This window comes from Chlamydotis macqueenii, chromosome 1 (assembly GCF_036417535.1).
Source record: "Chlamydotis macqueenii isolate bChlMac1 chromosome 1, bChlMac1.mat, whole genome shotgun sequence".
NCBI lineage: Eukaryota > Metazoa > Chordata > Aves > Otidiformes > Otididae > Chlamydotis > Chlamydotis macqueenii.
In genome coordinates, this window is record NC_141556.1 from 212,709,764 (window position 1) to 212,853,555 (window position 143,792).

Genomic DNA, 143,792 nt, shown 5'->3' on the forward strand with positions numbered 1-143,792 from the left:
GTGATTTGTGATCAAAACAAGCCTCACTCTCATAAGGAAGTTGTCGGACAGGAAAAGTGATTTTCAGTAGCTCTAAAAAGAAAGTCGGGGAATTTAAAATTTAATTCTAGGAGTGGAAGGTGAGGAGAAATGAGGTAACAGGGTGCTTACTCCACCTCAGTCAGGAACTTGATAACTTTGTTTTACTCTGAGAGCCCTTGTAAGCTTTGTAAACACGTGTGCCACCACCAAACCAACCGTCTGGGCACAAACCAGGGCTAACCGTGTCTCACCGTAACAGGAGCTGCAGCTCTCAGTAGGGGAATTTGTAGTTCCCTTCCAGTTGTCCTGCTGGCATCTGCGTGCCATTGTTTCCCACGTCCCACTCACCATCTGTAGATACCGCAAGCAATTTCCCCGATCATTACTTCTGCTCAACTCTTGCAAGGGGACTAAAACTCCAGGGACAGAGTTGTCCTTGGGCCTTCCTGTATCTTGACTGAGAGAACTGAAATTTTCCAGGTTCCATTTACCCTCAGCATCAAAGTTTGCAACCCCCACTCCCCAACCCCAGTTTATTTCAGCTTAAGGTTCCAATTTGATCTCCAAATGTGGCCATAACAATCTTCCATAAAGAACTTGTGCTAACCTTAACCCAGCAGTAACTCTGAGCCTTGGGGTTATTCACAGTGGCAACTGCTCACCGAGTCCACACACTAATATCAGCCTAACTTCATAACAACTATTTGTAATAAACCCTCTTGATAACAATTATTTGTAACAAAGCCCTCTCCTGTGCTCTCTGTACTCAGCCAGTTCTGGTTTGCAGCATCTTCTCTCCTGTGAGGCCAGGCTGAGAGAGCTGGGGCTGTTCAGCCTGGAGAAGAGGAGGCTCCGGGGAGAGCTGAGAGCGGCCTCCCAGTGCCTAAAGGGGGCCTAGAAGAAAGCCCAAGAGGGACTTTTGACAAAGGCATGTAGCGATAGGACAAGGGGTAATGGCTTTAAAATGAAAGAGGGTGGATTTAGATTAGATATAACAAAGAAATTCTTCACCGTGAGGCTGGTGGGGCACTGTCCCAGGTTGTCCAGAGAAGCTGTGGATGCCCCATCCCTGGTACTGTTCAAGGCGAGGCTGGATGGGGCTTTGAGTCGCCTGGTTTGGTGGAAAGTGGCCCTGCCCAGGGCAGGGGAGTTGGGACTGGATGATCTTTAAGGTCCCTTCCAACCCAAACCATTCTATGATGATCCTATGATCTTCCAGAGTTCTTTGTCTTAAGATCCTCTGGCAGATCTTTATTGTTATTTTGGCCACCTCAATCCCATCTAGCACAGGAGAACTCATCCAGCCCTCAGGACAAATTCAGAGGGAGGCACTGAAGTGGTATGCGCAACTCAATGAGTTTGTGTATTCTCAAGGACAATCTATCCAGGTTTCACCCTGACCAAAATCGCTGCTTTACAGGGAAGGCAGGCCTCCAGTTCTCAAATTTGTCCTTCTGGGCTCATGAGTTGCATGTTTACATGGTAGCTTTGAACAAAAATCATAAATCAGAGCTAAAACCGTGCCGCGGTCACCCATGGATCTATATCCCATATTTTCACGAAAAAAAGAGGAGGCTGCACAGTGCTCCCTGACAGCTGTTGCTTGATGCAGTTGGAAACAAAAACCATTTCTGAGCATCCTAGTCCTTCTCCGGACACGTTTTCAATATTAAGAAATACTAGAAAGTGGGAGCTCACTCCAGTGCTTTGTTAGCGCCTTGCGTCACCACAGTCCAAATGTGGCTGCAGGGAGAACGTATGACGAAAAGCCCGGAGAGGAAAACAAATATTCCTATTTCTGGGAACACTGCAGCTACAAAACTTTGTTCTCACTAAACTCGTGCTACTTCCTACTTCTTGTGGTTTGTTCTCATGCTGTTTTTAACCTCTGCACTAACCAATATAGTATTTCTATTTCACGTCCAAAACAAACCAAGGAAAAAACAGAAAACACAGAACATACTAAAAACAATTGAACAGAAACCTTTTCATTCCCAAAAGGATTTTAGCCACAATTTAGGTAAATTCTTTTCTTTTTCCTAATGAATTCACATGTTCCTGTTTTAACTTATTTCAAAAAGCAGCACCGTAGTCCCTCTAAAAAAAAAGTAAATTCTGTTTTCCAATTAAATAACAAAAATTGCAGTTGAGAATAAACTAAAAAATAAGAAAAATTACCTGTCTAGCTATAAATTTGGATCTAGCTAGTCTGGATGGAGAGCAGCCCTGAGGAGAAGGACTTGGGGGTGCTGGTGGGTGAGAAGCTCAACACGAGCCGGCAACGTGCGCTCACAGCCCAGAAACCAACGGCACCCTGGGCTGCATCCCCACAGCGTGGGCAGCAGGGCGAGGGAGGGGATTCTGCCCCTCTGCTCCGCTCTGGGGAGACCCCCCTGCAGCGCTGCGTCCAGCTCTGGAGCCCCCAACATCAGAAGGACGTGGAGCTGCTGGAGAGGGTCCAGAGGAGGCCACGCAGATGCTGAGAGGGCTGGAGCAGCTCTGCTGTGAGGCCAGGCTGAGAGAGCTGGGGCTGTTCAGCCTGGAGAAGAGGAGGCTCCGGGGAGAGCTGAGAGCGGCTCCCAGTGCCCAAAGGGGGCTGCAGGAAAGGTGGGGAGAGACTGTTCAGCAGGGCCTGCTGTGACAGGACGAGGGGTAGTGGTTTTAAAATAGAAGGAGGTAGATTCAGATCTGATATAAGGAAACATTTTTTTACACTGAGGGTGGTGGAGCAGTGTCCCAGGTTGCCCAGAGAGGTGGTGGATGCCCCATCCCTGGAAACATTCCAGGCCAGGTTGGCCGGGGCTCTGAGCAGCCTGATGTGGTTGGAGATGTCCCTGCTCCTGGCAGGGGGGCTGGACTGAGTGGCCTTGAAGGTCCCTTCCAACCCAAACTATTCTATGAGTCTATGAAATTTATCTCTCTCATTACTACAGCCTTATATTTAAAAAAATGGCCAGATGGGATGAGAAGGGGATGCCCACAACGTGCTTCAAGAAAATGCGAAACCGATGTATGCAGACAGCAAGTGTTTTTAAGAGCTATTGAAGCAGCACTTCTTTTTCTTGACTCTTTACGTGGGATTTTCACTTAAACCACAGTGGGATCCTGTACCGTGCACACTCCAAAGACCCTTCACACTCAGTCTTTGCCAGGCTGGGATGCTCCGTAAGGACGCCCCTTAATTCTCCATTGCGGACTCCTTGCAGGAGACCGCAGAATTTGCTAAGCATCAGTAGAGATGCTCCTGTCAGGAGGAGGAGAAAAGGAATCACAACAGAAAAAAAAAAATTAAAAAAAAAAAAAAATTAAAAAAAATCTCACTTTTGGCTCAGAATCAGTAACGTTTACGCAGTCCCGGTGTCCAAAAAGGCACTCCCCCTCCTCACGGCACCCCAAAGTCGCTGTTTACAGTACAGGCTCTGCTTTTACTGCTTATTTCAAAACAAACCTTTGCCATTTCCTGACCAGCAAAGCTGTGCTTTTAATTCTGTGCTAGAGACTTTGAAAGTCAAGATACTGCTGCTTTCGCTATAAATAGCCCAGGCTCGCTACGACATCTCGCTGTGACATTTAGTTCAAACAAAGAAAGGAAAAATCTTGACAGGAAACAAACAAAAAAAAAAAGAAACAAAGAATTAAATAAATTTAAAAACTTAAGATAATGAGTTCTTACATCTGTAGGAGAAATTAATTGCTGGATAAATTCGTTTTAACAAAATCCTGTTTTCCACTCTTTGAGACACGTAGACACCCCATGGAAAGTGCCTGGACCCGACTCTGGAGGAGGCAGCATCTTCTCCAGGTGATACACAACAGGAAAATCTTATTCCAGCCTCTCTGGGTATAATTCCAAACTATGCCCTGGCGTTATTTTCAGGCGTTATTTTGCTCCCAAAAAGCCCATGGCTATCATCCCTCCAAGCTGCCTTGACAATGGTTATAACCGCGTTTCTTTCCCAGAGCCCTGAAAGCAGCAGGTTTTGCGTTGCTTCCAGTTGAAATCCTCCCACCACTCCAGTCAGAAGCTGAACATCCCAAGACAAGCATCGAGCCTTGGGTCAGGTTATTGAAAACTGAAGCCAGAAGTGATTTCTCCAAGTATTTTGTATCGTTGGGTTTGCAGCCATTCAGGGGTCTGGGCGTAAGGCTGACAGGGGATCTCCTCCATGTGTATAAATGCCTGATGCGGGTGTAAAGAAGATGGAGTCAGACTTTTCTCAGCGGTAACCAATGAAAGGGCAAGAGATAATGGGCATAAACTCACAACCAAGAAATTCCACTTAAATATTAGGGAAAAAAAATTAATGTGCAGGTGGTCAAACACTGGAACACGTTGTTGAGTTTCCATCATGGGAGATTTCCAAAAACCCAACTGGACATGGTCCTGAGCAGCCTGCCCCAGTGGGGTTGGACTGGATGATCTCCAGAGCTTCCTGCCAACCCCACCGACCCTGTGAGCACACAAAGAACCGTTACCAGCCCTCCGCTGTATTCAGGTCTCAGGCACTGAGAAGTTTCTTGTAAGGAAGGGATGCAAGCATCCCTCTTCTTTCCATGGAAATTATGGAAACTATACACAGCTTTGTCTTCTTGCAAGAAGAACAGGAGATAGCAGAGCAGATTACAGGTCTGACCTAAACTCAGGGAGAAAGCAGCTTCCTGGGAACAAACAGAATTAGGAAAATGGAGACTTGAAACAGACACCAAGCAGAAGACATCCTGCACATCGCCTTGCCTTGCTTTGAAAAAAAGGCTGCAACATTAGAGAGTAACTTGGTAGTTAAGGATTAACTGCTCTGCAGGAAAAGTCTGGCCGGACTGAAGATCCAGCTCAAAGGGTCGACGAGACAGTCAACGGCCGCGGTGACGGCTACGGGGCAGCAGCGATAGACTTGCTGTCATCTCTAGAGACAACCAGCCTGTTACGCGCTCCAGATGTCTATATAAAAACATCCCAGCATCCCTAACAGCAATAAAAGCCTGCGCAAAGAGACTTCCAGAGTCGTTAGTTGGCGTCTGGTGGAGACTGACGTGTAAGAAGTCCCAAAGTACCGGAGTCCTACGAGCCTGCGGGACAGTTCTGGCTGACGGCTGCAAAAAGCTGGATTTGTTACCACAGAAGACAGCAATTCCTGAACAGCATTCGCTCTAACGAGTAATAAATTAGACAGGCTCCCACAGTAAGAATTTTCAAAAGCTTCACTGCAGAGGATTCACGCTAGGTACTCTGAGCATTCAAATTGACAAGATTGGCATGGTCAGATGAGCTTTAAAAGGTCCCTTCCAACCCAATCCGTTCCATGATGTGCCCTCCTTGGGGTCTAGATCTCATACATAGTCCATGAGAGACCGGCTGATGTCCTACCACCCTCTGAAGGGTTCAATGATAACCCAAAGAACCCACAGTCCTAATTACCCACCCTGCTAGGTGATTACGAGTATCTTATTTATGACCAAATGTATTAACTAAAGGCAGAAATGGGATGCCAGAAAGTTTCAAAACTGCTAAAAACGAAAGAAAAAATCTGTTTTTTTCTTTTTCCAAAAGTGGCCAAGTACTAGGCAAAACCAAAACCATACGAAGTTTTGAGAAGGAACTGGAGTAGCAGTTATTGGACAATTCTAACAATCCTGGACTCCAAAAATGATCCAAGGCCATGCTGTTACTCTTCAGTCCCCAGTGCTTAAAAACCTCTTAATATTCTTCCTGCCCTGAATCACTCAAAGACCCTTTTCTCTAGAAACGATGAACAAGTTCCTAGGTACTCATCATCCTATTTACCACACTTCAGCAAGTTTCCAGCCAAGTACAGTTGAAAGAGTGGAAAAAAAAAATACTCCACCACCACAACCCATCCAAGTTCATCAATTACCAGCCAGTCACAGCTCTAGCTGCCTCAATGTACCACTAAATACTATTTTTTTATTATTATTTTTATACTTTTAAGACACCAATGCAACTGTCTAGCTTCATTGCCACTGTATGAGATAGGAGCTCACTGGATTTTAACCTGCAGCCTCTGTGGAGAGAAGACTCCAAATGACAGAAAACACGACACTCCCCGGTAACCCTCATTAATTATCCTCAATCTGGGTACAGATTTTTTTCAAGTTTTCATTTCTGCGCTTCTATAGAGACGAAAAAGCTGCTAATGACAATTTCTTCTTGCTTAGGAACCCACAAATACATCTTAAGGCACTTCTTTTCTAACTTATTTTTTACAAATGATGTTAAGTTGTAAATTATTGTAAGCTATGTGTTGCATTTTTACTGGGAGAAACCAGTTTCACAGATAGTCCCACCTGGAGTACTGTGTCCAGCTCTGGAGCCCCCAACAGCAGAAGGACATGGAGCTGCTGGAGAGGGTCCAGAGGAGGCCACGCAGATGCTGAGAGGGCTGGAGCAGCTCTGCTGTGAGGCCAGGCTGAGAGAGCTGGGGCTGTTCAGCCTGGAGAAGAGGAGGCTCCGGGGAGAGCTGAGAGCGGCTCCCAGTGCCTAAAGGGGGCTGCAGGAAAGGTGGGGAGAGACTCTTCAGCAGGGCCTGGTGTGACAGGACGAGGGGTGATGGTTTCAAAATAGAGGGAGGTAGATTTAAATTGGATATTGGGAAAAAAATTTTTACTGTGAGGGTGGTGGCACACTGTCCCAGGTTGCCCAGAGAGGCGGTGGATGCCCCATCCCTGGAAACATTCCAGGCCAGGTTGGCCGGGGCTCTGAGCAACCTGATGTGGTTGGAGATGTCCCTGCTCCTGGCAGGGGGGTTGGGCTGGGTGGGCTTTGAAGGTCCCTTCCAACCCAAACCATTCTATGATTCTATGATTCTATTTTCAGGACAGACTTCGTGCAGGGGAAAAACTAAACCCCACAGCACGGAAGGAAACTTTGCACAGGCTGTTGGCAATCATTCTTCATGGGTTGTATCAAACCTAGGGAAAGGAGCAAGTCCTGAGCCCAGCACAGACACACAGGCGCTAAACATACTACTCTTCAAACAAGAGGCAAACCCTGAAACAGCACGATTTTTCTAGTTCGTTATCGTAAATTATGCTTAAGAGTCTTCTCTGGATCAGACACTGCCAAGCTGAAACCATCTGCCTTTGCAGTGCACCTACGGGGCCGCAGAACCACCGACATCTGTGAAACCCTCAGACTTCAAGAACTACTTACACACTAAAGAGAGAAGAAGAAAAAAGAAAAAAAAAAAAAAAGGTATATAGTCTTAAGTTTTCCTGACTTTTGATTTTTTTTCAAAGGTCTTTGTTTTCTTTTTAATTCCCATCTATTTAGTCATGCACTCTGTTCAATGGGTCGTCCGCGTGTAAGGCGATACCCACAACTGCAGGTAACTCCTGTTTTTCTATTTTGCCGTGAAATTTCAAAAGCTCATTTTGTCAGTGGAAGGAAGACTGAAAATACTTTTACCCTGATGGGTCAATCTTTCCAGAAAATATATACCCCTCTGTGATAGCACACATCTTTAAAGTGCACGTAACTCCTCCCTTGTTTCAGTTCTTCCTCTAATTTTACTTTCTTAGCATCCTTTTTTTTGAAAATTCAGGGTCCTATTGCAGTGCCAGAGCACATTTCTTAAAATGTCAAAAAGCAAAGCGACTCTCTCTCGTGCTGTTTTCCTTGCTCTTCAATTCACCCACAGCTTCCTGCTAAGTTACCAGCCTATTACCTGCTAATTCCTGGTAATAAAGATTATCATCACTACCACAGCAGCTCACCTTTCCGTTCCAAGGAGGGACATCAAATTCATTTCAGGAAGGAAGATGCAGCTTATTACGCAGCAATATGCAAACTGTTTTCTCACAGACCGATGTTTTATTTTTAGCAGCTCAGCGATATTTATAAGGTCGTGAGGAGCAGACACATCGCTGCAGTAGGATGAAGTAAGCATCCCACGGGCAACTGTGAAAAAATCTGCACCTCTGCAGGGCAGGACAAGGAACAGGCAGTGCTGCCTGGAGTTCATTAAAACAGGGAGGACAAATGCTCCGAGCAAATGTTCTCAAAAATCAAGTAACTAGGAAAAAAAAAAAAACCAACATCTTCACCCTAAATTTTAGCTCATCTTGTCTATTCCTTATTAATAATGGTATTTGTATGGTGAAGTGCTAGAACAGACAAACAAGGGAATCTGAAAAAAATTCAGCTCAGTTTGGGAAAGCATCAAGAGGCATTTCAACAATGCACGGATTACAAAAAGTCCTTTTTCGAAATTTCTCACATGACCCCTAGATAGCCCCACGACGTGCTTCGATTTGCCGATCTGAAAACCTTACGTCTCATAGCAACGCTAAAAGCTTTCGTGTTTTTAAAGGAGAGTTGCTGTCTTCGGGGACCTGCCACATAGTTCGCTCTGAAGTTGCTCATACCCCTGCTGTAAAGTCATCACTACAGATGCAAAAGAAAGTCCTACACAAAACATTGGAATAAACTGGACCAGAACATAACAATGTACTTAATGCATCAGCAGCGCTGAATTCACCTGATGTCATTTCTTAGTACCTCTTTTTTTTTGGCTAGAGAGAGCACATACATTCACCTAAACCTTAAACCACCATTTAAGGCCAAGTTCTTGTGTGAAAGCGCTTCAGAAAAACCTTGCTGTAGTTATATTCTCCTGGCCTTTCAGTCCAAGAAGTGCCAGGGATGCCCAAAATACTGCAAGACTCCAGGTGACGATGAAAATTTGATATGAGCCAGAACTGTGTGTCACCTGCGTTGGGCTTTTCATAACTGTGCACGGAAAACTACAGACTGTGCCTTACGCCGGCGTCTGCAAAGCACAAGAGGCTGTCCAGCCCCAGGAGGGAGCAAAATCTGCGTTAAATGGCTTTTCGTCATTTTGTAGCAGCATGGAACTTTCAGGACTTGGATCTTGACTTGGGCGCTCTTGTTGGTCACCGTTATTTCACTAAAACAGGAGTAAAAGCTCCCAAACTTCTAGGGGTAATGGTTTTAAAACAGAGGGAGGTAGATTCAGATTAGATATTAGGAAAAAAATTTTTAAACTGAGGGTGGTGGAGCACTGTCCCAGGTTGCCCAGAGAGGTGGTGGATGCCCCATCCCTGGAAACATTCCAGGCCAGGTTGGCCGGGGCTCTGAGCAACCTGATGTGGTTGGAGATGTCCCTGCTCCTGGCAGGGGGGTTGGACTGGATGGGCTTTGAAAGGTCCTTTCCAATCCAAACCATTCTATGACTCTATAAAACTATCAAAACCTAAACTGCGAATGGCATACTGGTAGGGTTTTTTTTTGGTTTTTTTTTTTGTTTTTTACTAAACAAATATGGTATGTTTCAATCCATAGATATTATCCTCTTCCATCCTGACCACGAAGTATAGCAGAAACCAAACCAATACCTATTCCAACATAAAAGTAACGCAAAAATTAAGTTTTCTACCCCACTATTCCGGTATTTGGACATGAAGTTTATCAGGACATTTCTCCATCTCAATAAACTGCACTATTTTGGAACTGATGCTGATGCAAAAGAGAACAGAAGGAAAAAGAAGTATATGAAAGTCATAGGGACCTAATTTATAAAATAACTGAGGTTAGACGAAAACCGACAGCACCATCTAGGGGTTACTGCATGTTCTTACATGGCGGGATACTGAGGACAACATAAATTTTTAGGTTTTGTATTTTTAGATTGAGTTGCTCTGGTTGGAATTTAATCTTAACTACAGTATCAACGGTAAAACTACTGTTTTTAAAAAAAAAAAAAAAAAAAGACTGACGCAAAAGCTGTATTAGACTTTGGATGAAATCTACTTGCAGTAGTACTTCAGCACCAAAAAGTGGGCAGTTAGGTTGATAGATGTATATACAATTAAATGATATGTCAAAGTCTTTAAATGCTTAGTTATTTATAATGAAATCTATACAAAACAGTTAAAAACGTGGTTTTTATATACATTAGGAAAAAAAAAAAGTATTGTCTTCATTAGCAGAATGTATTAAAACTGGTTTTTCTTATCCCATCCAAACCTCTCTGTGGCTTGTAACTATCACAAAAACCCAACGTATTGCTTCAACAAGCCAAGTCGTAAGGCTGATTTCTGAAACCTCGCGCTGTATACCCATTTAAGCTTTTCAACTCCCAAAACAGTCACTTTAAAAACAGCATGTAAGAGTAAAATACAGATTTTTTAAAAGCCTTGGCTCACTTCGAAATCCGGAGGTTCAACTTTGAAAGGCGCTGAACCTCTTATCCCCAATTTTGAAAAACTGATTTATAGCAAAATACAACCCCCGCATCCCGTTTGAATTAGAATTAGCACACCTGCCTGTTTCACAGGAACTTTTTCAACAACTTGGCCTCACTTAAAATTTTATATTTAAATAAATACTCAAAGATTAACTACAGTAGACGAGCATTTCATGTGCTTATGGCACAAAAAAATGCCTCATACACCATTACCCTACTTGTAAAGCATGAAAACAAAAATCCACTAGTAAATCCACTTTGCTACCAGTTAGTGACTTTGCTTATTTCCAAACAGTCACCAACGAGAATTTTAAAAAAATAAACTATATTTTTAGGCTTATGAAAAAAATCTTAACTCTAAGTGAGCACAAGTGCAAGAAAGCGAACCAATTCCAAAATTTCCTGGGGCTTTTCCAGCACTGTCAGAGACACTTTTTCTCTCACATGCTATTTTAAAATACAAATATTTATTAAACATTCTCTTTTTTTTCGATGGTGTTTTGCTCAACAGCTAACAAAAAGACACAGCAAAATAACAATCCCTTTTCACTGAAAGCTGGTTCAGTATCTGGGCAAGGGCTTCAATAGCACGAGCTGTAGAATTCGCTGCAGATTTGCTTTTTTAACTGGAGTACATTCCACTGTCACAGGTTTACTAAATCTTGGTAACTACATCTTTTTTTGTTTTCTTTTTTTTTTTTTTTTTGAAACCATTTTAAGATGTAGCTGTTGCAATACCGTCTTGTTAAAACACACTGATGCTTCAAAGGTCCAATGAACAACTCTAATAGGCAAAGTGCTCTAAGACATCACAATACAAGGGCATCTTGGATACTCAAAATCTCAAGATATTTTAAAGTGCACTCCAGTGTCCCAATTCCTTAGGCTTGTTCAGCTGGGCTGGGCTCAGTGCCGTCCTCAGTGCTACTGTCCACATCTTGCTCCATTGCCGTCTCCTCATCGTCGAGGCGCTGACTGGTGAAGTTGTTGAGCTCCAGGAGCCCGCTGGGTTCCACTACCACATTGGAGCTGGAGTGACAAGGGATGGAATAGTGAGGGATAGTCTGAAAGAAAGAAAAGATTTCAGCTTTAACACGTACAGTTTTCACAGGTAAAGGCATCTGTGCGACCGCAGGAGCATGGAAAAGGGATATTCGGTTTCCAAGAGCAATTTTCCCTAGCTATGGCCCGTTGCATGTTACATTACGTTAGCTAAAGCTTCAAAGCACCCTTCCACCAGATCAGGTTGTGAAAGATAAAATGTGAATGATCTTGCTCTTAAGGGACTGATCTTCGCCTTCGATCGTCACTCAAGGCCTGTGACAGCTAAACCACCAACGCCCATCATCAACCATTCCTCAAACGCAAAGCAGAGATAACACTTCCCTCAGCTTTCTCTTTTTCTTATCTTTTTCAGACAAGACACTCAGATATAAGGACTAGCTAAGTTTTTCGTATACAAGCTCCAGTCCTGTTCAGGGCTGCAGCATCGCAGAGGAAACACAACGGATCTAAGCTATTTATCTCTGCTTTACACTTTCAGAGGTTCTAGAAACTAAATGTACAACTTTATATAACTGAAATTCTGGGCAGTATTTTACTTTTGAAACACCTCGTAGCATGTCACAATGATAAACAATACAGATTCTCCAAACACACAGCTTTGAAGTAAAACAGAAATCTATCTTTGTCTATTTAGGGAAATGAGGACTAAAAATGAGTACAAAAATGATGATTTCTACAAAAGTTAGCTGCAATGAAGATTTTACAGAACAGCATGAAAAATTTGAGAGCTCTGTACACAATTATTTCACAAATATGATAAATAAAAACACAAGAAAACCATTTCAAGCCAGGCTATCATTCGTGTGAACATACACCACACCAATTTGTCCACAAAGATTCATATTATACCATTATGAGCCTTCGGATGACTTAAATACTTCCTGAGTTGACATTCTGACCATGTATTACATCATCAAACATGGTACTTCAGAGAGCAGAATCAACAAAATATCAATCACCAGTTAAGCAATGACTGAAGCATTGAGGCTAAAGATCAATAGTCATTTTATCTCAGAGGTTACAAGCTTTCCTCTGAATCCAGGCCTTATTTGCTGAACTTTCCCAGTAAGCAGAACCCCACTACTTCGGTTTTTTTTTTGCTAATTTTATACTCAGAGGTAACATTAACAGAGATTATACAAAATTCTAGGTCACAGTTCCACAGTAAATGTTGAAGGTCACATTTTTAAGCATTTCAAATAAAAGTATACTTTGTAAAATTAGATGAGCTTGGTTTGTTTTCTTAAGAGAAAGGAAGACACCGAGGACACAGTGAATGATACAGTGCTAGAGAAACTTGCACACAATTTAAGAATTAAACACTTTGAAGTAATAATCCATTACAAGTGTAAGAGTAGAAAAAAGAACCAAAAACTGCGGAAGGAAAACAAAAATACTTGAACATCGTTCAGCTGCTATCATCACATTAGACATGCTTGCTCTGCTCAACCTTTGCCTTATTTGCTCTCGTCTTCTCTTACCTGGATAACAATTTCTGAAGAGCTCTCTTCAGCTTTCTTTTGTGATATATTCTGAATGTGGATAAACTGCTTTGTTGTAGGCATTCCTTGTGCATCGAGTTTCCTCTCTGTTGAAGCAGGACCAACAGCAGGAGGACTTGAACCGGATTCTGTACACGTCTGTTGCTGGGGGATGGAAGTTGCCGTCATTCCTACTGCAGTCACCCTCAGCACCTGGGTACAAGGTGACGACTCGGCTTCGCTAGCGGGTTTACTAGTGGACATGGTCTCGTTTGGGGGATCCACTATGGTATGCTCTACGTTTGTATCAATCTGAGCTTCCACCATAGACACTCTCAAAATATCTCCTACTGCTGTCTTCGCGGGTGCCTGCGTGGGAAATAGGCTCGTAACTGGCAATGCCAGTTTGGGCACAGAACTACCACCTGCTACCTTTGAAACAGAAGGAGGCTGATGCCCCTCAAAAGTTATCTTTGTAACAGTGGATCCTTGCGTTCTAATTGGATGCTGCACCTGAAAATCAAATTTTTGTTGTGCATGTTACAGCTAGACTTATTTTTTTTTTTTTAAATTGAAAAATCTAATCAATATTTCCAAGGACAGTATGGCACAAACAAGATACTTGCTATTAGGAAGACAGTTGAAACTCAGTGTTTTAACAAAGGAATTAGCAATGATACGGTAACAGTTAATTGAAGTTTGGGGAAAAGCAGCTTTGTAGGCTGCTAGATAAGGATTGTAGCAGTATAATACCACAGCAGCCTCGTTTTCCTTTGGGATTTACATCCCCATGTGATGTTTGTTAACCCTCTTGTTCTCACATGTATTCCTGAGAGGGCCAAAGAAAAAAAAAAATAATTGTATTTCTCTGGAGTTAGTTAAAATACTTTTTTTTTTCCCCCCATGTTCCTCAGTCTTTACATTTTCCCCTCCCAAGGAAAATCAAATTACTCCTGTACATGAAAGCCATAAAACTTCAGGAAGATGTAAACTACAAAGGAAGACGTACAGTGGAGAGCCTTAAGGAGACTGCAGTGTATCCATCTTTATTTCCACAGAAATAAAAAGTGCTACGGGAATGGAAATTAATAACGTGTCATCTCTAAAAATTAAAAGAAAATAATTGGGGATAAATTCCATGCACCGGTGGTGGCAGAAATTCGTAAGAACTGTCCAACAAAACACATTTGTGAGCTCTATGGATTTTTTTTCCCCTATAACATGTGCTTCTCTTTCCTAGTGTCAACCTTCTGATTGGGCAATTAATACCATCGGAATGAGGAGTTCTCTCTTGCCAGGACAAAACACTGCTACAGCGACAGGGTTGGTGTTTTGATTTACTTTTTTTTTTTTTTTCCTTGAACAGCGACGTGTATTTTGCATGCTATCAATATTCCGTTACCTGGCTTGCTGGCTGTTTCTCTGAAGAGGCAGGTAGCTGCATTTGACTCTGGGGGGGTTGGGGCTGCACGTAGATTTTTTGTGCCGTTGGTGCCTGTTGCAGTTTGGGCAGCTGCTGCGTGGTTTTTACTGCAAGCACCTGTACTACAGTTTGCTGTGGCTGTGCCACTAAGGTAGGGAGTTGCCTTTCTTTGGCCATCATGTGGTGTGGGGGGTGCTGTGCATCTGGTTTGGTCTGTGCTTGCTCTTGCTGCAGGGGGGTTAGCTTTTGATGCCTTATAGAAAGCTGGGGCATTTGTGGGAGTTTGTGCTGGATTTGATCGGCCTGCAGGTGGATTGTCTGCTTCTGCTTAGTCTGGAAACACTGCAGAGTCTTCACTTGCAGTTGAGTCTGTTCCAGCTGCGGCTGACTCAGTTTTTGCTGTTTTTGTGCCTGCGATTGTGTCAGGGCGGATCTGTAGAACAGGCCAGTCTGAGGATCTAAGGTGTCCATCTCTTCCACTTCTCCTTCCTCAGTTCCAAGTTGTTCACTGTGTTTGGTAAATGCAGTGTGACTGCTTAAGGCCTTAATAAGAAGAAGTTACAGCAAGTTAGTAAAGAGAACTATAGATTTTAAGAATACATAATTTTTTTTTAATTGTGTTTCAACTTATTTTACCATTATAGACTCCCAACTCATGTATAAAAAGATACCTTTACTGGAGATTCCACAATACATAAGCAAATCAACAGCTATTTTTATCAAGTGAAAATGTGGTATGTCTCTATGTGACAACATTAACTGCACAGGTAATCCTCAGGGGAGATTACGTAGCCCTTACGTGTGTCAGACTAAGGTTTAAAGCCCCTGAGGTTGCATGGCAGTTGGATATGAAGGAGTAGGAACTAGCAGATGGTTGAAACACTCATTAAAGTCAGAGTCTCTCTGCACAATAAATACTTATTCTGTCTCTTTAGAGCCTAGTCATCTCCTCATCTCTTATGCAGCTCCCCACACGCCTACAGTCTACCCTATTACAGCAGATCCCCTCTTCCTCCTTCCTCAAAATTTTACTGCAATTTTTCTTGAGCATTGCACAAACATTGTTTGATTTCTTGAGGGATTTGAAGGAGCAAGAGATCTACGTTACTATGCTTTGTACACTGCGGTATACATGTATTATTAAATGGCCTCAGCAAGATGAAGCAGTCTACTCAAACATCTGTGAAAATACACTCTATGAAGTGGGTTTATAACCCTAACACAGTACCATCCTGGTTCACAGCTGATGTTCCTAGAAGTTCAAGCGCTGCAGAGTCTTGAAAAACAAGCTATGCCATTTGCTTGAAGTGTTTGGCACCCTCATGGTACTGGTCTAAATATGATCTTACTTTTTGATTCAGAGAAGTTTGCCTATTTACAAACTAAAGCCCTCAAATCAAAAAGACACTGTGTGCTCTGTGTACTGACTAGATTCTGCTTCATCCCCCTGCACTAACACCAACATAATCTAAAGAGCCTAGGCCCTTAAAACACGACATATAGAAAAAAAGAACCTTCTTGCTGTTGAAGAGACATACAGAAAGCAAGAACCCGTCTAGGAAGGACGATCTTTTCCACAGTGGCTGTTAATACCTCTTACTTAAAAATCCCAAGTAATCTCATTAACTGTTTCCCTTTTACCCCACTAAAACAGGCAATATTAAAATCAAGTAATTAATTTGCCCTTACACTTAGCATTTTCAGTGGCAGCAACATGATCTATACATTCAGAACAAGCCCTGGTCCTAAACAATTCATATAACCAACTGCTGCTTATAGACTGTTGGGAAAAGAAAGGGTACAACCTGCTGCATGATATGGGTAATCGCGCCGGTGGAGGATGCGGGGATAGATTTCACCACAACAGAAGTCTGCGTTGCTGTCTGCGACTGCGCCACATGCTGCAGCAGAGTCCTCTGGGGCTGGGATGACTGCTGGTGGGGCTGAGACCGATGACTGACTGCAAGTAAAGAGGTCAGTGGCACTTCTCTAGAACTAACTGCAGTAACTTCAACTATTTGTTTTGCGTTTAAGGTTAAAGCATATATGAGTGAAATAAACATCTGAGTATGAAATACATCTTTTACTGTATGCTAGCTTCAATCTTAAAGTGTAGATCTATTCTGAGAAGCCTCTTAGAATAGCAACTCAGGTTTTGTCTTTTTTTTTTTTTTTTTTGTCTCTGTTTCCTAAGTAATCACGCTTGGTCCAAATCTCCTCCTCTCCCAACACACAAACTTCGCAAATAGAACTTATACTTGATTTTCAGCTGGGTTCCTTAGACACCAGCAGCACAACACTGCAGAGCACATGTTATTCCATGGTTTTTACACTACTAAAAGTACCTGCAGAACTGACTGCAATTAAGAACAGCAAGTCTTGCTCAGACAATTTCTACCACTGATCAACTGCAAGAAATACTTTCCAGAGCACAGTCTAAATTTGAAAGATTAGCAATGAGAAAATGTTTGGGTATTATGAAAATAAGTGAGATCAATTAGAAATCACAGATTAAAAAATGGAGACCTTGTCATGGGTCTACGTCACTTTTTAGACCAGAATCAACACGAGTTACGGAGCTCTGGTGATGGCTCTGTCAGTAAATAGTGGATTGACACAGAAATGATCTTTTGCTTAGGAAAAACAAACAAAAAAAAAAACCAAAACCAAACACAAACCATTCTATATTGCAGTCACTGATAAGATATGAATCCAAATTACTTTATGCTAATACATAAATATTTGCTTTAATTAACCTTTGAGTTGCAAAATAAACAATAACTGAAGGAGAACAAGCAAAGTTTAAATGCAGTTGTAACATAACTTAAAAAGTTTCTAGTGAGCTTCCTGGAAGTTAGAAGAAAGGTCATATTTTGAATTAATATGACAATTTTACTTTCCTACTCCAAGAAAGGAGTGGGATTTTATCAATACCGGCCTGCATGCTGTGCGAGATCCGTCGTGGATATCCCCCAACAGTTCCTGCACAATTGAAAGCTTCATTTACAAATAAAGTTTCTAACCTATATGGTTGTGTAGATATTCTTCCGAATGTGAACCAATACAGTGTTGTCTTCCTGAGTCTGCAGACAGACAAAAAATGGTGACACTGAGATGTGTGAACCGCTCCCTTCATCTCACGAGAAAGCACATGCTGAATCCCAGCTCCCATGCAGATTAAAGTGTGCCTAATGCTTTGGTCTAGGCACATGCAGGAGACTTCACAACAGATTACAGACTGTTTACTATCTTACCGCTGGATTTTTTTTACCAGAAAATACAGTTATGTGGATTACTGATGAACCCTGAGAAGCACAAATTAAAAGAAAACCCAAAAACTCTTATTACCTGCATTCCCTGGCAGTGTTCACAGAAACTGTGGGAAGGGACAAAAATCTAAGAGCAAAATAACCCATTCTGTGCTGGAGCAGAAACTGCTGTGAGTTAACCCATAGCAGCCTGCATTTCTCCAATAGATTCCTGTATATCAACTAAGTTTATAAAAATCCCAGTATTTCAAACAGTAATAACAAGGAAACGTGCAACTTTTGCACTTCGTATGATTTTTGAGCTACAGAAAAGGACTTAAGTCTACAAAGATACCGACAGCCATTTCCCCTCCTCTCTGCAAAGGTCCCTATTTTACATCAACATTTACAGCAAGACCCAGCAAAAACTGGAACCCCGAAGAGAAGCACACTGCACAGTGTCTGTGTCAGTGAAGATAACTAACTGTTAATTGGAGACCACTTGAACACTCTCTATTGTACTTCCGAGTTTGTTTTAAAAGAGATCCAAGGAAGCACGACTCAAATATTCAAAACTGATGCCATATACAGTAAGTGTTATTTAAAAGAATAACGACAACGTCTCCCCCAGCTCCAATTTCACACGACTTGAAGTCAGACCATACAAAAGGATGGAAGCTAGGGAAGGAGGTACAGAGCAGGATAATGAAAAATGAAAATATCAAATTAGACATATAATTTAAAACCTCCAGAGTTACAGATACGTACTTATACGATTTAATATAATCCAGTCTGCTTTTCCAATGCAGATTTTCAACACACTTTTCGTTTTGTTTTCCAAATAAATTAAGTAGGGAGACCAATAATGTGGACTTAAGAAATTAAAATGGAAAACAAGTAACTTAATCCTCTGCAGGGATCACCAGAGAGACATGATATAATTAAGAGTTGTTCAGTGGAAGGGAGTCAAGAACTCACACAAAACAGGACATCCAGAAAGGAGGATTCAAGAGTGTAAAAAGTTAAGAATTTAATCCCAAAATTAATTTGAATTTGAACAATGTCTTTGTTTAGAGAGTGCAAATTTACCAGTTAGAAGCATTTTAGTAAATTAAGAAGCTGGGGACTGCATTAGCATGCCAAATCCACACCTGCCTTAAAAATCCACTCAGTCCCGGCAGACAAGTAACATTTTGCAAATATGGGTTAAACAAACTCAAAGTCTGACTCCTTTCAAGACGTACAAGAAATAGTATACAGGTCCCATAACTTAATTTTCTACTTTTTCCCTACTAAACATTTTCCTTAAAGACAAGTGGGAAAGCCTGTGCTCTCCATCAGCTCAGAGAACAAACATTCTCCACTAAGCCCCAGAAAAGCAGACGCAATCTCTGTCCCCTGGCACAAGGTCTCAAGAGTGGAAGAAAATACTCGTTTCCTCTATGGCAAATGACAGTGAAACACAATCATGAAACTCATTGTAAGGAAACTCCAAAATGAAGTCCCTAGACTTCAGCTGCAAACCCACCATCACGCTACCTTAGTCACTTACCAGTTGTGATATATTCAGCCACTAATTCCGACTCTACCACAGCAATGGAAGGACTTTCTGGAGAATGCCTCTTTTCTTGGGTCATCTGGATTGGGACAGCCATTTGACTCAAGTCAATGGTAGGCTGCCTTGGCTTCGATTCTAACTTTTCCTTCACTGCTTTAGAATAAAAGAAAAACAAAATAAACCTCCAATACGTAAACCTCCATAACAAAACAGAAGTCAAACATGAATGCAAAAGTTTAATTAAATAGTGGACATTATATAACAGAGTCAACCAAACTGTTACACGGTAAGAAGAAAGGAATCAAGCTGACCCAAGGTAGGTGCCTTTCAATTACAAAACTTACTACTTAAGCAAGTAATAAGCTTTGAAGTTAGCCTAAACAACCACATGTGTTTTTGTACCTGTTGTCTGCTGAAGTTCCAGCAAAGCTTTTATCGTGGAAGTAGCGGATTGGGATTCACTGGATACATCCTGGTAAATTATTGTAGGGCTTGTGTCCACAGCTATTTCATGTTCTGACCAATCCTGACTCCTTGAAGCAATCACATGGACTACAGGCTGAGAATCTGTTTGCAAAAGAACAAGGGCACATCAAGTCAGCACAGAACCCTTTCAGGTTGGAGGTCTCTTATCCCATTTCTTGCTTTAAAGCAGGGTTATAGTTAAAAATTAGACTAGGTTACTCATCATCCATTAGCGTTTTGAACATTGCCAAGGATACATACTCTCATTCTGCAAAACTTCAGTTTTTATTACAGTTTACTCTTGAAGTAAAACACTGCTGATGTTATGAAGCTTCCAGCAAAAAAAAAAAAAAAAAAAAAAAGAGATCCTACACCTTAGTTGTTTGTAAAAGCTTTGGTTTGAACAATCAAAGTTCAGCAGGTTTCTTTGTATGTTGAATTTGCCTTGGACTGAAGTCTTTTTCAGAAGGTTTTAGCAATTCAGGTGGGTGATCAACCCTGTATTCAGCATTCTGAATTTACAGCTCCTAAGTTTTGTGAAATTTCTTGAATCTTCAAAATTTAAAAATGTACTTAAAATAGTAGTATAGACCAACAGCTACAGAATTATATAGAAAAGGTGACTGAAAGACACTTAAGTAAGCATATGTGTTTCCCTGGGAGACATTTGCTTTTATTTAATGCTGTGATACACCTCACGGTCACTCTGACCAAAGGCAGGGCGTTATTTACACCCTAGTATTTATCCTCCTCTACCACACAAACAGCTGCATCCATATCATGGCTTGAAGCCACGGCAGCATCCTCATCAGAATTACATGTCTGATATAGAATCATAGAATGGTTTGGGTTGGAAGGGACCTTCAAAGCCCACCCAGTCCAACCCCCCTGCAAGGAGCAGGGACATCTCCAACCACATCAGGTTGCTCACAGCCCCGGCCAACCTGGCCTGGAATGTTTCCAGGGATGGGGCATCCACCACCTCTCTGGGCAACCGAGGCCACTCTTCCACCACCCTCACTGTAAAAAATTTTTTCCTAATATCTAATCTAAATCTACCTCCCTCTATTTTGAAACCATTACCCCTTGTCCTGTCACAACGGGCCCTGCTGAACAGGTCCTGATGCACATGTACGTGCCTATAAAAGGATCAAAATGTACGTTGGTCACATGACAGCTTTCAGTCATGCAGGGGAGAGATGCTTCAATACACTCAGGAAAGAGGGCGGCAGAGCATGGGGCTGCCAACCCCCTCCCCTACCCTCAAAAAAACCCCAAACCAAAAACCTGCTACCTCTGGCAGACTCACCAAAAAGAGGGAACAGGCTGCAGGCTATAAGCACCGCAACAGTAAGAGCCCAGCAAGAAACCATTATCTCCACTTTTCACACAGGAAATGGAGGCATATAGTAAATAGCTCATAAAAGATAAATAAAGCCATAAGGGAAGTGACACTGCTGACAGACTGGGTGAGAACCTGTGCTAAAAAGAGAAGCAGTGAGCAATATGAAACTAGCTAGCATGCTTGGGACACAGTCCATTTGTATTTTATGTGACACATACACACCTTGGGAGCTCTGGGAAGACTCTGTAGAAGAAGAGCTGCTATCAGTGTAGGTTTGTGGTTCTTCCTTCACTTCTGGGAGAGACGAGTTTCCTGTCTCTGCTACCCTTGATGCCTGCTGTAACGTTTCAGTCACCAACTGCCTAGTTTGTTCACTCACAACCGTCGCTTGAAATGTCACTGGCTTTGGTTTTATAAGAACCTAATTAGAAAGACAAATTTTGTGTATAGTAAGAGCACTCAAGAAAACAGATCTGAGCAATCAAGAGTACAGCATGCCACTCACACAGATCAATGTACAAAACCTACATAATATTAACAATTTACTGAAAAAAGTCTACCTGTAAATTCAGCAGCTGTGATTATTAAACCACAAAGCCCAAGTAAATGGCAATGCACAAGAATATACTTCTCACTCAGTAAGGTGGAGAACTTAACACAGTAAACCACTGAACAGTGATTTTCCAAGGCTGGATACAGCTATAGCGCGACAAGAGAAAGCTACACAAGTGAGCTGGAACATGCACTGCACTGATAAGGACAAGCACCTCTCTTCCACACCCTGCAATAAATACAGTCTTGAACAATCAAGACATGCAAAATATTGTATCTCTTAAAAGTTTAGTTCTTTTAAATACAAGGTGCAGAGAAAAAGCTGAAACTGAAAGCATCCAGAAAGAAGTCAGGTTTTCTGTATACAGCCCCACCAACTACACAAGGTTGCAGGGACAACCTGAACGTACATTAACCAGAAAATAACTTCAATAAAACCTCAGATTTGATGGATAACCTATGTCAAGAGTCTGCACCTTTATTTCTCACGATCTAGCCATTAGCTGTAAGACTCAAATGGGCATCTAGACATCATGATCAGATAGTTTCAGCTGTGTAAAAGGCTTAGCAAAACCTTTTGGCTTGCTCTAGGCTTCCAGAAACAGCTAACAAATGCAAACACTGTGCTCAAGAAATCAGAATCAAGGCCACCTCATTACACCCCTAAGTCTCATTCCCCATAGACACATATTAATCCTGCAATAAATGCGGCAACACAGTGAAAGATTATTTACTTCTCATTAAAATTTAGGGCTACATTTCAAGACAGAAATGGGTCCTCACTGTACCTGCGTTTTCCCTTGCTGACCATAAACAATTTTAGTTGGGATGATTTTGGTGGCTGGCTGGACCGTGGACCCTATTCCTTTTGGCTGTGTAACAATCATTTTTGTGATGGGTCTTGTGGCAGTGATGATAGCAGGTTTTGCTCCTGCTGGCACTGCCTGAATAGTTTTCTCCCCCTGTAGAGAAGTCAAAGTTTACAGGTTAACTTAGCGAAATTCTTCAGAGAGACCCACTTCTCTAAAAAAAATACAGTTATAGGTGAATGTGTGTACCATGAAATCAACCTGCTGCTGCTGCAACTAGGCTTATTCAAAGACCAAGAACAAAAACACCCCATGGCTTTGAATGGAAAAGCTACCAAAATCCCCTTTTCCATTACTTTACCTTTTGAGCAGCTCTGAAGAGGTAAACAAAAAGGAGTAACTAAAAGACACTGAATTTTTTTTAACTTGCTTCAAAGAATTCACATAAGTCGGAACTTTCCTCAAATCCTTCGCAAATGTCTTATAAAACCTCTTATTTCTATTAACGCTAACTTTAGCAAGACATCTACAGAACTTTAATTGAAATTCTAAAAATAAATTATTTAAATATAGATCTTCGTATTATCCTCATGACCAAGACATGACTTATGAATGGATGTTCTTTTAAACTAGAAGTTCACTTAATTAAAAAAATTCACAGCTGTTTCACAGGAAACATTTCACTTTGGAATAGTGCTGACATATGACTGGACTCCTGATAGCTTAAGAAAAGCAAAGACCCTGAGGATGCTTTTTTTCTTTTTAGCTCTGCACAGTAAAAACCAAATGAGGAACAACATTAGCTGCCAGTTCTCCCAGTATGCCTACCAATTCGCATCAGGTAGCTGGAAATCCTAAGAATCATACTGGTTACAGAAATAGGTCCTACTGTGTAACGTAATGAGATTTCCACTTGTGTGAAAATACAGCTTTAAGTTTTCTAAAGTAGAAAAAGTTCAAAATCTTAAAAAAAAAAAAATCCTAACAGGTTTAAAAAAAAAAAAACCCCTCCCTACTCAGCTCTGCTACTCAAGCAGACTTTTAAAGATCACACGATTAATGCATTAAATCTGACAGTTCTATCTAGGAACGTAAAGCATGCTCATCAATTTTATTTACTAGCACTTACAGGTAAACCCAGTTGAAGCTGGAAACTGTATTTTGTTCTTAGTACACACCAGGTAATCAAAAAAAAATAATTCAACACTATACAACACTCAGGTACAGGATGTTAGTGTTACACACTATAAGCTGAAAGGTGGTACCCTTACCGTGAAGGGACAGTTAATTTCTGCCCTTTGCATCTAAAAGACAAATGGTTGGAGATGTTTCTTCTACTTAATCCCTTCAGGATTACAAAATCATTAACCATGGGGGGAAGGAAAGAAAAAAAAAAAAGCTCAGAAGTATTTTCCTTTAACTTTGAGAACATTCCTAGCTTGTTTTAAGTATCTTTTGCATCCTGCAAAATACACTTGGCTTTTCAAACATCCCTGGCATTAAGGCATGCTGTACCTGCTAAGGAGCTCATGCACAGTTTGTTTTTAATAGAGACTTCAGCAGAATGAATGCAGCAGCCACCACACAGCCTGTCACTTGGCCATCGATCTGAGACTTGAAACTCCTACTTACCCCAGCATTCAACAACGTTGTGACGACATTTTTGCCTGGAAGACCTTGAATTGTAGTTCCTTTTCCAGTAGTCTTTTGCACAACAATCACATTGGGTTTGGAAGTCATTGGAATTGTAGTGATTTTGGTTGTAGTTCCTAAAATTTTGTGGGAAAAGAAATAACATGCAGTTTATCACAGGTATATTTCCTTCCACTGTAGAAGCTGGTGAGCTATATAGGAATCCTTGTATTTAAACCTGACAGTACAAAAAAAAAAAAAAAAAAAAAAAAGGCAGCATCTGGAACGGGAATTTATATCACCCAGCTCAACATATAAAGATTAGATGCCCACTCTACAAATCTTTCACCTACAGGAAAAACATGCATGCCCAGGACAGAGTAATTTATTCCATAGCAGGACAGTCAGTCCCTTCTCACAAACTACAGAGCAGACTAATACAGCTTTCTCAGGCTAATAAGTCTAACTTTTCAAAGGCTAGAATTAGGGGGGGGATAAGGACACCACTAATATTCAAGGTCCTATTTATACAGACAAATATTCTTCTACAGATAACTTCTGCAGAAGAATCTACGTACCAAGAATGTATCTCCAGTCAAGAGAAACAACAGCTCTTTCTGGCACTGAACTGTTGTACTACAAGTGATGACTAGTGGATGGAAAGAAGGAAAAAAGAAAAACACACTATTGTTTTTACAATCAGTTCTTAAAAGTTAAGTTTAGAAGTGTGTGTGGGGGGTGTTCTTACTTTGAAGAGCTGTGTTGGCTATTTCTGTTCCTTTCCCACTGCTTAATTAATGTTGTTCCCTCTACCAGGTTTTTATTTACCTGCAATGACAGGTAATTCTGGTCAGCCCTCCACAGTCTGCAAGAGTACGTACACCGATACGTAAGTCATCGGTGTTATCAGACTGCCACTGCAGTATCTACTCAGCTTTTTATCAACACCTTCCACTTTCCCCTTGAAGAAAGTACCACTCAATCACAGCAGAGCTGCAAACCCAAGGATTCTCCTCACTACCTTCCACACATTTGTCACGCAGGTAGATACTTCACAACATATTTCCGACGAATAATTCTATTAGTTCTGGGAAAGTGAAGACATGTTGATACAAAATCATGTTTTACTTAACTCTAGTGACTTCAGAGGCATCTAAAGACAGCTCCCTTAGCAAAAAAAAAAAGCCAAAAAAAAAAAAGCCCCCAAACCTCACCACAAAACAGCAATAAAAAGAGCAAACATCCTAACCAAGCCTGTGTTGTTTCAGAACAATTGTTATAGCCCTTAAGAAGACCAACCAAGGGTTTCCCCTTGTTAGCTGGTGCTCAGGAGAATAATACTTGTACTTGTGTACAAACTCAGTAGTAGATCCAGAAATCTTAACAACTTGTCATACCACAACAGGCTAAAAAAGTTACTTGTTCCCAAAGAAGCTACTTTATCAGCCCTAAATATCATTTTGTAGAAATCAGAATCTGAAAAACTGAGGTACCTCTACCAGACTACACCCCAGAGTGAGTTTACTGGATAGCGTGTGCAGCACCTTCCAGTGACAGGAGCTGGCTGGTGCCACGTCTTTGCTAAGCACCAACAACGGGGCCTCTGAGTAATTTAAAGATCACAGAATCATAGAATGATGTGGGTTGGAAGGGATCTTTAAAGGTCATCTGGTCCAACCCCTCTGCAAGGAGCAGGGACATCTCCAACCAGATCAGGATGCTCAGAGCCCCAGCCAACCTGGCCTGGAATGTTTCCAGGGATGGGGCATCTACCACCTCTCTGGGCAACCTGGGACAGTGCCTCACCATGCTCAGTGTAAAAAAAGTTTTTCTAATATCTAATCTAAATCTACCTCCCTCTATTTTAAAACCATCACCCCTCGTCCTGTCACACCAGGCTCTACTGAACAGCCTCTCCCCACCTTTCCTGCAGCCCCCTTTGGGCACTGGGAGCCGCTCTCAGGTCTCCCCAGAGCCTCCTCTTCTCCAGGCTGAACAGCCGCAGCTCTCTCAGCCTGGCCTCACAGCAGAGCTGCTCCAGCCCTCTCATCATCTTCGATATCACTAGACAGGATGAACAGACTCAGCACATATGGCTGCACACGTGTACCTAGCTAGGAAATGCAGCAGACCTTCTCTGCATTAGCTCCGTTAGAAGTCCAAAATAAATACTAAGAAACTGTGACTGGTGTGAGTGTGCTTGGTGCTGGCCCTAAGGAGACGCTATATTTAGAGGCTGTACTAGCAAAGAGCATTAAGTCTGGTCAGAAGACTAACAAAGATAAGCAGTGGGGTTTGCACGAGCCTGGGAGGAATAACTTGAGTTAGAACATGGGGTAAAGGAAAGACAGGCTGATGCTGATAAAAGAAGAACAAGATAAAGTGGAGACTGCACAGCTGCATTTAACATATATAGTTCATTTTTATTCTATTTTTTGGGATGTGCAGTGGAATAGAAAAGCGCAGCATCCAGATTATGAAATGCTTTAAATTGGGGCTAATACAGTTTTCTGATCTTCCTGCCCTCTAACAGAGGACAATATAGTAGTTCTCCTCCTCCACTTACCTCTTCTTCCCAGGCTTCCCTCACACTAGATGTTGCCTTCTTAAACACAAGAACTACTGCGATCCTTAAGAACATTTTAACTCCGTAACTTCAACTCATTATTTTCTTTCTTCTTCATCCTCAGCTATTTTTCTCCTGAATTAACTTATTCTCCAATAGAAGTCCTAACAATTATTTGAGTATGTAACCCACAGAAAAGCCCTGAACAATTAAAGTAGTCTAAAGTTACTTCTGAAATAAGTCTTAATATCGAAGCACTAATATGCCTACCAGAAACAATATTACTGCTGATAATCTTCCCTCCCAGCGTAGCCAGTGACTTTGGTACCACGGTAATGATGCTACCACTTGTAGTTTTCACGTAAGTAGCAGCTCCTGGAGTCCCAGCCACCCGAGCCCCTATAGAGGGGCTAACCGTTGGCCGCGTGTACGTTGCTTGAGTTCCTGTTTTAAAGAGAGAACAAGGAAGTTCACGGTTAGAACATGATCCTCCACTATTATTTGTGGAAAAAATAGTTTAGAAAAAATGTTATTCAAAGAGACCTCACACTGCAACTTATTACCACCCTTTACAATTCTCCTAGTACTTTTTAAATCCACAGAGCAATGTTCAAGTATGTACCAAATTTAATTTAATGTAAGAGTCTTCTGAAGGATTTTACCAAATGTTTCATGACTGACATATTTTAATTCATGTCCTTGTGCCTAAGATTTTAATTCTCAGCGTTTATATTCTGCCCTTCTTTCCTTCCCAAACCAAGCCCAAGAGTTAGGCATCTGGCAACACCCCCAGAACTGATCCCTTCCTCTCTTGAAAGACACCTATACTCTCACTTCTCCTGTGTGACAAACTGTTTATAAAGAACATCACCAATGACCAGTCCAAACACGACTCTCAGAGAAAAACACATTATGGATTTAGGATTTAGTAGTACAAAAGAAACCTCCTGACATGGTATAAACACTGTTTTTTCAGACCTACTCCTTCTCAGAACAGGAACAGAACCAAGTCTACAAAATGTACTTGCTCAAAATAATAACAGAAGTCAAAGGCTACACAAACACTGTAATTTCCTTCTGCTTGTTCTGCTGCAGATAGCACACTACAGACTTTGATTGCTAAACATCACAGAGCAAAAGACTATTATAACAAGAAAGTAGTGTTAAAATCCAAAAGAGTACAACACAGGTCTTACCAATAAATGAACTGTAAAACTGCTACATTTTTTAATGCACTTAAGAATGCTTTTGTGAAGTACTTCAGAAGTTAAAAAAAGAATATTAACCATGAGTTTATTCCCAACTCATACTAAAAATTCAGGAAGTTAATGAAGAGTTTTTTGGAAACTAGGATAAAGCTGCCTTTCAACTTTTCCTCACGTGAGTTTACAATCTGAACAGTCTGCATTATTTCTAATCTTTAATCAGTAAGAAAACACAAATACAATCAGATCCCCAGAAAAACACTGGGAGTTTTAAAGTTCAGTTTACTGGCCTTTTTATAAATTCACTGCAGGACTATGAGCAAGCCACCCCTCTTTTAAAGTTCATATATGTAAAATAGGAACGATGCTGACCTATCGACTTGAGGTACCTAAAAAGTTAAGTTAATGTAAATTGTCTAATATACAGTGCTACAGAAGTGCAAAGTATAAGTTGCAAGAAAACTTTCTTTAAAATAAAGCCAGTGGGGAAGGAACAATCATACTTCTGTGTACCGATATAAGAAGATTGTAGGAGGAATAAAAAAGCACTCAGTGCAAAAATCCTAATCTAGAAGAAACACCAACAGGACTGTGAATGTGCTGTTGTGCTCAGTGTTCACAAGAGAGAAGTGCTTCTTTTTTTTTTACCCTAATAAACCATGTTTGATCACCTGTATGCCTGGGTTTACCCTCCCTTCCCTTCTCAGAGCCATAACTTACCAGTGGGAGTAGTGACCAGTTTAGTTGTCATGATAGTCCCATTACTGCTAACCACCATAATAGGTGAATTGCTACTGCTGGGCAAGGTCGCTGTAACTGGTTTGGGAAGGATTTTACTGGGCTGCACCTGTTGAGTGATTATTTTAACACCTAGGAAAGGAGAAAGGTCACTGTTAAAATACAGGCACGAAAAGTTACTTTCTGAAACGCTTTCTCAGACCAAGCCCTAGTGGGCAAGTAGCCTCACAAGGCTTCTATTCTGAGCCCATGTATTTTTGATCCTGAAAATAATTATTTTTTTTGATTGTTTTTTTTTGCTTGGGTTTTCTTTTTGTTTTGCAAATAACAATACAGTCGTAATTTTTTACTTTCATGTGCCTGTTTCAATTCCCAGCTACTCCCACTGAGGCATGGGATTCCATTCCATCATTGATTTGTTGTAGTAATTTTTAACATTTTCTGGCCCATGATTCAGAAAATAGAACGTTTCCCAGGAACCAACAGGTTACAACCAATACTGAATTGGTTCACATACATTGAACCATCTAAATGAAAAATAGTTCTCCACCAATTTACTCTGTTAATTCTAATGTCTTAATTAGCCTAGCTGTATTTTATCCCTCTAAATAAATTTTAAAAATAGCTTTCTGCACAAAGAGTATCAGTAGGTGTAAGGAACCAACTGTGACACTGGCTAGGGAAAGCTGATATAAGTAAACTGCTCCCTCTCCTCTTGCTGGTTATCTTGAAGCCACAAAGGAATCGGGCTGAAACAAGCTCTGAGTAGAACCAGTAAGAACAAAGGATGAGGACACCTTAGTACAGCAAGGATTCTGCTCCCTCTCTCCTGATTTGTGTAGTGGAATGGGACTTCTGCCAGATCCACTTCTCAGTTGCACACCAGGAGATTCATGTAATCTGTTCAAAAGTATATTCAGGACACTGGCATCTTACATTCTGTTCTACGACGAGGTAAATGTATCCCATCTAAATGTAGGGACTTGTATTTGCACACAAATACTTCTAGGTGAACAATGTTGTCCACTCAGGACACGAAGCATTTTCCCCAGAGATGTTTTCTTCTTTCTATGTTGACTACAAAAGCAGTACAGAGTAAGTAAGCTCCAAACTTAAATACTGAAATTAGGCAAGAGAAATTGAAGCCTTTGCATCATCCAGACACAAAACTGGACAAAAGGCAAAGTCTCTGTGAAAATTGATTGACATTCTGAAGAAAGAATAGGTATCAGATGGTATTTCCAAAGAAACTTTAAAAAGAACACTGAGCCTAAACCCATGGTACAAGGCTCTTACTGATCAAATATTGTTCAGTGACTGGAGGGTGGAGGCGTCTTATCTGTCTTAATTAGTGGATATTTTTTCTTAGGCAATGGTCCTATAATCCAAAGGGAAGTTTCTCAAAGGACAGGAGTAGTGCTGTTTATTCATTTATTTATTTATTTATTTATTATTATATCTACCACCTTAGGCCCCCCCTTACTAAACAAAACCACGACAGGTCTATTTTAATTCTTTGACTTAAATAGTATGATATAAAACACTCACATGATTTATGTAAAATACGGACATAAAAATACTTTGCACTTTTATAGCACTTCTTCCTTTAGAACTAGAAAACTTCGCAAGCATTACTTCTTACTACACCTTACGGCAATAAAAGCTGTATTCTACAGGACAGTAAAGCCAAGATAGAATGATTACACGACTTGCCCAAAGTCAACTGAATGAATCAATGCTACAAAAAGAATCCAGTCTAACTTCTAGTCTCAGATCTAATTGTATTTGTTTTGACAAGTACCTCACAAGTAGGTTTTGATTTCTGAACCCAAGAAAATAATTAAAACATGGATTAACTTCTTTTTCCGGTTGATAGAGTTGAACAGCTCTTGGATCTTCAGAAAACTGGTGTCTTCCAGGTTGCCAGTCACGTTACTTTTGAAGATATTTACATACTTTTCAATCTCTAAAGATAAAACATTTATTCCTAAAGCATGGTCTGTATACCTGAACCAAATAGGAAGAATGACAGAACCAAATTCTTCAATTATTGTTAGCTGAAAACATCCTTCACTATCTACTTATATCCAGGTTTAATGCCAAATCCTGACTCAAGCAATTACGCTTTAACGACAGCTCCCCATGCATATTTTGGGACAGAATTCTGCCCCACTTTCTCCAGTTGTGGTTAGACCTCACCGACGAGCAACACAACCCAAGATTAACTCCAACTACCTGATTCCTGCTTGATCTGAATGGTGGGCTTGATGCCAGGTGGCAACTGAGATTGCTGTGGCTGCTGTTGAGCTGCAGAAGACTGCACCAGCTGTTGTTGTTGTTGCTGCTGCTGCTGCTGTTGTTGTTGCTGCTGTTGTTGCTGTTGCTGCTGTTGTTGCTGCTGTTGAGTCTGTTGTATTTGGTGCAGCTGCTGTTTGGGGGACTGCTGATGCTGCTTGGGAAACTGTGCTAAGATCTGAGTTGGATTGCCAACCAAACCTTTTGGGGAAGGTAGTCTGGTAGAGGCAACTTTAATTGCCGATGTAGACACACCTGGGAAAGAGTAAATTGTTTAAGACTGAACAGTGCAACGTGAAAGAAAAATACTACAATCTCTTACATACTTTTGCATTTAAACTGTCTTTACTACTGAAAGATGCACAGATATACACGAGTGAAAAAAGCTCCCACATAGCAGAAGCGCTTTGCTCAGAGGCAAGGGAGCTTTATATCCATTTTCCATGTGGGGGCAGAACAGCAGCTAATGAAAAGATCACAATCCCACTCTGCTTCCTGCACTTTTTGTAGTACAAATAATTCACAACTTTAAGCTTCAAGAATGCAAAATATTTATAGTGAAAATCATGACTATAAAAACTTAGGCTATGAGGATGAAAAATACAAAACCCATCAACATCAGAAGGGAGTACCTGTTAGTGAGCTCAATGTTATTTTAAAATAATTAATCAAGCAATGGTACATAATTTACAAAACTGTGGAACACACATATTTTGTGCTGATAGCTTAGGTGACATTACAAGTAATGAAGTGACCAAAATAAGTTTGCAGTAAGACAGAAAAAGTTCCCAAACAAATCTTAATACTTATTTATGTCGTTCCCTTACATAGCTGTCACAACATTTTCAGCAAAACCTGGCTCCATCTATAATTCTAAACTGCACATCCATAAGCACCAAAAAAGACAAAGTCTCTGTCTTATGAAGGCAGTTTTTAACCAAGTCCCAGCTGTAGTGGAAAACAGAAAAAAAAATCTCTTATTTCTCTACATTTACAGATGGCAGTGATAATGATACAAATCATAATAAGCTACAATTTTGGCAACCTAAATAAGCAATTTTTTTCTCACTGCATCATCTAAGACATTTCTCCATTTCCTTAGTCAGCTGTTCTCATTCACAAATTTAATTTTCTTCACAGTTGGAGTGATTTTTAGTTTATGTCACAAAATGTTTCACCAGCACCTTCTGCAGTGACACTGATAATCTTGGAAAAAAAAGAACAACCTATGTTAAGAGACATTTCACCTAATATACTTTAGAATTATAGCTGCTTCCATGATCAAACTCAATTAAAAATCCACAGTTCAAACAATATGAAATTCTACTGTAAGCCCTTCTGCTCTGTAGATTAGTATCTTCAGGTTCAGATTAACAGAAGCAATATGGAAGGCGAAATATCTCCTTAGCCTTGATTTGGTTGCCCAGCTTTTTGTGGAATGGAAAATACGGACCAGGAAATATTGCCATTGACACCTGTCATTGTCAGGCAGAGTATTTTTCAAGTGCTGGTCACTGAGGCCCTTTCATTCATCCACAGCTTCCCTTCCAAATGGTTAGGGAGTGGTTTTGGAGTTGAATCAGTCGAGCTAGCACACATAGTTGGAATTAGAAACCAAAAACCTAGGAATTTAAATTCAGATCTACTAAGGTTTTAATTTTTAAGGATTTGAAAACTGAGATGATGATAAAAGGCACATATAAAAAAGCGTAAACACTTCTCTACCTTTCAGAGTTGTGATCAAGATTAGTTACTGCAAGAAATATTCTAAAGACTGGGCATGTCAAGTATAAGCTGTATTTATTTGATGTTAACTTTCTATCTCTTCTATTCTAACTTTGCACGTTTTTGTAAATCAGGCTTTAAGAGGAGCAATCATCTTCAAGTATTGGAAACGTCCATTTTCCATGCATCAGATAGATTTCTTAAAGCAAATTATTTTGAGGCTATCGTGTTTTAACACTGTAAGTAAAATATTTCCAAAATAAGAAGCTATGCCACACTGTCTCCCTTCTCTTCAAAAAGAGGATCTGCACATTAATTGCTGAAGTAAAGAGTGAGAGTTCAACAAGAACTTTTGCGGATTACCTTAGATTGGTTTTATCAGTAGACTTCTTTCACATCTCCTGTGCTTTACTCATCATATGTCAACATAAAGTGCACTTCCCCTATGCTATTCTCAAAATAAATTCAAATTCATCGGCGAAAGAGCCTTTCTAAATATAATATTATTGCCATACCTTGTGCTACTGTCGACATAACCACTGATGGTGTTGATGAGACTACAGCAGTCACAGCAACAGTATTTGCAGTACAGGAGGGAGTGGAGCAGCTAGTGCTGCTGCTGCTGCTGCTGCTACTGACCAAAGAAGACTGAGAAGCAGTTATAACCACCGGCTGCTTTTGAGTAGTTGAGGCAATGACAGATGTCGGGACAAGTTTCGTAACTGCTGCATAGTTGTGGGACTTGGAAAGGATGTTGGGTACAAAAGTTGAGCTTGGAGAGGTGGTTACTATGATCACCTGAAAGAAGAAAAAGAATAACAAGGAATTCATTTGTTCTTTGCATTTATTTAAAAGCATAGCATTTCAGCAATGTATCTGTCTATAATATATTTGGTTTTAGAGACACATATTTATTAAGACAATTTAAAAGTGTCATATTCACATTTGCTGGCAAAAAAAAAATTTCAAGTAGTTTAAAGAAGGGGTGACAAACATTTCCTTAAAATTAGTTTGGTGGGGGAGTTTTTTGAGGAAAACAATTACTATTTAAAAGTAGAATTATCTCATGTCTGAAGGCAAATAAAGAATGAACTGCCTGGCTTTGTTAAACTGGGCCGGGAAGCTTGAAGCCCATTTTAAATGGAACTGAAGGGATTTTGAGCAAGTTTTAAACACCATTCTCCCAAACCTTGCACATACATCAAGAAATGGCAATGACAGAACAGATTATTTTTTCTTTTTAACCCTCTTTAACAATTAACAAGCAATTGCTGATTCAGTAATGGGAAATATTTTCGATACACAAGGCTGTAAACAATCAATATTTCATCAGTGAAAAACCTAGTTTAGGTTTAAAATAATTTCTGCTTTAACGAGCGCTCTCAATAACAAGAAATTCTTCCTTATCCATCTGAAAACCATTTGTCTAAAGATAATAAACATTACCCTTAGTGTGAGTTACAATTACAACATAATCTGATTTGACACAGAAAAACATAGAATTCATTCTAACACTGGAAGAGGCCTGTTCTTACACAACTGACCTAGAAAACTACGCATTGCCTAAGTACTGAATATGGGGACTGTTGAAGTAAAGAGATTCTTTTTATTCTGCTTATATCTACCTCCTTGTAGTTACACATAGTTAAAATAGAAACATACAGCACCAAAATACAACATATTTTCAGTTTACCGTGCAAGAACATTGAGAAATTGCTCAAACAATGCAACCGTCCCAATAAAAATGTCATTTATTAAAAATCTTGACAATTAAAACTTATTAGTGATTTGACGTAACAAAAGGAGATAGAAAAAAGGTACAGAAGGAGTAAAGAAAACCTGGGTCAGCTCAAACTGAAAGTCTTACGCTACTACCCAAGGACTACTGAAATCTTGCCTGACAGAGAAAAGAAATAATATAGCAATGGCACCAGGAATAGACTAAGTGACAGATTAAGCAGTAAAGGATTAAGAATGTATTATTTCTTAAATTAAAAAAAAAAAAAAAAGAAAAGAAAAAGAAAAGGTGATAACCACATGGATGGAATAAAAGCAGCAAATTTCACCACCGTGGCTTCCTCTGCCTCTCCCCACTACTTAGCTAATCCGTTAGTATCTTGATCTGAGGAAAACCAAAACCTTACTACACCCATGAGCTACAGCAGGTTGACCACAACTGACCAAGGCTTGAAGGACAACGTTTCCTCATCTGCTGCTCTACTGCTTTATTGCACTCCCCAGGGAGACTGTTTTCTCTGCGTCACTCTTATTTTTGCCTTCTGCCTAACCTTGATTTAATCAAAACACTCCGCTGAAATTGCTCTTAGGCTATGACCATGCAGACGAGCTGAACGTGACACAGCTTAATTCTGCTATGAGGCTTGCACAGGTGAAAAGATCCCACTTTCCTGTATTTCTTAAATAGCCAGCTAACACCAGAAATACTTCCCAAGTGTTTGACTTTTAGGGCCAGCTCCATTCCACCTAGAATAACTAATTTAGGAATAAAGTCAAAGGACAACTTGCAGTTAAAAAAAGTAGATTATTCACACTAAACTTTCTATACAATCCGTAGTGCAATGGGGCAAGCTCAGCATCTCAACTAAGTGCAGATACGTAGGATGAATCTGGGTATAATCACAACTCCTGAAAACTGCTGTTCTTCATTCAAAGAGAGAGATAAAAGCATTAGTCCAAGATTATCGCTTAATAACATTATTTAATCACGCAAGGAAAAAAGCTTGTAAGGCATTATAGTTCAACAATTATTACTGTCCTGCGACTAAGCAGGTTTGGGTCAATTTATTCTATTCCTTCTTTTAAAATTAACACAGCAGAACAAAGTTTCGGGATCTTCATGTACGAAGTATATCCAGAAAACAGAATTTTCAGGTAAAAATGTGAAAGCATTAAAGCTCAAACCAAAACAACTATATTTTTGAGATACTGTTCTCTCATATATGCCAAAATGATCGAAGTCAAGTCATCACGGGTACCAAAACTGCATCACAACTTTTACAGCAGGACCACTTGATTTAAAAAAAAAAAAAAAAAAAAAAAATCTTGTTGATTTTCATTCTTATGGTAAAAACTAATTCCTAACATACACTGAAATTTGTCTCGTCAGCTCTGTTTTGAGAGACATCAAAACCTGGACCCTGAAGAAATAAAGGCATTAACTGCCAGAAGTTTCCCTAGCTAGATTCCTTCTGTGTCCTAGACAGAAATTAGAGCTGTGACATTACTAGTTGTTAGGACAAACCTTCCTCCAACCTACTAAATGTCAAAACAATTCAGAAAGCTGGCATGCAGAAATGAAGAATTTCATTCACATCCAAGAACTTCTCTCATATCCAACTGCACATGTTTAAAATAGTACGTTTCCAATTTGAGTCTAACAAGTCTGACGTTTAATTTAAAACTACGCTAAAAGGGACGTCTCCCACCAAAATGAACCAGTTACAGATTTTGGCACAGGGAAATCCAACAAAAGAGGGCAGTGCCACAAATTGAGATACAAACACCACTATGGCTCCCTAACGAAACAAGCTACGATTCTCCTATCACTGCAGATTAGTGAGAGAGTCTACACCACGCAAAGCAAACTCTATCATTTTCCAGAACAAGCAGAGGCACAACTGCAGACAAAACCCTACCAACAATTCATTCTCTTCCTTCTGGAAATTTAATGCACTCCATCTTTAACTACCACAATATATAACACTTATACTTAATACAACACTACAGACATTTACAGAAAAAAAAAAAAAAAAATTTCTGCACAGAAGATGACCCTAACAAGAACAACAGGATGGGTAGGTTAAGCCCCATCCCATCTGTGGATTTGCTGCCCTGAGTGCAAGACATTTTATCTGATGGTTTATGCACACTCACAGATTTCTATAAATGTATTCAGAGTTGAAATTTGATTAAGGACACTGTTTAAGAACAGTGAAGCAAATGAAAGCATCAAACAGCTCTGAAGTGGGAGAAGGCCAGAAAGCAAGTTCTTTATCGCACATTACTTCAGTCAATCTTCCTTGGTTTTAAAGTTTCCAAAAATCGGGACATGGGAACTCTGCTAATCCAAATAAAGGCATAAAACAATTAAGAGGACTAATAGAACAAATATCATGTGAAGGTTTGAGCTCAACAGCCAAACTCTCACAGTTGGAAAAAAAATGCTTGTTAGTGGCCAGCCTACCACCAGTCTGTTGGCATCAAGGCCAAATTAGTTCCACAGACCACCCCTCCACCCCAAAGTCTGCCTTAATTAACAACCATACTAAGAATGAACTTGGTCTGAGACACTAATAATCTTAAGAATAAAAATGCAGACACATCTGAAATGCTTCCTGAAGAATGGGAAAACAGTTATGCCTTAGATTAGGCACATAAAAACCCGAGTCCAATACAAAATTTCAACATGGAAAACCCTTTTCACATACAGCATTCTGGTGAAAGCTGGGCACACTCAGCTGAAATAATGCAACTGGTTTTGACCACTACGACACTGTTAATGTAGCATGAGAAATGGCACGCTAGTACTGAAAGGAAAATAAGCCCCCCAAGTCTTTGATTAGCTCCAAGAACAAGCTTCACAGACCCAAAAAACCTAGTCTCTAGACAAAAGGTTTGGCAAGGGACAGCCCATGCCACCTCTCCTGGAATTCTACTACTGCAAAGAATAATTATAAATAAGGAAAATAGAAATAAGAAAGATTACCTTTGACCAATAGTTGTTACCATCTGAAGGCTGTTCAGTGGCCTATGTGATCCAGTTCTCAGTGGACTAGTGTCCATATCACAAAACCCAACACCACAAATGGTACTAACTGGCAACCTTGTTGGCAGTCTCACCAGAGAGGCCAAGAATTGAATGAGCATGGAGACTGAATCCCCTCTCATCCCTAGAAGTGGTCCCTTCAGGTCAGGGTTGAGGCACATTGGTGGGGCAGTCTGGGGGAAGCTTGCACTCCCGCTGCCTGTGCTGTACCTGTTCTGTGGATAAAAAGAGGGCTTCAGTCTCCACGGCTGTCAATCCAGGTCCTTTCACACACAGGTGAACTAAATTCATACAAGAGTTTGATTTTTCTCTTTGTTCTTTTTAAAGAGGGATTACCTTATCCCAAGCGCAACCCTTACAAAACAGCTAGACAGTTCATAGAAAGGAAGAGTCAATCATCACATCTTATTCATTGATAAAACCAGAATAAAAGTAACATTTGGCAGCTTCCCCCACATACCTTCTGTGTTGTCGTGTTTGTTGTCTGTGTTGAGGGCTTAGTGAAGGTTATTTTCACAGGCGACATGTGGGGTGGTAAGGAGTTGGCAATGCTCTGCATTATGTTACTCATCTTGGGGCTGCCACTTACAGGCACCGTGATAGTTTTAGTGACAGGAGTCACTGCCTTCGGGACTTCTTTCAGGAGAACAGGAGAAGAACTAGAAGAATTTGTTCGCCGTCTTTTGCGGGGCTTTTCGTCATCATCTGAGCAGCTGACACCTGGAAAAGAAGCACTTTTTCTAAATTATATTTTCCTCATCTGTGGCTCTCAGTGCTTTCTAAAACATAAACTTGTTCAGTCTTACACTCACTTTCAAATAAGATAAAAAGAAACAGAGGATAAATTACATCTTTTGGTCACAAATAACCTCTATTGCACCACAGATGGTCTCAGTCCTTGATACAGACCACATTTACAGTGCCATAAAGCAAAGAAACAAAATCCCCTGAAATCCAGGCTACTCAGTTTCTGGGTTACTTCATTCAGCCAGTGCAGGGATTTCACTCTGCCTGCAGAAGTTTGACTAACGCGACCACACACACAAGGGGGGTGGGATAACGTCATGCACATTTCAGTTTAAATCTTGACACTACATCGTTGTCGCTGCTGGTTTTGTTTACAGCAACTGGACTACTGAAGTTTATCCTCCTGTAGTCTTCTCTGATTCCAACCTTTGTACCTACTTTCATGCCATGCTTATAATTACAGTACCCTTCTTCCTTTCACCTCGATACAACTTCTTGAGGTTTTTTGTTTGTTTTTTTTTTTTTTTTTTTTTTACGAGATACTTAACTACGAAGGTCAAACCTCACTTTATGAGCTTCTGCCTTGTTTGGTGCGGCTGGTGCAAGAGATATAAAATGGCATCTAAATGCAATCATGAAAAACAACAGAAATCTGGCCTCAAATGTCTCTGTTCTTCCTCACAATCATCTACCGCACACGTAGAAAAAGTCTGCTGCATTATTCAGCTAAGCAACGGATAACTCTTTCTGCAGAGTGATCAACGCATCTTAAATCCATGGGAAATTCTCTTAAGCAGGCAAAAGGTTCAAAAATTTGTATACGTTACAGAAAGACATAGTTGAACTACCCTGAAAATCTCTTACAGCTATTGGGTAGTATTTAGATTTACCAAATTAACCAGTGTTAAACAATTAAAAAACAGAGATACGCAGAACAAGACTGAAGATGTTCTGTACGCCTGAGGCTTCCAGACAAAAAAAGCTGCCATGGTAAAAAGTGGTCTTGCTGGTAACCCAAGCAAACTTGTTTGGCAGTCAGTCTCTAATTAGAGTCAAGATCTAATTACGGTCACTCTCTCATTAAAATAACTAAATATTCTGGCATTTGAAAAGTGAAGATGCAGGAATTAACATGGACAAGGTGTCCAGTAGCACAGCAAGTGATTTCTGAAAAACGGGATTCCCTCTTAGCGTGAGCACCAGCTCATTCACAGGTACACTTCAGAAGGCGGACAGCTGTACCCACACAAAGGTGGGAAACTGAACTAGAGAAGAAAAGCAAAGGCTCTATTTTAAGTTTGCTTTGAACTCCAAAAAATAGTTTTAGCTGGCTGTAGCAGTACGGATGAAGTGTGGATCCACGAGTCCAGATTTCAAAGCTTTAATGAAAAATTTACTTTACGGCTCTGAACAAGCCTGGTGATGATCTCCATCTATAAAGAAGATATTTGGTTACATGACTATAAGGTCTATTATGAACAAGCTTTTAAATACTACTGTGAGTGCACTACGCAAACCTGTAACTGTGAGGTCACTAATTACACTGAAAATGTGCAGGAATTTCATCATCTCAGAATCCATCTGAATAAAAAAATCCACATGCAGTCAGGATGTTAGGACGCAGCTATTATTTTGGTGGGTCACCAAGAAATACTGAAGAGAAAGCTATTTGCAGACCTCATCCACAAAAAAAAAAAAAAAAACAAAGCACAACACAGAAGTAAGAAAGTAAGATTAAATGAGCAGAACATTTTATATTAAGTACAGTTAATTTAATCTCCTGTTTTCACCACCGGGGTTCTGCAAGAGCGCTATTCCTATAATTTCACGTTAGAAACTGCATTTGCACAAAGTTTTCCACCAGCATTTAGCTAGAAGGTAATAGAGCTCGACTCTAACTCTCGCTTGACAGGCAAGGAAGCAGAGGCACAGAGAGGTTAATGGCTCAATCAGACTGTGACTTGGATGAGGTCACACAACTGATTAGCGGCAAAGTCACGACTATAACTCAGGTCTCCAGAGTTTGCTCTTCAGTAGGTTTGTTAAAACTAACATGACTGATGTAGGACATTCTGAAAAACACACAATTCCTTAAAAAAAAAAAAAAAAAAAAGGCATGTGAAGTGGGAGCACAAAAAATGAAATCTAGGGATGGACAGAATATAAATGAGAACCTTTAATCTCTCTGTCATGTGTCTAGACTGGTTTTATACTCATTACCATGTAATAATTCAACAGAGGTCTAAATTAATTTTTTAAGAGGTTAAGAACATTTCCCCTTGAATCTTTAAACTAAAGCTCAGCGATTAGTGCATTAAACCAGAAAAATGAAAAAATCTTAGTGTGATGGGTTCCATGGGTTGATATAATAATTAATGACGGTGGTTTGCAGGTAACTTTGTATCTATGTATCATGTGACATTTCTGACTCCCTAGAAGTTTATACAAACATGCACATACAGCATAAAGATTTGAATTACTTTAAATAATTTTAAGAATTAAATAATCCACAGCACACATAAAAATGGCACTTACCAACTTTACTATTAATCTTTGTCACCTGCATTCTGACAGACACCAAATAAGGACAGAAGGAATTTTTAAAAAACTATTAGTTAAATAAAACTACCTTTGATGAGCTGGGCATATGTATGAGGATATTTTCTGCTTTTAGAACTAGCCGATTTATCAGCCAAAGAAAGTGAGGAGGGAAAGGGAGGGGGCAGAGATAAGAAGAAAAGACTGTTTCTAGACCTAATGTCCCCAGTTTGCAGATTTAAATACCCTGGATTTTCAAATTTAAATACCGGAATATAGGTATCTGGTGGGATTTCACATGGAGCTTTCACAGTTGCCCAGGAATGCAAGCATCACTAAGACTCGCTTCCAAACAAATCACAAAATGGCCAGACATAGTTAATGTAAGCATATAAAAGCTTGCCAAAATACTGTATTCTAAAAAAAGTCTAGGTCAACTGTGGAAGCGGAAAGGAGGGACCTTTTCGAACTCAAGCAAGTGACTACTATGCATTATTTGAGTAGAAGGAAGAGAGAAGTCCTCTGCGGAAGCAACCAGCAGAGTCACCTTAGAAACAACTTCGGTACAAGCTGGATCAGAAATCCACTGATATACAGCAATTCCTACATTTTATTTTCAAAATACCTTTCACTCTTGCTGTCCTCGCCACTACTGTTCCCTGCAGCATTTTACAAAGAGTGAATTTATCCTGAACACAACTCCTCTGAAAAAAGGAAGCAATAAATTCATTTTTTTGGACTAAACGAAGGCATAAAGGCATTAAACGACTTGCCCAAGGTCAGCGTTTACCTCAGTCCACGCTTCAGCCACAAGACTGTCCCTTTCTTTCCCTTTTGTCAATCAGTTGCCAGCATCACTTACTTTTGACGTAAACAGTACTTCCACTTGGCAAGACGACTACATTGGAGGCTGGACTGGCGGGTCTGGGGGACTTCACTGTTGCTACACTGCCACTTGGAACAGGGGTAGATGTTGGGGTTGAAGTGGTACTTGTGTAGGAATAGCAAACCACCACTGAAGAGGAGAAAAGACACCTTCCATATAACTGGAGTGCAGAATCCCATTATTCTATCACTATTTTAACAATTGAAACGGAAGCCGAAGACTTATTGGGTCATTATCCACATCTTTGCCTCTGCAATCCTGTTACTGTTGAATACTCCCCAGTTAGACCTAAGTGTGGTCATGGAACTAACGGCCTTCAAAGACAACATAGAAATCTAACCTCCCCTCCTCCCGTCCCCAGAAATCTGTGCCACCGATTCTAGATTTTTTATTTGTATTACTTTGCAATTTTTTTTCATTTTAGCATTTATTCACTGTTTTGATCTTTTTGCTTTTCTGTAAATGATCGTATCTAGACTGGCGACTGATAAAAAATAGCTAGTGCTTCACCTCAGCAGTGCATCAGCTGAAGAAACAAAAATATTCCTTCAGTAAATAACAACTTTCGCTCACCAGCTTCTTTTAAACTGTTGCTTATGAGTAATAGTACAATGATCTAGTATTTCTTAAAAAAAAAAGGATAAACCAGCTTATTTCAAGAAGTGTTACACATTCTCTAGGTTGCATGAAGCATAATTCGAGTCTATTCAGTCCAGTTAGATGGAATGTGTGCTGTCATTCTTTAAGAGGCACAGGGAAAGCAGAAAGCAATCTTTTAATTTGCTAACTTGGTACATTTAATCTGAAGTTAAAAAAAAATTATTTAAAAAAAAATATGGAAAATGGCATTTTCTTGACCGTCACCAAAACCCACTTGCATTCTTAAAAAAAAAGTGTTCTGAAACATCTTTTATCACTTACAGAACTTTACAAAATCTTAAGTCATCGGTCCAACTTTTTATGGTTTACAGAGCTTAACAGGTTAACCAATGAATTTCCCCCTCGTCTCCTGCCAGTTTGCTTTTTTCATTTCAGTTGCTAGTGTGCTCACTAACGCAAAGGTGACAGATTCATGCTGCAAAGGTATCTTGAAAAAACCAAAAAACTCATATTTCTATGAACAGCATGCAGTAAGAATGATTCAGATTAAAAAAAAAAAAATCTAACACTTAAAATCTAAGATAACATTTTATACAGTGACATTATTTTATATTCCCATAGATTGCAGTATAATCGTGGGTTTCTCTCACCTTCTTTGTTTCCAGTTTCTGCAGGAACTGGAAGAGAGGCGTTGTGCTGAACAGCTGCATTGGCAACAGCGTTAGCGGTAACAGTAAAAGCTGTTTGTGGAACAAGACGTGGCATCAGCGGCACCAGTCGGCGACCTTCTATAGACCATTCGGAAGAGCTATTTGGTCCAGACATACTAAACAGAAATGCACATTCTGTAAGTATTCTGCTGAGTTTCCAAAATACTCAGTACTCTTATTTAAGTGCCTTTTTTTTCCACAGTGAAAGTCTAAAAGGTAGTTTCTAAAGACATACTAGAACAATAATCTTCAACTTTCTTCATTTCATGAAAGCCCTTACATTTCTCCCACCTGATGTAGAAATTCTCCCATGGAAAATTTAAAAGTTGCTGCTTTTTTTACTGTTTTGTTTCACAGAGTCCTTAAAGGGCCAGAGGTCTGTGGATGTCATGTTCAAAACCCCCACATTAGGTTAGCTACTATTCAGGCAGAGTCAGTACATCTCTTCCGGATTACAAAAATACCTAGACATCCAATAGATTTCATAAGACTACTGAAATTGATTATGTCACAGGGAAAAATCCTCAGCTTTCTAATGCAAATCTTGTTTTACCTAAACAGAAAAGTTTCTCAGACTTATTAAAGTAGTCCCAAACAAGCGAATAGAACATTAAATGATTTAAATACATCCTATGCATCTTCAACAGAAACCAGCCTGCTGCTCTCATTTTCTCTTAACCTTAGTACTTACACACAAACCAGAATGTTTCCAAAAAATGCTGTTCTTTTCTAGATGCAGAGGTGTTTCTGTTTATGATTGTTTCACATGAGTCATTTGTCAAATCAGCAAAACTAACATGGCAAATTATTTTTCAATGCCGTTACCCTCTTAAGCAAATCAACCCATTTAATGTATTTATATACTCCAAAAAACAACTTCTCATATGAACTATTGCAAGTAAGCTGCAGCAAAAGCTACCACATATTAGTTTGTAAAATGCAGAGGATCTTCTCTGTTGTTAAATTCTGATACGCTTCAGTGTTCTTCATACATATGGAAATAGTATAAGCAGAGCTACATCCGCTGAGGTAAAAATACATTTTTTACATAAAAAAAATAAGACTACAAATGTTGCATACAGCAAAGCTAGCAAAGTCTGCTTTCCTAATGAGTTAGAGAATTATTTAAGTTGAATATATTATTACCAACCATCACTCACAGAGAGTTACCACAGGAAAAATAAAGACATACAGCACTTCACAACTGCACCTTGGCTGAAATACAGTATCTCATCTGTCCAAAGTTCAACACCTCAGGACAAACTTTATGCTTGTTCTGTAAAAACAGAACTACTACCTAAAAAGGAAACTTGAATCAAGAAAAATAATCCAGATTTGACAATTAAATGCTTATTTTTCATTATTTTTTCCCTGTTCAAGTCTCAGATCAGACAATTGCTAACGCCAAGTGGCCTGCTGTTTGCATGATTTCCTTTTTTTTCTCCCCGTAACACCTAAGCTACAGGAGTCAAAGTTAAAAATCAATGGTTATAACACAGAAAATGGAAAAAAAAAAATGGACTCTTACAATCCAGCTCTCAATAGTAAGACAGTTAAGTAACTATCAGACATACGTAAGCGCTTGCCCTCTTGCTCCTCTCCACCTCTCAAAATCATGTGGAGCTTGCGAGAGCAAATGCAAGCAGGAACCAGCCCAGCTGATGCCAGCACAGCAGCTGCATCAAGCAGAGAACAGTGGACACTGATGTCATCCGTTAGCTTGCTGCAGATTTTTACTCTGACCATTTTTTCCCCCCTCTGTGCTGATACACTGTTTTCCACTAATCTCTGCCACTTCCTTCCCTCCATTTGTCTTTCTACGTAGTTAAGTCCCTCTTAATATAACATTTCCAAATGTATGTAAATAAAATTAATGGTAAACAAACAAAAAAAAAGCAAACATTGCTTACCGATTTCTCCATTTTCTCTACTCCCTGTTTCTTCTGGTCTATCTTACAGAAAGCTCTTAATGACAAAAGATTGCTTCTTATATTGTATTTTTACAGCAAATGGGATGCCTTCAGATCCAAAACGCCATGGTCTAAATAACTGTTTCTAGTCCCCTGATGTAAATCTGACACAGTAATTCCTTCATCCATACATTGCTTTAACTACTGTTCTTGAAACACCATCAATCTTCAAAGTTCTATCATTCAGCGAAGGTATAATGGATTTTCCAAAGGGTACCTTTGGAAATCACGTAGAAAATGACCTATAACTTACTTGTGTGCAATAGTCGTTAGTCGTTCATCATTTACTGCTCTCCGAACTTCAGCACGATGTCGCTCCGTTGAAATACTATGAAAAAACACAGTAATATATTTCAGTCAGACGGAGACACGAACATTTATCTAAAACTTCTAGCTAAAATGAAACTTATGAATAATCCACTCAAGAGACGAAAGGGAAGCATTTACATTTATGAAATTGTCACTTAACTTTTTCTATCACGGTGAGAAAGAATTAATGTACTATTGTTCAAAAATATTAGTGAAGAATAAAAAAAACATTACTGTTCATCGGGTACCCCTGGAAAACAGCTACGATCCAACCTTCTAATGAGAGCAATACATTTAAAGCACGTGGCAGAAAAATTTGCACAGAACATGAGGCATTCTGTCTTGATGTAACCTGGCCCCAAAGTCCTTGAAGTCCTACCTCGACGAAACTCCAAACTAAAGCACACTCATGGGCTAGCTGTAATCCTTTTTACACTCTGTATCTCACGAAACACCAACAGAACAGTAAAGCTTCAGCCACAGAAGCACAGCTGTTCTCAAATAATTCAAAGCAGAATAGGAATTAAACCTCCACAAGAAGGAGAATTTCTTCTCCAAATTAAGATCTGCTTTGTGATACTAGTGATAGAAAAAACATGCAATACCCTAAAAGAAAACAGGTCATTGGTTCTTATTTTAAAAAGGTCAGGGTTACCTAAGCACTTTAGAGAGTTCTCCAAGAAGATCCTTCTTCTCTTTCGTAAGGTCTCCCTGTGCACGTAAGGCACTGATGACACCTGCGTATGCCTCCAGTTCTGAAGAATTAAACAGTATTTCTATTTAATGCTCACAGCAAAGAAAAAAATAAATGTCATCTTCCGTGTTACCGACAGTGTTCTATTAATTTTCTAAATCATTAAGAGGAACATGTCTTTCAATTATTCAGTGCTTTTCAAAAGAGATTGATGATTTAGAATTCTCTCAGCCAATTACTCTGCAGTGCATGACTTTTCTATGAAACAATTTTATCACCACAAAGGATTATCTAGTTTATAAACCCAACCAAATACTTCAAGCTTTCTCTGAGCTTGTAGTTCAGCCAGAAAGCTTGAAGAAACAGTCCCCAAATTTGGAGAGTAGCTCAGAATCTTCTAGAAGCAAGAAAAGAAAATCTTTAACACGTATCATTATGCAAAGGTCCATGGAAAAGCTTGGCTTGAAAAAGAAACGCACTATCAAAAGAATAACTGATTTTTTTTTGTAATGCTTTTCCTTAATTAGCACAGAGAACATGAGCTCTAGTTTGTTAAACACGATCATCATAACCTTTTTTAACGCCCATTTACTTGATATGTACAACTGCTTGAATCTGAAAGGAATGCAATACACCGAATTAAACCTGCTCAACATAAAAGAAACAATCCAACCATTCTTAAGTGTAAAGCCACCAGGAAGATTAACTTACAAAAATACAACTCTGATTTAATGTAAATTTGTAATCCCAAGTGACCTATGTAAAAGTCATGCCATCAGTGTTTTAAAAAATAGAATAGTTAAAAGGCTACTGAAACTTCTGAATTTTGTCCTACTAAGCAGGGATAAAATACGCCCAATGCAAATAATGGGGTCTGCTAAATTGCCAGAGAATGACTTGCTACTCTAAGCTTAGAGTTTAAGGAAACTTAAGTAGAGTTTAAGGAAATGTTACTGAAACTCCTGCTTTAAACCAGAAAAATAAATTCTTTCAATGCTTCCATCGGCGCCTTTCACTTGACACCCCCATTTCAGCAGCCACCCCAAACCCACCCCACAACAGATCCCAGCTAACCAAAAGCAAGAATAAAAGGGACAGGCCAAAACCTAACACCTCTGAAGTTCCCTGCAAAAGAAAGACTGATGCTGTTCTGAAAAGCTTTCAGTTTAGGATTCCAAAGAGCTAATTTACAAATCAAATCAAGGAATTGTGCTGAAAAGAAGTCCTGCTCTCCTGTCCTGATTAAGCAGACGAAACACAAAGCAGAGTCAAGCAGAGTCGCTTTGGTTAACTATGCAGCCTGCACAGGGATGCTGAGTGACCTACAGAAGCATTTACAGCTTTAGTTATAAAACATTTGCTAATTAATGCAATGGTTATTACTAATATCAACATTTATTTAGACAACCATGTTACAATATTTAAGAAACTAATTATTTTCCTCTGTTATCAACATAAAGCAATTCTCAGCTACAACCGTATAATTATTTAGCAAGGACAGATTTTTTTTTTTTCTTTCCCTTTCTGCATTTTTAATAGAGATCCTCTACACCAGGACTTTAAAAATGCCTTTTGGAAGCTAGTAAAGAATAGAGAAGAGCTGTAACTAGCTTCCTCACCCTTATGTGTACATAGGAATCCCTAATTGGTGTGCCATATTTCCAACACAAAATACAGCAAATGGCCAATATGGGTTTCACAAACAGGATTATTTCAAGTGTAAGGTGCTACCATCATCCCCTTATTCAGTTATAAACCACAGACGCCGCAGAACAACGGTTCTGCACACCTCAGGATGAATTTCAGCCTCACCTACACCGCTGCATTTCACTCACGATGGGAATACCCCAAATGGTCAACCAAGCAAGGTGCTGGGCTGCGAGCTGGAAAAGTGGGACTTTATAAAGCAGATTAATATTGCCAGACACGACCGTTAGACAGCTGTGCGCTCCCACTGCCCGTGCTCCTTCCCCCTCCAGCCCTGCGGTGCGTCTGTTTACACTGAGAGCTTCTCTACCCTGGAAGAGACACGGCTGCTACAGGCTCTGATCCTCCGCGACGCTGGCAGGGCCCCCTTGCGGGGACACAGCTCATGCCAGAAAAAAAAAAAAAAAAATATTTTTTTTTTAATTTTTTTTTTTTCCTGTCAGCCTAGGTTATGTCATTGAAGGAGGTGTAGCTGCAGTTCTGTTTGGCTCAGCTGCACCAGCACAATTCTGCCAGCACACCACCGTCAGCTGGGCTGGAAGTTTGGTTTTTTTTTTTTTTCCACGCTCCTAGCCAGCAGAGCTACGTTAACAAAATTTAGTAGCACAGACCCAGTCTAAATCTTTCAGCATCCTGCACTTTCTCCTAGTTTTCCTACTTCTTGAGCCTCACTTAAAACCTAGGGCTGTCACCTTAGCGGATGCGCAGCTTAGTTGCAATGTCGCGTGCAACGCCCGCATCGATCTCTGTTTCAACAGAAAACAAATCCCAGATTCCCAAGAAATGAAAGAAAAAGAGCAAACTGGTGGAAAATGAATTCTCAGCTCTCAAAAAATAAGGTGGCTGGTTTCATAACGTATGAGAACCTTGGCACAGTTAAGAAGTCCAGCACATCATCTTTTAACGTTCAAGTAAAACGAGAACAAGAAAAGCTGTGACTTGACTGCCACAGGAAGTTAGAGGCAGTCTCAACTTTCTTCCTGACATCAGCTCTCAGATTATGCTCCTTAGAAGAAAGCCTGAAAAGAAATCTAAGGCTTTTTTTTCCCCCTTCTAATACCATACATCATTTAACTGGCAAAAAATCCTTAACTAAATAAAAAGAAATTCAGCTTTAAGAACTTGAAAATGACTGTGCAAGACCAGGTTAATGGTCTAGAAAGGATTGTCTCTCCTGTGACAGTCAAAAGTGGATGTGAGGAATGAGCATGTATTTTTATTACCTCCCAAAATACAACAGCACTTCTCCCTGTACACATGTATTTAGAAGGGCAGAGCATTAAAAAAAAAAAAAAATTCTCAATATCTATCTGTTGGGCTGGGGTCTCAGATATTGAAATACATTTGAAATGATGCAAAAAGCTCCTGTTGTTATGACAGTTGAGAGAGAACACTGCTTTCATACTTCCCTGATAATTTGTGTAACTGCAAATCACAAACCATCACTATTTTTCTTCTCCTGTTTCAAGTCTTTACAATAGTACCTGAACTCAGTCCCACCATGGCAATTAAACCAGCGTTCTGTGATTTTTTTTGGTAGGGAAAGGTGTCAAATACAGAACTGAAAGACAAACGAAGACCCTCCTCTCACAGAGCATCCTGTTGTGTGTTAATAGTCGTAAAATGAACAGCAATGATCGAGGCAGAGACGGATCGGGGCATCCATGAGACATTCTACCAAACCAAAACAATTCTGCTCTATTCATTTCGCTCAGGCAGAGAGAATCTGCCAAATATCATTTTAAGCCAGGGCTGTCAAGCCAATGACACATGCAAAATGCAGGAAATGACTTGTACGTTGCCTGTAGACATGTTTTAATAATTTCATGGAAACAGCAGGCAGGCAAATCTTAAAAGGGCAAACATACAGACCCACAAATTGCATCTTACTGTACCCAGTTTGCGAAGGATCCTCTTGCATTCATCCCTACTGAGATCCAGAAGAGTTGGCCACACCACAGGCATCTTTCCCTCGTGTCTGCGCTCCCACAGAGCTCAGCCTCGCTGAAAAAAAAGAATACAGATGCAGTAAGTGCAAGTCCATCATTTATTGATTTCCCAAGACGATTAACGCAAACTCTCCTCAGCCTGCGCACAACTTGACCGACACATTTGCTCCCATCCCTGCTCCAACCTTTGTAATGGCATGCTTTGCCATGCAGGAATTCAGTAGTTTCACAATGGCACGGACTTCCTACACTCTCCTGCCTGCACCCATTGGCCAAGCCTTTTTACCGAGTTTCCCCATCTCCTTCTCAACCTTTTTTTTCTCATGCTGAAACGCTCTCCGAATTGATGTTCAAGTCTCCTCCCTCTCTTTATGCACAGAGCACCTATTATAAGAACTAGTCCAGCTAACCGCACGCCCCCCTTCTCCCCCGGGGAATGCATTTAGCACCAGCCCATTATATGGCAGAAAGGCAAAAACATCGCGAAAATTTGCTTTCCACGTACCAACACCCCCTCCCTGAAAAACAAAACAGGGGAACACCTCCTCACCCGATCGCATCTCGCCGAGATTTAGGGGGTGGCGGGGAAGGAGGGTGCACCTCCCCGTTGCAACGAGGATAATAAAAGGGAAAAAAAAAAGAGCCGGAGGTGAGCGGGGCGAGCCGCCTTGGGCCAGCCCGCGGCCGCGTCGCCCTTCCCGGGCAGGGAACGCCACAGCATGGGGGGGGTGGGCATCGGGAACAAAAGCCCCGGCGCCGTCGCACCTTCCAAGAGCTAGGGGCTAGAGGGAAGCAGGCAGGCTCTCCCACAAGGGCGCCCGGAGGCAGCCGCCACCCGAGGACTCCCCAGCCCTACGGCCCGGGGGATCGGCGGCAGCCAAAGGCGCTGGGTGCCCTCCGGCCTTCGGGGCGGCCACCCCCGGGGCTCCCGTCGGCGGGAGACAGGGAGGGAGGGAGAGAGCAGGCGGCTGCCGCTGCTGCTTCCCAGCAGAGGGGCAGCGCCGGCGGCCTGCAGGCGGGAGACGGGCGGCGGGCCCGGGCCCGTGAGGGGGCGGCGGGTCCCCGCCGTCCGGGGAAGGGGGGCTGCCCCTCTCCCCGAGGGAGAAGCACCTCGGGGAAAGCGAGGAGGCCCAGGGACGATGCTGGGGAACGGGACCCACCTGCCCGGCCGTGCCTGGCACATCGAAAAGCTCCTTCGGCGGCAAGGCCCCTCCTCCCCCCCGGTGCCGCTCTCGGGTTTGTTTAGTGGCGGCGGCGGCGGCAGCGATTCCCCGGGCCAAGATGGCGGCGGGACGCACTACCCATGCGCGGGCGCCGCGGAGCACGCCGGGAGTTGTGGTCCCCACTCCCCCGCCACTACCTTCTGTGAGTGAGGAGATGGAAGACGCGGGTGCCAAGATGGCGCACGGGGAGGGCGTCGCGCATGCGCGGCGCCGCAGGGCACGCCTGGGAGCTGTAGTCCCCTCGGCGTTTGTCGACGCGGTGGGAAGCGGCGCCGGCCGTCCCGCCATCGCCCGGCGGCCGGGTACGGGCAGCGAGAGGGGACAAAAACCACTGCGAACGCGGCGCGGTTTAAACGCATCCCACAAACCCTTCAACTAGAGGTATTAACGGCCGACCGCTGATTCTGCGAAGAAATCCGTCAGAGTTGACATCAGCCCTGACGTCATTTGGCCGTTGCCAGCTTTCTGACTTCAAACCGGCACCGGTTAGGCGCGGTGCTGCGCAGGGCTGTAGTCACCCACGTTCCCGTGCGAACAATAAGGTCATAAAATCCACACCCTAAAACCGCACTCGCAACCGCTGCGGGGTTCCTTTTTTGCTCCCTGTGGTAATTCGTCAGGGAGCTGAGCAACCACCTACTCCCAAAAGCCGCCAGCGCCGATTTCAGAGCCCCGGGCCTGGCAGCTATTTTATATAGAACAGCAATTATAACTTTTTTTTTTTCTTTTTCTCCTGCAGATTTTCAAGAAAAGCAGTAATTACATCTCTTTAAAACTCCTTAGGTCAGATTAGAAATAGAAAATATCTCTGGGGTGCAGCTGAAGCTTCAAAACAATGGATCTGTCTGTCTGGGGCTGCGTCTTGCTGCGAGAGAGCGAAAAAAAAAATCGGATCCCTAAAGCTGTCTGCAAGGCGATCGCTGGAAAATCATCCTGCAGCCGCTTCAGGACGAGCTTTTGCTACCGAGTCTCCATCTCCCAGGGCTTCATTTTTGCTGCAGGCGCTTGTTTTCCATGCTTCAGCTTGCACGCTTTCTGATTTTGCAAAGCAAGCGGGCGCCCTGGGGATGGGCAGTTTGGTGAGGAGAAGGGAAGGGCTCCTCCTCATTCTGCTTTCTCCCAGGAAATCTTATTTTACCATTTGCTTTCAGAATGCCAGAAACAGCTGGAAGTTGGCTGAGGTGAAGACCAGGCGGATGGATGGCGTGCGCTGAATTGCAACACCTATTTCCAAGTCTGCAAGTGCTGTTATTGCTGCCTAACTATAGATAAAAATGTTTCTTCCCCGTGATCATGGACGAACATTTTCTCACTTGTGATTTCTTATTGTTCTTCACAGCGGTATAAACCTCAAGGACTTGAAAACAATTATGCTAAACAGTACAGAAAAGCCAGAACAATTTTCCGTCTCTTTTTAATGCCTTCTTAAACAAGAACCAGCTGAAAGCAAGTAGCATCACCTCTGCGTAATATTACGGAATAAAAACAAGTGTCGTCAGCTTGGCACAAAACTGAGGAAGGTACAGAGCAGTTTAGTGCCAGAAGCTGGAGCTTTGCTTTGCAGGTCTGAGATCCCCACTGCAAAATTATCTGGAAATGTGTCTTGTCGTTGGATTACTCTGCTCAGTAAGAACAAGCAGGAGAGCCTCACTGCTTGCCAGAAAAAAAAAAAAAAAAATCACCTTTTTGAGGTTTATTCGTCAGTTGTTACTGTGATGCTCTAGCAGAGTATCAGTTTTATTGCATCTGAGGTGTGTGACAGCGGGCCCTTATATTTGTAGAATAAATCATTCCCTGAGCAAGAAACTACAAAAATATCTTTTTTTTTTTTAAAGAAAATTTATCTGCCAAGGTGTAGATTTCAGCTGAATGTTTTCTTCGAGTTTGTGTTTATTAATCTTCTCACACACGCGCTCCGGTGAAATCCCTGCTAACACCGCAGCTCGGGGAGAGCACAAATAATTTTCTCAGCTCTGCTCAGCAGCCATATGCATTAAACTTAATGAGATCAATTTGGTATTTTTTAAAGAACTTTAATTTTCTTTCAAATGTGGGTGGAACTGGCCAATGGGATTAACAGTTATCACAGGCAAGGCGGACAGACACACACTAACGCTCCCGTACGTGCGTATGTACGTACTCAAGAAAACTGTATGTGCTTCAATTCCTTCAGCACACGGAACAGAAAAAAGATGTAAAAAATGAGCCAGTTATGTATGAAGTGTCCAGAGCTGCGATTACTGCGTCTCTACAGGTGTTGTGAGATGATTTCCAACAATACTTCTTATTTTTATTAAGGATGAAGACCCAAACTTGGAAATATGCAAGAGAGGACCTTCGCCATTTACTTCAGAATAACCTACAACCAATTCTCCATTAGCCATAAAAATGGGAGAGCTGAGATACCATGGACAAAGAAAAAAAAAAAAAAACCCAAAACACACAAATAATGAGTGATGAAAAGTATCAGCAACCTGAAACAAAGGCAGAGCTCTGCGGTGGTTGATCAACTGGGATGGATCCACCAAGGCTGTCCCTGAGATGAGTCCCAGCAGATGCATCAGAGCTACACCTTGCCCCAGCAAGCTCTGGTCAGGAGGGTCTTCCTGAGTCAAGAAGCCCTAACCAGTCCCAGAAGCAGCATGGATCTTTCCCTAAACTAAAATTAAGGTTATCTGGACTCAGAATGACCACACGCAGCCAGCTTGGATCTAGCCTAATCCAGGGAGGTCACCCGAAGGAGACTGTAACTTGACGGCATTTCTTTACGTCTGATGAACAAAATGTCAAGAGTGTTCCAGTGAAATACTAAAAAAAAAAGAAAATAAAGACAATATTTTTAGGTTTAGGTTTACTTCATTAATGCAGAAACACAGCTAAATGTTCCAGAGAAAATGCAGAATGTGAAAATGCCAGCATTTTTTCCAGCCTTTGTTGCCTTCCAGATGTTCATCACTTTCGTAGTTCTCATTACCTACATCCTTGGTCTCTGACTGAGCCAACGGATAAGGAGGCCCAAAATGAAAGAGCACTTTCTGGCTGTTCAGAAAGCAAAACGACAGAGAAACTTGTTGACAGCTGCGATGCTTCGTCATTTCCTAAGGAGGCAAGGCTCAGCAGTGTAAAAAACTACACGGTAGAAGTAATTTGTAAGAATCCATTTTATTTTACAGTGGAGGCGAGCTAAGAGCTCACGTCGTTAAAACAACTTCAAGCAGTAAATCATTGAATTTTTGAAGCTTGGTCATATTAGGCTGGTACCTCAGCTGTGAAAGTGCTAACAGCAGCTCACCGTTAGCTTTCCTGTTACAGCCAGCGGAGAAGAAACTGGGACTCATCGGGACCTGCAGTATTCTCCATCTGATGGTGACCTACTGAGCAAGCCTGCACAAGCTGTCCCACCTCTCTTGTGCCTCCGTTTTCCACGTGTATAAAACATTTTTAAAAAACTAATGACAGGCGGTGATATACAAAAGCCACACATTATTATTTATCATGGCACACTGCTGGGTATTCTTTTTAAGAATTTGCTCAATTATATGCATTTCAGCAAAATTTGTTCCTCCTGGCAGTAAGGGAAATAAATATCAACTGTTAAGAAATTTAACCATCAACCACTCCTACTTCCTATTACATTCTCTACAACCTGACATCCTCAGATCCCCCATCAGCTTAAATAATATCATTCTCATCAATTACAGACACTGCTCTAATTAATTAAACTTTCTGGGCACTTACAGAACAATCTACGTCTCACCACACTTCCTTCCAGTCTCTAAGACAATGGAAGGGGGAAGACAATGAGCTTGGAAGCATCAGGGGCGAGCTGGCCCAAGGGAAGAGCAGTGATTTTCAGGTGGAGAAGGTGATTTGTATGCAGCGCTGGTCACCAGGACAAAGGGGGCTCCTAGGAAAGGAGCACAGCAGCCTCGCTGCGGTTCTCGCCGGATTATTAACTGTTATTGCTACAACCTGATTGATACAGAGTCCAAAATACCCTTTTTCTTCAAAGCAGCCTTTCCTGGGTAGGAGAGGCGCATCAGCTTGGTCCTAGATGAGAACCACGCACCCTTACTGCAGCTGCTTCTTTTCCGCCATGAACAGTGAATTTTCAGCTTCCAAGAGTCTTAGGTTGGTAATTTCTAAAGGAAAATTGAAAATCAAGGTAAAAAAAAATATTATTTGTATCAATCTGCCAGCAACTGAGAAAAGAAGTAAGAAATCCACTACGCTTTTATACTAAGATGAATGCAACACTGTCAGAAATTTAAATTTTTGGGGAATTTAAAGATGGTTTAAATTACCTTCTATGTCTTGCATAAGAGAGACATAGCCTAGATTCTAACAAAAGTTACATTATTTCTCGGTCTCTTTATTTTTCCACGTTAAATGGCCAAACCAGTGGAGTTTCCACTTCCCTCAAGAGGTTATTCAGTGACTCGATACGCTTTCCTGACAGAAGCATCTCTATTTTATTTTTATTCTATCGCACTCAAACCACTCCTGAACTCTCTCTTCCTCCTCAAACACTTTCCCATCACATTTTTTTTTTCCTCCAGGCTAAGATAAGAGCAGAAACCTCAGCAATGTTTAGGCGCTGGCAGCTCGCCAGAGCAGCCTTTTATATACAGCCTTGTCAGATCCAGGGCTGTCACCCAGAACTATTTGTATTTAAATCCACAAAGATATTTCAACTGCTTTCACTGCAGATAGCTTTGTGTTGGCGGTTAATAGAGATGTCTTTACCCTCTATTGTAAGGAATACATATTTGATTCAGCGTACGTATTTATTTTACAAATCCTAAGAGCTTCGGTGCTGAAAGCAGCTTAAATCCATCAGAACGCCACCGTGCATCCAGCTGAGCACCTATTTAAACACCTCGTGACGCCGAGGCAAAAACTTCATTATATAACCTCAGATAATGAAAAAACCCCTTCATCGCGTCGTTCCGCGGCACGTCAAAAAGTAAATTAAAGTCGGTGCCCTCTGCAATCTAGGGGGGGGGCAGATGCAAACCTCCATCCTCTTTGTGGCATGCTGTATTGGTGAAGAACATATAAACTTGCCAGGAAGAAAGCAAAGGCGCTTCTCAGAATAGAAAGCGTGGGAATATGGCAAAGTATTAAAGTTATCACTCCGCCGTGCAAGTTCCGTCCTTATCTATGGTCACATCTGTGTATTACAAACCATCGGTAACTCTAGCGTACTTCTGCAAGTCCAAAGAACGAATCCCAGGTTAGCAGTCAGCAGAATTCAGCCCCGCTAAGACCTGATCCGCGTTGTATTTTAGGGGAGATTGCATGGGCTCCCTCAAGCTGCACTCCTAACCCACCGACAGACCGTGCAGTGCAAGACAACGCAGTCTACGCTGCGGAAGCAAGTGAATGCATCAACCGTAAAGGATGTGTTTGATCACTCTGCGGAGATTGGGTAACAAAGGCAGCTCCACAGATACACAGTTAACGATCGTCACTACCTAACGGCCAATCAAAGTGGGCATTTGCGTATCTGGACAATCACAGACCTCGTTTTTCCTAGCAGTATAAGTTATAAACTCTGTGCACAACTGTTTTCAAGGGACCCCATTCATTTGCTTTGCCCTGAATTCAAGGAATTACATTGCTCCTGAAACACCTTGCAAATGGAAGTTTACATAACCATACAGCACTGGATGGACCACTCGGTGGATAAGGAGTTGGCTGGATGGCCGCACTGAAAGAGTGGTGGTCAACAGCTCGATGTCCAAGTGGAGATCGGTCACGAGTCGTGTTCCTCAGGGGTCCGTGTTGGGCCCAGCCCTGTTTAACATCTTTGTCGGCGATATGGACAGTGGGATAGAGTGCACCCTCAGCAAGTTCGCCGATGACACCAAGCTGTGTGGTGCCCTCGACTCGCTGGAGGGGAGGGATGCCATCCAGAGGGACCTTGACCGGCTGGAGAGGTGGGCCCGTGCCAACCTCATGAAGTTCAACCAGGCCAAGGGCAAGGTCCTGCACCTGGGTCATGGCAATCCCAGGCACAAATCCAGGCTGGGGGGGAATGGATGGAGAGCAGCCCTGAGGAGAAGGACTTGGGAGTGCTGGTGGATGAGAAGCTTAACACGAGTGGGAAATGTGCACTTGCAGCCCAGAAAGCCAACCTGGGTTGCGTCAAGAGGAGCGTGGCCAGCAGGTCAAGGGAGGGGATCCTGCCTCTCTGCTCTGCCCTGGTGAGACCCCTCCTGCAGCGCTGCGTCCAGCTCTGGAGCCCCCAGCATCAGAAGGACGTGGAGCTGCTGGAGAGGGTCCAGAGGAGGCCACGCAGATGCTGAGAGGGCTGGAGCAGCTCTGCTGTGAGGCCAGGCTGAGAGAGCTGGGGCTGTTCAGCCTGGAGAAGAGGAGGCTCCGGGGAGACCTGAGAGCGGCTCCCAGTGCCCAAAGGGGGCTGCAGGAAAGGTGGGGAGAGACTCTTCAGCAGGGCCTGCTGGGACAGGACGAGAGGTCATGGTTTCAGAATAGAGGGAGGTAGATTCAGACTGGACATAAGGAAAACATTTTTCACGTTGAGGGTGGTGGAACACTGTCCCAGGTTGCCCAGAGAGGTGGTGGATGCTCCATCCCTGGAAACGTTCAAGGCCAGGTTGGCCGGGGCTCTGAGCAGCCTGATGTGGTTGGAGATGTCCCTGCTCCTTGCAGGGGGGTTGGACTGGATGGGCTTTGAAGGTCCCTTCCAACCCAAACCATTCTGTGATTCTATGATTGTGCAGGATGAAAACAATAACCGAGAAGGAAAGCCAGCTGGCACTGAGTTTGCAAACCAGAAAGTTACATTTTTGTCACTGTGCAGCCTTCACTGTAACTTTGGGAAAAGTTCATGTATTAACACCAGTGGCTAGCAAGGCTTGTGGCTTGTGCAGACAAATGAAATCAACCTGTCACTCCTGGGCTGGGGCAAGCAAATATCGAAAATAAAAGACGCACCAAATTCTCTCACTTTAACCCCTTCATGGTAATATGTCTGTCTGTCTTTCTCTTAGCATGTGCTGCTCACCCACAGAGCCGCACTGCACACTGCACTCATCCGCTTGCGCTGGCTGAACCCTTCAGAAGCTGCAGCAGCTCCAGTGGAAGCGAGGACTGGACTGAGAGCAGCTGCTTGTAGTTTAGAAGGCTGCTTTCCTCTGCAGGGAGGGAAGCAGCGGCAGAATACAGACCGCTGAGAGCACATCGCTTAGTACAGGTCGTTTGGGAAGCTATGCCTGTGCACAAAACCGTGTCATTTGGGCAGACTCAGACACAATACCCTCACATAAAAGTACAGTAGTGCAGTGCCAGCGGCCCTCGGGGTTTCCCTGTATGGAAGATCTGATACAAAACCTAAGGAAATCAACATTCTTTGAATCAGAATCATAAAAAAAAAAAAAGAAAGATCCCAGTCAGATAGGGAAAATGCAACGGGAATTGGGACTGACAGCCAGTAAGTATCATCACAGACATCGCTAATTTTCATTTGCAAAAAAAGCGAACCTTGAGGGAGGAGCCAGGATGCTGCATTACTCCAGCTCCGGGTTGCAGTTAAGTCGCGTATTGGCCAGCAGCACTGCGTCCCTCAGCAAGCGCTCACACGCTCCGAGAGATCCCCTCTCGTACGCTGTGCAAGACTTGGTTATCCCCCACCTTCGCCTTCCTGTTCTCCAGGCAAGCCCTGGACATAAGCATGCTATTTTTCATCCTGTCATTGGGAATTTCAGCGCAGCTCAAAGGGAGCATGGGTACAGATCTACAGAAAATATTTCAACGGATTAACCTGATGTCCTTTTACAGAGAGGTTATCCCAACAATGGGGCTGTATGACTTGCGAGAGAGTATAACAGTAGTAAGAGTCATGGAAGCATTTCAAACTTCAAATATTCTCTTGTAAATAAACTTTTAAGAGCAGGAAACCTGCAGGAGTACACAATCGTACTTAAACAGTATAATCAGGAAATAAAGGCAGACCGATTTTCACCCTGGGGAAGAGACACGCAGTTCATTTTCATTTTCCAGTGCATTAAAGAGGTTATTTTACAACCCCTATTATGTGACAGAGAGTCCTGGATTTACGATACAGCTGACCTTAAAGATACAGTGGGGAAACAAAGCAATTAAAATTCCTTTAAGAGTAATTCATCCAGATAATACAGATTGTAAGTACAACACTACTAATACAATCTACAACCCCCGCTCAATGGCAACATACAATAGACAGACACACGTGGAAATACACAGTGAACTACACGTACTTTAATGATCTGGAGGATTATTTAAGACAAAGTCACCAGCATACAAGCTATATATATACACTCCAGAAGCTACTCTGCAGGAAAAAAAAAAATGTTTTGGTGATATCTGTACTCTACAACAGAAGGTAACTTCTAGAATTTCCGACTAAGTAGCAATGTAAACTCATTTTCTTTAAAAATAATGGGCTTCTAGGAATATTGTTGGGTTTTGAAAAGAATTAAATTCATTTTCTTTCTACGATATAGGAAATCAGTCATTCCATAAAAAATATCCAGCAGACTTGATGAAGTTAGGAAAACCCTAAGGAGTTACACCATGCAGGCGCTTTTGTTTGGTGAATCAATTTGGAGAAGAAAAGGCCCTTCAATCTTGGGCAGAAGATACTCACAATGTTCTTCTTTAAGGGTGAACAAGTATTTTTTTTCCCCTAACGGAATAGATTTTAGGTGTTTTAAAATCTGTACTAACATAATGCCATCGCGCCCCTAAACTGGTACTGCAACTGAAAACGATCCTGCTCTTTTTTTTTGCGTCAGCATGAACTTTTATGCAGTCTGCGCAGCAAATCAGACGGCACTTACCTGAATTAAATCTAACCTAAAAATAAACGAGTGTATTTTAAAAAAGGTGACTTATGTGATTAATTGCCTTATATAGTTCACCGTATACGAACATTGGCAATTGCCCCGTAAAGTGAAAGCAGTCAGGTGCAGCTAAACTTTAGCATTGGCTCAAATTACTACTCCAAACTGCTAAAAAAGGCATGAACTCAGCTACCTGCCTGAGTTAGAGTCTGGCAATGAATTAATACCAAATAAATTGATGTTACGGAAATCGGTCCAACGAAACACAGTTTGAAGGGGACTTGATGACAAGGCTTTCTTGTGTAAAAGACAGCTTTTGTCCTACTCATCCTAAACAAAAAAGCTTACAAGTTTTGAAGCCAGCCAAAAGGAACCAAATGAGTATTTTTTTTTTTTTTTTACTTTATACATCTTTTTGAAAAGACACATACTTCAGCTATTTCATATCTTTGTATTATGCTTTCTAAAGCCCTCCATGTCAGGACGCTTTTAATGTGATTTGAAAGATACATAAAAAAATGTACCGAAGCTGAATTCCTACACCATAGCGCTATTACACATGAAACAGTTACCATTTATATATTTCACAGCTGCTACAGCCACTTCCTCAAACTACCAGCAGGCCACATTTGGCAAACGACTCTTTTTTCTTTTTCTAACCGCCCAGTTTTCTGTTTCCTGTCTCTCTTTTTTTTTTTTTTTTTTTAAGTTTCGTTTCATTTTTGCCTATGACAGACCTGGCAGTGCCTTCACACTAGGCATACTCCCTGTCTGATTATTTTATTGCTCAAAACAGTGGCGGTTTCTCTCATTATCCACCCGGGCTGTGGAGTAACGTCTTCCTAGAAAGCAAAACGGAAAAAAAACAGACAAGAGGGACGGATTACGCACGTTTTTAAGGCGAAGAGACTCAATGTACCACATACATTTATGTCGTTCTCCACCCCGGAGAGGCCCAGCGGAAGACGGGCCTGCCCTGCCCACCAACGCCGCCCGTACGCATGCGCGCCGCGGGGCCGCTCCCCGTGCGCAAGCGCGGGGTGAAGAGGGGCGACGCCCCGCCCCCGGAGGCGACGCATGCGCACCGCTCCTCCGCGCATGGGCACTCAGCGGCCGGCGGCAGGGCGCGGTGCATTGTGGGCAGGAGGCGGCTCTTGTCCCGGCGGAGGGCGGCGGTGAATCCTCCCGGCCGCTCACAGCAGTGTAGAGCCGCTTCCCCCCCCTACCCCCTCCTCCCTCCTCCCTCCCTCCCCCCGTCGTCCTCCTCCACCCCACATACACACCCCCCCTCCCTCCTCCCTCCGGCCCGCGGATTTAAAGGGGCAGCGACGCCAATTCGGAGCCGGGGGGGATCATGCCGAACTTCTGTGCGGCTCCCAACTGCACCCGCAAGAGCACCCAGTCCGACCTGGCCTTCTTCCGCTTCCCCCGGGACCCGGTCAGGTGAGACCCCAGCCCGGCACCGCCTCAGTAGAGGCGGGCTGAAAGCGGGGGGGTGGGAGGGGGGAAGCCGCGCTCGCCTCTCCCCTCAGGCCCCGCCGGCCCGCAGCCCTCCGCTCCGCCTGAGGAGACACCGCGGCGGGGAGGGCGCCTCCCTCCTCCTTCCCCCGCATCCCCTCTCCGCGCCTCCTCACCTAGGCGGGGGCGGGGGGGGTGGGGGGAGCGGCGTGAGGGCCCGGCGGCCGCCCGGAGCTACCGGTTCCCTCGGCGGAGGCCGCGCGCGCTGTGGTGCCGGGGGGGCGGGGCTCCGCGGGACTCTCCGGCCTGCGGGCGGGCGGCTGCGCATGCGCCGCGGCGGGGGCCGCCGCTTCCCGCCCCCCCTCCCTCCCCTCCGGGGGCTGCCTGGTTGGGAGCGGGGCGGGAGGGTGTGCACCTGAAATCGCGGAATAATGGTCTGGAACGGTTTGGGTGGGAAGGGACCTTCAAAGCCCACCCAGTCCAACCCCCCTGCAAGGAGCAGGGACATCTCCAACCACATCAGGTTGCTCAGAGCCCCGGCCAACCTGGCCTGGAATGTTTCCAGGGATGGGGCATCCACCACCTCTCTGGGCAACCTGGGACAGTGCTCCACCACCCTCAGCGTAAAAAATTCTTTCCTGATATCCAGTCTGAACCTGCCTCCCTCTATTTTAAAACCATGACCCCTTGTCCTGTCCCAGCAGGCCCTGCTGAAGAGTCTCTCCCCACCTTTCCTGCAGCCCCCTTTGGGCACTGGGAGCCGCTCTCAGCTCTCCCCGGAGCCTCCTCTTCTCCAGGCTGAACAGCCCCAGCTCTCTCAGCCCGGCCTCACAGCAGAGCTGCTCCAGCCCTCTCAGCATCTGCGTGGCCTCCTCTGGACTCGCTCCAGCATCTCTTAGGGGTGTGGGGCAGCGATGAGATAGGATCATAGAATCGTTTAGGTTGGGAAAGACCTTTAGGATCATCAAGTCCGACCATTAACCTAGCACTGCCAAGTCCACCACTAAAGCATGTCCCTAAGCTCCACATCTACACGTCTTTTATATGTCTCCAGGGATGGTGACACCACCACCTCCTTGAGCAGCCTGTTCCGGTGCTTGATAACCCTTTTGGTGAAGAAATTTTTCTTAATATCCAATCTAAACCTCCCCTGGCGCAACTTGCAGTCGTCTCCTCTCGTCCTATCACTTGTTACTTGGGAGAAGAGACTGCTTCTCCCAAGCAGAAGAAGGATCCCGAGAGAAGAGGTTGTGTGGCTGTGAGAGGTGTGGGGCAGCTGGAAGGGTGCAGGAGCAATGGGATGAGGCAGAGGAGCCCATGCATCTTGGGGGAGCCCGTGCAGGGTCAGCACTGGCTCGGTTGGTAGAATTCTGTCAGTCCGACTGCGTGTGCTGAGGTGATGTGGCGCTGGACGACAAGCTCTGTGCGTGACAAACAGGACACCGGTGTGACAGGCAGCTGCCACGGAAGCGCAAGGATGATGGTCGGTGGTGAAGCGTCATAAGCAATAGCAGAAGTGATGGGATATTCAAGTTCTTGATAGATGAAAAGCATTGATGGTGCACTGGTAAAGCAAGAGGCGTGTGAGTGGAAAATACCATTAGAAATAAATCATGCACTTAGATGTAGAAACCCTCATGTAGAAGCTCTTGAAATCTAGATAACGCTCTTAAAATCTATTGAGTTAACTTGCTTCTCACAATATTGGAAAGTGCTTAGGTGCTAGAGCAATACCAGTATCTCTCTGCTAACAGTAGCTAATTAAGGCTGAAATTTTTAACAATTTGTACATGATAATCCCTTGCTTCCTTCCTTGAAGCTGCTTGACCTGATTTTTGGAAAATTTCAAAACCCATGGGAATTGTGGGTGCGTAGTTTTTTTCTAGGAAAACAGTCCTCTGTAAGCGATGTCAGAAGGAGACTCAAAAAGCTCGTATGGGTGGTAGCTGCTGCTTCAAACTGTGCTTTCAGATACGTCCTCAAGCTCTCCTGGGTGAATGCAATGCCTTGGTTAAAGCTGGGATAACCAGACCTCTTTCTGATGCCCGTGCGTGTGAGGTTTTCTAGTACAATCCGTATTACATACGTTTATCCTTTAAATGAAAACTGAAATTGAAACAGGTGGTTTCCTCCTCTTAACCTTGCGTTTGTATGGTTAGCTCCTGGCGTCGTCTCTTTCAACCCTGCATCCTGTGAGAGCCGCAGGTTCTCACAGCCACGGGAACGACTGCAGTTTGTACAGAACTGAATTTCAGTCTTCATTTGTAAGGAGTCCGTGCCGTAAAATCTGAGTAATAGCAGGCTGTATAAAGTTGCTCAATATGTGACAGTTTATTGTATGAAGAAAGTACCTCCTTCAGTTGACAATTTTCCTATTTAAAGACATTTTGAACGAATGTTTTCCATGGTAGCGATACAGATAGATATCAAAAAGCGTGCAGTTAATTAAACAATTACTGATTTCCAAGATTTTTTTTTTTTTAACTCTATTTCAGAATTAGAATGCTACTACTTTTAACCACCAATTTGAGAAAAAATACCAACGTGTGTCAGCTACAATGAATTGGAACAATATAGATTTATGGATGTTTCTTTTGCAAACATTAAAGTGGATTGCAGACATGGTTTTAGGGAGCATGCACTGGCTTACGTTTGTACAGTGTGTGAGCAAGCCTGCCTTCTGAGTGCGTGACTACTTCATAATCCCCTTGAAGTAAGTATTTCAGGCTAATATGATTAATGTTCCTGTAGCAGAATGGTAGGGAATAGAGTGAAAATTGACTCTGAAGGATCATCTAGACCTTTCCACTATCCAAAGGAAGGATAAGCTATGCCTATCCTGTTCCTAGCATCTTTGTTGCGCTCTTAAAAACATGCGGTGACAAAGATGATACTGCCTTTAAGTTCTCTACAAATTTTTTTTTGCCCCTATTATCTTTCACCTTCCTCATTTAAACCTATGTTAAAACGTCCAAAGTTAATCGTATATTCTATTTTAACAGAGAAGATCAATAAATCCATGCAACCTTCTGATTGTAGGCTGGAGGACGTTAGTGGTTTGTTCCCCAGTTTGAACCACAGCAGTCACCTGCAATTGTAAATGCCAGTGTTCTGCGTGTACTGCTTGCTGTCATAGAAACCTCGTGCTGTTAGAGGTCAAACTGGTCTGGCAAGCAAAAGTGCTTTATGCCAAAAATGTGGTGTTTGCACTTGGCAGTTTACAGTGAGAAAGTTGAGTGTGACGGCATGAGAATACATCTTTACAAATAAATTTTAATTTAAAAAAAATAATCATTGATGAGAATACACAGTCCCAGGTAAATTGTCTCTACTACCTTACTGTTTTCAGTTTTTCCACAATAAGTGAATAATTGCCTTTGCATTTTCCCAGTTCAGTGCTAAGCAGTTCCAGTTAAACATCCCAAGTCTGATTTTCCGAGCATTAGCAAGTGTGTGAGAGCTAACCAGTGAGTTAAGCCTAGCTTCGTTTATTGTCGCTACCTGAGAAAACGGGGAGTGCACAGATTAGGCTTTGGAAAAGAACGAGGTGCATTTAATGGATGGTACATAGCCTTTTCATATCAAACATTGATGTAAATAGCCTCCGTCACCGCAATAAGGATCCGTATTTTATATTTTTATCCAGTCTAAGCAGCAACCCTCACAGTAAAATCTTTCTGTTTAACCCTCATCCATGTTTCGGACTCGGTTCGTCGTGCTGGTGTGAGTTAAGGTGAGCTGTGAGTATTTAGAACAAAATATTTATTCAGCAAAGAGATGCTATTCTACTGCAGTTGACCAATACTGAGGTAACGTAAACGGCTTGCACGCTATCCTCATCTCAATAAAATGCCGTTTAAGCTTCCATGAGATGTCAGCAGATCTCTGAAAATGTAAAGTTTGTGACTGAAGAAAACCTTCTTAGAAGCTAATGGGCAATACCTAAGCAACGGTGTAATAGATTGCATTGAAATGGTTTTTAATTTGTGCCAAAAATTTTGCAACTAAAGCACTTGTGTAACGGTATATAGTGTGCATTAGTTGAATACTAAAAATCTGGAGAAAATTTTGTACATGCTTTTTTTTTTTTAAATCTTTTTAATTGCTGTTTGGATAGTACCATGCAGACCTGTGTTGGGTGATTTCAGGGGTCTGACCTCCTTTTTCTTTCTTCTTCCACTCATTCCTCAGAGAGCATTCAGTTCAGAGCCAAACTCGTAGCAAGGCTGAAGGACCGAATTCAGACTCGGATGGGGTTTGCATGTTTGAGTCCAGTCACATAACCTCCACCATCTCCCTCTAATCCTGTAGCTACCTGAGAGAACATCAACGCTCCAGCCTTTGCCAGTAGAGTTTCCTAGATGTGTAGACCTCCAGTTACCCATCTGCTGCTCTGATGGGGTGAGGAGCTCAGCGCTCGTGTCTGATCAGGATCCACAAACTGGGGTTCTGCGTGCCAAGGGTTTCTTTCGGATCGTGTGCTCAGACAGCGTTGCCTTCAGCAAAAAAAAGGCAGTGGCCGCAGCTGCTTTTATGTACCTGTAGAAGAAGTTGGGAAGGGAGAGGAATATCAGGTGGTTAATTTAATCTTTGTGAGACTCATTTCCCCAGTAACACCCCTCTGAAGAGCTCATGGTATCTTTTGCCATCACTCATTACTCTGATCTAGTCCCTAGCTATTACTAATATAGAATCAATCATGGAATGGTTTGGGTTGGAAGGGACCTTCAAAGCCCATCCAGTCCAACCCCCCTGCAAGGAGCAGGGACATCTCCAACCAGATCAGGTTGCTCAGAGCCCCGGCCAACCTGGCCTGGAATGTTTCCAGGGATGGGGCATCCACCGCCTCTCTGGGCAACCTGGGGCAGTGTTTCATCACCCTCAGCGTAAAAAACTTCTTTTTTGTATCTAGTCTAAATCTACCCTCTTTTAGTTTAAAACCTACTTGACTTGTTCTCTGGTTGGCAGCGCCATCAGAGGTGAAGGGATTCAGGCTGATTTTTGTCTGTCTTTGACAACTGTGTGCCAGTTCTACATGCACCATTACTGCCACCAGTTTGTCCCTGTGTGGTTGCCAGGAGGTGATTCGGAGGAGTTATAGTTCAAGGAGCTCTGACTTTGCTCCCTGGCAATCTTCCTTGGCTTCCCTAAGTTACTGGCAGAGGCAGGTAACACCGCTAAGGTCAGGCTGTTCTTTTGGGTACCCCTCTGGACTGGAGCCCTCCCCACTGGCTATAGGGAGGCTGGTCAGCCTTTGTGACAGCCCAATGCGATCGTGTTTAGTGAGATATCTACTAATTAACAGCCACTTAGAAAGTATGAGAGCCAATTTTAATCTAATTGACATGCTGAAGGTCTCCCATGTACAAAGACTGTTTATACCCTTTGGTTAAATGAAGAACGCTCTCGTGTTCTCTTGTTGGGCTGATTACGCTGTTCAGGCAAGAGTGCCAGATCTGTGGTGCCAACAACCTGATTCTTTTAAACATTTTTTTGTCTTATTTTAAGCCTTAAGTTATTAAGGATGCTGTGTGTAGATTGCTGAAGGCGGTATTAGAAATTATTCCTGTTTTATGGCACTTGCTGCCACTGTTATTTTGATCCTTTGCCTGAATGAAAAATCAAGACACACGAGCTGTTCAGCCAGCGGAGATCAGAATCCAAGATTCCCCTCTTTCATCTTCACAGTTGCCCTTTGTTGCACTTGGTTAAAGCAGGGGTGATGGTGAATTCACTCAGAACTGTGGATGTCCTCATCTGGGCTGCCCACCAAAACATCTGGCGAGACAGTCTGCATTCCTAAATTGTTGAATAATCACTAATTATTTTTCTCCCTCCTTGCTCCTGTGAGCAATAATCCTGTGTTTGCAGTCAAAAATAATAATAACATTGCTTTCTTGTAACTTCTTGCTGTTTCTTGGGTCTGGACCAATCTCTTTAATTTAGGAATTAAAAAGAAGATTTAAAGCCTTTTTTTTTTAGGTGGACCAAGTCATTTTTTCACTGTCATGAATTTCAGCGATGGTTGGGTTCTGAGGAGGTCTCCTCTACTTTGCCCTTCTGAAATAGTAGACTCTTCATGAAACTTGTCTGTGTAGGGTTTCTGGAGCTTTGTGGACGTTGCCAACATGAACCAATTAAAAAAAACAACCAAACAAACAACACGACACTTTAAAATGTTGAGTGCATGTTGAAACGTATGTAGCGAAGTGATGGATTGTGAAGTAAAATAAGTCACTGAGACTGCAGTGAGAATTCCTTCTCCTTTTTACTGTAGAATTATTGTGATATCACCCTAATTCTTTACAATGTAATTGTCTCTGGTGTTCTTGAGTTTGTCTGGGGAAGGATTTACCCTAGGAGGAACGGGAGCTTGTGTAACCGCTCTGTACAGTTAGAATAACGAACAAATCCTCAGTCGTGTTCATGGGAAGATTTTTAGTCATCTGTACTGCATGTTTTCAGCTCTCTGTTTACCTGTGTGCCGTTGTAAACTGGTGTAAGCAAGTGCATTAAAATATTGGTTTTTTTCAGTAAATCAGAGATTTACTGAAAAAAAAGTAATCAGAGGATTATTTCTGCAGGAAAGAAATGACTTATTTTTTAAATTTTTAAATACAGAGCTATCAATAGGTGCTGGACTCTCCTTAATTTATACTTATATTTTTACTGCAGAAATAAAATAGCAGATTAGTTTTACTGGAGTAGCTGTGCAGAAGGGGCGTAGGCATGTTGTTGCTCAAAAATCCAGGGCAGAAAGCGATTGCGTAGACCCCATTGGGGGAAATAAAAGCTAACTAATGCATTTGCGTCAATGACTGCGAGTGGTTTGCTCACCAGAGGAAATAGTGTCTTGCATATCTAAAACGAGCCTTATTAGTAGGGGAAATGTTTCTTTAGCTGTGTGTTATATCTCAGAGAACTAATCCAAAGTAGAAATGTAAAAATATGCATCTAGCAAAAACTTACTTCAGACGCGTGAGCACTTTCTGTAGAATGATTGCTTTTTTATTTTTATTATTGCACTTTTCAGAAACCTACTCTGAACTCCCCAGTGGCCACAATAAATAAGGAAAATGCTGTGTTTTGGAGGGAGGTGGAGAAGACAACTATTTTAATAGCTGCCTTCAAAAACCTCGTGACTTTAGTCTACAAGCACATCTCTCTCAACTTCTCTTTTTAAGATTAAATTCTTAAGAATTAAATGGTCGAGTTTCATGCATTACAATCTGTTGTGCGTGGGAGACAAAGGCGAGAATATAGAAATTAAGGGAAAAGATTCGTGAATTTGCTGGGGCAGTGTTAAGTGGTGAGCAAAAGGAGGAAAACAAACTTTTGAAAAGATTTGATGGTGTGTTACAACGGCACGTGTACAGAACTTGCCGTAGCCTTGTGTAAAAAGGAGGGCTCGCTGCACTCCAATTCTGAGTACAGTTTGAAATTAGCATCATAGAATCATAGAATGGTTTGGGTTGGAAGAGACCTTCAGAGGTCATCTGGTCCAACCCCCTGCAAGGAGCAGGGACATCTCCAACCAGATCAGGTTGCTCAGAGCCCCGGCCAACCTGGCCTGGAATGTTTCCAGGGATGGGGCATCCACCGCCTCTCTGGGCAACCTGGGACAGTGCTCCACCACCCTCAGCGTAAAAAATGTTTTCCTAATATCCAGTCTAAATCTACCTCCCTCTATTTTAAAACCATGACCCCTCGTCCTGTCCCAGCAGGCCCTGCTGAAGAGTCTCTCCCCACCTTTCCTGCAGCCCCCTTTGGGCACTGGGAGCCGCTCTCAGGTCTCCCCGGAGCCTCCTCTTCTCCAGGCTGAACAGCCCCAGCTCTCTCAGCCTGGCCTCACAGCAGAGCTGCTCCAGCCCTCTCAGCATCTGCGTGGCCTCCTCTGGACCCTCTCCACCAGCTCCACGTCCTTCTGATGCTGGGGGCTCCAGAGCTGGACGCAGCGCTGCAGGGGGGTCTCACCAGGGTAGAGTAGAGGGGCAGAATCCCCTCCCTTGCCCTGCTGCCCACACTCCTCTTCATGCATGGGGGTAGGGGGGTTTGTTTGTAGGGGGGTTTGTTTTATTTTAAAACTAGCTAATTCTTTTGCTTTCACGCAGGTGTCAGAGATGGGTAGAGAACTGTCGAAGGGCGGATTTAGAAGATAAAACTCCAGATCAACTCAACAAGCATTACAGATTGTGCGCTAAACATTTTGAGACTTCTATGATTTGTAGAAGTGTAAGTAGAAAGCAACCATTTGTTTATTGCGTCTTGCAAAATGTGATTAACATTTTTCATCAGAATGCTGCGTTTTAATCTTTAATCTCCTGGGTAACTGGTCCCTGGGAAAATTAATCTCTTAGTCTTAATTGAGATCATTGTCATGGTCTAGGGCACCGCACAGACTCGCAGATGTTGGCACAAAGGGTGAGGTGGAAATGAGCAGTCGGAGAAGAGAGAAGCAGAGCTGCTCCTGCTGGTTTAATGTTTGTGGAGCCCTGGTCTTCACTGCAGTTCTTTCTTCCTGCAAAGCAATGCTCATTTTGTTTATTGTCACTAGATATTACAACATTACATAAATTTATTGAGTGTAAGTATGTAAGTTTGCATACCTCTAATTACTTAAATCATGAATGTGCTGTTACTGAGGTCTGTACATGGTATGATTCAGTTAAATTACACTCACTTGTGGCCAAGAGATTTAAACATTCTTTGCATCTGTCAAGCTTTTGATTCCTGTTATATTTTATCCAGCTAAAATCATGACACTGTTTCCTGTTAGTGAAGTAATACCTTTTTTTTTTTTTCTTTTGGTTAACACAATAATGCTGATTTTAACAGCTTACATAACAGTAATGGTGGATTTGGGGCTTTGTATCAAGTTTTAATTTCCAGGCTGAATTTCCCTCAGATACATAGGTAAAATCAGTCCTTTATTATGAAGGATAATTAAAACATGCAGGTCAGACTTTGAGCATTATACATGACAGGGTCTTTGGTTAGTCAGCATCCCAGAAACAAACGAACAAATGAATATTGAAAGTAATTCAGAATCTGAAATGAAGGTTTACGAAACTCAGTTTGTTTAAAATGTATTTCAGTATATTGACAGGTGTAAACATAATCAGTTAAAATACTGTACTGACTGGAAATTAGCCAGTTTAGATGACATAAGTTTACAGTGTATCCAAATAGAAAAGTTTACTTAAAATATTTTTCTTTAACTGCTAAAAACATTTACCTGGCCATCTACAAGTCTTCTCTTCCTCCTGCTTATTTGACAGATAACATTTTTCTTCAATAGGATATTTCATGGTAGTGTTTTGTGGAGTTCCCAAGTCTACAGAAAGAAACAGTTCCACATACTAATTGTGAAAATGGTTATGTGGTTGTTTCTAGAACTGTGAAAGAAATGATTAAAAAAAAAAAAAGCTCAATAGTAACAAAAGATTTCCTTTCTGATGCATAAATGTCTTTTTATCCAGAAAGAAAAAAAAAATCATAATATTGCAGTATTAATGATTGCATCTGGGGCCTTTGATGTGAGAATAATGGGGAAGAAAAAGTGTTTGTGGTTTGGGTTTAGGTGGTGGGGTTTTTAAAATGTCTCTCTTCTCATTTTCAGTGTTCTCTTGATACCCTAAAAAGTGAATCGCATAGCAGGGCTTTCTCTTTGTTTTGAAACATCAGAAAGTGAAAATACTTTTTTTTAAAAAAGGAAGAAAAAAGAAAAGGGCAGGATGATCGTGGCATCTGAAATTCTGGGGGTTTTGATGCACACACAGTTCCAACCCAAAGTATTCTATGATTCTAAGTCCCTAATCTCGACCTGTCTTCTTACAGAGCCCTTACAGAACGGTTTTACGGGATAACGCTGTGCCAACTATATTTGATCTTACAAGTCACTTGAACAATCCCCACAGCAGACATAGGAAAAGGATAAAAGAGCTGGTGAGTGTTTCATGTAAGATTTTTTTTTTTTTTAATATTAAAACAATAAAGACAAGTAAGTTTATGTGAAACTATTGTATAAATATGTTAAATAGCACTTGAGTGTTTGCATTTTCTGTACTGTCTGTTCTAGTTTCTTTTTGTTAATTAGAAGCTAAATGCCCAAATACTGTGTTGATACAAATTTTGTCTGCTAAGGAAGGTTCAGTGAAATAATCTGGAAAATGAAATACGTTGATCCAGAGTTGATTCTGTCTTCCAAAGAAAGTGCATAGCTTCCTTTTGCTTGTTTTTACAGTGCAAACTGAATACAACTCATGCACGGTACCCTGAAATTCTTGCTACATGTAGATGGTGATCTTCAGTTCACTCGTTTAGCTTTTGTAGTCTACACCAATTCAGACATGCTTGTTTTAGCTTATTGTTCTGAAAAGATTATCCATGTCTAAAACCAAGATCAAGTAGGGTTGTTTTTTTTTTTTGTGGAATTGTGTCTTGTCGAGACCTCTTTTGTGTCATTTGTAGAAAAAGTATCTCTAGGTCTCTGTGGTTGTAAGTTTACTGATAATTAAGAGGAACTCAACTCCTAAACTCTGTTTATATGTTGGAAAATGACAGACAATTTGTAAATATTTCTTCATTAGGTTGATGCAGGGCCTGTTGTGATAGGACAAAGGTTAATGGTTTTAAAATAGAGGGAGGCAGATTCAGACTGGACATGAGGAAAAGAATTTTACAATGAGAGTGGTGACATGCTGCAACTGGTCGCCCAGAGAGGCGGCGGATGCCCCATCCCTGGAAACATTCCAGGCCAGGTTGGCCGGGGCTCTGAGCAACCTGATGTGGTTGGAGATGTCCCTGCTCCTTGCAGGGGCGTTGAAATAGATATCCCTTAAAGGTCCTTTCCAACCCAAAATAGTCTATGATTCTATGATTGTGCAGGGTGAAAACAATAATGGAAAAGGAAAGCCAACTGGCGCTGAGTTTACAAAGCAGAAGAGTAACATTTTTGTCACTGTGCAGCTTGATTCCATTATTTAGTATGTTTATTGACTGAAAATAGAGTTAAAGACGGTTCTGTCTAGTGACAATGTATGTTAATATTGAAACAGAATTCTTTAAGGGAATCTATTTACTAATAATTGTAAAATACATATTGAATAAACTCCTAATATAAGTATGGGAACCTTAGCAGTAGCAGCAAACTGTTCTCATGTAGTTAATAGATATGTGTCGTGGCAGCAATAAAAACTGCTTGAAGAAGCCTCCTTCTCTTGGATCTTCTAACACTTTTTGGTAAATTTTAACACTCAGATGGTCTCATCTATAATACTTGTATCTAATCTTAATGTGTTTTAATATTTTAATGTCATGTGCTAGACATAATCATCAATATAAGTTGTTTTTTTCTTTTAAGAGTGAAGATGAAATAAGAACACTGAAGCAACAAAAGAGTAAGTGTACAAAATAATTGAGTTCACGAAAACTTTGTTTACTATGGCTGACAAAGTAATGCAGGACACATAACTAAGTTTTTATATATCTATATATATAGATGTCAGGAGAACAGTTGAGTTGCTGCTTGATTCGCACAGCCAGTCTAAACTCTTTCTGAAATACTCATCCAGTTTTAAACTGGAAACATTCTTCTCTGGACTCCAGTAACTTAAAGGTTATGGGGATAGTAAGGGAAAGCAAATATCATGTTTTACTGTGTTATCTTGACACTTACAGTATTTTACGTTTTGTAGTTGAAGAAGCTTTTGAACGGGAACAAACAACTCAAGAACTGAATGAGAGTAATGAACAAAATCCTGTCTCAGAGGAAGGAGGAGAAGAACAAGAGGAAGAAGCTGTCCCCTTAACACTGGAAGAAAGAGAAAACAAAGATTACCTTAAATCTTTGTTTGAAATTTTGATCCTCATGGGTAAACAAAATATTCCTTTGGATGGCCATAATGTTGATGAGCTTCCAGAAGGTATTTTTACTTCAGATAACTTTCAGGCTCTACTGGAATATAGAATAAACGCTGGAGATGAAGTTCTGAGGAAACGATTTGAGATGACTGCAGTCAATCTTGAGTATTGTTCAAAAACACAGCAGAAACAAATGCTTGAGATCTGTGAAAGCTGTGTTAGAGAAGAGACACTGAGGGAAGTAAGAGACTCACACTTCTTTTCGATTGTCACCGATGAAGTAGTAGACATAGCAGGAGAGGAACATTTGCCAGTGTTGGTGAGGTTTGTTGATGATTCTCATAATCTGAGAGAAGAATTCATAGGGTTTTTACCATATGAGGCTGATCCTGAAATGTTAGCTGTTAAGTTCCACACAACTATTACTGAAAAGTGGGGTCTAAACATGGAGTACTGCCGAGGTCAAGCCTACATCGTCTCCAGTGGGTTTGCTTCTAAAATGAAGGTTGTGGCTACAAGACTCTTGGAAAAGTATCCACAGGCTGTGTATACGCTCTGTTCCTCTTGTGCCTTAAATGTTTGGCTGGCAAAGTCCGTCCCTGTTGTTGGTGTTTCCATTGCATTAGGAACAATCGAAGAAGTTTGCTGTCTTTTTAATCAATCTCCACAATTACTCGTAGAACTGGACAATACAATTTCTGTTCTTTTTCAGAACAACAAGGGGAAGGGTGATGAGCTGAAGGAGATCTGCCGTTCTCAGTGGACAGGCAGGCACGATACTTTTGAGGTTTTAGTGGACCTCCTGCAAGCGTTGGTACTGTGCTTGGATGCAGTAAGCAGCGACTCCTCCGTCAGGTGGAACAACTTCACTGCCGGTCGAGCATTTGTACTTTCTAGTGCGTTAACGGATTTTGACTTCATCGTCACTGTTGTAATCCTGAAAAACGTTCTGTCTTTTACAAGGGCATTTGGAAAAAACCTCCAAGGACAAACATCAGATGTGTTCTTTGCAGCGAGCAGCTTAACAGCAGTGTTGCATTCTCTGAATGAAGTGATGGAGAATATTGAAGTTTACCATGAATTTTGGTTTGAGGAAGCAACAAATTTGGCCACAAAACTGGATGTACAAATTAAACTCCCGGGAAAATTTCGCAGGGCGCAACAGGGGAACTTGGACTCTGAGGTAACGTCAGAAAATTACTACAAAGAAATCCTTAGTGTCCCCACAGTGGAGCATATTATTCAAGAATTAAAAGATATATTTTCAGAACAACATTTAAAAGCTCTTAAATGTTTATCGTTGGTGCCCTCAGTCATGGGGCAGCTCAAATTCAATACGTCCGAGGAGCATCACGCTGACATGTACAAAAATGACTTGCCTAATCCGGACACACTTTCTGCGGAGCTTCACTGTTGGAGAATCAAGTGGAAGCACAGAGGGAAAGATATTGAACTTCCAGCTACTATTTATGAAGCACTTCACTTGCCTGACATTAAGTTTTTCCCTAATGTATACGCATTGCTTAAAGTCCTGTGCATACTTCCAGTGATGAAGGTGGAGAATGAAAAATATGAAATAGGACGCAAGCGTTTGAAGGCATACCTGAAAAACACCTTGACAGAGCAAAGGTCGAGCAACCTAGCTTTGCTGAACATAAACTTTGATATAAAACATGACTTAGATTTGATGGTGGACACTTACATTAAACTCTATCCAGATAAAGTAGAATTTCAAGAAGACTTTATTCCCTCAAACAATTCTGAAGTAACAGAAGATGCTTAATTATTTAAGCTTTAATCATTCTGTTGAAGCGGCTTTTTCTTAAATAAGTTTCAATGCTGAGAAAAAAACAAACTTGTGAAATCTTAAAAATCACTGCAATTGTCTTTCCATTTTATGTCTCGGACTGAAGAAGCTGTGGTCAGTGACCCAAATTATGTTTTGTTAGTCTGCATTAAATGTGTTACGCGAACAAAACCAAGCCTGAAAATAAAACCATGCTCTTGGCAGAGGTGCTTTCTGCATCCGATTGACTTAACTAGGTGCTCGTTTACTTTATTGCATCTTGGAAAAGTACGTTGTGATTGTAGATCTGATGGGGCTGTTACGCATTCACTCGTGAATCAGGAAAAGAAAAAAAAACCTCAAAGTGTTAAAACGAGTATAATCCATTTCAGTTCTGTTCCTGAGGATTTTATTCTTTTTGAAAACTTTAAAAAAAAAAAAAATCTTTGTATATTTAATTGGCATTTTGGAGAGTGGATTCAGCTGTAGCACGACCCTCGTGCTGTGGACTGTTCTCAGTGTGAAGTGACTGTTAGTGGTACAGAGGTACGTTTACGGTTTCATTGGAAGAGTCAACCTCTTTAATCTCTCGATGACTGTTTACATTCCTTTGTGTGAGACACAAAACATTTTTTTTTTCCTTATAGGCTTTTAACAGGCATGGCAGGAGTACTGAAATTCCTAAAAGACACTAAAAACTTAACATTTATTCCACAAACATTTAAATATGTTCATTCTATTCTGGCTCTGACCCAAAAATCATGCATAAAGTTGTGCATCTTATTGTCTGTTTATTTGTAAACTCACCCAGGAAAGATTAAAATAAGAGTTTGTTCTTTGTCTAGAAGTGAGATTGAAAATATTGCTGTTATTTTTTGGAAGAATAAAACATTTTTGTACAGTTTATTGCAATTTAAAATAAAATGTGAATTGCTTTTTACATAGTATTGAATTTCTTAGTAAAGCTGTGGCTCTTCGAGAATGTATATTCTATTATAAGGTACCTTTTAGTTTTGGCAATTTTTTCTCTGTTGTTTTTGCAGTTCTAGTGAGTGGCATTGTCTTAAGACACAGGAAACTCTGTAATAGCACTTCTGATCTGTATGTTCTGCGAAAGGTTTTTTAAAGTATTTTTGAGATAGCACTAAATACAGCGCTTTTAAATGTGGAAGTTCTGTCTAACTGAAACAGGTGGGAATAGATTAAATTTGAAAGGGTTGAAAAGTTAAGTTTTGCAGCTATGCTGGTGCATGCCAATTTTGTAACTTATTTATAATTGTCTTTTTGTGTACTTTCCAGTGCTTTGCAGTGAGAAGGACCCCCAGCAGCAGAAAACTGAATGGTTGTACAGACTGTGACAAATACAGTTCTTAATGTTTTAGTGCAGTCAAACAATAAGAATAAATTTGAAAAAAAAAAAAAACCCTTTACTAAGTAAGTTTAGATATTAAAGTGGCTATGTACATATTAAGAAATGCTTTCAGGAGCTTTTATTTCATTGCAGTGGTAAAAATGATGCTTTAAAAATATTATCTTTTCTTTGCACTGCTATTTGTATATGCTTTCTGGCATGCTTTCATGTTCATGCAATCGTTACCTCAGTCAGTAAAAAATATTTTGGCTAATAGCTTGCTTGGTTCTTCTGCATATATGAAAATTGGCCAAGTCTATGTTAATGCTATTAAAAAACAAAAAAAGTCAGGCTGTAATAGTGCAGGCTTACAGGTGTAATCAGAGGAGGAAAATTCACACCCATATAATTGGCCAAAAGAGCTGAAGGCTACTTTCTGACTGTAAATGAGGTCTTTTTGACCGATGTATTGAGACAACTTGAAGAAGGGAGACGCAGTGAAACACTCCTTTAGCTACTGAAGTGTCTTCTAGAGCTCAGCTGAGACACGCGGTTGTGACTAGTGTGACTAATTAGCTGGCTCCAAGAGCCTTGGTCGCTTGGTGTGCTCAATCCTTGCACTCAGAGATGCTTAGATTGTCTGTAATCGATCGGAAGCTCCTTTGTTCAGCCTGTTTGAGTTGTCCTGTTGGTGAGGAATGCCTCGTGTTTTAGGCACATCAGGGCATCGCTTAGGAACCTGAAGCGGGTAGTCTGAGTGGTGACAGCTTGGCAGGATGCCGAGGAGCAAAGGAATAGGAGATTGCAATGGCAGGTACCCCTTTAACTTAATTTGTGGGGAGGAAAACCATTTACTGAAACTATAGTGGCTCCCCTCCTATTTCTGGGGGTACAGAGAAAGGATGCAATGGAAGTGAAATCCAGTAATAAAATTTTTAAGAGAGCACTACTGCTAGAGCTGGTCAGAAACTGACAGAGAAGTGTCTGAAAATAGGACAAATAATCACTGATGATAAATTTTAATTCCTTTTTTTTTTTTTTAACAGATTCTTGAAACAAAGAGAATTATATCTTAAATATTCTGCCAGTTCAGGACAGTGTGTATTTCCAAGGTGTATCTGAGGTATTTACCTTCCTTTGACCTGGCTTTTGGCACATTGTATGTAATGAAGCAATATGTCAATTTATTTTAAGTATCACTGCTGAAATATAAATAATTGTAGTGAGAGTGGATTTCTCCTTAGCCGCTCAGTTTTTGTGACAGCAATGCTTGCCTTAGTACACAAACTCTTATTTCCCTTTCCCATGCACAGAGTTCCTGGTAGAAATCACTATTGCATTTCCAAAAAGTTTAGCTTTCTATCTCCTGTAGTGTTATTTCTGTCTCTGGCTCTAGAAATCCTGTAACTGCTTGTTTTGCTGCCCCCGTTCTGCTGTAAAGCAGCAGAGGACCAGAACCACTTAATGATTTTGGGTGCAGCTATCCTGTCCATCCCCCCACCCCACGCTGCATTTCTGTGCAATGCTGCAAATCCCAGAGATTGCCAGAAACATCCCAATTAAGAAGATGAAAATAAATCTCTTTACTGGATCTGTTTCAAGGAACAATTGCTAACCTGGAATAACAATAGGTGTTATCCCAAAGTAGGCTTAACGTTCGAAAATTTCCAGACCTGTGTTGCTCTCTATTTTCCCTAAGGAAAACAGTTCTTAAAAAGAATAGCAGTCTCTCCAACATTTTGCCTAGGTATAAGTAACGAAGCATCAGCCAAAAAAATGGAGTTGGAAGTTTTAGACGGATCTAGAGCAGTTTCAAAATATGTGCATGTTCATTATAAGTTTTCTTTACTTTGCAAAATGATGCTGTTAATAAAAAAGAATTCAATTACGCATGTTCTGTAATGCAGTAATTGTTAATTTTATTATTGCCATAATTGTCCAGAGTTTGTTTATTTTCATGTAGCAAGCTTGCTTTTTTTCCTAAAACCATGCCTGTGTGTCTTCTGTTTTAGCTGGCAACAGTTATCCCTGGAAGTGACCTTGAAGGCAAGGCAGGTACTAGTGAAGTTTGTTCAGTGAGATGGAGCAGCAGTGGCAGAACAGGTGCCCTCATAGTCCCCCATTCTTAGGTTTTGTAGTGTCCCAAAATTAAATACGTCATTGAGTAACTGGCTGTGCGACTGTTCACGTGATCTTACGGTAGATGATGCTTTTGCGTTGCAGTGGCTACTGCATAAATGTTTTTATAAGGCTTCCAGTGACCCCCCATGCATGTTAGCTGACATCAATGTTCTTTAGCAATAAATTAATTTCCAAGTTGTAGAACTGGATGTACAGATTAAAGGATACCTTTTGCAACCCCCCAAAGCCACCCGTGCTATCTACAGACCTCCCGCAAACCCTTACGCATTCGTGACCACGTGCTCAGGCAGCAGCAACAAAACATTTGTGTGGGCGGGAAAGGATTCTTCTTGCTGAGGAGCTGTGTTGTGAGCTTTCAAACGTACCATATGGGATCCAGACTAGAGCACAGGCTTCCCTTGATGCAGCTAGAGAGGGGTCTGTTACAGCTCTGCCTTTACGAAAAGATAATGAGCAACGCTGATTTGTGTTTTAAAATTGAGATCCCTGTGAAGCCAGGGCTGGAGGGAGTTCACATCTGCCAATAGTTTCAGGTATCTCATGGCGTCTTTCACTGAGAGGTGACTGCTGAGTCTCTGATCATCTGTGACAGTCTCTCGTTAGAGCTGGGACTACACACACAACTGCTGGAGTCTGAAAATTCAGCTTCTGTTGCTTCCTCAGCCAGCAAATATCTGAGGATTTGGGAAAGGACTGTCTTTCATTGCTCCTGGAAGAACCTCCACAAGGTCTACTCAGCAAGACAACACCTCTGGCATGGCCCACAAGACTCAGTGGGATTTTCTAGCAGGTAGATTCTGGCAACCAAGAGTCTTCAGCATCTACTGTCAACAAGACATGGTATTTGAGGGGAAGAACTTATCATAAGCACCTTACTTTTTTTGTCCTCTCTTACTTTCAGAGTTATGTGATCCAAGCCTGTGTGCTATTTAAGCCCAGAGCTAAGCCCAGATGGAGTCCTGGTCTTCTCCATCCCCATCTGCCAGCCTGCAGTGGTGTCAGGTTGAGCAGACATTGACTGGAGGGCTTTGTGCTGCTGACAGAAGGGGTACCTCGCACAAAGGAGGAGAGGTGGCTGCGGGGAGGCTGATGGTGCTGGGGAGATTGGACCCGTGTCTATCCCTGTGGGTTCACCATCATGCAGTCAGCCAACTGAAGGCACACTTGACCTCCTTCCTAAGCTGGAGGACTTAGGAAGTTGAAGGTGAATGATCCGTTTTATTGACTCAGAGGCCGCTGCAAGGATTGTAGCCCAATTATGCCACATGTTGTACGTATCCTGGAAAGAGTGTTTGTGGAGAAATAGAATCCGTATGGGGAGATCCTTCTTGGTGAGCACGTCCCGCTGAAGAACAGCCTTCGGTATCTGCCTGCGGAGATCAGATTTAGCAGGATTCAGGCCTTAACTCTTAATTTATTGTGTCAAACAGCTCTCAAGGAGAGGGAGGGATCTGTAGGAGGTGCAGTATAAAGTGGATGGTGCTGTGACATCCATTTTCCCCCCCAAGGAGTGAGGCTTGCTGCCTTCACCTTGGTGTGAGGCTCCGTGCTCCAGAAATAAGCAGGAATATCATGGTCTGGCCTGAATTCCTCCGTGGGGGAAAGACACAGATGATGTCATTGCTGCAGTTGTTTGGACATCATAAAGGTACTTACTGAGATGGGAAAAACATGGTCTTAATTCCTTTTTTAATAATAAAAAAGTAACCAAAGCTATGAGTGCCAGGAACCTCACTGAGAAAAGAGTCTGTACCCTGGAGAACTTTTCATTGCCTAATGATTCAGCATTTCTAAGTCACTCTGGTTCATTTTTTGTGTGTATGAAGTGTGCAAAGCCAGATGAAGTTACTTGATTGTCTTGCAGATGTCAACTTTGCTGCGCAATGCTTTGACTCAGAAGAAGCACGCCCGCAGTGAAAGGCACACATCTTATTGCTGGGGGACTGTGTCTGCACCGTACACAGCCCCTTCTGAACCCTGGATCCTAAGATCCAAGCAGACAACTGTTAAATTAAGAAAAGACATGAGTCATGATAATTACTGGATAGTTTCCACTCCACTCTGAAAAGATTAAGTGGAAGCGTGCAACTGAGCATTGACTGTAAGACTTTCCAAGTTCACCGTATGGAACCACGCGTTCCAAATCAATGTCGTGCATAAAGCAGGGTACCCTGTTCAGCATGTGCAGTGATGGCAGAGAGCTTGAAGGAATTACTGCTTGGCAGGTGAGCAGATCTCTCTCCCTTTAGCTGTTCTTATAAACTTTAATCCCCTAAGTGTATCACCCTTGCAGAAGGTGCGTTTATTGAGAAACCTGTGGCTTCGTTGTGGGTTTTGGCATATGTAAAGGCACCCTTCTGCGTTATTATAAAATCTGGATTTGGAAAGTGCTTGTAATACATACACTTTGACATCAGGTATTCCTATATTTTCCAGACTATTTCACGTTCTTATTCTAACAACGGGGATAATGGAACAGATTCGCCACTCTAATCCTGATTCTTTACACCTTTCTGGCGGCACGATACAGCCGGAGCCTGGATGCAATTTCCCATCTGAGAGTGCACCATTGCTCCTGGGAAACTTCAAGGGGAAAAAAAAAAAACTGAATATGCTAACTCAGCCATTTTCTGCACTATTTGCTTCTCCAAGGTACGCATAAGCTACTGCACACTTTGCTGATACATGGTCTTTGGGTCTCACCACTCTTCTTTTCTCCCAGCAGTGATATGAAAAGAGCTGCAAGGAAGACAGCTCTCTTTCCATGCTGGGGGCTATTTTTTGCCCTGCGTGGCCTATAGTTTTTTCCTTAAGCTGCTGTCCTCTGAGGTCATGCTTTTCAAACGTCAGTGTTCTTGCGTGCCTGTAGTTTACATTTCTCAACTGGAGATGCATTGAAAGGCTGTCGGCTTTAGAAAGTGTTTAGCATTACCCTTCTCTGTGGAAAGGAGTTTTAAAGCGATGTCAAGCTGAGTATGCACAGTTGAAGGCAGGAAAAAGCACAGATTTTGAAAATGCCCATTTGGGAACGAAATTCAGCATCTGAGTAGAACACTGGGGCTGTATTTGTTTTGCTATGTTGGTATTACATTGCATTCCCAGGGTGGCTTTCAGCAGATGCTGTGACAACAAAATCTTTCCAAACGATTTTAAAATTTGCCTTTTTTGATACCTCCCCTAATTTTAATTGTGAGAGTAGAATAATAGAGAATAGAAGAGCTCTGCTGTAGTCCATTTCTTCTATTAAATACTACATGTGCTATATTTTTACATTTACTCCATTTACTTCCATTTACCTTCCTAAATTCAGCCCAACAATCCTTCATTTTTTTTTGTCTACAAAATTGCGTTCTCTTCTCAATTCCCATTCACATGTTAGTCATTGCTCTTAGTCTTTGACACTCCTTTCTATTCTGACCAGGACGTATTTGCAAGATGTATCAGGTGAGGTTTACTGTTTAAACAAACCAATCCATCCATTTTCTCACCTCGTCTCCTGTTTCTCCCCTCTTTCAAAAATGCCGCTTTTGTGGATCACAGCTGTAAAAAAGTAGCAAGTTGCTCTTCACTTTTCTTCAAATATTGTATTCTTCAAATATTAGATAAGGATTTGTGCTTTCCTTCTATAACCTTGGCTATGCAGGGAGCCCAAGATGTGCTAGCAAAGAGGATTTGCGTTAGATACCAAACAGTATGGATCCATGCTTTGCTATTGGATAGGTCATGCGCTCAGAGGAGCTGTGGATGCCCCATCCCTGGAAGTGTTCAAGGCCGGGTTGGACGGGGCTTTGAGCGACCTGGTCTGGTGGAAGGTGTCCTTGCCCAGGGCAGGGGGGTTGGAACTGGATGTGCACCGTCTCCTCTTGCAGTGACTGCAGGCTATGAGTGGTTCCACTTCATGTGTTCATCTTCACTCTGGCGCTCACACGCAGAGACTGAGCATCTTTGCAGAAAAGAAGGTGGGAACAGGTTGGAAACAGGAGCATGAGTGTAGGGAAGGAGCGTAGGTGGGTAACATCCATTTGAAATATTAAATATCCACAGCTGACTCAGAAACCTACCTCCCATGTTTCTCTAATTACAAAAAAAAATACTATAGTAATTTCTTCATTTCCATCAAATCAGTATTTCCTGAAGTATTGTAATACGTTCCCTGAGCTGAGCGGAGCTCCACCAGGACTTTCATTTACAGACAATTTGGTAATATCTTATTACATGTAAGACTTGTGCTAGGCCAGATAAAAATGTGTCTTGCATTCCTTGCTTGTCCCAGAACTGCTGCACAGTAGTTATTTCAATATGCTAAAGATATAAAAAGTTATGAGTATGCAGTTTTATAAATGTTTTTTAGGGATATTTGAATGGATCATAGCCTTTACAGAGTAACTGCTTCTCCTGGGCTGGGAAAGAATTTGGGAACAGAGCTATAAAATAATTGGTATTTTTGATTCAGCAATAATCCTGAATTCTAAAAAGAGATATCTTTTAAATAAGCAGTCATAATCAGGGGCAAAACATAATTTTATAAATTTTTAATCCTCTCAAGATTAAATTAAAGACAAATTAAGACTGACTTGTGTGATTAGGTATCATCAAAATAAAATATTTCACCTTAAAAGCGGAGTTTCGTTCATCCTGAATGAACCATGGAGGACAAGAAGGCAATTCACAGGTAATTTTTCCAGTTTACACAACCTTTCAGCTGAAATACTGTGTAAAATGATATGTCTGTACCACTTCAATCTGCCTCATTTTCATAACAGATAAAGACATTGGAGTGAGCGCACAGCTGAGCGGTGAGCAAATCTTTTGTCTAGGGTTGGGTTTTTTTTGCTTACTGTTGTAGATGAGTAACAACAGTTACTGCAGGAGAGTAAGAGGAAGAACATTTCTGGTATTTGAATGACCTGGCATTCCTTTTCCATGTGGAATAAAAACATGTGTTGTATTACAGAGCAGTCACCTTGGACCTGACATTCTTACGCTTCCTTCCTGTATTAAAAAAAAAAAAAAAGAAAAGAACAAGAAGCAAAACCGTATACTAGGAAAAAAAGAAGGCAGCAACAATTTCTCACTAGGAATGCAATGTGAGCAAATAAACTTCGCTTTCCACACAGGTGAGATCTGGGGTAAATGCAAAATGATTGTGTATGTGCAAATTTCCTGGAGTCCTTGAAATCAGAGTCTTTCAGATAGACTTTCCAGATGCTGCAGTTAAATCTTGAAAAGTTGTTCTGGGAAGTTATCCTGCATTTACGATTCTGTACAAGCTCAGCAGAGCTAAGTGGGAAATTGTGGCTTTTTCTGTGCTCTCAGCGCTTCACTATACTTGTGTCTAACACGTAAAAATGATCTTTGTGCGTTCATTGTGTGATATCGTTTCATTGCCACTTCTTAATACACGATTCGGCTCAAGCGTTTGGCTAACTGTTCCTGAGCGTGCAAACTCACATTGCAATGTAGGGAATTACTGAAATGAAACCCTCAGTGTGTAACGAAGGACATTTTAATGCTCAAGAACGGTTGTTCCTACGAGTGTTTGAAAGGACACCTATCTTGCAGCAACCTCTGAAGTACATCAGGTAGCGTGCAAGTGTGGTACTTTAAGGCCAAAGCTAGTGAGGTTTTCGACAGCTCTAGCTCTTTCTTGGATTTATTTGCTTTTACTCCTAGGAATAAACAATGCCCGTATCCCACTGTGGATGAAAAATTACCAGTGATTCCCTTTGTTCTTTGCAAAGCGTCGCTCTGTCGCTGTCATCACACAGGATCGGGGTAGGACATGGTAATGGAGATGAGGACAGCTGATGTAACCTCGGCAGCTCCCTAGAGGGCTGCAAGTAACTTACAAAGCTTGGCTCCCACTCGCTGTGCAAGCAGAGATTGGGCGTGATCTACATATCCATTCCCACATCCTCCACTCATGCATGGTGCTGGTGAAGGAGGAGAGGTTCGCAAAGAAGATACCAGCTCCCTTGCACTGCTGCGGAGACATTTCCCATCCTTATTGATTCTCTACCCCTGGTAGGAGGTTCTCCAGGTGTTCCGAAAGAGTGAAATTCCCATCTCCAGGTGCGTATACAACCACCTCATGAACATAGAATCATAGAATAGTTTGGGTTGGAAGGCACCTTTAAAGGCCATCCAGTCCAACCCCCCTGCAAGGAGCAGGGACATCTCCAACCACATCAGGTTGCTCACAGCCCCGGCCAACCTGGCCTGGAATGTTTCCAGGGATGGGGCATCCACCGCCTCTCTGGGCAACCTGGGACAGTGTCCCACCACCCTCAGCGTAAAATATTTTTTCCTAATATCCAATCTAAATCTACCTCCCTCTATTTTAAGACCATCACCCCTCGTTCTGTCACACCAGGCCCTGCTGAAGAGTCTCTCCCCACCTTTCCTGCAGCCCCCTTTGGGCACTGGGAGGCCGCTCTCAGGTCTCCCCGGAGCCTCCTCTTCTCCAGGCTGAACAGCCCCAGCCCTCTCAGCCTGGCCTCACAGCAGAGCTGCTCCAGCCCTCTCAGCATCTGCGTGGCCTCCTCTGGACCCTCTCCAGCAGCTCCACGTCCTTCTGCTGTTGGGGGCTCCAGAGCTGGACGCAGCGCTGCAGGGGGGTCTCCTCAGAGCGGAGCAGAGGGGCAGAATCCCCTCCCTCGCCCTGCTGCCCACGCTGTGGGGATGCAGCCCAGGGTGCCGTTGGTTTCTGGGCTGTGAGTGCACGTTGCCGGCTCATGTTGAGCTTCTCACCCACCAGCACCCCCAAGTCCTTCTCCTCAGGGCTGCTCTGCATCCATTCTCTGCCCAGCCTGCCTTTGTGCCTGGGATTGCCCTGACCCACGTGCAGGACCTTGTACTGGTCTAAGAGAGGAGGCACCAGAGTAGGAGGACATGGAAGGACCAAAGGACTGACTGTTATATGTGGTTTGTCCCATTCCTTCTATTTCTTTTTCCCCATTGCCTTCTCAACAGCAGTTAGATGTTTAAGTGCAGGATTTTGTTGCAGTAGGAATGGTCACAGGGAACTTCAGCAGAGCCTTTCCCCGTTTTCTTTTTGTCTCCTAAACCGCCAGGATCCCAATTTATGTGTGGTGTTTTCTGTAATGCTCTCCAGCAGTGTTACTTTGATCCTGCCCAGTGGAAGGATGGTCCACAGACCTCAACATCTGTTTGCTCGAATGTGTATTCCTTTTTTTTTTTCTCTCAAAACCCATCATTTCTCAGTCTTTTTTTTTTTTAAGGAGGAAAACTAGTCAAGTGAATTTCCACAACAGTTTTTATTTGGCTCCAAGTTCAACTTTATTGTGGTGGTGCTGGTGCTGATCCTTTTATTTTCCTTCTACAGGGTGGTTGTGACAGGTTGGAGCACCTAATTTGTGCAAGCAGACAGCTCAGAAAATAAGGAAAACGCAACAGCTGGAGAAATCCAGCTCCGAATGCTGGAATGGTTTCCTTGTGCAGGTTTCTCCAAATCACAGCTCAGAAGGGGCACGGCTCGCCGAGAGAATGTGTGCCCTGTAAAATAAAAGGATTAGGAAACCGCTTTATAGCTTGTGAGGTTTATGGTTTCAGAAGAAATGGCTGCAGTTCACTTGGCCTGCAGCTCTAAAGGAGGCCAAAACAAACTGCTTTCAAGCTTTTGTTCGAAAGGAACGTGCAGATCCCCCCGTACGTGTAAATGATGGGAATACTGGAAAGAGTCTTGGGTGTCCTGCAGCACCTCTGCGCTACCTCTTTATGTTGCCTGAATGCGGGAATATTGAAAGGTAAATTTGTTCCAAATGTCCCAACAGAGTGGAAATGTCAACCTGGAGACCCAGTGATGGAGCAGAGATTAAAAAAAAAATAATTAAAAAAAAAAATATATATCTAATGGGAAAAATTGCAGGGGAAGTGTGTGATGTGACCTTTTTTTGTGTCTCTCTGCGAATACAAGCCCAAGGCATGGCATCACCTCGCTCTGTTAAAGAGAAGAATTGAGGTTATTTTGAGATCAGCAGAGCCGAAGAAGCTTCATTTCATCTTAATTTGTGTCTCCAAGGGGAGCTGGCTTGTGTGGATTCTCTGACGTCTGGTAAAGGGTGAGCCCACGTCCAGCTATTTCCTATAGTGAGGGGAACGTAAGGTTCTGAAATCCGTGTCTCCAGGGATTGCGGCTCCGCAGGATCTGTCTTCCTTCCCCATATTTGTGTGAAATCGGCCAGTTGGTTCAGAGGTACTAGTGGAGGGCTTGATAAGCTCGCACAAATACCCCAGCACGCTTACAGGGTTTTAAATTTTTTTTTTCTTTTAGAAACCAGGCTAAAAATACCAAGTCGAAGAATAGCGTATGTAAGAGCATGCAGAACTGTTAACACCATTTCTGTCTAGCAAAGTAGTAGTATTCTAGCAGACAAACAGGACAATTAATTTGCTTTTTTTTTCTATTGAAAAGCCAGATTTATTAAGATTCTTTTAAGTTTTAAAAGTGATACGTATAACAGGAGTGGATAACTTACTGAAGACTAGATTAATAAACTTGATTATCCCCAATAAGCAGCTCCAATTGAATTTATTCTGAAGGATTCAGTCTTCCAGCCCAGTTGCATCAGGACTCGCTCTGGCGTGACCAGAGTGATTGTGGCGTAGGAGCGTTTGTCCCTGTCTGGTCCTTCAGGTTCATTCTTGACACGGGGAGCCCAAAAGGACTCCCAGCCTGCTGACAACACTTATCAAGCCCAGCTGCCGGAGAAGGACGCTGATTGTAGGCAGCCCGTAGTATGTCATGGAGAAAACATTTCCTTCTTCTACGCTTTCCAAGTCGCTGAGGTCCTCCTGTGCAAACAGAGACAACGCGAAATTCCTGCTTGGCAGCCATCAGCGTGGCCCTACGGAATCGTCTGCCTACCACAGAGAGCCACCTGCCTCTAAATATATTCACCTTCTTTGCCTTAATCTAAATACGCTCGGGACCAGGAGGGATGTGCAAGGGAAGCCAGGAAGGAGAGTATCTGTCAGCAAGTGTGTCCGGATTTCCTAATGAGGCTGGCAGTCATGGATGCCTTCAGGTTTAAGCTGGTTAATTTGCAGCCCCTGCCCAAAAAGCTTTCTAAAAGTATGTTCGTGGCCAGTGCCTTTGAAATCAGGTGCCATTAAAATGTCTTTTTTCGTATCATTTCAGATTTCCGAGTGCTTCAGCCATTCTAACAAATGATGGCACTGAGAGACCATCAAAGGGACCTACAGATTGTAATAATTGGGTTTATTGGATTAGAAATCAGAATAAAATCCTTGCTTACTCACCTTTCAGTTAGTGATTGTATGCTTTGGTGGTCATATCTAAATATTTAGACAAATGACCCCATTTTGAAGGTTCAGAGATTGTCTTGAATCTCCCACGCAGATAGCCTGGCTTTTTGGTCTGACTTTTCATATTATTTAAACACTGAAAAGCAATAATTTGGGAGCTGGAATGGATGCCAAAGAGCCTTGTAAAACCTGCGAGTCTTCCACTCCCCGGCCAAGCGTTTCCCTCCGCCTCATGGGTTGACACTGCGAAAGCAAGTCCAATAACGATCAGAGAAGAGACGGAAGAGTTTTCTGGGAATGGCGGCCAGGTCTGTCCTGAGGAAGTGTTTGGAGCTCGGTCTGTGGTGGATTTGAGCTCGCACAGGACAACTCCTCCGTTGTTTTTTTCCTTCTGGGAAATGACAGATGTCCTTGGTTTGCAGCAGCACCGAAACTGCCGTTCTCTCTAAAACTGCAGTTCAGTATCTTGCTGCAGACGCTGGCCAGACCCAGCACCGCAGGGAAAACTGCAAAAATCTCTTTAGAATGTGTAATAAGATGAGATGCCTGAAGAAAAAGCTTTCTCCTGACCCCTTCCTTCTCCCCAGTAGCCTGAGGCTCAGCCATACGCTAAGCCATAGGTATTTGTATCCTCCCTTAAGCTTAATATGACTGATTACAGCTCTGGATAGTGTTTTTGTCCTTATACAGCTAATCTTTCCTTTGAAGGGTAGTGGAACTAACCAGTACCATGGCATGGACCCATCTACCATCCTGAAATAGTCCAGGTTGTGTAGTTGTGTCTGTTCCCCGGCATGGTTTTGGCTGTGCTTTCCAACAATTTCCAGAGAGAGCACAGCCCTTGATCACTCTCGGAAGCACGGTTGAGGCCACTGTGTTTTGGTGAATACTTGGATGTGTGGATGTCAGCTGTGCTGTGCAAATGGTCTTCTAGCCCCTGAAATACCTTATTTACTAGAAGAGTCCATAGAATCATAGAATCATAGAACCATAGAATCACAGAATGGTTTGGGTGGGAAGGGACCTTCAAAGCCCACCCAGTCCAACCCCCCTGCCAGGAGCAGGGACATCTCCAACCACATCAGGTTGCTCAGAGCCCCGGCCAACCTGGCCTGGAATGTTTCCAGGGATGGGGCATCCACCACCTCTCTGGGCAACCTGGGCCAGTGTTCTACCACCCTCAGTGTAAAAAATTTTTCCTGATGTCCAATCTGAATCTACCTCCATCTGTTTTAAAACCATTACCCTTCGATGTAGCCGGTAATATTAACATGGCTCTTAACTGCAGACACAGGTTGTCCTCTTGTTCTTTGGTTGCTGCCTACCTACAGAGAAGGACTGGTGGGGTTAGCAGGCTTAGAGACAAGAACTTGACAGGGAAGGCAGCAATGTTCATGATGTTTTCAACAGGGGGAGCAATTAGCATTGGAGCAGGTCACTAGAAGGTAGGATGGCTTCTTCATCACTTGAAGGCTTAAGAGATAAATTAGATATTTTTCATAGATGATGCATTAGATGATGCTCCAGCTGGCTGCAGAAGTATTAGTGCAGACAGGGGGCTGTATCTCCCTCCAGCAGTAGCCCAGCCTTACAGGTGCAAGCCTGCGGACCTCGGGAGAGTGCATGCTGTTTGTGTGTGAGGACCTTGCGGTCTGTGTAGCACAGGAGGTCAGGAGAGGGGACAACAGCAGCCCCTTCCAGAGGTGAACATCCTCCTCAGATTCATTTTGAGTGATCCTCCCTTGTCCCTGTGAGACGCAATCCTCCTTTGCTGGCACAGCCAGTGCTTGACGGTCTTTTTTTGTGTCTCTTCTTCTTCAGTTGTGCTTGGTGGTGGAGGAGGCTTTCTCTACTGGCTGTGATGAGTCAAAAGGAGAGGAGAAGGAATGACAGTGAGAGGACTGAGGTTTTCAACAGAGCATCTCTGAGCACAAATGATGCAAACAATTTCAAAATGGTCTTCATTATTTGCTTGATGGACTTGATGTGGACACTGCTGGTAAAAGTGGTGCTTTTATTTGCAACTTAAAATGCATCAGGAATCATTGTCAAGAAAACCATGGCTACCAAAAAAAAATCACTGAAAAAAAAAAAAAAACCTTACTGAAAAACCACTACTAAAGTTGAAAGGGTAACAAAAAAAAACTTGTATTGCATTTTTTTTCCACTGAATCCTCTAAACCTTTTAATATTTTGCAGCTGGTATGGAATCACATCAAATATCTGATCCCTACTGCTTTGGAGATTCCTAACTGTATTTTTGGCACAACCAGTGGGCGATTAGGTGTTTCAGCAATTCACTTTGCTTTAGGCTTCAGAGCCTAAATTTGATTTTCCAAACTGATTTACTCATCTAAGAGTAAGCTTACCAGCTTTCAATAAGCTAAGATACTTATCGCTGCAGGTGGGTCAGGGTAGGACTGCACACGTAGTTGGGTACCACAGCCCAGGTGATGAACAGAGATTTGCTAAGTGGGCAGTTAAGTTGCTCACTTCAGCTCTTAGAATCATAGAATGGTTTGGGTTGGAAGGGACCTTTGAAGGCCATCCAGTCCAACCCCCTGCAAGGAGCAGGGACATCTCCAACCACATCAGGTTGCTCAGAGCCCCGGCCAACCTGGCCAGGAATGTTTCCAGGGATGGGGCATCCACCACCTCTCTGGGCAACCTGGGACAGTGTTTCACCACCATCATTGCAAATTTTTTTTCCTACTATCCAATCTAAATCTGCCTCCCTCTATTTTGAAACCATCACCCCTTGTCCTATCACAGCAGGGCCTACTGAAGAGTCTCTCCTCATCTTTCCTGTATGCCCCCTTTAGGTACTGGGTTACTCTTGATTCCTTACAATCACGTCCTCGCACGCCAATGTCCCTGTAAGTCCTTTAGATGTTGCTGTACTGAACATATGTAAATACTCATTAAAATCTGGGGCACAGTCTTCTCTTGCCTCAGCAACTGTCTTGCTGTCAATGATCTCCTGTCATTGGTCAAATGTCTTCTGTGAGAAGTACATGAACCCTGCAAAGTCATTATAAAAGTAAAAATTTCTACCTAGACTGGCAATTCTGTGTTCACATCTTTCATTTGCACCTTTATATTTTAATCCATTGTCTGTGAGTGTAGAAAAAAATTGAGTAAGGACTACAGGCTTCAACAAAGGTAAGCCAGATTTTTCACTGCAGGTATGTTGGCAATATTACGCGCTCCACTAAGAAATTGAATTTTGCCCGTGCTTTGTTGCAGTCTCAAAGGTTGGGTTTTTTTTTTTTAAATGGCTGCCAAAGCTGAGTAGGGGCTGGTTTGTGTCCAGTGAAGAACAGACGGACTAAATGGAACAGCTGCACAAAGATGTTCAACGTAATAGGTAATGCGAGTCTTTAAACAAAGCCCAGTGCCATCAAAGCCAAAATCCGAGAAGCTCTTAACGAAAACCATATTTGTGTAGAACAGATGGAAAAAAAAATTGTTCTGAGCTGTATAACAAGATCACATCAATCAGCCCAACAGCAATGGCATACAGAAACCTCCACACATGACCAAAAAACGTAACTGGAACCAGGCACGATACCAGTATCTCCAGCTCCTCAAAAAGCAAGAGAGAGTCAGAGTGAACGCCGTCCTGGGAGGCTGAGGACAGGCAGGAAGCACGGTAGTTACAGAGGTGTTTTATCTCCATAAAGCTGGCATTTGGGAGATTTAGGAAAGCATCGTTCCAATGCGTTTTTCAACAGATCAGTTAGAAATACAGCCTTGAGCTCTCAACCAGTCCTTTTTATGCGTAGGAGAAAGCTGGTGAGAACCGAGCTGTCCGTAAGATGAAGTAAACCGCTCCGGTTTATTCCCCTGATGTTTTTATGTGATTTTTGCCACTAGATGTCCCTGCCGACCTCGCAGTGAGCTGGGTGAGCTGCTTTCCCTGGTCAACAGGAGAGGCCAGGGTGGATGGAAATCAAGCCATGAGAAAACCTGCTTGTGACTTTAGTTCTTTCTGATTGAAAATGTCTTCTGTTTAACACAGAGATACAACTCCGTGAGAGCTTTCTCAGCTATCTCCCTTTTTTCAAGTATCAGAATAAGAAAAGTGTCACCTGCCATTCATCTTTGCTCCTACTTCAGAGCACTTGTTGCCTGCTCTGACATTTTGATTCTCATCCCCTTCCCATCTCCCTGATGGTGGGCTGTGGGACGTTGTGTGGAGCTCAGGGTGTCTGAGCAAGGCACCGTTTCGATAGGTGCTAATGACAGACATGAGAATGATGGGAGGGAAGAAACTTTATGATCACGTGCAGATGTTGACTCCAAGCTCCTCTACTCTAAAATGTGAGGTGGCTTGAGGTTGGAAACAATGTCAGATGGTGCTTAAACTTCAATCCAAGAGCCAGGACTGGATAAAATCATGACAGCAGTGGCTGCGTGTCCTCTGGAAGACAGCTGGTTGTCTTCTGCTGGCTCACAGCAAGGTGGACAGGTTTAGTGTTTTTGTCCATGGCTGCAGGATTGCCACCAGTGACTGAGAGCTTATACTGACAGTTGGGGAGCAGTCATGAAAAGGAGGTGCTGGAGACTGTGGCAACTTTGGTACTACAGCTCCTGAGACGTAAGGATAAACTCCTGCTCAGAGTTTAAGCAACACATGGCTGACGTAGAAGCTATGGGCCCAGCAGGTTACTCATCTTGTCCTTCATGCTACAGCAGTGCTGTGCCTGAGGTTTTTGATAGCCCAGGAAATAGAATCATAGAATCACAGAATGGTTTGGGTTGGAAGAGACCTTTCAAACCCATCCGGTCCAACCCCCCTGCAAGGAGCAGGCACATCTCCAACCACATCAGGTTGCTCACAGCCCCGGCCAACCTGGCCTGGAAAGTTTCCAGGGATGGGGCATCCACCACCTCTCTGGGCAACCTGGGCCAGTGTGCCACCACCCTCAGTGTAAAACATTTCTTCCTTATGTCCAGTTTGAATCTACCTCCCTCTGTTTTAAAACCATCACCCCTCGTCCTGTCCCAACAGGCCCTACTGAACACCCTCTCCCCACCTTTCCTGCAGCCCCCTTTAGGCACTGGGAGCCGCTCTCAGCTCTCCCCGGAGCCTCCTCTTCTCCAGGCTGAACAGCCCCAGCTCTCTCAGCCTGGCCTCACGGCAGAGCTGCTCCAGCCCTCTCAGCATCTGCGTGGCCTCCTCTGGACTCAAGGACCCAAGACCAAATAGCAGGCCTGGTATCTATAAGATTGTTTGCATTTGTGACTTTAGCAATCCCAGGCCACTGCCATTAGCCTGAGATCTCAAACCTGGTCCAAAATGGCTTTTGCCATTGATATCACTACAGGAATGAGTCCCTTCCCTAAGAGACCTTCTCCCCTCTTGGGCAGACATGAGCATGCCCACATAGGCTTTGTGGGGGAACGTGAAATCTCAGGGTTATAACCTCTTCACCATTACAACGAGTAGATAAACTCAGCAAGACTTCAAAAATTCATTGCTTTTCCTTTTGGCAGTTCACTGCTCTGCGTTTCTGTCCATTCCTGACAAAACCGAGAAGCTTTCAACACCAAATGACACCTTCCCAATTCCAGCGTGTTCCCACGACAGTTCAGCGTGGTGTCCAAGTGCAAGGAAATTCCAGGGATGCTCAGAGGCGTATCTCAGGGGGAGAGCTTGGAAGAAAATATCAGCTCGTGTTTTAACAGGCTGCCCTCGAGATAATGGTGAGAATTAGAGAATTTTGTTCCCTTTCCATTATTTTGCTCTGTATCTCAGAAGCAATTATCAGAAGGGAAGTGCTGCACGGGATAGGTGGGGCTTTGGGAAACAACTCTACGATAGAAATTCTGGGGCTGGCAAATATGGCCAGCGTATCTTCTGAACGCGCATGACAGCACACTCAGTCTGAGTTTAAAACCGGTAACTGCAGGAAGGGAAGGTGGGATCCAGAGCTTGGGCTGGTCCCTGATGCTGGTATCTCATCTCCAAAAAACAGACCTGAGAACGGGAGGATATGTGGCTCTCTCTGCTCTTTACCTGCTCCCGCTCATGGAAAAGCTGCGCCTAGAACTGATGTGTGTTTGAGTGCAAATCCCTTTTCTCCTTTCCTCATGTGCTCTGTTTGCTTTCTTTGCTATTATTCGGGTCAGCAACAAACCTTGGCGTCGCGCTGAGTGCTGTTCTGAGTCGCAAAGGGATGCTTTTCCGCTCTGTGAGTGACGCAGCACACTGAACGTCCCCGGGCCTTGGTTTGACCGTCCTACAGCAGAGAACAGCAACGTTGACCAAAAGAGGTTGTGACGTTTAAATGCTTGACGAGTCCTGGGGGACAGAAATGATGCAGAGCTGCGTGAGCTCCTGTGACGTATTGAAAAAAGAAAACTAGTCAAGTTATATGTGCAAATCGTGCTCTGGCATGGATTTCCAGGAATCAAAGAGTCAAATATCACACACACAAAAAAAAACCCTGCCTTTGACTTGTGGTTGCATCCACTGAAATTAATGGCGTTGTCTGTGCTTGTCATAGAGAATTAGTAATGACTTTGGCAGTTAAAAGGAATCACATGGGGACTTTTTCCTCCATTTGAAGGCTGGATGAGTCTAGCTTAATTACCTAGTCTGATCTAGTTAATTATCCGGCTCATTCACTTTCGTTCAGTGGTTCTTAGAACGTACTCCGGAACCTGTAGTGCCTGGATCACTTTGATCATAGATGGAGACAGGGTGCTACAGCCACAGGTATGAAGAAGCCTGATTGGCTCATTACTTCATTAAATTAGGGCAGAGAGAAGAGCTGGGACCCAAATGGGGATGTGACACTCTCTTTTGCTAGTCCCTAGCAGCTCATCCATCCAGTAGCTGCCATCTCTCCCCCTGACTCCAAACAGATGTTGCATGGGCTTTGTGCAGGGTGGTTGGGTGCGAGGTTTATTGACAGTACCAGTTGCACAGAAAAGGCTGTGAACACGATGTAAAGGGAAAAAGAGGTGGGATTGAGATGGATTTTTTTTTTTTTTTTTGAGATGGGGAGGAAGCAGAATGGGTTTTATTGGATCACTTTTACTTGGGACTGTTGACTGCAGCTTTCCAAGGACACCTTGCATCTCAGTGCTTTGCTGAAGCGTGAAGTCAAGCCGTTTGGCAGCAATTGAGCCATCAGTCACTCCTCTCTGCTTTAAAGCTTTCCCTAATTCTTCGTTCCAGTAAGAACCACTGAATTCAAAGTGGGAGATGCAAAAAAAGTTTTGAGTAAGGTTTACAATCAGCTTCTCAAATGGTTTGTAGTAAGTTCCCTCGGCTGTATTTCAATTGTTTCCCCAACTCATCCCTCCTTTGCCTTGTAAACTCTTTGAATGACAACTACATCTATACTTCGTATTTTGTTCTGGTTCTGTATCACATTTTGGGTCAAGACAGGGATGAGATTTCCAAACTGCAAGTAAACCTAGACCTTTTAGTAAACTGGCCTGATAGAAAAAGAACTTCTTACCTGGTGATTCCTGGGACAGCATTTCCAAACAAAGCAGGTAAAAACTTCTTTCCCTGAGCTGAAACCTCTTCCTGTAGGAGTGGCCTTCAAGTGCAGATGGCTGTAACATCACACGAGAGCCCAGCGTTCCGCTCCCACTGAACAGCAGTGCTCGTTGAAAGCAGGTAAGTACCGGGAGAAAAGAGATGCAATGAGTAAAGGGGGTGAGGAAGATGAGGCAGAACCCACCATAATGGGTTTTAGGGTGATGGGAACTACCCATGCCAAGAGTCAGTGGCACACGGACACACAGTCTGCAGGACATTGTCATAAACTAATGGTAAACTTCACCGTTATCTCGCTGCAGACAAGGACTGGTGCTGGATCAATGAGGCAAAAAGAAGTCATCGGTGGAAAAGCAATCTGCATGGCTGAACATGGATAAGGAGGAGACAGCAGGACTGCTGGACGGGGCTGACTGCACACCACAAGTTAGATATGGGGGAAGAAGCCGGTGAGATTTTCAGAAAATCTCTCCTTGTGCAGTTGGGATGGAGTCAAGCTCAAGGACTTGACAATGCATTTGGTTGCAGAAGCACCAGAAGGATGAAGGCTAGTGGAAAAAGGTGGAGCTGCTCATCACTGAGGACAGTTGAAGGCAGATAGGACATGTGTACGTTGGGATGCAGGTCAACTTTAGCCATCTAAGGACTTCCCATAGATACAGTTGACTGGACCCTCACTTGGCTCTTGGGAAAAGTGAGGGATTTCCAGAGGCCAGCTGTTGGACTATGTTAGACAGCCAACTTGGAGTGGGCTTGCTTAACCCCAGTGACACCCCACTCTTCATTTTCCCTGTGGGAGAGCACTAGGTGACTGTCTTGTGCTTGGGTTAAGTCAGTGAAACCTCCTTCTCATCTCTTAGAGAGGAAAAAACAAGAAAACCCAGGCGCGAATGCCCAAGTGACAGCTTGTAAGAGACATGGCCAACAATCAGCTGCAAGTGTGAGAAGAGTGCGAACAGGAGGCTAAAAGAAGGGTTGCCTGGGGTGCCAAACGGGAGAGATTATTTGGAGTGGATCAAAGGAAAGGGAAGCAAGATGTGATAATCTGGGACAGCCCTTTTCCAGGGTGGGATCTCCTGCTCTGCAAGCTCACGGGGGGCATCTGTACCGAAAGACATCTCCAGCTCTTATATTTTGAGTTCACCACAGCGAATAAAACCCACTGCATCTTTTCTCGGGGGCGGGGGAGGCTGTGAAGAGGTTTTCGCCCAGTGCATCCCACTCCCATTTCTGAACCCTTTGGCTCTGGGGACCATGAGGTGGCGCAGTTACCCTGGGTATCGGATCCCAGCTGGCTCCACACGTCCCAGGTATCTTCCCAAAAATACGCGTCTGCTCCCCAGCTGCATAACTACAACCATGTGTTAAGGAGGTGATGCTTTATACACTGTACAGCTACATCACCTAGCCCCCATTTTTTTCTTTTTTGCCTTCCCAAGAAGCCAGTAAGGTTTTGCAGGACAAGAAAGAGCATTCAAGCGTATTGCGCCTTGTGTGCCCCTTGCAGGGATCCCTTTCCTCTCCTTTTCTTAAACAGGGCTTTAAAAAAATAAACTAACGGCAAATGCATTTTATGTTTCCCTGCCCCGGGAAGCACTACAAGGACATCGCTTGTTTGACCAGTGGAGCGGCAGGATCCAAAATAACAGCCACAGACCACATGGCGGAGGGTGTCGGCAGTAGCTGCCCTCCCTCCGCACGCCCCATCTCCAGGAGCGAGGAGAAAAGGTCTGAGAGCAACGTCCTGTTTGCAGATGCTGTCCATTGCTGCCTGTCTTTGGGTCCCTTTTTGGGCTTGTGAAGGGGTGGTAGCTCCAGTACCCTGGCTGATTTCCAGGGATGGGGGGGCTGCGTTGAATCTCCCTCAGGTTCCCCATTGGTTTGAACTGGATCTGAGTTTGTTTTCCTGCTTCCCCTTCCCAGTGGTTGGGTTGTCTTGCTGCGTGCCCACAGATTGCCCCCAAAGTGATTGCATTTCAGTGGCACATCTTCATCCGCTCGTGAGCTGGGACCCTCACCCCTGTGCAGAAGGGACAACCTGAGTCCTGTGTTTCACATGAGCTCCATCCTGGGAAAAAAAAAAATGTTTTGGGATACAAAGGACATTTCCTCCCTGAGATGCTCTATTTGCTCATGCAATGGCTGCAGCTTTGCTCAGCCCGGAGTTTGCCTTCAGAAGTTGAAGCCGCTAACATAAGAAGGACATGGACCAGTTGGAGAAGGTCCAGAAGAGGGCCACGCAGATGATCAGAGGGCAGAAGCACCTCTCCTATGAGGACAGGCTGAGAGAGCTGGGGCTGTTCAGCCTGGAGAAGAGGAGGCTCCGGGGAGAGCTGAGAGCGGCTCCCAGTACCCAAAGGGGGCTGCAGGAAAGGTGGGGAGAGGCTGTTCAGTACGGCCTCGTGTGACAGGATGAGGGGTAATGGTTTTAAAATAGAGGGAGGTAGATTTAGATTAGATATTAGAAAAACTTTTTTTACACTGAGCGTGGTGAAGCACTGTCCCAGATTGCCCAGAGAGGTGGTGGATGCCCCATCCCTGGAAACATTCCAGGCCAGGTTGGCCGGGGCTCTGAGCAACCTGATCTGGTTGGAGATGTCCCTGCTCCTTGCAGGGGGGTTGGACTGGATGGCCTTTAAAGGTCCCTTCCCACCCTAACCATTCTCTGATCCTATGATTCTAAGTGATGGTGAAGCTGAGACAGATAGATCTTCTCCAGCTCCTGGCAGTCACTGTGGCCATAATGTGCCGGCGATGCTACACACACGGGTGTGGTGTGCTCCTCCGTATGCACCCGTATGGGAAACACACCCTGTCAGTAGGGTTTGGTATTCGTTCCCTAGAGCATCGCTGATCCTGAGCCTGATATGGTGCAAGCTCACCCTCTTGCTCCACAGGCGCGGTTTGCTATGGCTATAAATGCTCTCCCAGTGTGTCAGGCCCTGATTCTTATCACCTGCACACTTGAGAGATCAAAACAGCCACAGAAAGACTTCTCCATACTCTTTGGTTAGTGCCTCTGCCACCCGCAGCGTTCCAGCACAGGAGAAGAGCTCCACACTCTCCTGTGCAGGCACCACACCAGAACCATCTCCTCTCTTGGCCAAAAGCCTGGCCCAGAAAGCCCAACGGGTGCAGGTGCTGCTTTTGGCTCCGAGGAGAGAGGGGACAAGCGCCCCACGTAGAGCAAGGAGCAAGGGGGGATGCTTTGGGCATGCCCACCTCTTCTGAAATGCTTCTGCAATCGCCTTCCAAGCTCTGCACCATGTCCACCATATCCCACCTCAAACGGGACCAGCATTTTGGCAAGAGTTAGCACAGAAAAGAGCTTTAGTGGCACGGCTTCACCCTACAAGCACCACACTGAAGTGACCTAAGCCAGGAGCCTGGCTTTCCTCTGGGCACCTCAGGAGCCCAACTAAAACCCCATGAGGTCTGAATCTCCCTTCAGGAGTGCCCTCCTCCATCCATCGCGTGACCAGGCCTCCTGCATGAACACCCTTCAGGGTGTAATTAATGATATTCAACATTTTCTTCAGCTCCTAAAATTGCCTCCCACCTTCCCTCAGCAGTTGACATAATGCTGGTTCCCGTAGCTGCTATCCAAAACCCACTGGGTCTCCTGCTTGGGTGGGCTGAGATGTTGAGATGTGATGCCTCCAGTGCCCTATGGAGGCATCTCTGGCTTTGGGGCAGCACATTGAGATTGAGGATGGGACCTGGCCACCCTTGGCATCTCCTTGGGACGTGCTCAAGCTTTCCCCCACGCTCCTCTGACGCCGGACCCATGCACCGCATCCGCTTTTGCTCTTGGCTCCCGGTTGCGAGCCGAGCCCTGCAAACCTACGCATTCCTCCTTGCTTACACACTGCAAGCTTTATTTGTTTTAATCAAAGGGGCGGCCCCTGATAATTATTAACATATTTAATTATTTTTACTCTGAGTCACTCGGCTCGGGCGTGGAGTGATCACAAGGATCGCTTTACTACAAAGGCCCGGCCCTGGAGCGTTTGCACCGTCGAGTAATCGCCTTTCGCAGATGGAGCTCCCATTGGTTCCTGCCTCCCAGCCTGCCTTTCCTCCAAGTCTGAGCTGCTCTTTGCTTTCCTGGCCGCAAAAGGAGCAAAACTGGAGACATTCACACAATTTGCAAGGCTAAAGATTTTCGCGCTGGGCAGAGCTGTCAGGGAATGATGTCCACCTGAGCTGTGCTCCAGCCCTACACCTCACCGGGAACTCTTAGTCCGTCTACCCCCACCCTCCAAAACCACACCACCCCATCCAGACCCCCCCCCCCCCCCCCCACCCCAGGCTCACTGGCGTTTCACGTTGCCTCGCACCAGCAATCAGAGCACACTGCAATTAGCGGTGTTTGTCTGAGGAAACTCATAACTCTGCACTTCCACATGATTTATGAGGTTCCCCAGCCCGGGCTGGCTCGTGAGCCACGATCGTTCCCAGCCCCGGCAGTTCACGGCGAGGCTACCCGGGGCAGCCTGGGTGTTTTTCCTCCCTCGGTGTCCACTGAGGCTTTGCAGGGAAGCGCTGCCCTGGGCAAAGGCCCACTCGTGAGCCCCTGAGGTATGGAAGGTTTGGCTAAGGACCAGATCCATGTGTCCGGGGTGTCTGTGCATTGGGGTGCATCTGCACCATCCTGGGTGAGCTTGGTTCCTGCTCCCCACTCCATTCCCCGGGACTTTCTCCCCAAAATAAGACAGGACCCCAGGATGGTGGTTCCCACAGGACTGCCTTCGTCCTGAACATCCAACATCCAGGAGAACCAAAGTGGCTGGTGAGCAAGGGTTACTTTAATTGACTGTCCCACCAGTGATGTGGAATTGCATGAGCCAAATCTGCAGAAACAAGAAAACTGAGGGAGGGACGTAAGGATGCACAAAGGAGGCCTGGGAATTGAGCGAAAATCTTCAGACACCTTAAAGAAGATGTTGACCCTTGTTGGAATTCATATTTAAGAATAAATTTTTGATTAAATACATATATAAATATTTATACAGAGGGAGAGAGGAAGAGGTGGAAAGAAATAAGTTTCACAAAGCAAAAACTGCACAATTTTAAACAAATCAAACCTTTTAATAAAAACCAGAGCACTGATGCTACTTTAAAAGGACATAAGATAAGGGCCAGTCTATGCATTCCCTGGAGGGAAAAGGTTGGAAAATAGTGATCAGGCTGTTCCTACTAAAGTTGGGCTCTTGCTCAGGAAGCCTTTTTTTTTTCCAATCTGAAGCTTTTTATCAGCATTTTCGTTAACTCTAATGATAGCAGCACTTCTTTTGTCCTGGCTGTTTTCACTGCAGACTCCAGGGAGCAGAGCTGGCGTCCTGGCGTATAAAGGCTTGTCCCCACCAAAGCCCATTTCCAATCTTGGTCAGGGCTTTGGATGGGCAGCAACCACCCCAAAGTCCCTGTTGTATTTTTGGTGTTGTCTTGTCCCTTTAAAGTATTTCTGTATGTCTCCAAGTAGCCCCCAAAAGCCACATGATGGTGGTAGAGGTGGTGGATGCCCCATCCCTGGAAACATTCCAGGCCAGGTTGGCCGGGGCTCTGAGCAACCTGATGTGGTTGGAGATGTTCCTGCTTCTTGCAGGGGGGTTGGACTGGGTGGGCTTTGAAGGTCCCTTCCAACCCAAACCCTTCTGTGATTCTATGACGACAAACTTCCTGCGAGACCCCAGAGGCAGGAGGTACATGGGTTTGGAGATGTTTTATGCTCCCGCACCTTATGGACAGCCTGGACCCTGTGATGGCTATCCAACACCTCTCGCCAAGCCTCACACCCATTTTCCCAGGAATATTTAGTAGCCACAGTCCTGCTTGCTTTGGACACAGCAGAGAAAAAGCAAATGCATAAGTGTGGGGTGAATTCTCAAGCTCAGCTCCATCTTTACCCAGTTCAGGGAAGAGCAGGGTTTGGGAACATGAGGTGGGTGATAATCAGATAGCGATGCCCAGCTCCACTTAGAGATGCTGTCACTGAGATGAATCGTTGAAGGGTTTGGGTTGGAAGGGACCTTCAAAGCCCATCCAGTCCAACCCCCCTGCAAGGAGCAGGGACATCTCCAACCACATCAGGTTGCTCAGGGCCCCATCCAACCTGGCCTGGAATGTTTCCAGGGATGTGCCATCCACCACTCTCTGGGTAACCTGCGCCAGTGTTCCACCCTCAGTGTAAAAAAATTCTTCCTTATATCAAGTATGAATCTGCTTTCTTCTAGTTTAAAACCATGACCCCTTGACCTATCAGAACAGACCCTGCTGAAGAGTTTCTCCCCATCTTTCCTATCAGCCTCCTTTAGATACTGGAAGAAGGACTTCCTGAAGTGGCAGATGACAGCAACCGGAAAGTGCCATGGGAGGCTGGAGAGAAGCACAGGGAGAAGTGCCTTGGGGCCCAAAAGTGCAGGAGGTGGAAAGAAGCATCAAGAAGAGCCATGTCTCCTGTTTGGTCCAGTCACAGCAGTTGAGCATCCTCCTCCTAGGACATGTCAGGATCTCAAGATCTCTACATTCTTGAGCCTGGGTTAGTTTTGATCCAGATGGGCTGCCTGAGCTAATTCTCAGCTTGCATGCAAAGTGGAATGAAAGACCATGAGCGGTGACTCTCTCATTGCTGCTTCTGCTGAGAATGGACCTCTGCTGTTGCAGCATCCTCCGCTCCCCACCGCTCCCCGTCGCCTCCACAAACCACCAGACAAAGCTCCTTTATTGCAAGGCCAGAGCAGGCAGGGGAAAAACAAGGGCCATTAAAGCTGAGACTATGTTAAACCACAGAAAACCACAAAAAAAAAAAAAAAGTGCCTGCAAACCCAGGAGCGCTAAATCTGTCCGCTGACTTCCTCTCCAAAACCGATCTCGACCTGACCCGGGCGGGAAAACGCCTGTAGTCGTAACCACCCCGTCACGAAAACACAAAGCGAGGCATTTATCTGAGCATCTGATTGCACGGCTCGGCACTGCGATTCGCTCCGCTCTGTGAAATAACAAAGCCAAGACGCTGCAGGTAAGAGTCAGGCCAAGAAGTCTGCGAGTTTCGTTCCCTACAAGTGAGTTTTGGCACAGTAGCTGCTTCACACCCAATTAATTACTTCAGCACCAGATTATACTTGCAGGCTCCAATAGAAGTGATAATAGGAACCAATTAAATTAATTTATATTTACTTTGTAAGCGTATTTTCCTTTGGTAAATCTTTGCTTTAATTTGACAGATTGGACTCCAGCATTTTGTTTTTGTTAAGAGATACAGCCCTAAATCCAGAGGAACAAATCCAAACCTGTAAAACCAAGAAGTTCTTCTCTTTCAAGTTCAAAAACATGTAGGACATGGAGTTTAAAAAAAAAAAAATAAAAAAAAAGAAGAATGTATGCACGTGCCCGGACTAATAAAAACAAACTGTGAAATGTGTGGGGAGGTGCCAGAGCGTCTCGCTGGAAGAACATGAGCGTGAGGTGGGTTGGAGGCGGTGGCTGGAGGGATGTCCATGCCAGAGCTCGAAACGGAGATAAGCCTTCGTGCCACAGTGGGTAGGCTTACAAAGCAGCTTGTGTGGGAAAGAGCCACGTTCTGCTGTCGCCTGCTGCTGGGGAACCGGCTTGCTAAGAGCAACTGGTTAAAATGGGACAGTCCCAGTTTATGCCATTATATTTTGGCATAAACCTTAAATGGTTAAATACCTTTGTGTCACAGTAGCATATGAATGTCTGCTCCTTTTGCACCCAGTTTGGATTTCTCTACAGCCCATTCATCTGGGAACAGCTTAAGGCCTTTGTGTCTGTGTGAAGACCACGTAGGATGACTCAGAAGTGAATAATTTATAACCCATTTTATTATTTCACCCATATTTCAGGGAACAATCCTAATAAAGGATAGTACCAGTCAGCTAAAGAGTGGCCTGCCGGAGACAGAAAAAGCTGCAAAACCAGATCTGTGCCCCAGCGCATGATGCTGTGTGTTTATATTCCCATTAGCCTTCCCTATCCCACCGACAGCCCTTCCTTCCTCCCCTTTCCCCCTCTGGCACTGTCCCTACCAGCCTGGGAGGGTTCATGAAGTGAAGACCTTCTTGTCACCCTGGTGAAACCGTTCCTGAAATGTTTAAGGCACCTTCTATCCTTTCTTCTCCTCTCTTCTCTCTTGAGCATCTATCACAGGGAAGTGCAACTCTAGCAAAACCATCCTTGGAAAACCAAACCTGGGGACCCACCAGAGCCCTCCACTGCTGCAGGACAGGCTGATCTGGTGTTTTCCCATGAGCTTCAAGCAACAGACTGCGAATCGCTGTGTGAACCATCCTGTCCATTGCTAAAAATCTCCATTGAAGTTGGTAAACTCTTTATGGTAGCTTCCGCTGCTGGCATTAAATCACGGAGCCCATTAGAGGCAGCAGGGCTAGGGACACCCAAGATAATAGCGTGGCCCTGTGACTAAGAGATCAGGAACTAGATTTTTTTTATATTGATGATGGTGGGCTGGATGGTGCAGGATGGGAGCAAGTATAGAATCACAAAATCTTAGAATCATGGAATGGTTTGGGTTGGAAGGGACCTTTCAAGGCCCATCCAGTCCAACCCCCCTGCAAGGAGCAGGGACATCTCCAACCACATCAGGTTGCTCAGAGCCCCGGCCAACCTGGCCTGGAATGTTTCCAGGGATGGGGAATCCACCACCTCTCTGGGCAACCTGGGCCACTGTTCCACCACCCTCAGTGTAAAAAAAAAATTCCTGATGTCCAATCTGAATCTACCTCCCTCTGTTTTAAAACCATGACCCCTCATCCTATCATAACAGGCCCTGCTGAAGAGTTTCTCCCCATCTTTCCTGTAGGCCCCCTGTAGATACTGGAAGGCCACTATAAGGTCTCCCCGGAGCCTTCTATGTATATGTCCTCATGAACCCTCACTTTGTCTACATGGAGAGGAGCTGGGCTGAAACCTCTGCCTTCCTCTGAGCTGGCAGAAATGGGGACACGATGGGGAAAACCTGCACCCTTCTTTCTCTGTGGGATGAAAATCAGGCAGCTCACCAAAGTTGCCAAAGAGGCTCTGGGGACACTTTAATGTCTTTGGAAAACCATTGAGCTCCTTTTGGGCTCTGGAAATTTGCTACTTCCAATATTGCTGTTTTCTCAGCCTAGCATGGTGTGTGGATTTTACAGCCGTAGAGTTGCTACTCATTTTTCACCCTCCGGATGGTGATTTATGGCTTCTGGAACAAAGGTTAAACCCTTTTCCTCTCCTTGTTAGTGCTGTTTCACATGCTTCACGTGAATTGGTGCCGTTGCACTCGGAAGAGTTTGCTGGCCAAGGTCCCATAAAGTACAATTTTCTCTTCAGTTTGGATCTCCCATGCTTTAAGTCTGGGAGATGTGTGGATATCTCATCTCAACAGACCCATGAACAAGAAGTCTCTGGCGCAATGCAGTGGAGAAGGATAAAAAAAGAAAGCATCTACAGGACAACGCAAGTAATGTCATCTCCTCTGGCATATTCTAGTGAGACAATAACACCAGGCTACCATAAAATGCTGGGTAGCTCCCAGGTTTTTTTTGCCTGTGCAAAGGTGCGTTGCCCACTCAACAGTGTGCTTGTGAAGATAGACATTCAGCAGGTTAGCAATCTTGTTTGCCTCCCTCCCATTCTTCTGCAAAAAAAAAAAAAAGGATAAGGCAATAAAAACATTGTGTTTCATGAAGGACATGCTGCATCCTTGCAGTCTAGACTTCCCAAAACCTGTTTTAGCTAATTTCCCTTTTCTGACTCATCATTTTCCCTTTTAAGGCTCAGCTTGCTTTGTGGTGACCATAATGGAGAAGTGCATGTGGACGGTTTCTGTGGCATTAGCTGCTGCATTCCCATGGGACTAGGCTGTAGATGGGGTCATCGCTAAAAAACAGAGGTTGGTCATAAACTGAAAGCACCAATACTGATTTGTGTATCCCATGACCCATCTGCTTGTGACCTGTGATGGTGGTCTGGTGAGGTCCCCGATGACTGGAAGAGAGGGAACATAACCTCCATTTTTAAAAAGGGGAACAAGGAGGACCTAGGCAACTACAGGCCGGTCAGCCTCACCTCTGTGCCTGGCAAGGTCATGGAGCAGATTCTCCTGGAAACCATGCTAAGGCACATGGAGAACAAGGAGGTGGCTGGTGACAGCCAACATGGCTTCACCAAGGGCAGATCGTGCCTGACCAATTTGGTGGCCTTCTATGACGGGGTGACGGCATCGGTGGACAAGGGACGAGCAACAGATATCATCTACGTGGACTTGTGCAAAGCTTTTGACACTGTCCCGCACAACATCCTTCTCTCTAAACTAGAGAGGCATGGGTTTGATGGACGGACCACTTGGTGGATAAGGAGTTGGCTGGATGGCCGCACTCAGAGAGTGGTGATAAACAGCTTGTGAAAACTGGTCACGAGTGCCATCCCTCAGGGGTCCGTGCTGGGCCCGGCCCTGTTCAACATCTTTGTCGGCGACATGGACAGTGGGATAGAGTGCACCCTCAGCAAGTTCATCGATGACACCAAGCTGTGTGGTGCCGTTGACACGCTGGAAGGGAGGGATGCCATCCAGAGGGACCTTGACAGGCTGGAGAGGTGGGCCCGTGCCAACCTCATGAAGTTCAACTGGGCCAAGTACAAGGTCCTGCACCTGGGTCGTGGCAATCCCAGGCACAAATACAGGCTGGGCGGGGAATGGATTGAGAGCAGCCCTGAGGAGAAGGACTTGGGTGTGCTGGTGGATGAGAAGCTCAACATGAGCAGGCAATGCGTGCTTGCGGCCCAGAAGGCCAACCGCATCCTGGGCTGCATCAAGAGAAGCTGGGCAGCAGGTAGAGGGAGGTGATTCTCCCCCTCTACTCTGCCCTGGTGAGACCCCTCCTGGAGTACTGTGTCCAGTTCTGGAGCCCCCAACAGCAGAAGGACGTGGAGCTGGTGGAGAGGGTCCAGAGGAGGCCACGCAGATGCTGAGGGGGCTGGAGCAGCTCTGCTGTGAGGCCAGGCTGAGAGAGCTGGGGCTGTTCAGCCTGGAGAAGAGGAGGCTCCGGGGAGACCTGAGAGCGGCCTCCCAGTGCCTAAAGGGGGCCTACAGGAGAGATGGGGAGAGACGCTTCAGCAGGGCCTGGTGTGACAGAACAAGGGGTGATGGTTTTAAAATAGAGGGAGGCAGATTTAGATTGGATATTAGGAAAAAATTTTTTACAATGTGAGTTGTAGAACACTGTCCCCGGTTGCCCAGCGAGGTGGTGGATGCCCCATCCCTGGAAATGTTCAAGGCCAGGCTGGATGAGGCTCTGAGCAACTTGATGTGGTTGGAGATGTCCCTGCTCCTTGCCAGGGGGTTGGACTGGATGGCCTTTGAAGGTCCCTTCCAACTCTAACCATTCTATGATTCTATGAAGCTGATGCGGGTGGTCAGTGTCCTGAAGCTAGAGGAAGGCTCCAACACATGGTTCTTCGTCTGCAGTGAGACACTTAACTGCTTTACCACCACACCCTATGAGCCATTGTTATACTTGGCTTATTCTTCCACCAGATGCAGGTTTTCTGTTTTAAAGGAGAATTTTAAAATGAAAACTATGCAAGGAGAGATTTACGGGCTGTGTTACCACTGGGCCAAGCAGTGAGGGCCTTCAGAGCTGAAGTCAATCTGCACAAATATTCAAGTTCTGCTTTTCACCCTCCCTGAACTCCACCAGATCGACTGAGAATAGCCTCTGTGCTCTACTGCAGTTAAATTTAGACATCCTTTAGAGCAAGAGATGAGATCTATCCAGGCTGTGCCAGAAGAATCCCAGAAGGGAAACTGTATGGGTCACCATTTCTGGGACACGGTCAGCAAGCCATGAGGATATCACATTATCATTTCTGTGTCTTCTCCAGCCCTTCCCTACCCTTAGTGGAAGTCTCTCATGAGCCCTGAATATGTCACTGCTTCTTTCTCTGGCTCCCTCTGAAAAGCTAGTTTCTGCCTTAATAATTTTAGGAGAGGAGATTATGCTATCAAACAACATGAACATTTTAACATTGTCAAAGGCCCACACCAGACTGAGAAACGAGACTTTTGGGTTGTTTGAATTTTTGCCTCTTCACCCCTCACCCTTCTCTCTGCTTAGGTCCCTCATGTGCATTGACTGCATCAATAAAAATCTGGTTTGTAAGTTGTCCAAGCTATCACTATGTCAACCTATTTTGAAAGGCCCCCCCAAAAAAGTGAAAAGTCACAAAAAGTTTCAAAAGCCGAGGAAAAATAAGTCTCATGCTAGATCTCCACCTGCCTCTCTTACTGAGGGAAGGTCAAAGGAGGCTCAAGAAGGGTAGAAGTTTGTCCTCAAGAGAAAACACCCAGAGGCAACAGAGCCTTGTAGTCTATCAGAGGTCTAAGGCCGGAACCTAAAAGCAGACATATTTCATTTCAAAATGAGGCCCAGTGTTTTAACAGTGGGAATGATTAAGTGTTGAGACAAAATACCAATGAAAGTAGTAGATTCTTCCTCTTCAGATATTTTGAAATTGTGAGCAGATGCCTGCTGGAACAGAGGTTTTAGCCAAGCACAAGTTATTGGGTTCCTTATTGGAGTATGCAATTTTATGGTCCATATTATATGGAGCTCAGAATAGATGATCTTATGGCCCACTGTGGCTTTAAAATCTAAGAAACAGGTAGTTCTCGATCGAAAGGAGCCAGGTTTCCTCTGGATTTGTGTCTTGAGGCTGACTGACTCTGCTGCCTAAGAAGACACAAAATCCGATTGAAGCTTTTCTCGTTTAACAGCCGTGCTGTTAAAAACGCAGACTCTATTTCCAAGTTGAATTTGTCTGGCTTCAGTGTGGTTACAGGTCTATCTCTCTCTGTTCAACTGGCTAGAAAGCGTTGCTCTCTGAGGAATATTAAGCAAAGCCTCTTTGGCCTCTAATCTCCTTCAAATGTGGTTGAGCTTGGCCAACGGAGTCGAATGATGTTGTAGCAGGAATGGACAGACATGGGCACGTGCACATGCTCACAGTCTGACAGAGAGAAGACTGCAATAGCTTCGTTTCTCCAGGCTAAAAATAGAGAATAATAAAGGTAACATTAAATTAAAGGAAAATTTATTTCTTCAGATGGAGGTTGATACGTTTGAGAACATCCTCCTTCAAAGCCGTTGCCTCTGATCACAGGGAACTGAGTTAGATGGCCCTGAAGATCTTGTCATGTTTTTTTGAGTTATAAACTAAATAGTCATGTCATCCTGACTTTATTTGTTCTTGGATTTGTAAAATGTGAGAGTCATTCAGTGCAGAAATCTGGTCCCTGCTCAGTTTTCATGAGACGTTGGCAGCTCACCCTCTAAAAATAAAAGCTTAAGCGATATTCACTGTCCACATCATCCAAGCCAGTTAGGATTCAATTAAGAGCACTTCTGGGCTGTATTTTAGGAGTTAGTGTCTGTCAAGATTTTACCTTGGGGTTCTTGGGTTAAACCTTCCTGTCTCGGTGTCGTGCTGTGTGGAATAGTTTTGCTCTTTGAAGGAATCCATCTCCCTGTCTTTCCCCCCATACCCTCCCACAGACACGAGGGTGAGCTGATTTTTTGGTATGTAGTAATAACAATTTGTCAGGACGCCAAGTTCAAAGCCTCTAACCTTCTGCCAACGCGAAGCCCAAGAGTGAGGTCACAACTAATCTCAGACTTCTGACCTCCCAGTCACATCCACCATTACCGGATCAGAGGAGAGAAGTGGAAGGGCTTATTTTGAAAGGTTTTAGATTTCAGGTGAGGTCAACAAAAGATTTGCCCAGATGGAAGAAATCAAGAGGATAATATGGAGCATATTAGGGAAGATGAAAGGCGTCGTGTAAAGCAATCTCCTCCTTAGCCTAGAAAGGAAAGTCTAACTACCAGAGTAACCTTCCGGTAACGATAAATAAGCCCAAGCCATCAGAAAATGTAGCAGAAACCAGACATTGTCCTGAAGAAAGCAATGCAAGCTTAGAGATTCAGAGTGACACTGCTGGGATTTTCAAAAGTTCCTAAACAGAGTAGGCTTCAGCCTCTTAAGCCGGTGGGATTTAGGTGCCTAGACACCTTTGATAATCCCATGAGGCATCTTTCTGCATTTTGAGGAGCATGCATAGCTCAGTAACCCCAGCCTGGGGGCTCAGTTCACTGCAACAAAATATGGGTCATGTGGAAATTAAAAATATTCGAGGACTTTACCTACAAGACCCAGGGCATTCATGCAGCATCCAGCCCACTTCCAGCTCATTAGCCACCTAACAGACCTGGTATCGCCGGGTCAGTCTGTGGAGACGTGTTCCCAGCCGTACTGGGAGCCCGTAAACAGACTTAGGAAGAGAAAGCAGATTTCCTGACTGCCAGCTCTGAGCCATCAAAAAAATAGAAAAAGGACCAACAAAATAGATTTCAGTTTCTGGAACCACCTTTTGGTCCAATTATGGGCTTTCTGGTGAAGGGATTTTTTCTCTAGCGAGAGGTAGGGAAGCTCCATAGAGATGTGGCTGAGGTCCTGGGACATGGGTAAAGCACTCCTGTCTCCCAGGTTTCTCCTTGCTGTGGTCCTCTTTGCCCTCATCTGCTTCCTTACAGCTTGTCTTGCACCCAGATTTGCCCCACTTCTGACGCCCTGGAGGAGCTGGAGCACCGGTGAGGCGTCACTGGGGATATGCTACTTGGATTGGAAGTGGGTTGTGTTGCCATGCAAGTCTATATTTCATCTTCTAACAAGATTACATCAGTAGAAGACTGTATCTTGGGCTAAAATGATAAATTACACAGAAAAGAAGCCAATACTCCCATTATAAGAATAAGACAGAAGTTTTGTTAATCCGAGATAACGGAGACGTGGGCATTGGTGGCCACACAGATCTTGGGGCCACTTGGAAGGAGATCCCAACCCCAAAGGGCATTTGTTGCTCTGTCCAATGTACTCTGAAATGACTTATACAAGAGATCCCATTTTCCATTCCTTGGACACTTTTGTTGGTGTTTTGGGCAGAGGCAAGTAAGGGGAGATGATGCTGTCAGCCTCTGTGCACATGGTTTTATCTGGAGTTAGCTGGGCCATTTTCAGCTCAGAGCCGATAATAACGCTTTGTGGGATTACCATATATATGCTGCATTTATTAGTATAAACATAAATATTGTTACAGGCATAAATCAAATTACAGTTTAGACTTTTCCATGCAAGTTCAGATGTGTATCATAGCCAGCATTGCAGTTAATTCAATTGTTTCCTGGAGTTTTCGCAGGCACAGACTAGAAAATAAATCAAATTTTGTTACAGGCAGAACGGGACACGCGAAGGCTGCAGACGTCTCCCAGAGAAATCTGCTTTTAGCACCTCTTCCCCTGACTTCTCATGGAGCAGCCCCCAGACAGGAGAAGGGTGAGATGCTTCTTGCACGCAAACAACCATCCGTCAGTGAGGAGCATCGCAGGTGGTTTGGGTACCACTCCTGTGTTGACCAAGGAGCTCTCCTGGATAGATGAGCCTAAGAGCTCATCCAAGGCAGACGACCACTGGACCCACACCAGCAAGATAAGCAACGTTTGCTATTGCAATCCAAAGAACTTTCAACCCACTGTAGAAATAGGACTATAAATTACAGTGGAAATGTGTCTTAGCAGGAAATGTGGGTTGCTGTATCCAAAAATAACAGCTCTAGCGCTGTGAAAACAGAGCAGTTGATAGGAGGGGAGTACTGCTCGAGATGTAGAATGTTGACTCCCGTTTTACTCATCTTATTGGATTTCAGAGGGAATATTGGCAGGGTGAGGAACGGTTTGTCCTCGGCAGCAGCCTGAAGTCCTGGATCATCAGGGGACAGTTGCACACTCCATCCAGGCATCGCTCACTGGACTCATTGGATAGAGCTTGTTGCTGAAGAAGTGAACCCAAATCTTTGGGGACAATTCATCCCTTATATAATCCAGAGCTACTTTTTTTTTTTTTTAACCTTATAACCCATTACATTTCTCTCCGAATGCACAGGGACCCATTCTCTGTAGCTTGTTTTGCCTGGTTGTTTATCTGAAAGCTTTTCTCAGTGGTGGCACACAGAGGTCTTTCCTGTAGATCTGGGTATTAGCTACAAAAAGGGCACATATTTTTATATAGAAAAGGTCAAGTGATTTATCTCAATCAATTTTTTATGAAGAAATTATATCCTGCGCTTACATGGAGTGCAGTAGAAGGACAGTCCCTCCCGTCACTGACTCGCGGCATCCTACTGTGTTCGAATCCACGTCGCTGTGAAATAACAGCAACTGGTCTTTACTCTCTCCCTGTGGCCAAATTATTAATTGATAAAATATTGTCTGCCTTTGAAATAATAATCATAACATAATCATGAGAGAAATGGGGAAGAAGTCCATGTACAATTGGTAGAAGGACATATTATAAAGGAAATCCTCACCCAGGGGAAAAGCAGTGGGAGATGTTTCCCTGAAGCTATGACCCAAATCTTCAGTCCTCAGTTGTCCTTCTCCTTTCCTACCTGCTTTGATCAGCCAAACTATTTACAATATTAATATTTTATTTATAATTTTCCTTCATATCTGCTCAGATGAGGAGGAGGAGGTACGATCTCTTCCGTTACAACGGTGTATTCCTGGATTGATTTTACTCAGGAAATAATTTGAACTGTTTTTAGAAAGGCAAAGCAGAGAGGGATTTAGGTTTTCCCATTAAGAAAATAAATGTGAATTACTGAGTTGTTATAAATTAGCCTCATTTTCTTTAAGCAGAACAGAGTGGAAATTAGAACCTGTCAGTTTTCTTCTTGCTCAGATGTAATGGAAGATGGAAATGACAAAACAAATATAAAAAAGATCTGATATGATATAACAGAGACGCTGACAGAATTAATCCTCACTCGCGCTGGTTATTATGCAAACGGCTTTAACACTGCGGGAAAAAAAAAGACTCCTACTTGCTTTGCTAATTTTTCAAGTCCCAAAATGTTAAGAAGAAGAAAAGTGAACCACAACCGCTGTTATTCAACCAGTTTCTCTCCATGGGAAACCTTGAGCGGTTCAATCAACTTCCTTGAGCAAAAGTTTTTGGATCTGCAAAATCACAGACTTGAAAAAGGCCACCTCTCCAGCTCTGAAAAGCTCAATTTGGGGATTTTTTCTTTTAAATCCAGGTCGATGTTTAAAATTAAAGGGTTTTGAGCAATATTACTAAACCCAGATCGCTCCAGAGATATCGGAGTGGGAAGGTCTGGGAGAAGCGTTCGTAATTCTGCGGTACCGTCTGCCTACCCTCAGTGATGGCTTAATTTATAAAGGCAAAATTACCCATCCCGCAGCAATCTGTTTGGCACGAGCGAGAGGAACTCATGCTTTTGTAACCAAATGCCCTGGCAAGCAGCAGAGCCATTGGGAAGGCTCGGCTGAGTGATTTTCGCTCAGCTTCGCTTTGGCACCCCTCTCCGGCTCCCGCTGAGCCCACATTAAATGGAGCAAAAGAAATCAAACTGTTTCATACTTGTTTCAAAGGCGGCGAGTTTTCACAGCTCCCAGGTCACTTCTAGCAAGCTGTGCCTACAGCTAGGTCCCTTCTGGTTCTGGCACAACTGCTTGTCAGCTCTTCTACCAAAACCCAGTAGCCCATGACTGATGGTGTATAAAATGAAAGGTTACTCGTTTTTTTTTTTTCCTTGGTTTTCCTTGCTGAATGCAAAGCCCGTTATAAGTCCCTTTGTTCTCAGCAAGACTGGAGATTAATCATTTTTAAAATGAAAGGCAAGATTTGAAAGACCCCCCTTCGAGATGTGCTAAGGTGATGGTAGAGTGGGCTGCAAGAGCAGTGAGCAAGCCATCTGACTTTTTTTTCTCCTTTTATTGTGTGAAGGAAACACTAGGGACTGTGCACGGCCAATCTCGGCCATGCAGAAATTAGCGTTTTCACCAACTGAATATCAAGTTGCATCTGCTGAGGCTCGGCATTCAGCACTGCCACCATGCATTTCACAGCACATTAATTAGTCTGGAGGGCCAGTCAACACACCTTGTGATGCTGATGGTGCTGCAACGCTATGCTCTGGCCGTCTGAATCTGAACTCACCGGAATGAGTTAAGTGATGTTTTAGCTCCTTCTGTCACTTCAGGCTTTCCAGCAAGAGTTTGCACTCCACACGTGCAACAGTTTGACACCTAAGTCATGTGTTACTCAAGGAACTTCTTGATAGAAAACATCTAGGTCAAGGGAGGAGTATTTTTAGATGTAGATCAACATAAACAAAGTCCAGAGGACACACTGGCTTCCCCCCAGTGAGCTAGTTGAATGCAATCTGACATTTAGAATCATAGAATTGTAGAAAGTTTGGGTTGGAAGATGCTTTTAAGGCCATCTAGTCCAACCCCACTGCAAGGAGCAGAGACATCTCCAACCACATCAGGTTGCTCAGAGTGCTGTCCAACCTGGCCTGTACCACTGATGGTTCAGAAAATGTCATGTTGATAATGTAGGTCCTGGTGGAGCCTGTCATGATCAACATACCTCCAAGGAACCTCAAGAGGTCCACAGCTCCTGATAGACTTCTTGCTGTTGCCTGGTTGACTTCAGCTACAACTCATGGGCAGAACATCTGGCACCAGCTTGCCCCTGAGTAGTTGAAGGTCCTTGCTGTGCATCTGTATTACTTAGGGTCAATACCACCGGATCCAATCCTTCCTTTCTTTTTGATGGTCCCTACGAGGGACCTTTTTGCATGGTCCCTATGAGGACAGACTGATGTAAATGACCTGTTTGGTGATGATACCAATTACTGCCTTGTTATTTCTTAGCCTGGAATTTGCAGAAAGAAAAAGATATGATAAACCCGCTTCAATTATCCTCCTGCTCATACAATGTCAAGCTCTGTCCACTGCTGGGATGAGACCAATTCATGGGATTTTTTTGGACTGCAATCCAAAGAGTGATTCAGTCTTTCCTGTCCCAGACCAAGCAGCTGCAGCCTTCCGTGCCAGCGGTATTAGTTCCCCGAAACCAACCTCCCGCCTCCAACAACCAGCAACACAAAGCAAATGAAGTCCCTGATGAAAACCTAACGTTAAAATACCCCTCTCTGAACTATAAAGCACTGCATTATCATCCTTTAAAAACAGAGACAGGAGTTGCAAACTTTTAAAACACTTTCCCATACACAAAGGTCAAAATATTTTACAGCCTACACCTATTATGAAAGCCAAATATTGGGAAGGTAAGTTATACGAGTGATGCCATTTAATCATAATTTAAAATGTTCCCAGCCCTCCGTATTGCAGCGGTGATACCAAGGTATCCAGGTTGGCCAGGTAGCTGAGCTCTTGAGCTGTATTTGTCCCAAACATGGGATGTTATGGTCATAGAGAGTTCAGAGATTAGTGGCGCAGATACAGGGCACCGGCTTGTGTGGAAATACAATGAAATCCAAAAATAGTTGCACATATTTGGGTTCCACGTCTTGCCTGGCCACACACAGGTCTATTTAATGCCTTCACAGACCGGAGACTCCTGCCAGACGACTGGCGTCACTCAAGGTTTGCAGTTGGGTAATTGAGATCCAAGCCTGGAGGCAGTGATCTAATCTTTCAAATTTTGGGTGTCAATGACCTTTGAGAAACGTGAAGTAACAGAGGATAGCGGCCATTGGAGGTTTCTATAGCACATGGAAAATAAAAATGATACAGGAGGAGGAAAATTATTGCTCCAGTTCTGCTAAGGTGCTGGCTGATCATGTACATCCATACTCCGCAGTGCCAACTCCTTCCCTTCGTGCAGTTGTATTTCCCAGGCTTTGCTCCCCAGTGTAAATCACCCAGAGTCTGGCTCAGTGCTGGTGTCAGGTATCAGCCTGGTGCTTGGTTTCAGCCCAGATCGTTGAGGTTTACCATAAATAAAGGCAAAGTGGCGTAGGGAAGCAGCAGGTGGACGACATTTCTTCCCCAGACCCTTGGCTTTTGTGATAGGGTCTTCAAATAGTTTGGAAAAAAAAGTCCCTTCTGACTACAATATTTCTAATTAATTAACTGATTGGAGAGTATCAGAAGAAGCACAGTTGAGCTAGCAATGCTTAAAGATAATTTAAAACTTTATTATAATGCATTACAGTTTATGTGGTTTGGTTCTTGTTTTATTCTGTTCTGGTCTGAGATGGGATGGGAGGCTTCTTCCATAGGCGAAACCCAGTATATGACTCCAGTCTGGGAGGGCAGAAGCCATTTGATGAGTTTCTTGTTTCTGCTCTCTCTTGTCTTCACAATGTTTTTTTTTTTCACTAAGAAATAAAAGTGCCTGAGGAACGACAACTTTCTCCCTTTCCCATCAAACCAACACACTCTCCATGTCTCATGGGGGACAAACTCCTTCTTTTTCCCATGGGAAATAACCATCTTGCCACCCTCTTCCCTTAATTACTGAACAGCTTGAGCTTAACATTTTTTTTCTTTCAGTCAATTAACACATCTAGTTCAACTCTGAGCACTTGCTAGCGAAGTGTAACCACCACAGAATTTTGTTAGTTCTGTTTCAGACCTGCAGAAGGCCTCGTGTGATGGAAGCCTTGTTTGCTAATCAGTAGCAGGTTGGTGTAATAAGGATCTCCCTACCACAAACATTGCCTAGCAGGAGAGATCCTTACAGCAGAGATGGGTGTGAAGTCTTCTCTCCTGCTTTGTGCCTCAAATGGAGCAGCACATGTGGAAAGCATCCGTGGTCCACCACTACGGAGATGCTGTCTGCAGGGTTATTGTGACTGCCCATGTCTGGGTGTCATGTTTATCATCTCTGCGCCATCACCCTGTCTGTCCTGTCCAAGGGAAGTTCTCTAACCCTGCCAGTTGCAGTTCAATAGCCGATGGGCTGTTGAGGGAAGATTGATCTGGGAGCTGGCAGCTAATCTGGTCAGCCACAGGAAGGGAGTTGAGGCTTGGGTGCTATCATCCGAAATTATCGTCAGCTGGCCTTCCTAGGACTGGGATCTTTGATTGTCGCAAAGTGCAGAGGAAAATCTACAGCTTTAAGAAGGTGAGAATGCGGAAGAGATGACTCAAACCAGTAACAAACACATCTAGGGTCGGCGGAGTTGCCGTGCTACTTCGACCTACATTTGACATATTGTCTTCCATAGTGGTCACTACCAAACACTCCCAAGGAAAGTGCAAGAAACCCCGTAGCTATGGGACTCACCCATTCCATGAAGGCCCAGCAAGTCTGAGATGGAGTGTAGCTCCCAGGCAAGAAGACCTCTATTTGTTTTCAAAACCTTCATGTTCTCTTTGAGGAGACAACCACTCACCTCTGAGCTTGGCTGAGATCTTAGAATTAGACAACTCAAAGGGAAAAAAAAAGGCATAATTTAAATGTTTGAAATACCTGCGGCAAATTCCTGCCCCCAGGCTGGTGCTCAGAGACAGGTCTCTGCTGATGCTTGTCAATTAAATCGTTCCTTGGATTGTTTAGTGTGTTGCTAGCGAAGTTCATTTCCATGCGTTAAATCCTCTGGAGGCCTTTCACAGTTAGAGATGAGGAGGGGAAGAGGGTCCCACAGAAGTGGCCTGTGCTGAAGAAGAAGGGGATGAGGCAGCAGACCAGGAGAAAGAGGTGAGAAGGAGCTGGTAAGAGGAGAGCGGGGAGGGAGGAGGAGTAGCTGACCCGAACGGGAACAGGTTGAGATGTTGGAGATTCAGAAACAGCCCGTGTAGGCTTGTTTAAAGGCTCCTGACACATCTGAGAAAGCCTATGGCCACCTTAGCTGTGACTGCTGGACATTTCACAGGAGAAAGTGAACGCTGCTCAAGCGAGGGCGAGGAGCTGCCCCCCTCCCCCCCTCCAGGAATTCTGTGAATTTACATCACAGGACTGACACTCACATCACAACATTCTGCAGAGGGCAATTTATTTTGAGGGGAAAAGCAGCATATTGTGGAGCAAGGGATGCGGGAGAAGATGATGTGCCTGCATGGCATTGCAAGCCAATGGTGGATGAAGAGAAGTTAAAGAAGAGGCTGAACTCATTCCCTAGCAGTAAGCCAGGGATAGGAAAACTGAACAGCCGAGAGATGATGGCTTTGCCAGCCACAGATTTGCATTGTTGTAACTCTTCTGCAGTTGAACATTCTGGCGTTACAGGTCGTTGACACAGATGTGAAAGCTATTGGTTGAACACCCCCAACCCCTCTCTCTGTTTCAGCCTTTTCCTTGTTGCACTCAGAGAACTTTTTTGCCTTGTTCTGTTTATTCAGACAGCTTTGGCGTTGGATATATTTGAGTTTCTTGCCACAAATGCCTCCCGGTTTAAATGCCAAGACTGACTATTTAGGAGATTATCAGCCTTAGAAAGAAATTAAACACGTTGCAATAATGTGCCGTGACCCTGGCGCATTCTTGTCATGGTAGTGGATGTTTATGCAGATAGCAAGTGCATCAGGAATTAAAACAATTAGTCTTCACGTTACAAAGAATATCAGAAATTCTGAAGGGGGGGAAATCTTTATTCTCCATTATGAACCTGATGTAAAACTCCCATTACTTTTTTACAGGGAATGCGGTTTTGTTTTTAATGTGTCATGGTGTTTTTTCCTTGAGGGTGATGGGGGAATTTCTGAACGCTGAGACCAGAAATTAAAATACTTGAGCTTTCTTTTCAGAAGAAAAAAAAGCAGAACATTCAAATAAAAGCAAAGAAAAAAAAGTGTAGATTTTATTTTTTCATTGAAAAGACGTTTTTAATCCCCCTAAAAGGCCTGATGAGGCAATATTTGTCCATGTCTGCTCTGGGGGTTTAAGTCAATACTTGCTGGAATTTAGAAAGACATTCCTGTTATTGATCCACGTTTGCTGATTCTGGATTTTCTTGCAGTTTTCCTGAAGCATTTGTTCCTTGCCAGAATCTGAAACAGGACCTGGGATTGCTCAGGGGTCTGGTCCAAGCTTGGCAGCCCCCCTCACTTTAAGCATGCTTTGCAGGGCACCGTCAGGAGGCCAAAACAGGGTCCTGTAATGTCCACAGGGTAAGGTGGACTGAAATGTGGAGGAGAGCTCTGGTTGTGCCCAGCTGAGAGCAGAGCTCAGTCCATGCAGCTCTTGGGTGGAGGGTAGAGTTTTGGCCGCACTAGCTTCATGTCAAAGCGCCTGGCTGGTCCCGATGGCTGGACTGGGCATCGCATCGCTCCATCTGCAGGCTCCCATGTCTGCAAACCATAACGTTGAGGCAATCGTTTATAAACGCTTGCCAGGAAGGATTTCAACATTTCTAACACCTTAGTCCATGGACTGTTTCTTTCACCTGCCACATCTTCTGGCACCATCCTCTTCCATCCTGTTGGTGCTTAGTGGCTCCAGAGTAGAAACACAGGTTCAATCACAAGAGTTGGAATAGAAACAGATTGAGCCCGCTTTGCTAAGCTCACAGCAGAGAACGGGCTTGAGACACCCGCCTGGAAAGTCTTCTGAGAAAAATATCCACTGCCTATGCCCCTTGCTTAATACTCTTCATCTGGAGAAAGTTAAAGAAATCCCAACCCTCTCCCGAACACGAGAATGTGTTTAGCAGTTTAGCAGAAGGTCAAAATTAATTTCTCTGTGAGGAAATAATATGTCCCACATATATGAGCCATTCACTTCCCATAATTTTTGTGCTCGTTAGACCGCGCTGAGCTGTGGGCTGCAGCTCGTTCCTGTGTTTGCACATGGCAAATACGGACAGACCCACACTGCAACATGTCCATGGAGCTGTTTTGTTTCCTCTGACCAAACCCAAGAGAAAGCCCCTTCTCCCCAAACCAAGAAGAAAGATAATTGGTAAGAAGCAGCGGTGGGAGGTGGAATCTGCCCTTGGTACAGAGAGATGAATGTAGGCCCAAGTTTTGGGCCCATATATACAAGGCAATATGTCCACCACATTGAGATATGCATAATTAATTAGGGTCCTACTGTTGAATGCTTGTAGCTTTTAGCATCCCCATGCCCTGTGGTAATGAAATAGACAGTTTAACCTGATGACCCAGAGAAGACCTTAGACTTGGGGACCTTGACAAGACATGACAGCTTAATCTGGCATGGTGTAGTGCAGAAGTCAGGGAGCTCCTCAGGTTGAGATCAAACAAAAGCACAAGCACACGATGAGCCCTTCTTCCCTCTCTGGCTGTGTTCAGGACAGCTCAGTGACATCCAAATCAGAACAAGTGCCCTCTTTGGTACAACCACGGTAAATTTTTTATTGATTTAGACTGTCAAGCTCTGAACTGTTTCAGAAGACCGAAGTAATTATCTTCATTTCAGTGTCTCTCAACACCCTGTATAAAGCAAGACTCATGTCCTTTGAGATTTCCAAGAAAGAGGATGAGACCTGCTGGCAAAGGTGCTGAGCTGAGACAGAAATCAGGTGGCATCTAAGCCAAGATGTGCGTGAAGAAAGGTAGCTGGGAGTTAAGGCGAAGGAGGCCAACCAGAGCACCTCAGCTGTGGATGAGCCTCTGGAATATGTCCACTTTGGCAAGCCGAGGGGAACCTCCTTCATTGTTGTCATTGTCTTGAAGCATGACTTGAATCTTGCTTCAATGGCTGCTTTTGGGGACAACATTCAGATTTTGTGGATGGGATGAATGACGTTGGGATGTGAGGGACTGGCAGTGCCTGCCTGGTCCTACAGCAGAATCACACTCACGGGACTGGGGAAATGTTTAGGGGGACAGAAAGGACCAGGAGCAGAGGTAGGAAGAGCAAGAAGCACATCTGCTGCACCCCATGCAACTTTTTTAGTTGGTGAAGAGCTCAAAAACTCCACTTTGTTCAATTTCCTTATAAAAAGGAGGATTGCAGCACACATTTATGCAGTAGATTTTCACAACTCGCATCACAAAATTATGAGGTGGCCAGGTTGTCAGCATTGGCTCTCTACATACTGCTTTTCACATTCAGCTAGCCCATCTCTTTGACTCTGGGGATAACCAAGGAAATTCCCGCTGCAGGAGACTGCACAAGGTGCAATACCTTTCCTGCTCCTCTGTGTTGTGGGGCTGATACATGCATCATCAACACTTATCCCAGGAAAAAAATAAGACTCAGAAAGATTTTACTGAGAATTGTAAAATAGGGGGGGACCCCACTATCCCAAAGTGGCAAGGGCTACCCTTGATTCCGTGACTGTGTCCTAATCACTTGTGGTGACACCAACAAGTTGGGACGTGCTTTAGAGGGGACACTTGCTCCTCAACCAGCTCCAACATGAGGGCCAAATCTTCAGCCAGGGCAAATCTATGTGACTCCATGGCACAGGAGACATCAAGAGCTATAAAGCATCTGGGGTCTAGGCTTAAGTTTCCCAGCACTGAGAGCTGAAAAGACTTAGGAGGATCTTGATCTGTTTGTCTTGCTGAGAAAGAATTGCTTTGCCCTGTCTTATTTTAAAAGCAATGGGATGTTCCCCAGGGTGCTTTTGAGGGGATTCTTTTCAGTTTGCTTTGTCAAGGCTTTTGAAACAGATGAACAGAGTGGAGTCAATGGCCATGAAACCAACCAAGCTCCTTAGGTGTGGAAACACAAGGTCGGACCCCCGTGAATGAGTCCTTTCAAGCAGCAGCATTTTGCCCTAGAAGCAAATCCCATTCCCTCCCCACAGCCCTGCTGGGTTTGAAACTAGCCATTTTCCCTAGTTTTTTGGGCACGGTCCAGCTGTCCCACGTCCGCTTCTCTGTTTCCTCCCATTACAGCTTGGCGCTGAGTGCTCCAGGGTCAAGGTTGCAGAATGAAAGACAGACTTTATTGTTTTTTAGCATTATAAAGATGAATGTGCCCATCAACAAGGTTCCGCCCACCACTGCTAACCCTTCTGAGGGCATACAGTGGTGGCCATGAAAAGCCCCTGCAGTCAATGGGGAAAGAAGCCGCCTTTTCTTCTCTGCGCGAAAATCTATGCCACAGATCTATGGCATTCATGTCAAAATCTGTGCCAAGCTGTGTTGGCTTTGGGGCAATGGAGGTTTCAGCCTTCAGTCCTTGCTGTTTGTGCTGTGTTAGACCTCGGGCAGCTGGATCCAGCTCTTGTTGGGGTGGAGGAGGGGAGGCTCATTGTGGTTCACATTGACTGAAAGAGCATTGAGCCAGAAGAGATATGGAAATGCCGACTAAAAAAGTCCCCCAAAAATGAGGTCTGCAAATGAAAACATGATGGGGAAAAAATGACCATCCCGTGGATATGCCAAGGAATGTAAGGTAAAATGAGAGGGATGTGGAAGAACCCTTGGTTTGGCTCCATCATATTAATCAACAGACAATTTTGGCCTCCTGTAGCCTCCTTGACCCCGAAACAACCCAAAGTGTTTTTTTTTCTCATGCACAGATGTCACTTTATTCACCAGTCGAAGGCAACTTTCTTGTGACTCCATTGTACGATGCACAGCAAATCTGGAGAGCAGACTGAAATACAAAACAAAGGAAACTTTACAGCAGGAATTGAAGGAGTCAAAAATGTATCTTCCCCTTGAAATGGTCTGAAGGAGAAGTCTGAGACCGATTTTTCAAAGGACCACAGGAGCAAAGGCTTCGAAACCATCAGAAATCTTGAGTTTGTGCCAAAATGGAGATGGGAAATTGTGGCACAACTGTTGCTGAAATACTCTGATTTTTGGTTTTTTGTTTGTTTGTTTGTTTTTTCTCCAGACTGAGCAGGGCGGATCATTTGGGGAAGCAGACACATTTTTGGATACTTGTCAGCTCTTGAAAGGCTTATGAGAGTTGTTTACAGCCTAGTTTTGTTTCGAAGGCTGGCATGGGAAAGTTTTAAAGGAAGGCATAATTCTATATCAACGGATTTCTGCTGCTCAAGTGAATATATTACTTGGTGCGTCCTCTACTCATGTGGATATACAACTGCAGTTTTTATGTTACTTTGGGACCAGTTTCTGCTGAAATTGTGTGAGAGTGTCTGAAAAGATCTTTAAGGGCGAGAAGACCTGGGGATAAAAGCCTTCCCTGCAGGAACAGCAAGCAGTTGTGCTGGAGATCGAATGCGTTGCACGTGGGCACGCTCATTTCTAGCCCGGGGTCTTCGCTGCATCAGCTAAACACTAGCCTGTTGGTGTGATTCTGAGCTGAAGTCTTGGCCGCTGCCAGCGACCACAGCAGGGTCCCAATTAAATCCAAAACCGGGTGAGGAGAATTTTGTAAGCCACAAAATATCGCTCCTGCACAGCCCGCTGAGCCTGGGCCCAAGCTGATGGAGGATGCACGATGGCTGCACCCCACCGAAGCTGCTGTGGTTTTCCCAGCCCCGATGTGCTGACACGTGTCAGCGATGCACCAATGATTCCCCACATCATGTACGTATCAGGCTGTTAGGTCTGTGCCTGGTGTCCCACCAGCAGCATACAACGGCTGGTTGGCACGGCACATCAGCCCCATCAGCCTCTCCCGTTCGTTTACTGACTTGTGCAGAAATTTGGAAAGGGCATCTATCCCGTCTCCTTTCACAGCCTCAAGTCACTCAGCTCCTCTTCGCTGCCCTGATCCCTTCCATGCTCCATTGCCTCTCCAGGTCGCTCGTTACCCACCTCTTCCCAAGCCTGGGGCAGCATCACTACCCGGTGAGCCCAGGACACACCCCGTGGGGCTTTCCTGGCACCTTCTGACGGTTATATGGCTTCCTCCAGTCCCTTTGTTTCCATCCGGGGGATTAACTTGATTTCAGAACACGTTTTTAATGTGGTGCGCGAAGTAGCCAGGGGGTGAGTGTTTGTGGCTTGTATGTTTTAGCAATCATATTTGATGATCATAAAATTATGGGATAGATTAGGTTGGAAGGGGCCTTTAAAGGTCTTCTAGTCCAATCCCCTGATCAAAGAGTGAGGAGGCAGGCATGATGGGATTTATATACAGGAGGTTCATTGCTGACTTCTCCAAATTACTCTCCAGCTTTATTATACCTTTACTAACCTTGAGTGCATGTTTTTCTTTGCCTTGCCCTTGCCCTTGCCCTTGCCCTTCCCTTTCCCCTTCCCCTTCCCTTTTCCTTTCCGTTTCCCCTTTCCCTTCTCTTCTCCCTCTCTTCTTCCCTCTTCCCACCTCTCCCTCCCCGTCTCCCTCTCCCTCTTCCTTCCCATGAGTGGTGAAAAATGCAAGGCAGAAGGGAGCCACGGAGCAGACACAGTGTTTTGTTCTCAAAACCATGCTTAAAAGCAGATGATTGTTGTCACCTTTGGGTAAATCAGGGTTTTCCGTCGCCATTGCTGGGGCTGTACAGATTTGCAGCAGCTGACCATCTTCCCAGTTTCAACGCAATAACGCTCAGGAGCGGTGTGAAACCTCTGAGTATTGCAAGCATGAGGAGAGAGATGGTGGGATGAACTTTTCTGGCTCTGAAGTTGGCCAGGACAGGGAGGTGACTTTTCCTGGGGAGGACACACTGGGACTCTTGTTAAAGCAAAGGTAGATAAATAAATGGCAATTCATGAGATTCAGACAGACAAGCTTTCCTTAACCTCAGCATCTGGGTGGAAGTGCTGTCCTAGTTGGAGGAAGCCCCCAGACTGGATACCTCTCTGCTATCCTAGCATGAGTCCTGGGTGGGGATGCTCCAAACTCATCATGAGGTAAATAAAACTAAATAAAGTCACAGGCATGGATAATGTGATGCTGGGGCATGAGTGGAGGTGGGTAGGGCTCCATCCACCTAGGTGTTTTGCATGTGCACCCCACAGCTCCTTTAGCTTTCCAGAAATTGGTGTCATGGGTGGGGGAGGCAGGTCCAGAGCCCCAGGTATCTGGCATCTGTGCCGGGAGGAGAGTTTTCTGGCTCCTGTGGCTGTTCAAGTGGAAGAGTATGGCATCTCAAGATGCTTCAAGCCACAGGAACTCATTTCGTGGCTGGGATGGAAAGTGGGAGGTGGACTCCCAGCCCTCCCCAGCCCCTTTGTCAATTTCTTAGCTGTCTTACCCAGGCAGCACCGAATGACTCTGAATCAAGAGAAACAAAGGGTGATGGGGCTGGTTTTAAAATTAGACCTGTAAGGAGCCCTTATCTCCAGCTAGGCTTTATCAGACAGGCAGGCAAGCCTTATCCCACCCCATAATCCCCTCTTCTGGAGGCTCTTGAGCGCCAGCGACAACAAAAATGTGCTGTGTTGAAATCGTCGCCTGAAGAAATGTGAAATATCACACAAGGGGTCCTCCCACCCCCCCGTCCTTGGCCGTGGTCATGTTTCTTCACCAAATAATTGCTCGCTTTGCAGCAGTTGTTTTGGAGGAATCAAAGCATCTTCCCTCTTTGCCCGGCTCACCGTTTGCAGGGCATGGGGAGATTATTCTGCTGGTAGCCCCCTTCAAAGAGCTCATTAATGTCACCAGGGAGGTTTGCTGCTATAATAATGCTGGTGTTGTTTCAAGTCTGGCCGTATCCGATTCTTAATGTTTTACTTCAGATCAGGTGGTGGAAGTGTTTGATGTGGTGCCAGCCACAGACCAAAATGTATTCTGCAGAGGGAAGGGCCGGAAAGGATAAATCCTACCCTGAGACGAGGGTCCTGAATGGAAACCTCAGACCCAAATGGGCTGGAAAAAATGGATTTAAGTATTATGCTTGGCCCTGAGGCATCTAAATAAAACCCTGAAACTAAATAACTCCTCCCCCTTACTCTATCTGACTTCTCTTGGGGTACTTCTAGTTTTGTATCATGAACCCTTGCACTATTTCTCCTATCTGGGGTATCACATACATCCCATGGGCTTTCTCCAGCCTGGAGTTGGTGGTTGAAAGTGAAAATCAGTCTGCCCATGAGCTTGGCTGAGTTTTTTTTTTTTAATTTAACTCTCTCCGGCATCTCCTCTTTCAGATGCTCAGCCTGGGTCAGCAGCTCAGCCCCATGTGAGGTCTCAGAGCTGCTGGACTTGAGGTGAAGGTTTCCACCTCCCTCCATGGAAACACGGGTTACGGAGCAGTTGTTTGCTTACGGAGAAGCTCTAGGATTCAGTAACTTGAACTAACACGCTTCCTACAGGCTCTTCACGTTCACACTCCCTCCGCTTCTATATTTTTAATGAGCTCTTGACGTTTTTACTCTTTCCCTCTCCGCTGCGGGGATGAGCCTGTGATCCGCAGCCCGCACACTCTGCAGCTAATGGGACCAATTTCCAGGTGTCCTGCAGATAAAGCGGTGTAGGAGTGGCAGGATCTGCATCCGTACACCCTCCCCTGGCCCACAGCCTTCGGCACGTGTGTCTTGTAAAGTGTGTTGTACATTTCCAGGGCTTCATAAACAGCAGCTGGCGGCTGCCAAATAAGCTGAGATGAGAAATCTCTCTCCCCTCCTGCTGCCTTCCCCTCCGTGTTGTGATCTGATTGATAAACCAGTAATATACAAGGACACGCATTTACTCCACAATTTCTCTTAATCACCTTGGATAATGGGTGGTGTAGGCTTGCACTTTTTTTTCCCCCCTTTTTTTAAGAGGTTGTTATTCTGTTCTGCTTCTCCCCCACTGCTTACAACTTGGGGGGCTTTTTTGGTTTTTTTTTTGTTTTGTTTTGTTTTGTTTTTATTTTTTCCAAAAAGGCTCAGAAATGCCTCCTCCAGGCTTCATGGCTAATCCTCTAATCAAAACCCGGAGGAGGAAAGGGAGAAAGAAGGAGAGAGAACGAGCCCATTTTGGCTACTGTAAACAACTCCACCAGCATCCAGTGTTCAAAGACCCACTGTGGTCTCCTCCAGCATCTGAAGACCTAATGTGCTCTCCTCAAGCTCCTTCTGCAGTCAGCAGGCTCCCCTGGCAACTCTAAGCACAGCCTCAGCAATGTAGATACATGCCGTTACCAGCAGACATCCTTTTGGGATATTCTGCCAGACTGGGGCCAGAAAGCTGGGCTTGCGTCCGTGGTCTGTGGTCCGTGCTCCCACCAACGCGGGAGCAATGGGGTCTCTGCTGGGCTGGTCATTTACCCAGACTGAAATCCCTTTTCACGCCCCTGGTGCCAGAGGAAGAGAAGAAGGAAGTGTGACACAGAAACACTCTGTGCAACATAACTGGTATGATTTTAATGGGAGATGTGAAAAAGATCCCTGACATCCCGCTGGCACAGGTCTGGCTGCTCCTGGGAGCCTTCTGCCTCCACTTCTGGAGGACAAGCAGTGATGCTAGAGGGTCCAGTGCCACAAAGAAGAGGTTAGCTCCTTTGCAGGGGCTTTTGGTGCTGGAAGAAACCCCAGCAAATACCTAGATGTTGCCGTTTCAATCTTTTCTAAGTGTATTCCAAAGGGATGGAACCTGAGCTGAGGGAGAGGAGGGATGCTCTGGTGCACAAACATGCAACGGGAAGGTGTCCTCGCTTGACCCACCCAGGGGCTGGGGAGGGTGCTCTACACCCAAGACCTGCCATACCCTAATATATATACACATCTATTTGCAGTTATGCCAGCTGCAATATTTACGTGACGCGGATGGACGCCTGAGGTCTGAATTACTCCAGCGGTGGGAAGCCACAAGTCACAACGTTTGGCGCGGCTGGTACATACTTGCAAGCACAAGAGTCCCCGCAGAGAGAGGAACAGGCTGCCATCTCTTCGCTGCTAGGAGCCCTGTGTAATTTGAATGCAAATTTCCCCGCGGATGAGGTGACACTTTGCTTTTCACCCGGAGGCGGATGAAAGATCTACTTGAGCATGCAGACGGAGACGGGGAGCCTGGCCCACCCAGCTCAGCGGGAGCTGCGGGATGGGTTGGCTTTGTGGCCGAGGGCAGCTTGTTTGCAGAGGGGAGCGAAGTTGGCATCTCCTTCAAACAGATTCCACTTGCTCCAGCCTTTTCTTAATACCCGCTTTGAGCTCTAAAGAAGTTAAAAATCTTTGGGCGCCCTTTCAGAAAGGACACACGGAGCAGAGCGGGCTCCCAGCTCCCAAGAGCAAAGGGATGCTCAGACAGTGTGGGTTTGTTTCGTTTCAAGGATGTGTGCCTGGATCACACCCAAGCGAGACAAAAACAAATATGCAAAGTGCATCAGGACAGAAACGAAGGCGGCAGTGGGTTCATGGCTTTCCCCACACTTGATGGTCTGGAGATCTAAGACATCCCTCAGATTAGCTTGCAAGGAGCACTGCAGCCCGTGAAGTGCTCCCCCCCCAGCCCAAATATTTGGTGACTCCAGCTCTACCAAGCTATCCCATTCACACATCGCCAGCTAGTTTGGACAAAAGCATCTGTGAAATTTTAAGAGAAAAAGAAAAATATCTACAGTTCTTGCAGTTTCTGCTGCGAGTTTGAGCTGAAAATTTGCTATGACTGAAAGGGAGAAGACTCAGCGAAATGCATGTTCTCATCCCTCAACGTTAATTATTCAGGGCTAATTAAGACAGAGTTTTTAAAGTCACAAGAGGGACACGGAGGGTGGAGCACTGGACAAGAAGGAGCTGCAGAGCTGAGCATCTGGGGCTGAACGTGCCAGCTCAGACACAAAGGGAGCCCCACTGCACCCTTAGACTCCCCTCAGACCTTAGACTGAAGCCTTAGGAAGCCACACAACCTAGCCCAATTTGCTCCAGCCACCCCATATGGCAGAAATACAGCTCACAGGCTCTTCGTGACCTGCTGTGGTCTGGTCTGGTGGTGCAGAGTCTTGCCAAGGCCTGTAGAACTGCGAGAATCAGTAGGGCCCATGATGGAAGGGGCACCAGTGGGAGGAAGAAATGGCCTTACAGACAGGACAAGGCTGATCTGCAGTCACTGCAGATGGCCCTGGGTGGGTGGAAGACGTGCAATCCACCACATAGCTGAGCCTCCACCGCCTTGCCATCACCTGCGACGTGGCCAAAGTTTTCTGCTATAGAATCATAGAACCACAGAATGGTTTGGGTGGGAAGGGACCTTTAAAGCCCATCCAGTCCAACCCCCCTGCCAGGAGCAGGGACATCTCCAACCAGATCAGGTTGCTCAGAGCCCTGTCCAACTTGGCCTTGAATGTTTCCAGGGATCAAATCAAGTGTGTTTCTCGTATCTCCTACTCTATAGCACTCTTGGGTAAAGTTGTGTCCCAAGATACCTGCAGGTTGCGGAACAGCTGAGGCACACAGCTCTCCTCTTTAACCTCTCTGCTGGGAAGCCACGTAAAACCAGGACCTGAGATGGGCTGGACTTTGTGCTTTGCTCTCAGCATCTCGATAGCTGCTCAGCTGGGAGAGGTGTGTGAAAGAATCATAGAATCATAGAATGGTTAGAGTTGGAAGGGACCTTCAAAGGTCATCTAGACCAACCCCCCTGCAAGGAGCAGGGACATCTCCAACCACATCAGGTTGCTCAGAGCCCCGGCCAACCTGGCCTGGAGTGTTTTTCCAGGGATGGGGCATCCACCACCTCTCTGGGCAACCTGTTCCAGTGTTCTACAACAGGCACTGTAAAAAATTGTTCCCTAATATCCAATCTAAATCTGCCTCCCTCTATTTTAAAACCATGACCCCTCGTCCTGTCACAACAGGCCCTGCTGAACAGCCTCTCCCCATCTTTCTTGTAGAGATAGGCGTTGCACAAATCAGGAATCCTCCTAAAATCACCAAGCCTGGCTCCCCTTCCCTCTCTGTTGGAAGGAATAACCTCGTGTGATGCAGATGAAACCCTTTGTTAAAGGTCATGCCTATGGCTTTGTTGTGTCCTGCAGAAGTCCTGAAGCAGCAGATTTCGTAACTGGAAATCAGCAGGGGCTGGAGATGGGAATTTGCTGAAAATGTTAGCCAGAGGGGAAAAGCTGCCTGCACAGCTGATAAATATGCCATCTGTAAGGGTGTAAATCGCCCTCTAAGGCATGGCTCTGTAGAAAGCTTATAACACTCCTAAATGCATGTACCAGTTGTCCTTTCCAAAGGGCAGATTGTTTAATGGTTACGGGGAGCTGTTAGCCCCTGCTGTGGCTGTGCTCCCTGGCTTCTCTTCACCCAGCAGCCTCAGGGTGGAGAATCAACTTCATTTCTGGTGAGGCTTGCCTGGATTATATCTCACTTCATGTGCTTTGGATGTGATCTTCAGCGTGTGACTTGTGTGTGAGGAGAGGAGAAGGAGGGTAAGGGTTCCTACATCCTACAAAAAGAAAGATCAATTGCTTTTCTGTGTCACAGACCTTGAGTGTTGGACCTGGGCACCTAAATCTGCAGGTCAGAGATTCACCAAGGCCCTCCACTCCCAGAAGCTGTGTCTATGCTACAGCCTTTGAATGGCAAAGGTATGGCTTTCAGAGATGTTGAGGTGCAACCTGTGATTTGGAAAAGAGTGGGTGGTCACCCAGATAAGCTAGTCTGCTGGCAGAACTGGATGGGTGGAGGGAGAGCGGCTGTGGGTGGTCTGGAAGAGCATCTTCCCTCACCAGCACAGCTACTGGAAGAGGCTGTCCCACGGCTGGGACCATACTGATGGGATGTTTCTAGAGTAGAAAAAAAAGGCAACCTACCCAAGTGGAAGTGATCCGTGTTTAGAGTGGCTGCTGCTGTCAAAGGCAACTTTAGACTGACTTCACCTGTATCCACTTCGCCTCACCCTTCCTGCACCGAAACGCCCTGTGTCCCTGCGTGAGGCATGGAGAATGGGGCTTCTGTTCTTTGCTGATGTCTGTGTCCAGGCTGCAGCAACTTCTGCTGTTTCCCTGCTTGTTTTGCCAACCTCTGTAATAACACCCTGGTTTTTCCCTGGTTTTGCAACACCTCTGGGTTTACCAACACCTCTGGGTTTACCAACACCTGGACAGGCAAGTGAAGGTCTGTTCTGAAAGGCTGTTCCAGTAGAACACGGGAAAAGATTGCCCAGAGAGGTGGTGGATGCCCCATCCCTGGAAACATTCCAGGCCAGGCTGGCCGGGGCTCTGAGCAACCTGATGTGGTTGGAGATGTCCCTGCTCCTTGCAGGAGGGTTGGACTAGATGGGTTTTAAAGGTCCCTTCCAACCCAAACCATTCTGTGATTCTACAATTCTACGATTCTGCCCATCTCCACCTTCCCAGGTCTGTAATGAGTATGTTGTATAAGCCCTAAGTTCACCCTCCATGCTCTTCCAGCCCTGAGGAACAGAAGGTTGAGGGGAGAGCATAATGGATTGGGGAAAAAACATTCTCTTAAATAGGAAGACAAGATGCACCCCTGTCTTACATCCTCCCCTCAGGGTGGGTATAGCCCGACTTGGTACGTAAGAGAAGACACAAAGAGTAAAGGGGTGTGAAATGCTGTCAGAGTTGGTCCAGGAAAGACTTTCAGGTCCACCAAGCCTGGTAAGCAGTGACACAATTTCCATCAGTGTCAACTCCATGGAGCTACAATTCATCAGGCGCCTCACTGGGAAAGTGGTGGGATCCTTTGCAAGGCAAAGCTGAAGGGAACGCCTGAGCTATAATCGTAAACAATATAAATTACTGTGCGTGTGTCGTTATGATCTGTATCTAATGCAAATGCTGACTGTCTCCAAGGCCGTAAAACATCACCCTCAGAGGAAATAACAACAATTATCTTACATCAGCTGTAGCCAATGTTTCTGCTAAAGCTTAATATTTAAGGAACTATTTAAAAAAGGCGTGCACTTAAAAACCGGAATTTTAACGCTTATGTAAGATATTTCTAAATGTTAATCAGCCAATCCTCAGCACTCCAGAATGGCTTAATTGGGTGGTAAACAAGAATTATCTTTACATCTCTGAGGATAGCCACACAGATAGTCACTATTTTTAGCAAAGGGGCTGGAAGTCGGGTATTTGATGCTCATACCACAAGGTATCATCACAGTGATGGGCTCCGTATGTGTAGGTAGACACATATGCACCTATATTTAATGTAAGCAAGATGCTAATAAGGTGAATGCACCGCGATGTGCAGATGTGGGTCTGACATCAAGAAGTAACAGAGGTTTTAGCAAATGGATAATCTCCAGACATGCATATGTGTTCATACACCTGCAGTTGGAGAGGAACCTTTCATTTCCCACATCCTGCTAGGGATGCTTGAAACTGCCCTTCATAAGCAGCTCCGTAACATTCAGGAGAAAACATGGACTTTCCCTTGCATCAGAAGCTTGGATGCAATGTCAGAGCCACGACCGCACTGGAAACACAGAAGCAAAGTTGACTCAAGAAAGTGCAGCTGATTTGGAGTCTTTGAGTCAAATTAGTTTTGTGTGCAACTCTCTTGAAAACAACCAAGAATGGCCCAGAGCCGTTCTGCCCATAACGGATGTTGGAATCTCTTTACTAGTAGTCAAATCTGTTTTCTGTTGGGTTGTCTTAACCCATTGCTTGTGGGCCAGATGCTGCTCAAGGTCTTCTCCTTGGCTGGGGGAAAAGGAAAAAGCAGTAGATGTCATGAGTGCTTGGGAGACACAGTCTGACAGAACCTGACCGCTGCTGTACACTCTGTATTACTTTTTATGAATCGGCAGGTCAGTGCTGGAAAAGGTGAGGCAATGTCTAACTGATGAACATGATATTATCCAAGCTGGTTAAAAGCCAGATATGGAATCATAGAATGGTTTGGGTTGAAAAGGGACCGTTAAAGCCCATTCAGTCCAATCCCCCTGCAAGGACCAGGGACATCTCCAACAACATCAGGTTGCTCAGAGCCCCGGCCAACCTGGCCTGGAATGTTTCCAGGGATGGGGCATCCACCGTCTCTCTGAGCAACCTGGGACAGTGTTCCACCACCCTTAGTATAAACCTGCCATATAAGCAGCCCTTATGGCTCTACATCATGCTTTTTCAGAACAGGTCTTGAAGACAAAGACAGGGTTTAGAAGAGCAGGTTTTTTCTTGTGGTTAAGGGGCTAAAAAAAAAAATAAATCCCCTCCCAAAAGAGGAAAGCTTTACTAATTAAGGCCCAATTGGAAATGACTGGTTTGCACTGGCAAGCTGCTGCTCCCAGAAAGAGCTGGACTGAATTCTCTACAATCACTCACATGAGTAAGCACTGCGAAAACACAGGTTGGCCTGGAAGGAGCTAATAAGCACGCAGATAAAAATCTTGTTTTGAAAGCAGCAACAAAAGACACGTGATTTATATCTCGGTTGGTGACTTCATATGTTTTGCAGAGTTTTTCCAAAATGTATCAGAATTCATAATTCATTTTTATAATGCATTAAATTAAAATAATAAATGTCAGGAAGTTTTTTTTTTGAGAGAATGAAAACTCTGTAAGCAGCGCTGGGGGATCAAAAGAGATTTTGACAGGGTGAGACTCCTGTTGACTTGAGGGGGCTTTGGATTGGGCTCGAGATTGGCAAGATTGGCAACCAAATGGGCAACAGTTAATAAAAGCGTGCCTGCTAGACATGATGGACCTTGGATAAGTTGGAGCAGATTGGGAGCTGACTGCGGCGTCTCGGTGCGAGTCGCAGGGAGTTGCGTGCTGGCCAGAGCCTCACCACCACGCATGGTGGGATCCTCTTGCTCATCTAAATGACAGCAGCCACGGATGAGTCAAGACAAAGGAAGTGAGAGTGGAGGCGGAGGAGCGAGTGGGGATTAGAGGATTGGAGGAAAAACAACATTTAAGGGGAGAAACCATTCCAAAACCTACATTTATCCAAGGAAAAGGATGGTTGCGTTAAAAGACTGTATATCATTTCTGGAGTTATTAATTTCCTTCATGTTGGAAGAGTTATTATCTCTGTGTATTCCATTCTTTTCCTTAATGCAGGAATATATCACGTGCTTCTCAGCCGAGGCAGCATTTCATTTTTTCATGCACATTAAGAATAGCACCGGACAAAGCCAAACAGGTAACTCTGCTCACCTTGTCCATAGCTCAACGGCTCCAGACTTCCGAGCCACCATTCAGAGCTGGACAGTGTTGTCCCTGTCTGCACCTACAAGAGATGTACAAATTTCCATACATATATCTCTCTAATGGTTTGCATATTTTTTTTTCACTTTTTAATGAGGCTGTCATTTTGTCTGGTTCATTAAGATGGAGGGCAATTTCTTGGCAAATGGGAGGACTGGGTTTAAATGTGAGCTTTGACTCTATTAGCTTTACAATTTGCCTAGAAAAAGTTTTGTAGCAGAGTCCTGGTGCAGTAGGAAGAAGAAGAAGAAGAAGAAGAAAAAATCAGATTTGAAGAATCCCAGAGTAACAGGCTGGGGTTGTGTGTCTCTGGTCTAAGACCCACCCAAACCAGGTCCAACATATGAGGCTGCTTGAGGCTAGACTCACTCCTGTTTATCACCATCTGCCTGGTAATAAGGAGTCCAAACTGGACCCAGTGCCCAGACATGGTCTCAGGTCCTGAGCAGAGGAGAAGAATCACATTCCTCAGCCTACTGGTTGCCCTCTTGCTATTTTAGCCTTGGAATTCCAGCCTTGGATCATGTTGTGCTACAAGGGCACAACGCTGGCTTGTGGACACCTCAAAGTCCACCAGAACCCTTGAGTTTATTCAGCTGGCCTCAGCTTGTGCTGCTGTGTGGAGTTATTCCACTCCAGACTATATTTCTGTACATTGAACTTCATGAGGCTCCTGATCATCCATTTATCCAACTTATTTCTTTGAAAAACATCCATATTCTCTGTGCACCAACCATCCTCCCTGTTGGGTATCCTCTGCAGTCCTGTCCCATTGTCTAAGAACTGGTTGAGCTCAATGACAACATCCTTTGGATATGTTCGCCACCTTCTACTTTGTCAACTGGGCTACACAACCTAAATGCTATAAAGGCCTCCATGCAGTTTCAAGACGTCATCCAACCTGGTGCAAGATCTAAAGGCCCATGAGGAGCTTTAATAGCTTGATGATTTATGACTGGGATTGAGACTTTGTCCAAACTGTTACTCCATTTATATAAACCTTTCAGGCTGATGGAGGTCTCTGCAAATTAAGTCTGTGAATTTTATTTAGACTCTGTGAAAACTGAGTTGTTTACAAGTGACCCTACATCTCACCTCGGAGTGGTGAAAATTCACAGTCATGGAGCGTGGATTTGTGCAGACTGAGGGCTCGGTTTGTAGATCTGAATCAAAGATATTAAAAAATATTTTCCTGGGAGGAACAGTCATACATGAATGATAAAAGTGAGCAAGTTTAATGTATTGAGAGCATATCTTTTCACTGCATTTGCTCAGAGCGTCTGTTTATGACGAACGTAAAGCAGGCACAACGGCAGAGTTCAGGCAAGGGGGCTCCCATTTATGTGCTGGGATGTCATGTCTAATATGGCCTGTTAGGTTTTTGAAAAGGCAAAACAAAAAGATTGTGCCTGGGTTTTTTTTCAGAAATGCATTACTGCATCACTCTTCATGTTTTAAACCATTGGAAAAAAAAGGAAATTATTTGTATTATTTGTATTACATTAAGCCCCTGGAAGAGCAGATACAGCCCTATTTGTATTTATTACTGTACAAGCAGATGCAGTTGGACTGAACAGCCCAAGAAGGCGTCGTTACTCATTTCTGAGAACTCATCAGCTCAATGTCTTCCTTAAGGTCACGCAGGAAGCCTGTGGCAGAGCTGGAGCTGCAGGAAGAGTTCTTCTGCCAGGAAAACCGAGACCGGATCAGCCGGGTTGTGGGTGCCTTTGAAGTGTGAAGGATGAGCAGAGAGCTGTGAAAAGGTCTCTGAGAAGGAACCACAGGGGTTTGCTGGGCCAGTGCTCCCTCGGTGCCTGAAACCTCCTGCTGTTGGTGTTCCTGGAGAGAGAAAACGGACGGAGACAACATTTCCTACTTTTTGAGGGCTGGCTTTGCAGCCCAGCCCATCTTCTTCTGGAAGCAGTTAATAGTCATAGCTGATTCCCAGATGTGTGGCTAAAATAATATTTATTTGCTTTTACTAATATTTGGATATTAGATGCTAGAAACAAACTAGTGTTTATAAAGACATTATGGGGAGGTTATTCAATTTTTTCTTGCCTCTCCCCCAAAAATGCTTGTGTTGGCCCTGGTTGGAGGCAGACTCCTGGCCATGACCCCCATGCTGGGTAGGGATGGTGTTGCTTATCTTTACCTGGCCTAATGCCTGCACTGTTGGGCTGTGAACGTCTCATCATCTTCAATACATCCCCCCACCGTCTTGCAAGAGAGGGCAGTGCTGTGTCCCCTTTCAACAGAAGGGCACGGGGAAGCTATGATCACACTCAGTTGACCAGGTCGCTATGATGACTCATAAAAAAATCTGTAGAGCTGATGAATTCCAGGTTGATTTTATTAAAACCTTCCAAATGATGAAGAAGATTCTCTTCCCCGTGCTGCAACTGTAGGGGCATCCCAGAGGTGGGTGGGAACTGAAATAAATTCTCCCCCATCCAAAGTCCTGAATCCCACTCTTTCCTTAATAATAAAGAGATCTACTCCAAGCCTTTCCCAATGAAACTCAGAGAGTGCATGTATGTTTCAGGTTGAAGGAGAACATATTTGAAACTTGAAAGCAGAGTGAGAAGTAAAACCTTGTAAGTTTGCCTCAGATAATTTGTGGTGTCACTACCAGCTGTCTAACCTCACCGATACATTACGTCTTGAACCAGCTGCTTTTGGGTTTGGGATTTAAAAATAAAACCAAAACAACAGGTTTTCACTGTGCCTGTGTGAAGGGTAGAGAAGACCACATGGAGAGCTGGTCCATGTGTAGGTATTAAAGACGATACCCTGGATGCGACCTCAAGCTGAGAAGGTCTGTAAGCACGGTGGGGGGAAGGGTCCCTGATTTCCAATACCCTTTTCCTCAGCATGGGCCAATGTCAGAAATGAGTTACCGGGACAGATGGCTCCTTTGATCTGTCCCAGTAAGGTCATCCCTGCATTCTTATTCTCATCGGTGCTTGTTACAAATAACACCACATCCAAGGAGCTTCATAGCTGTAAAGACAAGATCTAGGAAATGTCAGTGTAAAAACTCCTTATTTTCTAATTTTATTTCTCATGACGAAGCTTACACTGATATAAGAATAATTCAGCCAGAGGCTCAGCTTCCGCACGGACTGTTTTAACCAGGTTAGTTACAGATTTTATTAGAAACTATTTTCAGAAATTTGCAGCAAAGGAAGAGAAGCGCAGCAGCACTGAATGTGCTCAGCACTTATTTTTCAGCCTGATATCCAAATGAAACTATATTTATCTGATCATGCAGTGTGTGGGTATACTTATGTCCCCTTGCAGAGCTTTGAAATCCCTGGTCCTCAGGTCCAGCTCTGGCAGAGCAACAGAGAGTGCAGAGAGATTAAATTTGTGCAAACTCTGCAAAAATTGATGGAAGGGAGACAATCCACCTCTTCCTGCAGTGAAGGAACTGTATTGCTAGATAGCAATTTAAAAAAAGCCATTTTGGGTGGGATTGTGGGAAAACTTTCAGCCAGACCCTGGGGCTTACGAGACGTGCAATAACTCAACACCGGCTTCCTGGCTGCACGTGTCCTGTAGATCATGCAACCAGGGCAGCAGCTCTGAGGAACGACAGCTCCATCGTGTCCATCTGCAGCTGCCTTTGGGTGAATCCGGGCCAGACCCAAGCTCTTGGCCATGGGGATGATTTGCAATAGAAGCTGATGGAAACGGTACATGCTGCCAGGCCCCACTTCCCCCCTTGTTGCCCTGCAGCATCTCCAGAGCCAACGATTCCTGGCTTGGGGAACCTGCCATGCTCCTATCCTGCTCTCATGATGAAGTTTGTACTTCAGCAGGGCCTGTTGCAATAGGATGAGGCGTAATGGTTTTAAAATAGAGGGAGGCAGATTCAGACTGGACATAAGGAAGAAATTTTTTACGCTGAGGGAGGTGGAGCACTGTCCCAGGTTGCCCAGAGAGGTGGTGGATATCCCATCCCTGGAAACATTCCAGGCCAGGTTGGCCGGGGCTCTGAGCAACCTGATCTGGTTGGAGATGTCCCTGGTCCTTGCAGGGGGGTTGGACTGGGTGGCCTTGAAAGGTCTCTTCCAACCCAAACCAGTCTGTGATTTTATGATTCTATAATAATTCAGCTGGACACACTGGATTGATATCTCAACGGGTATGAAGGGAGCTGCTGGGTTGGAAAGTTTGGTCTCTCTTCCCTTTTTTGAAGACACTTTTTTTTTTTTATTTCATGTCCGTCCAACTGACATCTACTCCATGCTCATGGCAGCCCATGCTCAGGTTTCTTATTCAACCCCATTGTGCTCACAGGAGAGGGCTGGGGGTCAGACGTTGGGCGCACGTCTGCGTCAATGGCAGAGGAAGGGTGGCATTTACCCCAGTCCATCTGTTGGGTCTCCTCTTGTCTCCACAAAAGCCCCTGCCCGGCACAGTGACGCCTGCTGAAACCCAGCGAAGAATCCACCTCCATGGCCAGGGCTGGGGACTTGCAAGGGCTGCCCCATCCTGGCAGGCAGGCTGGGTTGTTTGACAGGCAGAGCTGGACCGCAGGCGAACAAAACGAGAATCTCAGCGTCACAGCTTGTGTTGCACTAACCAAGACCAAAGAAAGCCCCGAGGGAGTGGAGGAAAAAGGGAGAGAAGGGAAGAAGGGGGGACACTGGCACCAGCAGGGTCTGCCTGCTCTCAATTTACTCCCGAGGAACCCTCTAACAACATCGGTGGAGGCCGTGCACGCTTTACTGGGAGCTTCAAAAGTGTTTATGGGATGATTTGTGTGGAACAGTTACGCTGGAAGCAGTTTAGGGAAGGTATGCTGTTATTAGAGGATTTTTATTTTTTTTTTAAGCTCCGTTCGGACACTTCTTACCCTTATATACCAGCAAGGAGTGAGCCGCAGCAGCTGTTTGCTATTTATTAGAGTACACGGCGGAGTCACGAGGAGGGAGGCAGCAGGGAGGCGTTCAGCAGCCTGGGAAGTTCTTCCTTTTTTTTTTTTTTCCTGCAGATTTTCTGCAGGGCTGTGTTGAATCCTCAGGATTACCTGTCGCCACGCAGACGTCACAGGTGAAGAGCACCCATGGAGTTGATGCGAGCTCATGCCTCTCAAACCCCAACTGCAGACTCAGGAAGTCATCACAGCACTGTTTACGCTTTTTGTGCTTTGTGCTCATCTTTTCTTAGGAAGGAAGCCTTGAATTTGTTGCTTTGGACTTTACCTAGTCCTGAGCTGTAACCTGTAGGGCAAATGGAGAAATATGAGAGATTTATGCCGATGAGAAACAGTAATTTCAGGTATATCTCTGCATCACGCAGTCCTGGTCCAAGTTGCCACAAGACCTTTCTTCTGCCCCCTATGTAACTCCATGTAAAGTTTTTCAGCCACCATTATGATTCCAACCCTGAGTATGGCTTGTGTCCAAACTACAGGGTGTAAAATTGCTTACTGATAGAGGGTATGTTTAGGTTAAAAATAAGAAAGAATTTCTTTACCATGAGGGTGGCGGAACACTGTCCCAGGTTGCCCAGCGAGGCGGTGGGTGCCCCATCCCTGGAAACGTTCAAGGCCAGGTTGGCCGGGGCTCTGAGCAACCTGATCTGGTTGGAGATGTCCCTGCTCCTTGCAGGGGGGTTGGACTGGATGGCCTTTAAATGTCCCTTCCAACGCAAACCATTCTGTGATTCTGTGACTGAAGGGGTTTCAGCCCATCAGTGGAAGATCTCTTGTTGCTGCCATGTGGCCTGTGAAAGGGAACTGAGAAAAGTGAACCCATCATCGTGAAGGTGCAACTTGCTGCATGGGGGTCCACGCTCAAGCTGGGAATATTTTTGGTTCAGGGAATCGGGGAAGGTCAACCTCGGAGTCTGCTATGCCGCTGCAGTCCTGCAAAGCCTCACTCAGCAGAGGCAGCTTTTAAAATACCTTCCCCTTTCTGACGAAAGATTCTGCGGTGCCTCTCAGCGCAGCGTTTGAAATCTCACTCACCTCTCTCTCTTCCCCCCTCCTCGACGGTCCCTCATTCAAGCTGTCGTGGTTTAACAGCCCTGTGCCGCTCTATTATCAACCTACACAGCAACTTGCAGGCGACCTTTGCTCTTTCTCGCGCTGCAGAGCCGGGAGAGCTGCAGGGGAAGGGAACAGGATCTCATTCTGGTTCGTGCATCAGCCACAAAACCATCTGCTGAGCGTGGAGCACGGGAGTTTTATTAGCCGTGTGATACAGCGAGCAGAAAGGGCTCTGCTGTGCTGCCATATGCCTGGGAACGGGATAAAACCTTTTTCTTCCCTCCGAGGAATTCAAGCAAGCTCCATCAAACTCCCTGTACTGAATTTCATTCCTCTTCTTCCTTTTTTTTTCTCTGGGACTGCTGACAAGCTCTTTCACCCCCAAAAGATCCGTGCCCCACTGGGAAACCAGTGGGAACCATATGCAAAACCTCAATGAAATTTGTTGGGCAAAGCCCTGGCACCGCAAAGACAACAAGAATTTTGCCACCAGTTCCCGAGATTTCCCTCTCTCACTCCTTTAAGCCCTGCTGCTGTACTGCATGAGCAGGGCTTTTATTTTCCCTGGAGCCTTTATTCTCCACGCAGATGGAGAACAGAGCTGCGGAAGGGCTGCCAAGCTGAGAGGCAGGTATGGTGCGATTTCAAACCCCCAGCACCGTGTATTTTACAAATCCCCCCTACCTAATTTTTATTGCTAAGGAGGCTTATTACCCTACCAGCTAGGGCACAAACGAGCATGAAGAGCGGTGTCATTGGACCAAAGACAAACCCTCCCCAGAAGGACTTACAGCACGACAGTCGAGTGCAAGGTAGGAGAAAGGGATAGCACATGAAAGCCATTGAGTTAGCCTCTTGCCTGTTTTTTTTTTTTTCTCCCCCTCCTTGTAGCTCTTGCTGATGTTTTCAGGGGTTTCAGCTCATGCCTGGCTCTTTCCTCTGCTCCTTCCCCCCACTGTTGGCTCTCTGGTGGTACATTGGTACACAAGCATCTACTGAAGGGCTGGTTTAAGCAGCGCACCGGGATGCACAGGCAGTGTGATTGAGACCAGTAGAAACAAGAAAATATTAATAGATGCTAAGGACCCTTCTGGAGGGACTTAATCCAAGGTATTTGCAATTGTGACCCTTCTCTTTTTACCTCTTCTTGTCTTTTGTATCCTCCAGCCTTTCTTCTCTGCTCCCCACTGTGGTGTCGCGGCGTGGTGTCATGGTTGCACCCTGTGATCTCTTGCCAGCCCCATAAAACACCCGGTTCAGCATCACCTTTGCAGCACTCTGATTTTCCAACTCTCCAGCCCCGACCCGCGTCTGCTATTCCACAGGGCAGTAAGGCTTGCGGAAACATGAGGGTTTTACAGGCTTTTGCACAATTTTCTCCAACTCAGTTTCCTAGAAGCACTAAGCCTCACCTAGGGTTTTAGTTTCAATTGTCCCAATAATGGGATAAGCATTTATTTTTTTATCCTTCCAAAGGTGGCAGATGCTGTTTGGGACCTGAACCATGGAAAGCCAAGAGGACAGCACAACTACAAGGTGGAACAAAAGATCCAAAAGTTTCATCTGGAGCCACCACAGGGAGTCCAGGCAGGTGCCCTCCCAAGAAACCAGATCCCCTTTGAAATGGGTTGTTTCACCACCTGAAATTCATATTCCTTCCGGGAAAAGGCTGGAGGAAAGAATGAGTCTGTGCACTGACACTGTAAGGAAAGCAGGCACAAGGCTGTGAGCATGTGGTGGAGGTGACAGAGAAATAACACCCACCAAGAGTTGCTGGAGTGAAATCAGCTGCCTGCTGAGGGAAGCCATCCCGCCTCCATCTCAACAGCAGGTTGGGACAGGATGCTACTCACCGGCAGTGCAGAACCAGGTCCTCCCCTAGGATCACCCCAAGCTTTCTGGGGACCAGGCCTTCTCAGACACTTCAGGTATTTGGCGCTGGCTCCCAGGTGAAGCTGAAGTACGACCATTTCTGGTTTCCAGCATCTGTCAATAAGACGGTGAGCATTTCTCCTGGGCTGGAATCACAGCATTGACTCTAATACATGTCTGTGTTCAGAATAAAACTGCTGTGATTTTTTCTTGATGCAGGGAATGCATTTCAAGCCCAGAGGCACTGTTATGATCATCTTTTTTTTTTTTATCTCCTCCAAGATGTGTGCTGTCAGGCTGTTCTGAACTGATTCCTGCTTCAAGTCCATTGAACTTTCTGAACCATTTCTGTTAAAAAGACATCCAGCCTTCTTTGTTGAGAGCAGCCTTCAATCTTCTCCAAGCGAAAGAGACTGAGGCTCTCTCAGCACACTTTCCAATTTTTACGGTCATTCCTTTTGTCCTTCTATTAACCCTCCCCAGCTTTGCAACCTCTGCTTTGACTTCCACCACTTCATGTGTCTCCTTCCTCTACTTGTAATTTCACGTTGACAGGACCGCTTAGAGTCTTGTGTTTGACCAGTATCCACCATGACCTCCAAGTCCCTGCTGGAATTGCTGACTTCCAGAGAGTCAAGTCATATCCCCCACCCACATTTGGTAAATCAGGCCAGCGTGTGTCATTTCTAAGCGTGCAATCTTGCATTTGGCCATGTGAAGGTACCAGCAGTTTGCTTGTCCTCAGCATAGCAGCCACAGAGTACTGCCTTCTGTTAGCAACCTGTCTTCGTTTTTATTGCTCTTGCCAATTCCAGTGTCATCCATAACAATTTTCCTGTTGTTTTTTTCTCAGCCATTGATAAAAATGTTAAATAATGGCTACAGATAAATAATGTTAAATAATGCTACAGACAAATCCATCCAGAGTACAGCTGTGAAATGTATTGTGTCAAAGATGTACGTAAGCGTTTATACAGCAATTTGAGACCTGTCTGATATTTTTATCCCTTTAAATATCGTGTTGATTACCCACTGGTCCCAATTTCATAAGAGACATTTTGTGGTGTAATTCACAGGACTCCTGTGGAAATAAGCTACAACCATACTGTCGTTTTTGCCTATCAAAACTCATGTGAGATTGGCTTGATGTGATGTATTTTCTGTGTGGATCAGTGTTATTTTTTTCAGTGATGTCGTTGGCTCCATAATTTTTTCCATGACTGGTGCTAGGCTGATAGCCCAAAGTTACACAGGTTGTTTTGTTTCTGGGCTTTTCCTGTTCTGAGGATGCACATTATTTCTCAAACTCAGCAGCACATATTGGTCCTTGCTTAGTTCTTTTGCAACTCTGGATGCCAGTTATACAGATATCTAATGCCTAAATATCTGATTTTACTAGCTCTTCTTTCACATCTTTTTTTTTTCTGCTGTAATGGAAAGTAATTAATCATCATCATGAAATATATCTACATTTTCCCCCAAGCTGGAGTACAAATGTTTCCTGAAGACGTTTACTACTTCTGAACTATTGTTAGCAGATCTGTCCTGTCCTTCCGCATTCATCCACATCTGTCCATGAACGAAGGATTCTTTGATTTTGATGCATGAAAAGCTCCCGCTTTTCATCCCATCTTTGCTCTCCTTCGGTTCACTCCCTGGGGTATTTCTCTTCCCCAGCAATCTCTACAATTTCTGGTTTCTAATTTTTGCTTTTAAGCATCTACATTTATTACATATTTGAGTTTTATTATTCTTTTCGTAGCTGCATTCTCTTCCATTGTAAAGCAGCTTTTTGAGAACCTAGTTTACTCTTCTCGTTCAGCTGTGGGCTTATGTTTTTTTGGATATATATAGTAAAACACTCTTTAACAGTTTCCAATTTTCATTTACATTTTAAAACTCTCTTTGCCAGCCAGATTTTCATCTGGTTTTTGAATCAATAGAATATACCTTCAAAAAGTTTTCAAAGTTTCTTTCCTTTCCTTTACTAAAAGGAAAAACAAAGCAGAGAAACCTGAGATTTGTATCTAATCCCATGACTCCAAAGTCTGGGGTTTTTAAAACATGTAATAAAGGTCCAGATAAAATCACAAGAATTGGCAACACTTTAATATTGCATTTGTCTGACTGCATTCCCTGGCTGGTACCTAATAACATATTATCATAATTTTTTTAATAGATGAAAATAATGATTTCACCACAATTTTGAAAGGCGAAATCCAGAGAAAGTGTGTGTCTGTTATTTGAACACTTACAGTAACAGTGAAGATGATTTCCAAGCTTGCAGTGATGTCTCTTGGAGGTGGTGCTGACACTTATCACCTGTGAAAACCCAAGCAGCTTAAATTCAGGCCAAATTAAAAATACCAGCCTTACATTCCTTGGCCAGGGACTCACCATTCGTGGCACCATCAGCCAAGCAGAGTATGTGGTTTGGTTCATTAGTGGGTGAAATTCATCCCGTAGATGAGATATGTGTAGAGTCTGATTGGCTTTTTTTTCTTCTCATCAAGAAAAGTAGGGTTTGAGTAGGAGTTCAACAAGGTGTAGTTCTGGATGCTGATGGCAATAACTCTGTGGCTTGTTGTGAACAAGCTATTAATTATGTGTTAATTAACAATAACCCATTTGTCCTTCTAGTGTCTCCAACCCATATACGATTTTTACTTTCCAAATTCATCAGCTTGTTTATGAAAGACTGAAAGTTTTATGACATTTTTTAGGGAGGAAAGAAAAGAAAGGAAAGGAGAAGGGAAGGAAAGGAAAGGAGAAGTGAAGGGAAGGTGCGGGAAGGTGCGGGAAGGTGCGGGAAGGGAAGGTGCGGGAAGGTGCGGGAAGGGAAGGTATGGGAAGGTGCAGGAAGGTGCGGGAAGGTGCGGGAAGGTGCAGGAAGGTGCGGGAAGGTGCGGGAAGGGAAGGTGCGGGAAGGTGCGGGAAGGTGCGGGAAGGTGCGGGAAGGTGCGGGAAGGGAAGGTGCGGGAAGGTGCGGGAAGGGAAGGTGCGGGAAGGGAAGGTGCGGGAAGGTGCGGGAAGGTGCGGGAAGGGAAGGTGCGGGAAGGGAAGGGAAGGTGCGGGAAGGGAAGGGAAGGTGCGGGAAGGGAAGGGAAGGGAAGGGAAGGGAAGGGAAGGGAAGGGAAGGGAAGGGAAGGGAAGGGAAGGGAAGGGAAGGGAAGGGAAGGGAAGGGAAGGGAAGGGAAGGGAAGGGAAGGGAAGGGAAGGGAAGGGAAGGGAAGGGAAGGGAAGGGAAAGGAAGGGAAGGGAAGGGAAGGGAGAAGAGCAGAAATAACCTAGGATCTCACTAGTTGTCCCCTCATGCTACAATTGATTTCTTGTGGGGTTTGTTTCTTTTCTGTTTGACTCTTCAAAATACAGAATTAACTTCGAAGCAATTTTCTC

At 44.0% G+C, this 143,792-nt stretch overlaps 2 protein-coding genes across 20 annotated transcripts; one reads left to right on the forward strand and one right to left on the reverse strand.

Annotated features, from left to right (window-relative positions):
- Window positions 1-9,883: 9,883 nt before the first annotated feature.
- Window positions 9,884-50,533, reverse strand: EMSY (EMSY transcriptional repressor, BRCA2 interacting). 13 transcript variants are annotated; one of them, XM_086739735.1, is made up of 21 exons: window positions 50,408-50,533; window positions 49,194-49,302; window positions 45,553-45,652; window positions 44,842-44,916; window positions 42,559-42,734; window positions 41,285-41,437; window positions 37,598-37,857; window positions 32,867-33,149; window positions 30,567-30,881; window positions 28,314-28,463; window positions 26,659-26,832; window positions 23,823-23,959; window positions 22,170-22,343; window positions 21,052-21,250; window positions 19,422-19,586; window positions 19,014-19,169; window positions 17,237-17,296; window positions 16,019-16,173; window positions 14,193-14,756; window positions 12,791-13,303; window positions 9,884-11,308 (listed from the first exon to the last, which is right to left on the reverse strand). In XM_086739735.1, exons 2-21 carry the CDS (start codon window positions 49,261-49,263, stop codon window positions 11,126-11,128), a joined length of 4,062 nt encoding a protein of 1,353 aa, XP_086595861.1. In that variant the 5' UTR covers window positions 49,264-49,302; window positions 50,408-50,533; the 3' UTR covers window positions 9,884-11,125. The 13 variants fall into 13 exon arrangements, with proteins under 13 accessions (XP_086595861.1, XP_086595872.1, XP_086595865.1 ...); XM_086739746.1 differs by having other exon boundaries at window positions 12,791-12,955; window positions 19,014-19,172; XM_086739739.1 differs by having other exon boundaries at window positions 12,791-13,159; window positions 19,014-19,172.
- A 10,046-nt stretch (window positions 50,534-60,579) lies between these two features.
- THAP12 (THAP domain containing 12) lies at window positions 60,580-80,107 on the forward strand. 7 transcript variants are annotated; one of them, XR_015257526.1, is made up of 10 exons: window positions 60,580-60,759; window positions 68,886-69,006; window positions 70,612-70,719; window positions 72,137-72,173; window positions 72,471-74,968; window positions 75,732-76,896; window positions 77,786-77,876; window positions 78,519-78,705; window positions 78,817-79,563; window positions 79,780-80,107. XR_015257526.1 is itself a non-coding variant. In XM_086739748.1 (5 exons), the coding sequence occupies exons 1-5, from the start codon at window positions 60,671-60,673 to the stop codon at window positions 74,417-74,419; spliced, it is 2,304 nt and encodes a 767-aa protein (XP_086595874.1). In that variant the 5' UTR covers window positions 60,580-60,670; the 3' UTR covers window positions 74,420-75,362. The 7 variants fall into 7 exon arrangements, 1 of the variants encoding a protein (XP_086595874.1); XR_015257527.1 differs by having other exon boundaries at window positions 78,579-78,705; XR_015257525.1 differs by having other exon boundaries at window positions 75,732-75,856; window positions 76,820-76,896; window positions 77,786-78,705.
- The last annotated feature ends 63,685 nt before the right edge of the window (window positions 80,108-143,792 follow it).

What these genes read in the sequence shown, in the direction of transcription:
- EMSY (XM_086739734.1), bottom strand. Translation starts at nt 49,263, where the DNA reads ATGCCTGTGGTGTGGCCAACTCTTCTGGATCTCAGTAGGGATGAATGC. An exon ending in GAGGATCCTTCGCAAACTGG is followed by an intron (nt 45,653 to 49,193) that starts GTACAGTAAGAT and finishes TTAATTCTTCAG; the next exon opens with AACTGGAGGCATACGCAGGT. An exon ending in GAACTCTCTAAAGTGCTTAG is followed by an intron (nt 44,917 to 45,552) that starts GTAACCCTGACC and finishes GTTTTTTCATAG; the next exon opens with TATTTCAACGGAGCGACATC.
- THAP12 (XM_086739748.1), top strand. Translation starts at nt 60,671, where the DNA reads ATGCCGAACTTCTGTGCGGCTCCCAACTGCACCCGCAAGAGCACCCAG. An exon ending in TTCCCCCGGGACCCGGTCAG is followed by an intron (nt 60,760 to 68,885) that starts GTGAGACCCCAG and finishes GCTTTCACGCAG; the next exon opens with GTGTCAGAGATGGGTAGAGA. An exon ending in GGAAAAGGATAAAAGAGCTG is followed by an intron (nt 70,720 to 72,136) that starts GTGAGTGTTTCA and finishes TTTTCTTTTAAG; the next exon opens with AGTGAAGATGAAATAAGAAC.